The sequence below is a fragment of the Myotis daubentonii genome, chromosome 1 (genome assembly GCF_963259705.1).
Source record: "Myotis daubentonii chromosome 1, mMyoDau2.1, whole genome shotgun sequence".
NCBI classification, from domain to species: Eukaryota; Metazoa; Chordata; class Mammalia; order Chiroptera; family Vespertilionidae; genus Myotis; species Myotis daubentonii.
Genome location: NC_081840.1, coordinates 164,114,257 through 164,258,435, shown reverse-complemented (window position 1 = coordinate 164,258,435; position 144,179 = coordinate 164,114,257). Strand labels below are relative to the sequence as shown.

The 144,179-nt window shown below is 38.0% G+C and overlaps 1 protein-coding gene and 1 non-coding gene across 4 annotated transcripts; both read right to left on the bottom strand.

The window, feature by feature from the left end:
* Positions 1-35,853: 35,853 nt before the first annotated feature.
* EMCN (endomucin) lies at positions 35,854-136,525 on the bottom strand. 3 transcript variants are annotated; one of them, XM_059664556.1, is made up of 12 exons: positions 136,283-136,521; positions 100,297-100,419; positions 91,343-91,420; positions 81,148-81,258; positions 69,386-69,424; positions 55,166-55,258; positions 54,689-54,742; positions 52,978-53,073; positions 48,350-48,374; positions 47,143-47,204; positions 41,521-41,594; positions 35,854-37,663 (listed from the first exon to the last, which is right to left on the bottom strand). In XM_059664556.1, exons 1-11 carry the CDS (start codon positions 136,347-136,349, stop codon positions 41,560-41,562), a joined length of 783 nt encoding a protein of 260 aa, XP_059520539.1. In that variant the 5' UTR covers positions 136,350-136,521; the 3' UTR covers positions 35,854-37,663; positions 41,521-41,559. The 3 variants fall into 3 exon arrangements, with proteins under 3 accessions (XP_059520539.1, XP_059520529.1, XP_059520547.1); XM_059664546.1 differs by lacking the exon at positions 41,521-41,594 and having other exon boundaries at positions 136,283-136,522; XM_059664564.1 differs by lacking the exons at positions 41,521-41,594; positions 69,386-69,424 and having other exon boundaries at positions 136,283-136,525.
* LOC132224954 (U1 spliceosomal RNA) lies at positions 73,909-74,068 on the bottom strand. The gene has a single exon (XR_009450772.1). It is a non-coding gene; the product is annotated as a U1 spliceosomal RNA (small nuclear RNA).
* Positions 136,526-144,179: the final 7,654 nt, after the last annotated feature.

Below are 144,179 nucleotides of genomic sequence, written 5' to 3'. Positions count from 1 at the left end.
TAATGATATCTTGTATTTATTACAAATTAAAGATTTATAATCATAAAGTTATTAAAAATAAGCATCCTCTGTATTTATGATATTTATAAACCTTACACATATATTAGTATGTTAATATGTTATATAGATCATAAACTTAGCAAAATTAATTCTATGACATTGAAATTTAAAATATATAAAAATGAAAGTTCTAATATTTTTCTGCCTGTATTCTGATAGTAGCATTGTATCCGCTCATTTTGCAGACCCATGTTATAAACCTTGGGGAGCTGGGTAGGCTGAGGTCTGTTTCCAATAGTTTTATAAAAAAGAACCAACACAAATGCCCCAAACAAATTTTTGGAGAACTGATTCTCAACCATGATAATGCCCAGGTTTCACCCCACACCAATGAAATATGAATCTGGGATGGGACTCAGGCATAAAAATGTTAAAAAGTTTCTCATATGATCCTAATGTGCAAAGTGGTTGAGCCTGTCACAATTAGAACAAGGCTCCTTAAACTTTAGCATGCATAGGAATCACCTGGAGAGCTTGTTAAAACTCGGATTCCTGTGCTGTGCTTGCAGACAGGTTTAGGTGGGACTGAGTATTGTGTTTTTAACAAGCTCCCAGGTGAAGGTGCTGTTACTGGTCCTTGGCCACACTCAGCAGCATGAGGAGTGATTGTGAAGCCTTAAGAAACTTTCAAACATGTCTTCACTTTTGATAATATCGTCCAGTTTTTAGTAATTAAAAACTTAGATTCAGATTTGCCTGTATTCATAAACAATGCCTTTGAGAAGAAAATTATCACTTAGAAAATGCTTATTTATAGGCTCTATCTTACGTATTTGCAAAAGACCAATTATCACACACTGTAACTGGGTCGTCCTGACCATGAATTCTGTGACCTACATTAACACTATGGCCATATAGTCTTGGCCATGTGGGGAGCAAGACACATCAACAAGTTTATATTTACCTTTTCTTCTTTATTTAATTTAAAAAAATATATTTTTATTGATTTCAGAGAGGAAGGAGAGGGAGAGGGAGATATAAACATCAATGATGAGAGAGAATCATTGATTGGCTGCCTTACACATGCCCCCTACTGGGGGTTGAGCCCACAAACTGGGTATGTGCCCTGACCAGAATGGAACCGTGACCTCCTGGTTCATAGGTCCACACTCAACCACACAGGCCAGGTTCTTTCACTGACTTTTTTGTTTAATATCTTATATTCTTGATATAACATAGTGTCTGGTTTATATGATTGAAAGACCTTTCTTATTCCAGATTTAGGTCTTCATGAACAACTTTGATACCAGTCCTCAAATCTCAAAATTAGACAAAGAAGAAACAGGAGTCATGAGACTCAGTTCTAGTTTGACTCTGCCATTAATTCTAAGTTTAAGAAAGGCACTTTAAACTTCCTGGGCAGGATTCATTTTCTTCATTTATAAAATAAGGAGTTGGACAAGATAAATATTAAGTTCTTTTCCAGTTCTAAAAATGTTTTCTCTATAATTTCACAAAATTCCAGACCCAGAGCAAAAGTTGTTTATTTTGTGAGCTGTTGGTTTAGTAATTTAGTACATTTGAAAAAAAAATAACAAGTTCAAAAGCCTAGCTTTCTTGAGCTTTAGTTTTTTCAGTTTTTAGGGCAGAGCAAACACAATTAAAATGGGTATAGCTCCACGGTGGCTTTGCTTGATCCTATTGTGATGAGGAAACCTCCACAGCATCCATCTGAAGTGATAAAAATCATGTTTCAATCTTCCTTTGGCAAAACAAAAGGACTGTTATGTTTTCAGAAATTGTATTCTTTTGTATAAAAGTCCATGTGCCAAACAAAGAAACTTGTTAACATTTTTGCCAGACTAAAGAAAGGAATATTAGTGATTTTTAATAAGGTTGTAAATTGGAGCTTCCTGGTATAGAGCAGTTGGGTAAGTGACAGTAACCTATTGTAAGAGAGAATTTGAAAGGTGGGATTTAGTTTATCACCAATTTTAAGGACTAACAATCTAGTAACATACAGTGTTTGGATTGAAAGAGCTAGGTGGGAAACTCTTTGCCAGATAGAGAATCCTATCTAATAAAAGAGAAAAATGGTAATTGGCGTACGACGATACCCTTTTCATTGGCTAATCAGGGCTATATGCAAATTAACTGCCAACTATGATTGGCAGTTAACTGCCAACTAAGATTGGCAGTTAACTGCCAACAAGATGGCGGTTAATTTGCATATGTAGGCACAATGCAGGGAGGCGAAAGGGAAAGCAGGAAGAAGCCCCCTGCCACTGACAGTGATCGGAAACCCAGCGGGGAGCTAAGAGCTGGGGGGCAGGGCAAAGGCGGCCGTGGGGCCGCCTTTGCCCTGTCCCCCAGCCATGATCGGAAAATCAGGTGCCTTTTCTGCCCTGGCCAGTGATAGCAGGAAGTAGGGGTGGAGCCAGCGATGGGAGCTGGGCACGGTCGAAGCTGGCAGTCCCAGGAGCTAGGGATCCCTTGCCTGGGCCTAAAGCGTAGCCCATGATCGCGGGGCCGCTGCCACTGCGGGTCCCGCTGCCCGGGCCGGACGCCTAGGCCAGAGGCCTCAGGCCTGGTCAAGGGGCCGATCCGGTGATTGGTGATCGGAGGGTGATGAGGGTCAACTCCTCTGGCCGAGGCATCAGGCCTGGGTGGGGGGCGGAGCCGGGGATTGGGGGGATATGATGGTCCCCTTGCCCAGGCCTGAAGCCTGGGTCAGAGGCCTCAGGCTTGGGCGGGGGGTGGACCAAGCGATCAGAGGGAGATGGGGGTCCCCTGCCCAGGCATGATTCCTGGGCCAGAGGCCTCAGGCCTGGGTGGGAGCCAGAGCCAGTGATCAGGGGGAGATGGGGGTCCCCTGTCCAAGCCTGACACCTCTGGCGGAGGCATCTGGCCTGGGCAAGGGGCCGATCAGGCGATCGGAGGGTGATGGGGGTCAACGCCTGAGGGGTCCCAGTATGTGAGAGGGGGCAGGCTGGGCTGAGGGACACTCCCCCACACACACCCAGTGCACGAATTTCGTGCACCGGGCCCCTAGTCTATATATATAAAAGACTGAGTGACCATCACAACCAAATGACCGGAATGACTGGTCAACCAATTGCTATGACACGCACTGACTAACAGGGGGCAGATGCTCAACGCAGGAGCTACCCCCTGGTGGTCAGTGCACTCCCACAGCCAACCTCCCCTCAGCCAGCCTGCCCCAATCGGGCTGGCAGCCAGCCTCCTGCGGTTCCTCCCCCTAGCCTGCTCTGATTGCTGGCCAGGCCTAGGGACCCCACCCATGCACAAATTCGTGCACCAGGCCTCTAGTTCAAGAGTCTAAGGGGAGCCTGATTTCAGTCAAACAGTAAAGATATAAATACTTTTTGAGGTGTGGTAGCAACAACAAATGTATGCAGACAGGAATGATCACTAAGTGATTTCTGAGTTGCTAATTGCCCAGCTCCCCACGAGAAGTCCATTTCACTGTTCACTTACCCAGCAGAACTTTGGAAATGTTTTTACTCAGTTGGGACCATGTAGCCTTCTACTTCTATGGCTTGTAGGCAAATGGCACCCACAGGGAAAATTCTCCTGCAACCAGATCACTGCTGTACTTTATTAAAGGCATAAATCTGAGCTTGTGCTAAATATGTACAGAGGGAATTTGATTTGTACATCTTTATAACATCAAAGAGTTACTCCAGTGTCCAAAGACAGCCTGCTTACTGGCTCATTACAGGATCAGCACCACAGTAATAGGAGGTATCACAGACAGGTCTGAGTTTCCTGTTTTAAATGCAGTGGAGAATGCAACATAATCATAAATAAAATACAAGCTAATACCTACTTCAATTGTCAGTAATTCATAAGATATGGAAACTACTCATTTATTATTATTAAAATGCAATTAAAGTTATGCTTTTAAGTTAGAAATCTCTGTAAGTATGTAGAGCAGTGGTTCTCAACCTGTGGGTCGCGACCCCTTTGGGGATCGAACGACCCTTTCACAGGGGTCACCTAAGACCATCGGAAAACACATATATAATTACATATTGTTTTTGTGTTTAATCACTATGCTTTAATTATGTTCAATTTGTAACAATGAAATTGGGGGTCACCACAACATGAGGAACTGTATTAAAGGGTTGCGGCATTAGGAAGGTTGAGAACCACTGATGTAGAGAATTGAAGTAGGAGTAGGTGGCAGGAGAATGAAAGGGAGGAAGAGAGGAAAGTGAAGGGATATCTACCTGTGCTTGATGGAAGAGAAAAACAATGATGCTTTTCTAATGATGTGAACAAGTACTTCAAAGATCTACCACCAGCAGGAAAGTCATCAGAGTCACTTTGATGATGAATTCAGCTGAGTAGCAAATCCTGTTGTATATGCAGTACTTCAAAAGCAATATTGCAACTCCTGAATGACATGCTGTTCAAATTACCAGTTCAGGGCATCCGGAGAAAACAATGTTTGTGTATGGAGATTCAAAAAGAATTGATAGGCATGGTTATATTTTGTGGTCTATTATTAGGTTCAGAGTAGCTGCTGCAATAATTTAAAACACCAAAATTTGCTAGCTCAGCAGAAGAGCAGTTGTTTCTCATTGATGTAGCAATCCAATGAGTGTTAGTCATATGTTCCCACCCATCCTGCAGTGGAGGCTGGGAAATGTAATCTGTGCCTGTGAAGCCACTTCTCAATGTCATCGCTATACTCTGGTGATTTGGTGGGCAGTTAACTCTTCCACATGAGCTGTCACTGTCCCCAGAAAATAGCAACAGAGTCCTGTTTGATTCACTTTTCTGAACATTTCCTTGGGATGCACACAAGTAATCTATATCCAACTCTCTGCATTTAAAAGTAGGAATGATTATACTCAGTTCAATTCAATAAAAATTGTCGAACTAAATATTATAGGTATTTAATATTGTTGAGATGCAAGGTACAGTGTTAGATTCTGTGAATATCAATAGTAGATAAGATACTGTTAGGTTCCTCAGGTAACTAATAGAGAATACATTCTTTAAAAATCCAATTTCAATACAATGTAATAAGTGCTAGTCTCCTGTAAGGGTGTGAGAGGTTTACTCTTCCTATATTTTAATGAAGCATCATTCATTAGAGGAGTAATTGTCACAAACTCAGATACATTAGATTGACATTTGGATTAAGATTCTTTATGTCACAGGTAAATAAATAAAATCTTTATAAACTTTTAGTAAATCTCTATAATGTAAACCATAGAGAGAACTTGATGTGCATCAAAAAAATCTTACTGTAAAGAACATTTAATTCTCTTTTTCCAAAGTGGGTGCAGACTCAGACTAGCCAACACGCTTTTTGTTCCATAATGTAACACATGCAGTCAGTCTTTTCTTGACAACTAATAAGCAATATGTATTTTAAATGAGCTTTAGTTCAAGAAGGACTCCCTAGTACCGAGGAGACTGACATGTCATATCACAACACCACCACAGAACATATGACAAACAGTTCACCTTGCCCATATCATTACTTTCTATGTTCTTTAGTGTCCTGCACAGCCAAGACTTGCTACCTCCAATTCCACTCTTGTACTTTTTGATAAAGAATCAAATGCAGTTTGGATCTTCATAAAGTGTTAGATGTTGTAATGGAAAGCTATTGAATCCAAAGGGCTTGGGTATGCCATTGTATGACCTAAAATATGCATTTAGCCACTCAGTCTATTAGTTTCTTCATGTGTGAAATCAGAGTTTCAGATGAACTAAGCTTCAGTTTCCTAGTATCCTGCTCATTGAGTCAATTGTTCTAATACATTTTACATAATTATGTTGCCTACACAGGGCATTTCAGTGTAAAAAAAAGCCCAGTGGATATAGGCTTTTTAAGTAATAGCCCTTTTATTATTTAGATGTAATCTTCCCTACTTGTTCATTTGGAAATCTGTTTATGCTACCTTCGGTGTGTGACTTTAGTTTCTTTTGTGCTATATCCCTCTTATCCTCATAAATGCAAATCATTGCCCACCTGAAACTTATTCCATAAGCTACAGACTAAAAATGTGCACAATTCCTTTGGCAAAACCCGACCGAGGAAGATAATGTATTGAAATAAATAGGCTTGGTTTGGGGAATGCTTCCAATTTTGCATCCTTGGCAGGGTTGGACTTCCACTGGAAAATAAAATTAGCCAAAGCTCTAGCTCAAAATCTTTTCAAAGATGAAGCTATTGGGATTACTCTAATGCATTCAAGGTGTCCGTGTACTTTGAGTACAGCTAATAATAAGCTCCCTGGAAAATATGATGAAGACACTGGCAGATTATCAAAGTTCAGCAAAATCACCTCTATGCGCATCCAAGCCTGCCGTTTCCAAAATCGATCGGTGGGTTTCAGGCTTATCGTTTCCCTCGGAATGTGAACGTTGGGAGTGTGGGAAGCCTTTTTCATAATCGCAGGGAAGGGGACAATGAGCTCTGCCTCCCACATTCAGTGCGTGTCCTCATGTTTCATCTCAGCATCTCAAACTCAGAGGGCTGCCTCCACAGGCGAAGGCCACCCAGGAGCTGCTGTGAAGAGCATGTGGAGGGAGTTGCGGTGAAGTCTGGCTACGGCCCCCGGGAGCCCTCTTTCCTGTATGTTTTAGAATGTTGAGTGATATTTGAGTGTCCATAATAAGAGAGATGTTCTACCCACCAAACTCATCTTGTAGGAACCCTGGAGCAGGAATTCTTCCCAAAGGGGTTGGACTCCAAACGTGAATTAAGAGATTACATTGCTGTTCCAAAATACAGAGAAAATAATAAAAACATTTCAGATCCTGAGAATTTTCCTAGTAACTTAGCCACAGGTAGGGTTCATAGAAAAGGGTTTAATTGTCGTAACTGAATAAATAGTCTCCCTTTCTGCTCAGGAATTCGGTCACTCTGAGCAGTTACTTTCAACCATGGAGGTGAAGTGCAGGTTGTATCAGTCACCGGAGGTGCCTTTCCAATTCACCCTTTCTCTCTTCTCAATGGGCCCCATTTTCTCCTCAAGATTCTGGCACATTCCTACCCATGGGGCAGCATGGACTGAACATGCCACTGTGGTCAATAGTTACTTATAATAGTGGGTTGTATGTCTTAGATATTGGAGTGAAAAGATGTTGAGAAACAGGCCCCCCCCCACCCTGGAGCAATGCTTCTCAACAGTGTCCCTTGCTCTTCCGGGATTCATGAGGTTAGGGATGGAAGCCTGCAGGCCATGCTCATTTCTTTTTTTTTTAAACAACCTGATGGAACCTGGGTATCTCTAGCTGCTGGGGAAACCTTTTCTCTTGTCTTAAAGCTAAAGTTATATCAACTCATGGTGATTCACTATTGCAAGTTGGAAGCTCTGATAAACACTCACATGTCCCTGGATGAATAGAATTGGAAAAACTAAATTTCTATTTAATTGAGTTTCTTCATTTAATACATAGACCACTTCAAAACATGGACACATAAAAAAATAATTAAAAGGGAATTTGATGTCTAAAAAGTTTGGATACCACTGACCTCAAATGAAGTAAGATAAGTAACAGGAGAAATATCTGTTGATTTCTCTTTAATTAATAACCTTCTTGGTCATAGTAATGTACATATGTATGTAAGTGCATATATATATTATATATATTTCTAAAGTAGGACTGAAGAAAGGACAAATCTATTATTAAGGATAGAGTTCTGTATATATTGACAGCTGTAATTGATAATTAATTTTTAATTATGATTTTTAAAATATTATTTATGCTTTATTTACCTTTAGAAAATTTGTGTTTCACACCCTCAATTTTCTTGGGATGGGTGTGGGTGGTGAGACTGTGGGAGGCTCAACTTCAGAACATTTTATAAAATTACTATCTTCAGTAAGTTCTGGGTATTATGTAAAGTGTGAAAGGCTGGAGCAGGAAGAGATTAACCAAAGAACTTATATGCATATGTGCATAGTCCATGGACACAGACAACAATGCGGTGAAGACCTGGGGTGGGGCAGGAGCCTGGTAGAGGGGGACAAAAGGGGTAAGAGGGGGGCATCTGTAATACTCTCAACAATAAAAATAAACTAAAAAATAAAAGAAACTCACAAAGAAACAATTTAAAATTATGGCATTTGTTTTAATATAATGATATATATGTACACATATATACTATTTTAAAAATAAGCATGTAATTGTAAACTATAATCATTATAAAACATAAAAAAGCCTTACTTTCCTATTATCAAAGTAAAAGAGTATGTGTAGAAGTCAGTCTAACATTGTTGCATTTGCCTTTTAAAGTTAGAATACATAAACTCTTTAGCATATTGTAGTTTATCTTATTTCAGTTTTCATCATTAAGTATAAATACCCTTAGTAATGTGCCAACTAATAACCAAAATCTCTTAACAGTTATTAAAGTAATATTAAATCACATAAAATGAGTAATCTAAAAAATACATCTGTAAATATGATGCTCATTAATATAGTTCTTCATACTTTTTGTACAATGAATGATAAATTAAAGTCTGGGCATTTGAGTTCCCCACCTCCCCCATTATATAATTAGAGTTTCTACTAGCAAACTGTTCTTAGGAAACTTGTTACTAAGGCAAGAAAATCACAGGGCAGAGGTAGGAGGCCTTGGAAGCTACCAGCTTTTAGCTTTTGGAGAGCAGAAAGTTATTGTCCTTTTCTCTATTTTCTTCCAAATACCAGTTAGAACCAGAGTGGGAAAGACAGAGGGTGACGGTGCGTTGGTAAATGGCAGTGAGGAGCAGGGCATGAGAAGGGGGACAGGTTTGAGAGGAACTCATAGCTGGGTCTGTTGGTTTGATCTCTAAGGGAACAGTAAGAAAACAATGCAAGAAGGCCAGCCGAGCTGACTTCCCTTCCCGGAAGAAAGGTCTCTTTTAATTCTGCAACTAAAGTGCCTTCTAGAAGAATTCTGCTTTTTACAATTGTAGCCAACACACTCTTGAGGTCCCAGGTCATCCTTTGAAGTTGCTTGCACAGAGAGCAAAGTACATTATCGATATCAACTCCATTCATTCACATATTTGTTTAACAATATTTTAGCACTTTTGGAGTGATACTGGGCTACATAATTTTCATTATACAGTTAGTGGTCGCAGTGTCTCCCCAGTCAGATTTTACCAAAAGGAGGTAGGGCAGAGAACAAAAGAAAAGCCGGGAAGGCTGCCAGGCCTTTGCACTATGAGAAAACATTATATGGGTTCATCTTTTCGAAATCCCCCTTTCACCTCTGCCTGTTCCCATTGCAAAGCAGGAATAATGATTGGAGACTCGGAAGCAGCTTGACACCTGTTCCACTTCATGGGTCTAATAACTGTACTCTGTCGGCGTGCACTTTCGGCAGGAGAGAGCCAGCCCAGGGCGCCGGGCCTCAGGAACCAGCATAACACAGGCTCTTTGAGTCCGAGGGCCCAGAACAAAGTCAGGAAGGGAGTTTCCCAGGTTCGTACTGACAGCCTAACAAACAACTGCAGAGAAAACTCAGAGATCATTGTATCGTCTTTTTCAGCGATTCCAGGAATCTTCGCCCTGCTTTGAACTTTTCAGTAAATTTTTTTATCCTCTGTGTTTTTTCTCCCTATCACTAAACTTGAACATAGTGCTCTGTATACACATCGGCCTCTCCACAATCGTGGGCAGGTTGGAAATATGATAATTTTGAGCTAGTAGGATGGGGGCAGCATGAGAGCCATGAAAATGTACCACTTGATGTGCTGTGGGGAGCGTCATTGATGGACGGTCCCTTCGCTGCCTCCTGAATCCTCCATGGCCATGCACAGGACCCTGCTTCTGGCAGACCCATTCTTGCAAGAGATAGGACTCCTCATGGGGGACCTTTCCCTGCAGACCTTGTTGGGCCCAGCGGAGGCCTTTTAGAGCTGTGCTGCAGCGTGAGACTTTCTATCGACACCCCTTCTTTTCTTTCTTGTCCCATGGAAGTCAGACCTGCAGGCCGTTCTAAAGGCTTTCCCTGTCTCCTCCAGCCTCCTCCCTTTAGCCCTTCACAGTGGTTTTCTCTAATAAATCTCTTGCAAGTCTAATATTGTCATGGCATCGGCTCCTCGGAGGACCTGAGCTAACACAGAGGTGAAGTAGACTTTCTGCTTGCCAGGAGAAAGTGATTATTTACATTCAAAACATTCAAATAGGATTCTGAACTGTGCTGGCCACGCTTACTCTCCCTTAACTCTTTTGTCTCTTTCCAGCCCTCTAGTGGGGTCAGCCAACTTCTACAAAGGGCAAGATAATAAATGTTTTATTTTACAGGTGATATGGTCTCTGCTGCAACTACTCAACTCTGCTATCACAGCATGACAGCACCCACAGGCAATCCATAAAGCAATGGACATTGCTGTGTTCCAATAAAACTTTATTTTAAAAACAAGCTAGCAGGACATATTTGGTTTGGAGTTATTGTTTGCAGATTCCTATTGGAGCTGTGCATTGCCTGACTTATTTAGTCATTTATTTAGGCCCCTATAAGCAGATCATCGAAGCTAAAAAGACCACGAGGTTTTTTGTTGCGCATCAGTACCTGCTCCTTTGGAAATGCCTCGCCCTGCAGTGGTATTCACAGGTGGCTCCCTTCCTCAGAGGCCTGGAGTGCCCATGCTGCCCACTTCCCAGCTTTCATTCTGCTTAGAAATTGCTAAGCACTTCACTTTCTATTCTAACAAATTCAACATTTCTTCGTTTTTCTTGTTGCTGGAAATTTTAAGGCTAAAATATAACAAGAAGATGACTGCATCTAACAAAAGCTTCTAACAACTACAATAGGAGTCACCATGGCAACTTACTTTTTTTTGGATTAAAGCATTTAGAGTGGGAGCTGATGAGGAAAAAAAAAAAAAGTTGCACGCAGCAAAATGAGGCTTAGACTTTAGCTAGAAAAAATACCCTGAAGTTTTCCCAGAGGCGGAGGGGTTGGGAAATGAAAACAGAGCTGATAAGATCTCATGACCAAGATCAAACCAAGGCGGCAGGTCAGTTGATCAAGTGGCCAAGTTCTCTGCAGCTTCAGGTGAGATGGGAAGGCTTTCCTTCCCTGATTGTGCTTAATTGGTGGTGAACATGAATCTTTTGTGATTAGCGTTTTATGTGCTTTACTGGGTCATACCATCTCAAAGAAAGGATTTAGAAAAGGGCACGAGGCCTGTTTGGATTGCTGTTGGCACTTGTTCTAAACTCCAAGACAGAATGAAAAAAAAAAAATTGTCTCAATTCTTGGACAACTACGTGGGATGGTGGTAAGATAAACCTTGGCCCTGCCTCTTGAGAAGGATCCATGACTCAGAATTGATTTCTAAACTGTTCCTTTGTCTCCTGGCACTTCCTCCTGATCACTATGTTCTCTCCCCCCCCCCCCCTTTATTCCTGTTAAGGATTAAGGCAGAGCCAAGCCTGCAAAATAAGTCACAGATGATAAAGCTTCATTTCCATAGAGCACCTTCTTTATTGAATTTACTGGGGTGACAGTGGTTAATAAAATTATATAGGCTTCAGTGTACAATTCTATAATACATCATCTGTATATTGCATCGTGTGTTCACCACCCCAAGTCAAGTCTCCTTCCCATTTATTTCCTCTTTACATTCTTCTACCTCCCTCCATCCCCCTTCCCTCCGGTAGTCACCATACTATTGCTTCTGTCCACGAGTCTTTCTTTTTTAATTTGCTTAATTCCTTCATCTCTCTCATCCAGTGCCCAAGCCCTTCCCCCCTGACAGCTGTCAGTCTTTTCTCTGTATTCATGAGTCTGTCTCCATTTTGTTTGTTAGCTTATTTTGTTCATTAGATTCCACATATAAGTAAAATCATATGGTACTTGTCTTTCTCTGACTGGCTCATTTCACTCAGCACCATACTCTCCAGGTCCATCCATAAGTGGATAAAAAAGCTGTGGTACATTTACACAATGGAATACTACTCAGCCATATACAGAGCATCTTAAAATGTAATAATGTTCAATAGTTTTAATGAAACACCCATAGTTGTAAGGATTCATTATCAAGTTAATTATAACATAGCATATACTGAATAATTAGTTATAAAGTGGTAGACTAAGAATAATAGCAATGACTAATAAAATAATAATAAAATGTGTATTATATCATTTGCTTTTCTGTGTAGTTGCCGTTTTATAGATTAGAAAATCAAGGCTCTGAGTTAATTCTGATTAAACAAAGCTACTAATAAAATAAAGCTGATAATGTGCAGAGTTGAAATTGTCAGGGAATCTGGTCTGTAATGACTGAGACATAATGGTTAGGCTCAGACCTCTGGGTTTGAATTCTGATTCTGTTTCTCAACCTCCGTGTCTGTCCCCAGACAGCAGTATTACTGTGTTTGGATCATGTGTGTGTCTGTGGAGTTGAAATCTATGCAAATAGATCAATCAGATAAACAGTGAAATATAGACAAGTATGAATGACTAATGTGAATAATGTGTACAATGCGTTAAATTTCTTAGAACACACATGTGATTCAAAGATTCATCTGCTTGGCTGAAAAAATAATTTCAACTACATTTTAAGGACATTTCTCAGAGAGATAGATCTTGTTCACGTTGCCTGAAAAGACAGTAGACTCAAAGCAGACAGCTGTATAAAGCAGCAGTCGCCAACTATGGTCTACCGACCACTGGTGGTCCATGAGAAAATTTTGGTGGTTCATAGAAAAATTTGGACATTATTTGCATTTTTTATTTTTATTAATCCTAATAAATACTAATAAAACAAAAAATATTCTAAGAAATTCTTATATTCTGACTGAATGACAATTTTCACCTTTACATTGCACTAAATTCATGCAATGTACTAGGGTCTAGTACATTTTGTGCATTCCCCTTTCTAGTAACTAGAGAGGGGGAAACAAGAGAGGTGTAAGTGGCTTCAGTATTGTTTTGACCATTACAGCAGTCACCGGCTCTGAGATGACCGATTCTCATCTGTCTGCTTTATTTTATTGTGTATTATATGTAACTATGTATTTTCTTTAACTGCTATATTTAACTAGAGGCCCGGTGCATGGATTCATGCACTGGTGGGGTCTCTTGGCTTGGCCTGCAGGGATTGGGCCAAAACCAGCAGTCCAACATCCTTGAGGGATGTGGTAGTGCACAAAGCGACAGGAAGCCAGAGAGGAGCCTGAGCCCAGGCCAGGTGCCACTCTGCTCCTGCTCATCCAGGGACCGCTGTGCCTGCCACTGCCGCCACCGCTCAGTAGGCTCGCTGCCACTCCACTGCGGTCTCTGCAAGCCCATCCTTGGGTGATACTGGCACTCCCGCTGCTGCGGCTGGGTTTGCCCTCCTGCTCCCAGCCTCTCCGGCTGGGTTTCCCCTCCCACCTCCCGCCTCCCGCCTCCTGCCTCCGCAGCCTTGGCTCCGTTCCTGACTCCGCTGCCTCTACTTAGCTCCCTTCTGTAGCGCTGCGCTTTCATGTTGTCTTCAGTCTTCGCTCCCAGCCTGTATTTGCAAATTAACCGCCATCTTTGTGCTGATTAACCAATGGGAGGCGTAGCGAAGGTATGGTCAATTACCATGTTTGTCTATTATTAGATAGGATGGCATCATATAGTTTGACTTTAATAACTACCATTTCTTGTTTGGTTTTAAATTCGAATGAAATAAACCCATGATGAGTGAAACAAAGCAAAGGAATATTTTGTATTTCTTTAGCAATACAAAAGATAACAATAGTAAAATGTGTACTTCACTTAACCATGAGCTGATCAATGAATCAGAGTCTCCACAGTCCTCGTCAGGCACCATTAGGAAGAACATTCAAACTGGAGGCAGAGAGAAGAAAAAACTCAGAGTATCAAGAAAATACGATTCGATCTACTTGCAATTGGGATTTGTTCAAGAACCTGGTAGAGCGCTGGATCCACGGCCGCTTTGTGTTGTGTGTTCTGAGAGTTTATCCAATGATGCCATGAACCTTGGAAACTCAAAAGACATTTGCAATCAAAACACCCAGTTTAGCTAAAAAAACCACTTGAATATTTTCAAAGAATGCGTGAAAATATTCAAATGCAAGTAATTGCCCTAACAAAAATGACTGTTGGAGATAAATCCTTATTAAAGGCTTTTTATCTGATAGCGCTTCAGATCACAACAAAATAAAAAAGCCATATAGAATTGGAGAAGACTTAATTAAGCCTTGCATGTTACAAGCCTGGGAAGAGGTCTTGGGAAAGCAGGCTGCCCAAAAACTGAAAGCAATTCCTATGTCCGCTAACACTGTCAAACGTGGAATTGAAGACACGGCTGAAGATATTGAAAATCAAGTTTTTGCCGAAGCCGGTTTGGCTCAGTGGATGGAGCGTCGGCCTATGGACTGAAGGGTATCGGGTTCGATTCCGGTCAAGGGCATGTACCTGGGTTGCAGGCACATCCCCAGTGGGGGATGTGCAGGAGGCAGCTGATTGATGTTTCTCTCTCATCGATGTTTCTAGCTCTCTGTCTCTCTCCCTTCCTCTCTGTGAAAGATCAATAAAATATATTTTTTTTTAAAAAAAGAAAGAAAACCAAGTTTTAAAAATGGTGGAAAATTCACCATCTTATTCAATTCAACTTGACAAATCAGCGGATGTAAGTAACAAGACACTTTTCCTTTGCTTTGTGAGGGTTGAGTGTGAAGGAGAGTTACAGGAAGAACTGCTCAACTTGCCGGGTGGAACAACCAGCTCTGAGATTTTGAAGCACTTAATAGTTATTCCCTGGAACGCGGAACTGAATGGAAAAATGTATTGGGATATGTACAGACAGTGCCGCAAACATGACTGGACATCTTTCAGGAATTGTTGCAAAGGTGAAAAATGTTGGTCGCCCAGACATTTTGTCCTCACACTGCATTATACATCGTGAGCAACTTGCGGTGAAAAATAAAAATATCCCCAGAACTACGCGAAGTATTATCAGATGTTATTAAAATTATAAATGAAATTCAACATAAAGCGCTCGATTCTTGAATATTTGAGGCACTTTGCTAAGAAATGGGTTCCCTGTATACTCCCCTTCTTCTTCCCGCTGAGGGGGGATGGCTGTCGAGGGGCAAGATACTAACGCGACTGTTCGCCCTGCGTGAAGAAGTCAACATATTTTTCCAGCGGCCATATAATCCCAAATTACAAGAACTCTTCTCCGACGATGCGTGGGTAGCCACGCTTGCATACCTGGCAGATACTTTTTCGCTATTAAATGAACTAAACACATCCTTGCAAGGACAACTTAAGGACGTGTTCACCCTACCAGGTAAAATGGATGCTTTTCAAAAGAAAATATTACTGTGGCAAACGCGGTTGGCGTTTTTTGCAGAAGATCTGCAAATGTTTTCAAACTTTGATGAATACATGAGAGAGAAGGATGTCAACCGGCAGGTGGTAACCATTGTTCAACAGCACTTACAGTCACTCACAGAACCTTTTGGTTGTCATTACCCAAAGAAGGAAGATCCCAGACATGGCAATATGTGGATAATAGATCCATTTGCAGCAAACATTGAAGACAGCAATTTAAGCACGAATGAAAAAGAAAGCCTCATCGATCTATCATCCGACGACAGCCTCAAAGCTAAATTCCAGTCATCCTTATCAAGACCTCATTTTGGGATCTCCATTAAAAGCGAATGCCCATTGCTGAGGGAAAAAGCAATGAAAAGTTTGATTCAATTTTCAACAACATATTTGTGCAAAAAAACATTTTCATCTGTCACAGCAATTAAAACTCGGTACCAGTCTCGGCTGGAAATAAATACAGCTCTCCGTCTTGCAGTAACATCATTAGAGCCAAAAATCCATAAACTTATTTCAAGCAAACAAGAGCAAATATCACACTCTAAAAATGTGTAATACTTAAATAAGCTCCAATTATTTTATTAAACTTACTTCAATAAATTTGTTACAATTAAACAACCTTTGAAGACTTTGTTATGATTAAATAAGTATTTATAATGTTGTTATATTAAATAGGTGCATTTCATATTAACAAAACGGAAGTTCTCTGATCATTATTTTACAAATGTATTTATCTTTTTTTTTAAAATATATTTTATTGACTTTTTACAGAGAGGAAGGGAGAGAGATAGAGAGTCAGAAACATCGATGAGAGAGAAACATCGATCAGTTGCCTCCTGCACATCCCCCACTGGGGATGTGCCTGCAACCCAGGTACATGCCCTTGACCGGAATCGAACCCGGGACCCTTCAGTCCACAGGCCGATGCTTTATCCACTGAGCCAAACCGGTTTCGGCAGTATATTTATCTTTTAAAAAAATCATATTAGTGGTCCACCAGATTTAAAATTGTGAATGTAGTGGTTCGTGAGGTCCAAAATGTTGGCGACCGCTGGTATAAAGTATGAAGATCTTTCTCAAGTGGTGGAATTGGTGGAACTGTAACGCATCCATTGGTCAGCAGGCTTATAAAACTGCTACATTAAGGCAGTTCTTTGCACACAAAGCGTCTTTGCTTGTGAGGGGGATTTTGGAAACGTCACAGATGGCTTGCTAAAAAAATACCCAGAGGAAATTCCTACAGCATACAAGCAAAGATGCAAATGCTGAAATATTCTCCTCAAGACGCCACTGAAAAAAAAAGTCACTGAATATATCAACCCACAACCTTGGTATCCTGGGAAGACGACGTGGGCTTTGCCCTGGTCAAATCCTTTCCAGATTTATCCATGTCATCTCTTCCTGCTCCTTCATTGATGTGGGACTTTTCTTATTCTGCCAGTTGGCCATGCTCCTCTGAACTTTCAGGCCTTTGCACTTTGTGCTATTCTTTTCTGTGGGGATCATTGCTCCCTCACTCCTACTTAACTCCTTCTCATCCTTCTGCCCGAGGTTATGTGTCATTTCTTCAAGGAGGGCGTCCATGGACCCCCAGATGAGATTAGATCCTGAGATATACTCCAAGTACACATATTTTCCCCTCTTCTGGCACTATTTTTCATGTAATTATTTTTCTTACTATATTTTCTAGCAACTACATATACTACAATTATGTCAACTCATGAGGGGCAGCGCCATGTTCACTGGATATTTTCAGATCTCACCATAGTGCCTAACACATAGTAGAGCCTCATTAAATACTGTATTTAATTGATGCATTGATTGTAAGACACATCAATATTTCATACACCCCTAGGAAGAACAAAAGACTTCCAGTTAAGCTATGACATGATGTTTTCTTATCATTTAGCACTTTTACTCTGTATTTATTAGGAAGCCTTCTTTTGTCTTATTTAGACATAGGTTTTTATATATTACTCATGCATATTTGAAAAGGAAAAAAGTGAAATAAATTGGTTAATATATTTTGTAAACATCTTCACATTCAGAATCTAACTCTTATGATGTGTTTATCTTTTTTATTGTGGCAAACCATACCTAATGTGAAATTTAGTTTTTAAACTTTTTAAGTGTAGAATCCAGTGGCATTAAATACATTCACATTGTTGTGAGATTTATTTTTAACACTTAATTCAGGTTATTTTTTCTTCTCCCCCCCCTCAAATCTTATCTTTTGTGTCATCAAGAACTTGGTGCGAGCACATTTAAAAAAGATGATTTACTATTGTCTGCATGAATTTCCTTACAAATTTCACACCCATTCCTTAAGTATTTACATACACATGCCAGGCAATGACAATTCCATCATGACTATTGCTTGGGTAAAGTGATTTTCAGATGCGTTCCATTTTCAGAGATGTTAAAAGTGAAAAAAAGTGAAACAACAAACATGGCATTTGCCAACTAAACACATAAACTATATAGGTACATGTAAGAAGTGCTGGGCAAGTATATATGTAGGTAGGTAAGTCATAACAACATTTTATGCTCAATCTGTCTGTGAAAAATAAGAAACCCACAGCTGACTGGTGATGGAAAGGCCTCTGAGAGATTCAGACGCCCAGGCAGGAGTGTGCACCCTCCCCTCGCTCTGGGACCTGCCTCTGCAGGGCTGGAGCAGGAAGGATGGGGCTTTCACTTAACTGCAAGAAATTGGGCTGTCTGCTCCTGAGCTTTGGTTTGTTTGTTTTTTTTCTTTAGCCTCTTGCCCTGTCACTATGACGTCTGAATTTATGCACAATGGCTTAGGATTCTGATTCTGTTAGGGCTTGAGGACAATAGATTTTATCTAGTCAAATCCCTTTATTTTACAAAAATGGAAATTTGATATTTGTATAGAGGTGAAAGGCAACATGTTCATAGTCACATGAGAACAAATATAAAGAGGAGTAAAATGAGTAGATATCTCAGTGGAAGGTCATAGGCTAAGCACCTGGGAAAGCCTAAACTCATCAACATTATTTGAAAGCATCTGTTATGGGTTGAATTGTGCCCCCTCAAAAGTCATTTATTGAAGCCCTAGTACCTCAGAAGGTAACTATATTTAGAGATGAAGTCTCTAAAGAGTTAATTATGGTTAAAATGAGGCTGTTAGGTAGACCCTCAACTCAATCTGACTGTTATCTTGTGTTTTTTAAAAAATATATTTTTATTGATTTTTAGAGAGGAAGGGAGAGAGAGCTAGAAGCATCAATGATGAGAGAGAATCACTCATTGGCTGCCTCCTGCATGCACCACACTGGGGATCCAGCCAGCAACCTGGGCATGTGCCCTGACTGGGAATCCAATCATAACCTCCTGGTTCATGGATTGATGCTCAACCGCTGAGCCACACCAGTGGGACTAACTGCTCTCTTTTAAAGCAGAGATTAAGACACACAGAAAGAGACAGAAGGATGCAGTAAGAAAGTGACCATCTGTATGCAAAGGAGAGAGGCCTTGAGGAGGCCAGCCCAGCGTCTTGATCTGGGACCTCCATCCTCCAAAACTCTTAGAAAAGGAAAGAAATCGCTGTTGTTTTAGGCCACCCTAAAGGTGTGTTTTTTTTTGTTTGTTTTTTGTTTTTGTTTTTTACAGCCCAAGCAAACTAATACTTTTAATGAGGAAAGAGAAAAGGGGATTCAGAGAGATAATTACAAATGAGGGAGGAAGAGCCCACTGGAATGTCCCTAATAACTTACAGCAAGATTGGGCGTTGTTCAATGAGCCCCAGTAGACACTAGAGCCTCCCTTAAACCGCAGCACTTCTCTTCCCAAGGCTCTCAGGAAGTATTTGCTAATGCACTTCCGTTAGCCAGGCTGAGGCTTGGTGGAGAATTCCATTTGAACTCTGGTTTGCTGGGCCAAAGATAGGACAAAGGCTTTTCCCCCTGCCCTGAGTTCACACCCTCTTTAGCCCCCAGTTGGTTAGGCAGGAGGACTATCCACAGAAGAGAAGAAAATGCCATCTTTGCAGTTTAGGGTTTCTTATTTCTTCTTGAGTAAATTTATATTCCCCTATAATGCCTCCCATCTCATCAGGATTATAACACTATCAGTACCTAATTGTACATCTTTTTCTAATTAAAAAATACATCTTTTGTATTTGTTATAGACCTTTTCTCATTCCTTGTTTCATTTGTTTTCTTCCTCTTTTTCTTCCCTACACTTTACTGCCTCAGAAGAGAATTTAAAGTCCTCCCTCCCTTGTGTTTGGTTCACTTGGAATGGAGGCCAAACACTGGCCCTCATGCTGCCCTTGCCTCAGCCTCCGCTCCCCCTGTGGCTGTCTCCCGCATGGAGGTGGTGTTCTCCAGGGATTCTCAAGGGAAGTCCGTCGCAGACCTACACTGTCCTCCTGCCCTGCATTGTGTTTAACTGGCTTGTTGTTATAGTCTTCCTTGAAAGAAATAGATCTGTGCCACTGCCTTTGGTCTCATTCAACCAGGCACTTCAGCGTTTGTGCTGTTTGTTCAGTCTCCTCACATGCATGAAAAGAGAGCCGATTGTCGCCTAGTTTTCATTCTGTGGCTGGAGTTTGGCAGCCTTTTACCTAATGCAACCCTACTGAGGTTCGGTCAGGGGACACCGCTTCTCAAGCCCCTCCACCCCACTTCTTTTGCAGCAATCTGAGTCAGAGCACTGGATGAAAAGCAAGGACACTCTGCTCCTCGGATTCCTTTCATGCGTGTGCGATCTCTTCCTACTTTGCAGCTGGTTGTTTCCTAAGTGTTGCCGTCTCTCTGCTGATATAGAGAGAAAGGTCTGATGTCCAGGGGGCAGGGGATGCAGGAGGATATCATCTTGCCCGCCCCTCAAAATAGAATCCATGCAGCAGCAGACTCATGCTCAGTGTTTTAGTTGGTTCATATCCTTGTTCTGAGTGGGACAAGCAGTGAAGCAATAAAAAGATATATTCGTTTCTATTATCTTGCTTTTGCAGAACAACAGATTTGCTTTCTTCCCGGTAGCAAAATATGTGTGGGATAATAGTTGTGTTTTGCACTCCCACTTCATCATTTTAATCCTAGTTGTAGGGAACTGCATGAGTTTTCATGTTTGTTTGTTTGTTTTCTGACCTCTAAGTGGCAGTCTGTCTTGTCATTTTACTTCTCACATATTCACAGTGTCTGGAATACCCTTGGTGCTAGACATATAACTCATTTAATAAGTGGATGAATGTCGCCATTGTTATATGACTGGGTTATTAGGACAGTTAGCTATAAGACATTTTCAACTAGGCTTCCATATTAAGGTTGTTTTATTAAATTTTAGTGCCAATTTTATTTCCTTCCTACCTAGTAATATGGCTATAATTCTATCAAAGGCTAATGACTTGATTCGGAAGTTTTGATATGTGAGATACTGTATTAAGATCAATCCTTCATTCGATGGTAGAATTCCTTCCAGCCCCATGGGGGACAGTGGGTTGGGGGTGACTATATAAATATGAAAAACATAGTTTAAATATAGAAATATATTTTATATTAAAAATAATTACAATGTAGTGTGAGATATAACAGACACGCAAAATGTACCATGAGATACAGAAGGAGTGACACTTAAGTTACATTATTGGTAACTTAGAGAAAACCATGAAGATTAAGAGATATGAAGGATAAAGAACCAAGAAAAGGAGCATTTCTCCGGAGGTAGTAATACTCTGGAATAGTCAGGGAGTTACATGTAGTTAATTATGATTTGGAAAAGAGTAGATGATAACTGGAAGGGCTTTGAAAATGCAGTTCGCTGTGGGTCACTAGGATAAACTTTACCTGGAATGTGTGGATGGTACTGGATTCCAAAGGGTGGTGGGCCATAAGCCAGAGTGGAAATGACTGGGGAAGATATGTATGTGAGTATGGGGCTGGGAGAAGTATATGTGGATTAGGGTTATATAATTGAAAAAGCTTCGTATGAAAAAGTGGTTAAAATAGCATTGTATAAGTTAGAAGAGAAAGCGTTGAGAGAATTTTTATGTACTTAGGGGGAGAGAGAGAGAGAGAGAGAGAGAGAGAGAGAGAGAGAGAGAGAGAGAGATTGTAAGCACATTTGAGCTAGAGTTTGAGCTGCGTAGCTGCTTTAGTCAGCCAACATTTGTTTGGTATCCCTTGGAGTCATGGCTTCAAACACTGGCTCAAATCCAGACAGGAAAAGTACAGATAAAATTAAAGTATAAGCTAAGAAAGCTTGGAGAACAGAACAAAATGAACTACCAGTGACATTGTTGGGGAAACATCATCACAGATCTGCAAGGATATCAGAGGCGTGATGTACTGAGTGAATGTATAACCTTAAATAGTAAATCTAAAGATAGAAAGCTACTATGAAGTAAGGGGTTTACAGCAAGAGTAGGCTCAGGAAGTCTGAATATGAAGACTATGTTAAAAATTTTAAGAATAAACTTTTCTTTTTTTTCCAGTTATAGTTGACCTACACTATTATATTAGTTTCAGGTGCAGAACATAGTGATTACACATTTATATACCTTCCAAAGTGATCACCCCTGTAAGTCTAGTACCCTTCTAGCACCATACATAGAGATGACACTCACAAGAATGGACTCTCACTCTTATTTGCAATACAGGACTTATCTCTAGAAACTCTTATATAAACCCCAACATGATGGTACCAAACCTCTATCACTTTATTCAAACACAAATTCCCCTCCTACCAATAGCTTCATTTCTTGCATCTTCAGCATGTGCCTTTTGGTATAATCTAGGTTTTCTTAATTTTTATTTCCTCATAGAAGTTGTATCTATTATCATAACCTCTACAGCAATTTATATATAACATATAAAATTTATATATAATATTCACCATTTAAATTGTTGTAGAGGTCATGCAATGGATGCCATTTCTAAATCAGGAGACATAGATATAAATATAGATGATATAGATATAGATATAGATATAGATATAGATATAGATATAGATATAGATATAGATATAGATAGATATATATTTGTTGAGATTTTATTTATATGTGTACAAGTGTCCTATGGGTGAAGATGTTAAAAATGTCACTATTTTGCCATATTTTTTAGTTACTCAAATTACTGTGCAGCCCAAACTAATTATTTGTAGTGCTGAAATAGCTCTCTCAAGGATGATGAGAATCCATCATTATCCCAGTTAGTAGATATCTGCTACTGAATAGAGTTAAAGGGACCAAGTGTTTGATAATATTCAGATTTTTGCCTTCATGTAATTTTATCTCTGGATTTCTTTTGAGAAAGTCATGCTCAGCATTACAATAACCACTAGGGGCCACTGCTGAAGGTGCCCTAGTCTCATAGGGGGAAAGGTGTGGGAAGAGTTAAGGAGGTGAGAGAAGCTGAAGCTGCTTTTTTAACTAGAAAGTTTGCTGTAAAAATTAAATACAATTTAATAATTACCAAATAACAATGAAGCAAATGCCATCAGCTATTAATATGCTGATTTAGTTCTGAAATTCCTGATATAGTTGGCAAAATGGGAGCTATACCAGTGTGGGGCAGTTGTTCGTATGGAAAATAATACAATAATTAATAAATAATAACACAAGAATAAACTATTGTTTTGTGTACTCACAACTGCAAACCTACTTTTGCCCCCATCTGTATTGGCTTTATATTGTCTAATAAGATAAAATAATACCAGCTCATCTTCTGAGACAGACTTTGGAGGCACAAATTTAAATCCATTGTGTGATACAGAGAACAGACTCAGAGCTGTCAGAATGGACGGGGGATTATGGGACTGGCTGAAAAAGGTGAAAGGATTAAGAAAAACAAAACAACAACAAAAACTCATAGATACAGAAAATAGTATGGTGATTACCAGAGGGAAAAAGGGATGGGAGGAAGTAGAAGAGAATAAAGGGGGAATAAATGATGACAGAAAGAGACTTGACTTTGGGTGGTGAACACACAATATAATATATATTATAGGATTGTACACTTGACACCTATATAATTTTATTAACCAATGTCACGCCAATAAATTCAATACAAATTAAAAATAATAAAATAGTAAAAAATAAAAATTAATCCATTGTATCTTATATTTTTAAAATTTATCTTTATTGTTGAAAGTATTACAGATATCCTCTTTTGCTCCCTTCACCCGCACCCCTCCCCCTTGAAGTCCCCAGGCCTTCCCCACACTATTAACTGTGTCCATGGGCTATGTGAGTCTTTATCTATAGGCTATGGAGCAACATATCTGGCAATGTTTTCAATTAGATTTTTGCAAAATACCCACCTATGTTGTTCAAAATGGAGTTTTATGCATATATTATCTATAAACTTGAGTGAATAACATTAAAACATCACTTGGGGAAGACACTTCTGCAGGAAAAAATGAGTCAGATTAAGGAACATTACTTCCTAATGGTCTTTCTTAATGCAGACATTAAGTTTAAAGCTTCTAGGAGAATGCTGAGTTAAGGTAGCCATTATGTCATTTCTCTGACGTATCAGTTGCTTAAAATGATCTATTCACAAATGCTAAGAGTTGACTTTGTGTATTTATCTGATAAGAACCTGGAGCAGAGCTACTGCCAAATGAATCTGATTTATTGGTTGAAATGGGAGCCATGTGTTTGACTTTTAAGAGTTGAGCATTCTATTGGCACTCACTTCTATCTGCTTCAGCGATATTTCTCTCTCTTGGTTTGTCACCACCTCTGATACTATTCAATCTTGATTTTCCTTCTGCCCATTCTTTAATCGCTGGTGCTCTTCCACTGTTTTATTTTCACTGTGTGTTCAAACTCTTCCTGTGGCAACATACTCCCTCTCTTTAACCACCATGCATATGCTATCATGTCTCAAACTATATTTCCAGTTGGGACACCTCTCCTGAGATCCAGGCTTCTAGTTCCCACCACATCTCCACTTGGAAGAATATATGTATGTATAGATATTGTAAACTCCACTTCTTCAAAATTTAACTTATCAGATTCTCTCTTACTTCTATGTTCCTGATATTAATACCACTATTTAACCAGTCATTCAAGGGTGCCATCCATCTGGAAATCAACTAAGATATATTCCCTTTCCTCTTCTTTCATATCTTACATTGCAGAATACTATCAATTTTCTGATTTTTCTACCTTTATGGTAATTGTCTTAGTCCAGATACTAATAAAATTTAAATGGAATTATATTAATAACTCCCTGCACACACATGTGTATGCATTTGTGCATGGGTGCACACACACACACACACACACACACTAGACTGGAGAACCTTAATAGCATAGATTTTTATCTCATTTTTGCTTTTCTGACACATTCTAGTTGCAAAATGTTTATTGAATGGATATGTAATGGGACAAAATAACTAACTAAATTTAATTAAATTTAAAATGGCCCTGCCTTTCTTATTTTTATTATTATTATTTTATTTATTTAATTTTTTTGTCTTTATTGTTTTTAACAAGAGTTTAGAGGTCTTGTCGTTTCATTTCTTTCCTTTCCCTCAGTTTCTCTGGCGGTTTCCACCTTTGCTAGCCAGCATGGTTCCTTGGGATTTTGTAATAGTGAATCAAGATAAGAAGAAGGAGGGAAGGAAGAGAAGTCTTTATTCAGGACTTGAAGTAAAATTACTCAGAGAAACTGGAGAAGATTCAAGAAAGGCAAGTGTATTATCCTACATAATAAAAGCGAAGTATGCAAATTGTCCCCTCAGCAGGGAGTTTGTCCGGGAGTTCAACCAGGGGGCAGGGCCAGCCAGGGGAAGGGAGGGAGGCCCCTACCAGCGGTGGCAGCCGGCATCCTCTCGGGACCTTACTAGAAATTTGTGCACTGGGCCTCTAGTATTAATATAATGGACTAGAGGACTGGTGCACAACATTCATGCACTGGGTGTGGGGGGTTCCCTCAGCTTGGCCTGCACCCTCTTGCAGTCTGGGACCCCTCAAGGGATGTTCACCTGCCGGCTTAGGCCTGCTCCCCACATGGCGGACATCCCCCGAGGGGGTCCTTAGCACTGCCGCGGAGTGGGGAGAAGCTCCTGCCACCACTGCTGCACTCGCCAGCCATTAACCTGGCTTCTGGTTGAGCAGAGCGGCCCCCCTCCATTGAGAGTGCACTGACCATCAGGGGGCAGCTCCTGCATTGAGCATCTGCCCCCTGGTGGTCAGTGTGTGTCATAGCAACCGGTTGTTCTGCTGTTTGGTTGATTTACATATTAGGGTTTTATTATATAGGACTAGAGGCCTGGTGAATTCATGCACGGGTAAGGTCCCTAGGCCTGTCCGGCGATCAGGGCCAATCGGGGCCTTCTGGCTGATAGCCAGGGCCTTCCTTCCTTAGCTGCCAGCTTCTGGCCGGAGCCTTCCTTCATTCCATCCACCCCATGGTGGTCAGTAAACGTCATGGCGAGCGATGGAACTCCTGGTCTCCCGGTCGAACTCTTGAGGGGACACTTTACATATTAGCCTTTTATATATGTAGACAAGTGGCCTGGTGCATGAAATTTGTGCACGGGGTGGGGGTGTCCCTCAGCCCAGCCTGCACCCTCTCCAATTTGGGACCCCTTGCTGCCCTCCCCTGCTGGCCTCATGGCCCCCAGCTGCCCTCCCAGGCTGTTCTCCCTGAAGGTCTCCTAATCTAATTAGCATATTATCTTTTTATTAGTATAGATGTGGCAGAAAAGAGAAATTTCAGAGTATGTTATGGTCAGGAGACCATCCTCAAGTGTTGAGTAATGCAAGTAGAATAAAAGAAATATGAAAGATAAAATTTGAAATTACTTTTTATTGCCTAATTATGTATAGCCTGACAAAAGAGTCACAGATTCAGTGCAGATAATGGAGTACAGAATACATAAAGGAGTGAGCTAATGATTGAATGAATGAATGAATGAATGAATGAAATCCTGACCAGCATTTTTATCTAGATGGAGAGTATTTCATATCTGCATAGAATTTACTGCAGATGGTCCACAGGTAAGGGATTGTAACCAGAGAATTTTGTGAAAGTTGATTTAGAAAAGGTAATTTTTATTTATGTATTTTCAAGATAAGGTGATAATTATTTCTTAATAGTAAAGGTGCTTTAATAGAACTGTATCCTGTATTTTATATTAAAATAAATTTATATGTGAATATTTGTCAAAGCACTAATTAAGTTAATTTCTTTGATGAGACTGCTTAATATTTTCTAATTAAATTAAATTTATAAATATGCTGATTTCAATTTTAATGTAGTTGGTGGAAAGCTTTGTGAGTATGTATATATTTTATGGATAATGTTCAGCAAATATGTTCAACTTTCTCTAATTCACCTCCTGGTTATAATAGAACTATTATTCACTTAACAAAGAATGAACGCTCTAGCAGATGCATCTGATCACCTAATAACTAAATGTTCATTGTAGATGGGGGCCTTTAGGACATAGGCTTGACTTTCACATCATTACCAATGGATTTTTTTTTCTGTCATAAGTTTACTTCTTCTCACGGTGATATCAGCAATTTTATTAGAAAACAGCCTCAAGGAAGCCTTAATAGTGTAAAAGCGAGAGAATGATGATCCGGTTTGGTTCACAGGCAGTTCCTTTTTAAGAATTTGCAAAATAATGAATGGTTGGAACAATTGAAAACAATCTTACCTTATCTTTACCTATATTTTTAATAATTATTTCACTGTCGATGTCAAGCAGAAATATCTGCTGGGTCCATACTAGATTTAGAAACCGAGTTGTAATCTTTTTTTGAGAAGAAAACTGGAGAGTGGAATATCTGGTAGGACAACTAATGTGTAACTTAAGATATATTTTCTTTATAAAGGTAATATAAATAACACTTAATTTTGAAGACATTATTGGATAATTTAACAAACTTTGATTCCATCACTAAGGCCTGGTTCTGAACTACTTGATATTTTAAAGTATTAGCCCGTCTTCCTGCTCTTCTTTTTCAGTTCTGGGGATTGGAGTTTCTAAACCTGAGGATTGGGACCCTAGATTCCTTGTAGCTGTGCCATCTAATGAGGTAGCCATTAAATAGCATGGCTATTGGATGTCTGAATGTGGCAAGTCTGATTTGGTGGGGTATCAATGCAAAATGTATACACCTGATTTCCAAGGCTTAGTTTGGAAAAAAACATTGCATTTTTTCATAGTTTTAAACATTTTTTATTTTTTATATACATGTTGAAATAATTTCATCCATTTCTTTCCAGTTTTTTTGTAAATGTGGCTACTAGACATTTTATTTTATTTATTTTGAAACTTTTTTGTTCCATTGACTTATTTATTTTATTGTGACACTATTATGTATGTACTCATCCTCCCCAACCCGCCCCCGCCAGCTTCACTTTGCCCATCTTCACCCAGCCTTCAGCCCCTCCTTCCCTCTGAGCATCACTATACTGTTGTCTGTGTCTATGGGTTATGTATGCACATATGTTCTTTGGCTAATTTCTTCATCTTCTTTCATCTACCTCCCTCCCTCTCCCCTGCTTCCCCCTGACAGGTGCTAGTCTGTTAAAATTATATATTTGGCTCACTTTCTATTTCTATTGAATAGTATGGCTTTAGACTATAGAAAATTTGTCATAGGATTGTGACTCTAGTGACATAATTTGCTTAGATGTCAGTGGGTATTTGAGCTTTTATAATTTTATTAGCTTAAGACATTCTGATAATAAGTGTCTCTAAATATGCACCCATTAAAATTTTTTTCTCATGCAGTTAAGGTGTTGATAAGAGAATTTTCTCTTAAGTCTTTGGTGACTGAATGACTTCTTGGTGATGCAAGGACAATTTTCGGTAATCCAGCAGCCAAGGTGACAATCCAGATAAGGTGGGTAGGCTAGTTGATCTTTCAAGTCTAAGGCAAGAAAAAAATTTCAGCTTCTCTGATGGAAATGGCTCTGGACCAGAATTCAGAAGACCTCGGTGAAGCCAAAGCTTTCTTGGCCACTTATAAGCTAGTTGTATGTTCTCCAGCAATAAATTATCTTGCCTGGAGCCAACAGTGTGTTTTCATACCTATTAAAGGGGGGAGTTAATACCAGCAACACAATCCATCCACAGGGTTATTGTGGTAAGTGGAATTCTGATTGGTAGAGTGCTCAGTAAAATTTGTTGTAAAGCCTTATCACATAAATAAGATGTTTTGATTGTATTACCTTTTAAGAGACAGTAAGATTGTATATATATATTTGTTTTACTGTATTTTTTGAAGGGAAAAATATATACATGGTGTTTATTTAGCAGAGCTCTTGCAGAGCCTAAACTGATACTTCTACTCTCTGGCCCCTAATTCAGCCAGAGATGATGACCTTAGCTGTTTCTGTGTTCAGTTGCTGTGAGGCTTATTACCACAGTGGTAAAAAATAAATGTATATTTTTTCTGTAACAACTTTAGACAGTAGCTAATGACTCCACGCTATGAGTAGAATTTAGCTCACTAATACTACTTTGCATTCATCTTCCTCTCGCCTCCCACATTTTATGATCTATATCACTATTTAATGCTTTTATTGCTTCTTCTACTTAACTTTAAATAATATAATTAAACTCATCTTTCTCCTTTTCATTAACTTAGTGTCTCTTGGTTTTTCCTTGTGTAAAATGAAAGCATTAGGGTCCCTACTGCATCTTCCCCTCTCCTTCTCTCCATCTTGTAACTTCTTTGAACTATGCCATCCTATCTAATAAAGATGGAATGTGCAAATTGACCATAACTTCACAACAAAGATGGTGGCACCCACAGCCAATAAGGAGGGAATATGCAAATTGATGCAACATGGCGAGAGGTGGAAGATGGCTCCAGGCCGGAGCGAAGGCGGTGCTGGCAGCCAGGGGAAGGAAGGCCTATTTTTGCATGAATCTTCATGCATTGGGCCTCTAGTTACTTTATACCTTCACAGTTTCAGTTCAACCTTAATTTCTGTCAACTGAGTGATTCCAAAATTGAGAACCTCTAAACACATCTTACGTGATCAGGATTAGATAAAGTGTATTCACAGCAGAATCCAGCAGTGAGTTTTTCTTTCCTTAAAGGAGTTTTGGATAATTCTCCTGGGGCTTCCTTCCTGTGGACTTAAAACACCATACCGAGGTATGGTAGAGAAAGCCTTATGCTGTTCTATTCCAAGAAAAGCCTATGTATAAGATGAGAATGACAGCACTAACTACACTTAAATCATCATGGCTTGTACTTTCATGAGAATGTTTGCCTAAACGCTGTAATGTCTTTTAGAGAATAATGAAGACCTGCCTCCTGATACCCATAATAGGAAAGCACGTATTGTAATTGGTTGTTATTGCTGTCCATCATCTTGGGATAAAAGAAGTGGACAGGTTATCTCGAAGGACAGATTAATTTATCTTTAGATCTTTGCCCTAGATGGATCAAAATTTTAAAATCCACCTTTTAAAATATGGAAATAGAGTGGGTGAGTTATAGAAAATCTCAGGTCTTTGAAACAGTTAAAGCAGTGGTTCTCAACCTTCTGGCCCTTTAAATACAGTTCCTCATGTTGTGACCCAACCATAAAATTATTTTCATTGCTACTTCATAACTGTAATGTTGCTACTGTTATGAATCATAATGTAAATATCCGATATGCAGGATGGTCTTAGGCGACCCCTGTGAAAGGGTCGTTCGACTGCCAAAGGGGTCGCGACCCACAGTTTGAGAACCGCTGAGTTAAAGAGATACTCAGGTGACTGAGTTTGAGAACCCAGTGTATATAATCTTTGATTATTAATTAAATTGACTAGCAAATAGAGAAGTTTTTCTGGAATCTTTCTACTAATGTTTGTATCTCAAGGGTGTGAACTTTTTATTGCTTAAGTAAAATACCTTATTAATTAGTTTGGCTCAGCAAAAAGAAAGAAGTCTTTCTTGATCTTTGGCCAAAACAATTTCCTAAAATAGGTTAAGAGCAGGAAACATAATCCTGTGTCATTCAATTGTGCCACTTAAAGTTTACTATTCTAAGCATTAAAAGCACATATGTTCTTTTGGAAATATTTTTGACTGTGTGTTTTTCCTTTCTTCCAGCATTAAAAAAATAATTAACAAAGCAAAATAAAAAAGATCTTCTGTTGCATCTTCCTGAAACTGCTTCTTGCTGCCATAAGACACTACTTGGTTGAAATATATTTAGTTTCTTCAATGCCCCTGGGAAAAGAGGCAGACCTTTTCCTAGATGTGGCTTCTGCTTCTGTTTAATGCTGCATACCAAATTATTTGTCTCTATTAACTTTCTTTTTTGTTTGTTTTGAAGTTATTGTTTCTCATGCTTGGTTTATTTGCAGGCATCATGCTAATCTTCTCAAAACCTTCATATTGCCATTTTAGAATCGAGAGGATGACAGATGGAACCTAGACTTAAGCTCATGTCTAACTCAGAACTCATCATTCATTCCACTCCTCTGCACTGTACACAGTGTATGCTCTGGGAGAACAAGCGATGCCACATAACTGATGGTGTTCCATTTCATCATTTCAGCTTGCCTGCCCCTATTAGCAGTAAGTCAGAAAAGCTCCCCCACCCCCCCCAACCCCCACGTAAGCTCTATGTTTCATCTTCTATAATAGACAATAAGCTCTTACAGGGAATTATCATCATTTATGGTGTATTTTCATAACTCCTGCACCTAAAATAAAACCTTGGCCTAGTAGGAGGTAATAAAGCTATACTGATGATGATGAAGATAATAACTATTAGCATTTAGTATTAATAGATAATTTCAATTTCTGTTCCCTTCCCACACACATTTTTTTAAAACTTCACTTTTGAAAGCTTCCCACACTTCTCTATCTAGATAGTTTGACTTCAATTCTAAACTTCACACTCTACCCTCTCCAGAGTGAGAGCTCAGCTATCAGAAAGTCACTGTTCTTCTTGTGAAATAAAAATTTAGGGCAATCCTAGGGAGTGGGCCATATCACAATAACGGGATGGAGCTGAGGCAGAGCACATAAGTCTAGAATGCCAAAGTGAAGTTTAATCCTTTTCTAAACATAATTCTTAGAATATAGAGACATTAATTAAAACCTGCCTCTTGCAGCATATATATGACAAACAGTGTTCTGCACTCAGTAGGTAAGTGGGCTTCCTGCGAAGCCAGCGGAAACCTCATCTGTGCCTTCTCCCATCTATCAAATCATCTGAGCTCTTTGAGTTAACGAAATGGCATTGCAATGGAAGCAGGGATGTAGTGGCTGATAGTGTTTGTTTTAAATGCTTTCATTTGCTTTATTTTTTAAATTAAATGTATTGGAGTGACATTAGTTAATAAGATTACATAGGTTTCAAGTGTACATTCCTATTATACATGATCTGTATAATGCATTGTGTGTCCAACACCCAAAGTCAAATCATCTCCCATCACCATTTGGCTCCCTTTAGCATTTACTACCCCATTCACCCACTTCTCTCTGGTAACCATCATAGAGTTTCTGTGTCTGAGTTTCAGTTTTATATTCCACACATGAGTGAAATCATATGGTTCTTAGTTTTTCTGACCTGTTTTGCTTAGCATGATATTCTCAAGGCCCATTCATGTTGTCACAAATGGCAGTATTTCATCTTTTCTTACAGCTGAGTAGTGTTTCATTGCATATCTATAACACATCTTCTTTATCCAATCATCTATTGAAGGACATTTTGGTTGTTTCCATGTTTTGGCCAACATGAATAATGCTGCAATGAACATAGGGGTGCATATATCTTTGTGAATAAATGTTTTTACATTTTTTTATGTGTAGACCAGAGGCCCAGTGCACGAATTCATGCATGGGTGGGGTCCCTTGGGGTAGCCTGCAGAGATTGGGCCCCCAGCCTCACAACCCAAGCTCACACCCCAGGCCTCACAGCTTCAGCTTACACCCCCAGCCTCGCAGTCCAGCAGCCCCTCCTGGCACCCTGCCTTGGCCTGACACCACCCGCTCACCTGCTCAACCATCCTGCCCTGGGTCCTGCTCTCATTGGGGCTCATCGAGGCCAGCAGCGCCTCCACTGCTGCCCACTGCTGTGTTGCTGACATTCGCCATGTTCCATGCCAACCCCTGGTGGTCAGCACATGTCATAGCAAGCGGTCGAACTCCAGGTCTCCTGGTTGAACTCCCAGTTGAATGACCGCCCAAAAGGACAATTTGCATATTAGGCTTTTATTATATGGGATACCCAGAAGATAGATTGTTGAGTCATAAGGGAACTCTATTCTTAATTTTTGAGGTACCTCCATAATATTTTCCATTCTCACCAGCAGGGAATGAGGTTCCTTTTCCCCCACAACCTGGCATGAGCCACAAAGTGAGTGAGAGGGAAGGTGCTGGAATCCTAGGCATTCCTCAGATGGCTGCTATTTGTGCTGGGCTTGGAGGTGTCCATGAGAAGCCAAGCTGTGAACCAAGTGTGGCTGCTTCTAGTGCTGGGCTTGGGCCACTTAGCAAAGAGCATGTTGAGGCCAACTCTGCACCCAAGTTGGGTGGAGTGGGGTCTCAGGGAATCTCTAGGGCAGAATGAGAAATGTTAGTCAGGTTGGCGCTCATCTGCTGGCTCTGTGAGGGGAGGACTCAGAAAAGATACAATAGCCTCTACCAGCACTTCTGTCTGGGAGACAGTTGCCCCTCCAACTCTCACCCTGATTCCAGACAATTCAGTTCCTCCCCATATGTCCCTGGAGCCTTTTGAGCTGCTGCCCCAGCATGGGGCTCAGAGCAAGTGAGTTTGAGTAAATCTGTGTGCAGGCCCTTTAAGAGGAATGCCTAGGATTCCAGCACCCTCCCTCTCACTCAGCCACAATCTCTGCTGAATTTTACAGCCAGAGATTATGGGGACTTCTCTTCCTTGGCACTGGAACCCTGGGCTGAGGGTTCTGGTGTGGGACTGGGACCCCTCGCTTCTCAGGGGGAACCTCTACAGCTGAGCTATCCTTCCCGGTTTTTATCCGGCACATGTGGATGTGGGGCCAGACTGTTCCACCTGTCTGCCCCTCCTACCAGTGCCGACGTGGTTTCTTCTTTTTATCTTAGTTGCAGAACTTCCGTTCAGCTAGATTTCAGGTGGTTCTGAATGATGGTTGTTCTATAGTTTAGCTGTAATTTTGATGTGGTTGTAGGAGGCAGCAAGTTCTGCATTTAGCTACACTGCTATTTTGACTACAAGCACCCACTAGGGGTATTTTAATACAACTACTAAGGTGTGAATCTTCTGGATCATTGATCAAAGTGATCAATGAGGATTTTCCAAAATGGATGAACAGAATGTCTGTCTGCCCTGTATGATATCTAGGAATTTTCAGCATACAACTAGTCAGTAATCTTTACCTGGTTTCATGGAGTTTCATGCTAAGTGTATATACAGCTTAATATCTCATTAACAGATACAAATTCAACTATATACAAAGGGTTTTTTTTTTTTAGGTTTTTGTTTGTTTGTGTGTTTTTTTCTTGTTTTGTTTTTTTTGGCTATGTAGCTCCCTCCTGTCTGATGCTCTGCTCCATAAATTCCAGCTACCTGAGTCTCCTTGCGCCAATCTATATCTTCTCAACTCAGTGTGCTTATCAGGTTCTACCTAGGTGTCCTCTTCTCTGCAGCTAGACTCAAATGTGTCAGAGTTGGTTGTTCATAGAGATCACAATTTTGTCCTCTCTTCCTAAGGATCAAAGCTTAATTCTGCCTTTGTCTACTGAAGCAGTTGTTCAGTTTTATAATTGTTTATAGTGGGATGATAAATCTGGACCCTGCTTATACCTATGGCCAGGAGCATGATTGCATAACCCCCTTTTATAGGTAAATAAACTGAGATTAGAAAGACTAAGTAGTATAGTGATGAAGAACAGGGACTTGTGATTTAGGTTGGAATTCAAATTTTTGCTGTTTACTAGTTTTACAACCTTGGGTAACTTATTTAGCTTTCTGTCTTAAAATGGATATGCTTATAATAATGATGGTGATCATGATAATAATAAAAATAATAATATTAGAAATTGTCTCTTACCATTATTGTGACGACTAACCAAGATGATGAAAGTGAGTTTTTAGCACAGTGCTTGGCACAAAATGAGTCTTGGATATGGTATTAGCTAACTAACAATATTATCCTTAATTACTTCGGTAGAATTCTGACTTTAAGTTCAGGAATGCAATATTGATGAACAAGATAGATGTTTTTTCATCACTTATCAAAGCTTGGTTTCCTTTAAAAAGCAGCCAGAACAGGAAATAGGACAGGCCCATAGGACAAATCCCCTTGAAACAGTGACAAAGTACACTCATTTAATGAAACACGAGAAGTCCTGTTAGTGTTTGCAGAGAAAACTTTTAAGAGAAGATCTCTGGATAACCCATTACAAATTCTCAGTTCAGGGTACTTATTTAATTAATCACAATGATGGATATCTTTAATATTAGGCAAAAAATAACAGTTCCATTGTCTTGAGACTATAATTACTCAAAACATAACTTTAAAAATTTTATTTTTGTTGTTGAAAGTATTGCAGATATCACCTCCCTCCCCCCCCCCCCATTGACCCCTTCTAGCCCACACCTGCTGCCTGCCCTAGGCCTTCACCACACTATTATCTGTGTCCATGGGTTATGCATATATGCCTATAAGTTCTTTTGTTAATCTCTTGCCACCCACCCACCCCGCCTTCCTCTGAGATTCCACAGTCTGTTACATGCTTCTATGTTTCTGGATCTATTTTGTTCATCAGTTTATTTTGTTCATTAGATTACACATATGAGTGAGATCATGTGATATTTGTCTTTCTCTGACTGGCTTATTTCGCTTAGCATAATACTCTCCAGGTTTGTTACTCTTTGAGACAGCATGGAGGGACCTAGAAAACATAACTTTTAGAGGACATACCCAGTTGTCTTATTAGGACTCTGTGCAAACTTGAATGATCATAAATAGAGCTCAACAGAGAAAAATCAGGGAAAGCTAGCAGGTTCACTGCTGAAGGTTCTCTGATGTCCTGAGTTGTATATCAGGTAGACAAGAAATAAGACACACAGATTTGTCAGAAATGTAATGAAATATTTCAGCCCATAAAGGAGAATTTTGAAGTCTCTCTATGGGCTGATTATAGCCGGTGTGTCAGCCAACAACATTCCCTTACATAACAAACGTGCCAGTTAGTTAGCTCTTGTTTGTGTTTTACTATCGATAGACTTAAATTATATTCATATTGTCATGCAGAGCAAACACATAGAAAAGTTTGCCTTTGATCTAAATACAGCTATTCCCTCTCTGCAGAGACATTTGAACTGTATATTAGAATAAAGAGCGTGTAACAAGTGAGGCATAGAAAGTAGACAATTTAAATAAGATAATTAAAAATCTAATTAATTATAATGTTGCCTTGAAACTTATTTCAATAGAAGGTTAAGTTGATTTATGAAAATGCAGACATCTGAGATTGATGCTCCAAAATGCCATGAATATCTGCAAATTCCTGAATTTTCTTACCACTCTGACTCTGAAGATTTAATGCAATAGTTGTTAGTATAAAGCATATTCTTTATGCACAATTCTTGAACTAGAATGAATTTTATTCTTTCATGACCATTAAGAAGCTTTCCCTTTTCCCAATCATTGTAAATTCTTCCAACAATTCCTATGCAAAGTCAAGAAAATGGTTTTTCTAGACACCGGAATGACATATCACTAAAGTAATTTAAGTTGCAGAAGAGTTTGTTTCTCTCAGCACATTCTGTGTAACAAAGCTTCTGCCGAGGAGCTCAGTAAAGCATTCTAGGGCTGTTGGCATATTTTCCTTCTGAAGACAAATGCCCCATGTTTGGCGCCCTCCAGCCCCTGTTGCACCAGAGAGAAGACTTTTAGGTTGGAGTTAAGCACGGATAGAACATCTCTCATGGGAAAGTGTATGCATGGGGGATCCTTGCCCTTTTCTCTACCCTCTTACTTTCCTTTTCCCCTTCAATTTCCTATCTTCCTTCTCAAAGAAACACGAGGAGATACCACTTAGAAATTTAGATATGCTTGTTGGTGTCTTAGTGCGCAGACATCGGAAAGCTAAAACCAAGATGATTATTTATATAATCTTTAAAGCTGGAAGTTTTCAAATACACTGCAACAAAAGAAATTTAAAGGGCAGTTTTATATACACCGTTCAGATTCTACTGCACTGTCCTCACATCACTAGGATGACTTAGCATTGACTCGCGAAGGTAATCATACAAGTGAAAGAGCTGCCCCTGGCAGCTTGTTAGTTTCCGAGCTTTCCACAGAACTTCACCCAACATGACATTCTGATTGCACGCATCCAAGAAGTGGTCAAGGTTGATCAGTCAGCTTTCAACTGAATAATCTGCTCCTGATGGAGCGGCAGCTACAATCATGTTTTTTAAGGAAAGGGATACAGTGAAAAATAATATCACAATCATGTATTTATGAAATGTTCATTTCTGTTAACAATCACTGCTAGGACAAATCATTACATTTCTAAAAGAAATTAAAAAAATGCATGGAGATAGTCTTAATTGAAAGGATTACCCTCAATCCTGCTTATGTTCTTAACGAATGCAGTACAGTGTCATAAATGCCCTTACATCCTTGTTACATAGTGTGAATTGCAAATAGAAAGATCAAAGAAATGGTATGACTTACCCCTAACAGGGTCTAATACATGAATCCTCTGTCCCTTTCTCACTTATTACAGATGCCTTTCATTATAGAGTTCCCATAACCTAATAGCCAATCCAAAATTTTTCATAATTATAGGAAGACAATACCTTCGCCACCTTCACGGTCACATTCTGATATTTTAGTGTGTTGAATACAGTCAATATTTATTAAAACTAACATATGAACATATGAATAAAGTATCTTTATGTACAAAGTGGCACGTCATGATTTCTACCTAATATTTAATAATACACTTGCAAATTTTCCCTGCATTAACATAGTCATAGTAGAAAACAATAAATACAAACATTAGGTAATAGAAGAACACCAGGAAAGTAGGAAAGGCACCATGGGTAAAAACTGCCACTTCCGGAAACTTTAAACTTGAAGGAAGGTCACGTCATCAGGGAACCCACATGCCTGGGCTGCCTGGTTAACTGCTCACAAATGCCTTTCCTAAAATCGGTTTTCCTGAGAACGTTCCCAAACAATGTACAAATGTGCTTTCTCCTGTCTCAATGGACAGGAAAGAGCCATGACTTTTTATTCTATCAGATTATTGCATGTCATCTGGACATCATTTTGTTGGGACAGGTGACTGGTATAGACTGGCGAGCAGGACTGGAAGTCAGGATCAGTTCCACAGGTCTTTCTCTCGTTCTACTCCTGGAGCATCGAAGCTGAAGATTAAGCCTGTAGAGAAAAAAAGTTCAGATTCCAAGAAAGTGAGTAAGTAGAGATGTTGGATATGGGGGTGAATGTGTTAGTGACTAGAATAATTATATTCCACCCAGTAGAGTCACTTGAAACTGAACATGTCTGAAAGGAAAACCACTATATTGCCTCCTAAACCTGCTCCCTCTCACTCCATAATTCCCAGCTTTGCGATTACCTCCATGACCCATCCAGTCACTCATGCCAGAAGTCTGGACACCATACGTAGTCCTAATCTTCTTCATTCCTCACTGCTCACATTCAACCAATCACAGAATCACATGTGCCTGACATTTCTCTCTTCCATTCTGTCTCTTCATCCCCATCTCTGTGTCACTGCAGATGTGGTAAGTCCTGTCCTTTTCCGAGAGAATACTGCAATAGTTTTCTGACTTTTCTGCTTACAGTCTCATTCCTTTTGGATTCATCTTTCACAGTAAACATCAGCGATGTGTCTCAAGCACAAATCTCATCATATTCCTCTTCTAATTAAAGCTCTTAACTGTACCTTGTCACTAAGGGACATAATTCAAGGTGTGTTGCTTGGGGTGACAATGTGGGTAATTAAGAAATTTATTGGCAACGTTCATTCTTCTCCTAATAAGTAGAGAGAAGAATGACCAGGCAACTCTCTGCGTCTCTTTCATAGGAAGCAGAGCGAGGACTTTGGTTGATTATATTGGGGCAGAAACAACTTTCTCTGTTGGTCTAAAAAGTAGCTGGAGACGGGAAATGGGCAGTGGCCTGACCTGGCAGGGGCTAGATGCTTGCTGTGTGGCAATGCTGGGGTTTGCTAGAGTCTGGGAGGAGGATGATATGATGGGGGTGGGGCAGGCATGGTGCTGGGGTGGAGACCTGCACCCTATTCTTTATGGCACAGTTGGCAGAAGCAGAGTCTTTGGTAGAGTTGGTTGCACTCTTGCCTTGCATAGGGGAAAGGTGGCCACTGGCTTCCATGGCATGAGGGAGAGGCAGTTTGAGGAGCAGAGAGTGGCCATAGGAGCTATGTTAAGCCTTAGTTTGTGGAAAGGACTGCAGAACAGGGTATTTCTGATGGTCTCCCAGAGCATCTGTGGCTGACAAGAGGGTTCAGCATTAAAATCTCTCTAAATTTTAGTGTATGTGTCATCTTTATGAATAATAGTAATAATACAGGACTTTATAAGCACTGAATCTCTCACAACCTTAAAATTTCATAAATTTATAATTCTTATAAAGAATAAATTATTGCTTTTATAATAAAGTATCACCATAGGTTCTTTAAGTATATTAACACTTTAGAAACAAAGAAGCACAATGATCTTAGGAGAAATGATTGTTTTAGCCTGGTTTTTGGATGTGGAACCCAATGTAATTATTAACCTAATCTATACTTTCAAATGCAAGATATGAAACTATTTGCTTTACCAGTATGGTTTTTTAAAATTGCAAAAAGTTCAAGTAGATTGAAGGTTATATATTTTGGTCTTGATTCACATTTTTGATTAGCAGTAGTATAGGAATCCTCTATACAATTTTATGTTATCATTTCTATTCCATCCTCCATAAATGATCTGTTCATGGTCTTTGCTTTACTTTTCTATTTCCCAATATGTATACAACATCTTTGTATGTTTAGAATATTAATGAACTGGTGTCATATTTGTACATTTCCTCAATTTGTTTTCTTATAATTCTCTTTATATTTGGAATTTTAAGTCATAATACAGTATAATTTCTATCTTTTCCATTGATTTTTCTTACATTGTTTTATGTTTTGAAAATTCTTACTCAGTCAGGCACTTAAAGCATACCTAATTTTTCCTCTATTGTCTCTTTCTTCCTTTAGTCCTTTATACATTTTCTCCGTAGGATATTACTAGCTACTATCCCCATGTCCACACTGATTATTGACCACTTCATTCAGACCATTGTTGGCATCAATAAGAAGGAAGTGTGCTTTCTCTACTTCACATTTTCGCATGGAAATTCTAGTCTTAGCTGAAGTCCTATGTAACAGCAAATCAATTCCTTTAGTGATGTCATCTTTGCTACTTCTTGTCATAAGAGAATTAATCTCAGAAGAAGAAAACAGAGCACATTTGCATTTAAAACACAAATGTGTATTGAATTGCATAGAACTAACATATGTCTAGTCTTTTATTTCAGTGGCCTTCAAAACTTAACACAAGTTATTTTTGTATTAATAGCTCTTTTGACAGTGGTCCCAGTTATTGTTTAACTGAACTTGGCTCCTCTGTAGGTGAACTTCCAAGTAAAGTCAAGTGTTTGCAGCATAGATCAGCTAGGTAAACATCTGGATTCATGTCAGTAGGGTAGTGCTTATGATTAATGTTGCATCAACCATTTTTTCTCAAAAATCTGCAACCAATATAGGAACAAAGGAGTTTTTTATTACAGTGTCTGTAACAGCATCGTATTAGTGGCTGGGCAGGTGACATAGGGAGTAGACACAACAATGATAATCTTCCCCCTGGACACTACCCAGAGTGACTGCCATTTTGGTCAGGCCAATTATGGGCATATATATTTTTTGTTCTTTAAAAAAATATTAGTTTCCAAAGGGCAAATTCTTCTGCAGGTTCTAAAAAGAACCAAATACTAATTGTGAGGGCTCTTAATCAATGCTTTGTATGAAAATGAAATGAGTCAGAAGAAAATCTGAGCCAATTCTAGGAAAGCAAAGACAATTGCATGCTAAGCTGGGACAGTTAAATCCAGGAGGACTAAAATTGGCTTGCACTCTTTTAAATATATATTTTATTGATTTTTTACAGAGAGAAAGGGAAAGGGATAAAGAGTTAGAAACATCGATGAGAGAGGAACATCAATCAGCTTCCTCCTGCACACCCCCTACTGGGGATGTGCCTGCAACCAAGGTACATGCCCTTGACCGGAATCGAACCTGGGACCTTTCAGTCTGCAGGCCGATGCTCTACCCACTGAGCCAAACCAGTCAGGACAAGGCCTGCGCTCTTTTAATGAAATGAGAAATACACCTGCTTTGCCCTGATTCCTGGTTAAAGCATGGAGCACACAGAATAGCAGTGTTGCTTGTAAACATAGTTTTGAAAAGTTTTAATTATTTATTGATTAACTATTATGGTAGTGAAATTGATCATCTGCATATGGTAGTCACTAAAATACCTGGAGGGCTTTGTCACTCAGCTAGTTATAGACCAAGAAATTGTCTGCATGACTGGTTTGGTATAAAAAACTCCAGGTGAAACTACATTTTGGATCACCTTGTTTGAGGTGCTCTGTGCACACATCCATGGTTCCTGGACCCAGAGAGGAAAGACATCCTGGTGTAGTCCTTACGGAGGGAGGACAATCGGACCTCCAAGCTGGCTTCTCTGGATTTCGTGCCCTGTGCCAGCTTTTGGCGGTGATGCACCTCCCAACACTAATGCTGCTGCTGTGTCATAACCTTTCCTGCAATAAACTACACATTTGTAAGCATTCTCATTTTGAGTCCTGTGAGTCTGGAATAGCAATAGGACCCTGTCTAAGTGCACTGTCAGTGTGTGTATAGTGACCCAGATAAAGGCAAACTTCAATGAGAAGGAAACATCCCCGATAGGCAGGGACTGTGCCATTCTGAGGTAGGCCGGGCGACTAGAAGAACTTTTTACAGCCTCCACCCCCCCCAAGCCATTCATTGCTCTGGCAAATCATTTTAGTGTTTGTTTTTAGACAAGTAGACAATGATGGTTTCATTGGCACAAACCATTAACTTTTCTCCTAATAAAAGTCTTTGAAAGTCATCTAAGCTGCAACCGGCTAACAAAGCAGACATTAATGAGTAGCTCAGTGAATGAAATTAGGAAACTTACATATTTACTGCCCAGGTGTGGGGAGGATTCATCAAGCTGTCAGTTTTTGGTTTTTCCTTGTGCAGAGCGCTCACCTAGGAACAGAAGATGTTTTGAACCTTAAGCTCAGGGAGTGAATAAAGATGAAAATAAAGTTTCTTGGCTTGTTTTTGTTTTTCAAGAGAATTCTAACTTCCCTGCAAGAATGACATTAAAGCCACAATTTGCCTCTTGGTATGGCCTTTTCACAAAGACTTATGAGCTCTTTTAGGCCATTTTCTGTTTCACCCTAAAAGAGCAATGGACGCTAACTCACTCCCTGGGAATGGTGTGTGTGTGTGTGTGTGTGTGTGTGTGTGTGTGTGTGTGTGTGTGTGTGAATGGGAGGTGATAACAAGAAAGGTACCCTAGGGAGTGAATTATTGATTATTGCTTGCTCCATGAGCTGGCCCTGCCTCAGTAAACCTATGTCATATATTTCAAGTGCCATTTTATCAGGAACACATTCTAGGATCCTCTGTTTAATTCAGTGAGAGTTTTGTGAAATTGAATTTATAGGTCAATAGGAACACTTTGTTGACATACAGCATAGCAGAGGGGACATTACTCAAGTTAACAGTGTTATTCCATTATCCAATATAAGGATAAATATTAACCTAGGAAACTGAGAGGCGTGCCCCTGGATTCATGATCAACACATTTCACACTACCTGCATCTTTCAGACAGACTCAAATATCAACACCTGTCACACTACATAAAATCAAAATGGATTATAGTCTCCAGCTTTGAGAATAAATGTCATTATATTACTCCAGGTTTTATCTACCAGTTAGGAAAGCTGTCTTTTGGGGACACCGTTGATGTCACCTGTTACCTGCACAGTCATGGAGATAATAAATAGTGCCAGAAACCTATGAGGAGAACAAACCCAGTTTGTTCTTGATATTTTTCTTGCAAGAGTGCCTTAGGGCCAAAACCGGTTTGGCTCAGTGGATAGAGCATCAGCCTGCGGACTGAGGGGTCCCGGGTTCGATTCCGGTCAAGGGCATGTACCTTGGTTGCGGGCACATCCCCAGTGGGAGGTGTGCAGGAGGCAGCTGATCGATGTTTCTCTCTCATCAATGTTTCTAACTCTCTATCTCTCTCCCTTCCTCTCTGTAAAAAATCAATAAAATATATTTTTTTAAAAAAGAGTGCCTTAGGTCCCATGCTCTGAGAAGTACCAATGCCATGATCCTCATGGCCTCTACCCCAGGACAGCTCTTGGCTCACTAAAGGCACAGCATCTCCTGTAATCAATGGGTATGAAGTACAGGAATGAGAAGTAAACAAAATAAACCTTCATCAAACCTTACTGTCTTTCAGAAATGTAAAGCAAACCTTATGAAAATCATTACAATTCTTAATATCCCCTTCCAGGTCTCTCTAATTGGGAATAGAGAATGTGAGAAAGATGCAATAGCAATCTGATTCCAATAGAGTTATAATAATGATGTCTATGGTAAAAGCTAATGAAACACATGCACCTAGAGAAAAGAACCTTCGGTGAATGCATGCAGAGAATGAGCCAAACATTGAAGGGCTGGGAAGACAGAAGCTGAATCTATGTATGGCTTTATAAATCCATTCGTGTGTTTTTTTGTTTGTTTGTTTTTCTGTGGTTTTTTTTTTTTTTTGCTGATCTTTACACTGTTGCTTATTTCTTGTTGTTAATGAACTTTTAATTTGTAAAAAAAAAAGCAAATAAAAGTGACTGTGCGTTTACGATAATATACTGATCAGTATTAGCATACTGATAATGTGTAATGACCATATTGAGGGAGGGGCAGGGGACAGGAGAGACATTGAAGGGAGCGGCTACAGGGTTAAGCCTTGGATTGACCTGTTGGCAAAGCCACCAACAAGTCCCAGCTTAGAGGGCACAGCCCGCTTAGCATAATTAGGCTTGACCTTATGATGCTCCCTAGATCTTGGGGAGGGAGATGCAGCAAGTGCTGCCAAAACAAGTGAAACTCACAAGAACACTGTAACTATGGTGACCACTACCTTGTTTGCCTCTGGCTATAAAATAAAGGCTCAGCTTGCTGTCTGGATCTCTCTCTGGGGCCTTAGCCAGGCACAGGAGATCCACCTAGACCCAGCTTATTCTCTTTGTCTGTCTTTTCTACATCCTCTGCCGCCCTGGCTCAGGCTCACCGAACCCTTGGCTGAGTTGGCCTGGCACACACCATCCCCTTCAAAAGAGCTTGAGCGCATTGAGGAACAGAGGGATAGGAGATGAGTGACATCTGGGGAATGTGCCTTATTAAGTGGTTCAAAACCGAGCAGAAGTCTGGCACAGCACGGCAGGCCCGGCACACAGGCTCAAGTGTTTGAGCTTAATCTCAGCTAATACACACTTAGAGTTTTTAAGCAGAACAATATTATAATGAATTCAGATATCATTTTTTTTCTTCCTCCAAATGGTTCAAAATCAAGCTATGCTTTGAAACTAAATTCAAAGATACTGTGTTTTCTTTTTTCTGTGCAGTCATATATTCTTTAACTAATTAAGCAGTTTTCTTCATAATTCTTGTTGCCTTTAATTTAAAAAATGAGATAATGTATAACTTTCCGAGATGTGATGTCGCTGGGAATCACATTTAACATGCATCATGTCACATGTATATTTTGCAGTCATCATGGGATGTTTAACTTGGCCAGATTCTTTACTGAAGCTGTGTGGTATATTCTGGGTATTCATAAAAGACCCCTTGATCTGCCATGTTTGGTGTTTAATTTTTGCTAAAAGCACATTCTTGTTATACTCTACTAGGCTTTCTTTTACTTAAAGAAAACCCCTAATTTAAATAATCAAATTGTAAACATTTATGGGCTACATTTTCAGCAGAAGAACGCTGTTTGAGAGAGAACATATTCAAAGAAAGCAGGGAGTGTGGATAGATGAATATCTTAGTCTAATCAGAGGAGGTTCAGGGGCAAGGAACTTTCTTATCAGCACAAAATGACCAGAGCAATAACCAAGGTTCACTGAGGCTTCTAGAAACCCAGACAATTTAGCACCCACTGGCATTTCCCTTGAAGGTGGGTGGCTACGGAGCTCTGTTTCCTTGGAGACATGACTTATTGACCTCTAAAATGACACAACTCACTTTCAGATATAAGACCAGAGTTTATTAATTGAAATACTGACCAATCCAATGAACTCATGGCCATGGAAGCTCAAATTTCATTCTGTTACCACTTAGGCACATTAATTCTTTCTTAGAAGCAAATAACATAAAATGTGTCACTCATCAATTCTGAGTGATGGGTAGTCAGGTATTTGTTCTAACAAATTACTTTCTACATTTTTAAAATTTCTAAAAAATTTTATATAGGAGATAGGGGGAAATTGGGCTAAATCTGTGAACTTATATCAAACCTAATCTTTTTAGATTTTATTTTAGTTTTATTTTAAGAAAGATGTCATTGTTGGACAAAGGATATTTAAGTAAAAATAATTATAATAATATAACTTCTGTTAACTATGGTGAACATAATTTTATAAAAAAATCTTATTTTAATAAGTTTGAAAAGCAGGGGAAAGAGATTTATTTGTGTTTTAGGAACCAGACTTTAGTAAGAATTGTGGTGGCACAAAGAGCATTTGCAGATCATTATGTTTCAGATGATTAATTCTAGGCTGTTGAAACGTTTGAATCACCAATTCGCTCTTGTCATCTGGTTGAATATTTCCACAGTAATCAGTTGGGTTGCCCATTTAAAGGTTATTTTATTAAGTGAGATGTGAGTCCTAAATTGAAGTTGGCAGAAATACCAGAAAAGTACCAGAGAACAGATCTGATTATTTCCATGATAATAATGCCTCCTTATGAAGTAAAGGGAGCTCGGAGAGTTAAGAGTCTTAATTATCACACCATAGTCTATTCCATTTATTACTTCAATTACTAGGAGAGTGAGAGATGTCAGCTGATGTGGAATTTTCATTGGTCCTTACAGGAGAACCAGATATTAAATTTGCCATCAAGAAACAAAAGGTTCTTTAGAGTTTTCCCCTCTGGAAGCCTCAATTCTGGTGTGCGTTGTCATTTCCCTGGTAGAAAAGGATGGTAGAGTGGGGGGTCCTGATCCCAGCCCCTCCCCCAAGGAGAACCAGGGGCTCCTACACAGAAGCTTCTTCCAAGTGCTGGGCAGCCAGCCCATCCCCAGCTGGGGGAGCCCAGGCTGCAGGTTAGGTTAAATTCCCAATGGACATGACGTTATAGTGATGCTTGCTTACAAGTCACAGGCAGATTCTGAGAACTCTTCTTGACAAATGGTATAGGCACGCTCAGGATCTTTCATGGACTTACTCAGGACTAGTTCATATTTAGGCTCCTTTTCTCTGACCTGGTGGAATAGGCTAGGCTACTTCGTGGAGCCAGGTGAATGGCTAGGGGACCTGTGAGTGGTTTCCAATCACCCTATGAATGAATTTTACTCCTCTGCCCATTCAGATGGTTACCTCTGAGAGAACCAGGTAGGAATAAAGGAACCAGGTACATCATGAAGGAAGGTCTCTCTTAAGAGACTGGCTCATGAGAGGGGTTTGGGCCTGTCTACAGATATTGGGTACCCTCACTTCTCAAGTTTTCTGTTTGCTTCTTGTAGTTTGCTCTAGTTAGAATTTCCTACCTGAAATTGGGACCACATTCAGCCTTTGAGAGCTTGCTCTTGAAGTGAGACAATATTTATAGCTTTCTGTCTTATTAAAAAAATTGCTACATATTTATAATGTAGTTTATCATTCCATAGCTCATAATTTAAATAACATCAGCATTCTCAAACTATTTTGTGTAAGTAAAATTGGGGGAATTGAATGGTTAAATGTATTGATGTAACTTGATAGTTAAGTTAGAGCCACATGGACCATTTTGTAAAGCTAATAATTACTTTTTATTTATCTGCTTTGTGATATTGGTGTTTTAAATATGTGGTCTACTCAAAACAAGAAAACAATCGGTGTTTTTTTAATTTTAAAAGCTATGTGGCATCTCATTTATCATTGCTCTTGATACACTACTATAACTCAAACAAATCATATATATATTTTGGAAAAAAACACACATTTACATTTCAAATCAAGCAAAATCAAAACCTAAGAAACTGGAAAAAGAAATGTAAATTTTATCAACAGGAAATTGTGTTTTTTCCTCATGGGGAAACTCAATTAACATCATGTGAAGTTACAAAATATGATTTACACTTTAACTGATAAATCCTGGTTCCAGGGGAGTATACACAGCAATTAGCAAAAATGAAACAAGATAACAGAGATAATAAAAACCCTACATAGCACATGTAATGTTCTTTCTGCCATTACTGCAGAATGGAAAATGACTCTAGTTACCTCCCATTCTTTTGAACACATCTACACATTATAACAAGCAACTTCTAAAAGCCAGATAATCCAAAAATTTTTACCCCAAAATTATATTTTTAGGGCTTGTTTTTCCTTTCAAGGAAAATTTGATACTTATTGGGAGCTACTAACTATTTCTGAAGAAGCTATGCTTTCCGGTTATGTTTCAACATGAACAAAATCCAAGCAGAATTCTGAAATTACCCTTTTTCATCTAATCCACAATTTGGGAGCTTACCCGACTCATGAGAGATTGTCTTCACAGTGAGGAGCTTCACACTCTCTTTATCGGACTGGGGTCTATTTGGGACAGAAAGCATTAAATTAACGCCAGAGTAATTAGCATGGCCTGTCTGGGATAGAAAGTAAACATTATACACACAGAATGAAGAAGATACACAAGCATATATATATTTTATGGTTTTTTATGGCAAAACTCGTGTCTCTTCACATGCAGACACACACATAGCACTTTCCACTTCTGGAATTGAGCCAATAAATCCCCATCATTCTGCTACAGCAATGGTCCTCAGAGAAATTAAACATCAAGACGGGTCATGGGAAACACCTGTCACAGGTCTTTATGGTACATGGCTTCAGTCCTGAATTACAAAGGGAAAGACACAGACATGTTTCCAAACTTTGGGAGCTGCTGATAAATTCTAAGAGTATCCCTTTTTACGAGGACACTGGACACTGCCGGTCATTTTAGCTAAGGGTTCCCGCCTCCTCTTTCTCAAATTCCATACACTTTCAAACCTTTTTTTCCCCCTGGACTTCTCAAGAACCTTTATTTCTAATTAAGCAGGGTAGGTGACCTACAGATAGTATTTCTAAGTTTCATTGCCTGATGAACATACAAAAACACCTACATAAAGGCAGCATACAAATTCAGATCAACAAAGAAAACGTAAGCACAGAATTGGTTTTAACATTCATTTAAAAAAATAGTCTCTTTATAGCATCTTGATGGCAACAGTCGGGTGGATTGGTAACAACTGCTTTGCTTGTTTTTAAAAAGTCAAAGCAGAACACACATCTACTGTTAAAAAAGCCATTCAGAGCTGTCTCAAGGTGCAGACATGATAGTTCCCTAATTGTGAGAAACATACTGAAAATTCCACTGGGAAAAGTATTTTAAAACTCTAGGTATGTTTTATATTATATTTATTATTGTAGTGATATTCATTTTTCTATTTTTGCATTTCACTTTCTGATTTGCCATTTTAATAGTTTTGAATAGCTTAAGAACAGTCCTCTTTTAGTTGCTGGAATTTCCGTTGAAAAGAGAGAACTCTGAAAAAAATAGTTAAACTCCATTTACAATACTTTCTACACAAATTCTTTAAAAATACAAACAAAGATGTGTAAGTAAAGGATCAATAATTTTCCTATGTAAATGATACAGTCAGAGCTTCTAGAAAAAATGATGTAGCTTTACTTACTGGTCATTCCCATTTTCTGCTGTGCCTAGGAGAGGAGAGAATTATAAGAGTTATAAGAAGCTTGGCTACAAAAAACTTGAGACCCCTGCCACTTTCAGTGCAGAGATATTTCTAAAGCCAATTTTTTGACTTTTTTAATCTCTTCACTCCCTGCCTCATTGTTCATTTTCTCAGACATGATTAGCACTCCTTCCTCAGGTATGGCTAATACATTCACGGGATAGCCCCCAAGTAGGCCAACTCCACTGAACTTACTTCTGCACTAACTTTCTTATCACTATGTGAAACTACTATTTGTTATCACATAGTCCACAAACACCAGAAAAGGTCTCTGTTTATTTCAGTACCTCTGAAAAAAATTCTCCTCAAAGTTCAATATTGCCTTTTTATACCAGAGAATTGAATTTCTGACATTTCTTTATTCATGGCTCTTTCTGGGGACACAAATCTCTGTATTTGTGGTGAACTATGATATTGCTTCTAATTGCATCTGAATCACATTAACTGAGTCTCTCTAAAGTGCCCTGCAAAATATCACTGAGGCTACTAATGGCATCTAATCTTCTGTATGCTTTTCCAAGCTGCTTACAGCACCTGGCAGAAAACAACCTGGGCCTAGAGAGAGAACGCTGGTGATTCACATGGCCCTGGGAAGCAATGGTGGTAAAACCTTGCATTCACTGTGGCCTATCCTATATAATAAAAGCCTCATATGCTAAGTGTCCGGTCGGCCGTTCAACCAATCAAAGTGTAATATGCTAATGATATGCTAAGGCTGCTCAACCACTCACTATGATGTGCACTGACCACCAGGGCGCAGACGCTCTGACCAGTAGGTTAGCTTGCTGCTGGGGTCTGGCTGATTGGGACTGAGCGATCGGGACTGAGTGAGACAGGCCGGACATGCCCCAGAGCCCTCCCGCATCCCTCCCCGGCCCCGACCGTGCACTGGTGGGGTCCCTTGGCCTGGCCTTCACCCTCTTGCAATCTGGGACCCCTCGGGGGATGTCAGAGAGCCAGTTTTAGCCAGATCCTGATCCCACTGGTGCACAAATTCGTGCCCTGGGCCTCTAGTTGTGTTATGAAGACCTTGATTTCCACTAATATTCTGGGTAGTTCAGCTTCACCTGGTAAGAGTCATACACCACCATGACTCTTAATTCCTGCAATTTAATTCATGGTACCCTATGCTGTTCACCAAGTCGACCTGACCTTGTCTTCCCTACCATCAGTAGGGTTTTAACAGCACTTTAAAATTCCTACTATAAGTGCTTTATATGATATCACCTGTGATGCTCACAGCCCTGTTCCTACATGCAGTGGATACTGTTTCTATGCCTATTTTAATATTTTTCCTTGGGATACGGTAATAATGGGTTTATTACCAGATAGACACATACCAACAGACTACTTTTGGAATATATGCTGTTCTATTTGGGTTAAAGCTCAGACTACTGTCAACATTATCCGGATAAACTCAATTTCATATTGAAATCTGATTCATGTTGTCTTCCAGTGAGCAGAGTGGGCTTATTAATTTTCTGAACTCAATGAAGTCTCACCCACATTTTGAAGACTGATTACTGTGGGTGTTTAATGGTGCTAATTTAATGACAGCAATGCTATAAATTCTGTTTGGCAAGCAAAGTTAATGAAAACCAAATAGATTTGGCTAATTGCACAACTGCCAAACTTGGTTATAAAGTATTGTATGTCTTCAAAATAATTCTCCATAATTATACTAATTTTATTTTATTTTAATTTTCATAGTGGTTGGAATTTTATACATTTCCCCCCTCAATGATTCAATTCATCCATAGAGTCCTCTTTAATTGCAAATGTCAACTTTTCAGTTAACTAATTTGCAAATCTTCCTATGTAAAACAGTTTTTCAACAGAGGGTGTTTTTACAGATGGATTTAGCACACTAATTTCTTTTTTAAAATCTCTTCTATGTGCTCAACACCCACAAGTTTCAACTTGGATGGTTGATTTACCATAAAAAATAGTATTGGTGGTTATAAACTTAGAGAAATTAAATTGATTTATAAAAATGCTATTTCCCTTCTGGAAACTGAGCAAGAAAACATATTTTAGACATTCTTAAGAGGCTATATTCACTAACTCCCAAAGGGAAAGTCATTGATGTGTTTATTCTCATTCTCCACCAAGGTCTAATATGAACACTACTGTTTTTTGTCGTTTTCATTTGTTTGTTTTTGTCTCATAACTTCCCCTTGCACTGCTACGCTCTTGCACCAAGCTGTCCGTGCAGTGCGTGGTTAGACACTGGCTGCAGGAACAGCATTTGTTAGTACCCAGAGGGCACACTGTCTATGGGGTAAACAGTGTAGCTTATATATCTTATAAAAATGGATGTTTACTTTTTAACAGTATTTGAAACTTAGGTAGAGTTCTGCTGGTGAAATATTTAGAATTAAAATGGGGAAAGGCAAGGTTCTATTTTATTGAAAATTTCAGTCAACAAGCATATAGTAGATTCTGTCTTATAACATGCACAATGCAATGAGAATAATACATGATGTGTGACTAGAGAGGCTGCCCGATATTATGGACTGAATGTGCGTGCTCCCCTAAAATTCATATGTTAAATCTTAATGCCTAATAGAATGTCATCAGGATGTTGGGCCTTTGGAAGTTGATTCGGTCGGAGGGTTGCGTCCTCAGTGGGATTAGTGCCCTTATGAAAAAGACCACAGAGTACTTCTTTGCTTTCCACTATGTGAAGACATAGGGAGAAGGTGGCCATATATTAGCCAGGAAGAGTACCCTCACCAGACACCCAGTCTGGCACCTTGATTGAACTTAGCCTCCAGAACTGTGAGAAATAAATGTGTATTGTTTAAGCCACACAGTCTTGGTATTTTTGTTATAGTACCTGGAACAGAGTAAGGGGACACAGGTACAAGGAGAAGTAACTATACTATAACATGGTGAATTTCATAAAATTCTATAGAATTCTGCTTAAAGAGATGGTGTGTTATGCAAAGAAAGATACATTAAATTGGTGTTTGTGGTAGGTGCTAATGGACAGATGGGACATTGGAATTTTATGAAAGTTACATGCTGGGCTGGACATTATAAGAGAAAGAATAGCATGGACAAAGGCATGGATACATAACACCACATTGCACAAGCAGGGCAGGGGCCTGTGATGGGAAATAGATTTATGTTTAAGATAATAGAGGGGAGTGTGAGCCATGGGAGCTGAAGGGGGATTCAGATGAAACATTGAATAAAAAGCTCAATTTCCTGGAATAGAGAAAAGACAATAAGGTTAGAAGAAGTCTGAAAAAGTAGGGACCTTAGTTAATACTAATGTATCAACTAATATTAGTTAATTCATGTGACAAATATGTCATCTTTTTATTTTTATATATTTTTATTGATTTCAAAGAGGAAGGAAGAGGAAGAGAAAGATAGAAACATCCTATATAATAAAAGGCTAATATGCAAATTGTCCCCTTGGGTGGGAGTTGGACCCACCAGGAGCTCAACCGCTCTCTGTGAAGTGCACTGACCATCAGAGGGTGGCACGGAATGAAGGGAGGACCCGGCTGTCAGCTGTCAGCCAGCCACCGCTAAGGACCCTACCAGTGCACAGAGTTCGTGCACTGGGCCTCTAGTCAATGATGTTTGAGACTCATTGATCAGCTGCCTCCTACATGCCCTCTACCTGGGATCAAGCCTGCAAACCGGGCATATGCCCAGACCTGGAATAGAACTGTGACAGTGACCTCCTGGTTCATAGTTTGACACTCCAACACTGAGCCACACCGGCTGGCCTATATCATCTTAATAATAAGAATAACAGTTATGTGGTATGTGGGAACTCTTTTGCAATGTTTCTGTAAATGCAAATCTATTTTAAAATTAAACATTTATTTAAAAAAAAGAATAAAAAATAGAATGCCATTACAGGATTCTTCAGTATTTAGAGGCAGGGAGAAGATGAAACATCAAAAAGAAGTAAACAAAGAATGTTTAAAAGAGAGAAGTGACTTTTTTGAAGAAAAGGGAAAAGACTTCCAAATGCTACTGGAGAGGTTAAAAAGGGTAATAATTTCAACCTAGATTTCCACTAAAAATTGCAATAATGTTCAGTCCCGAGGAACCAATTCAATTAGCAGAACACGCAGTCATGAAGGAAGACGTTTTCATTGGAAGGGAGCTGTGCTTCCCAGAAGGGAAGTGAGTCACAGGACACACTTCTTCAGATTATGGGCCCCTAAACTACATTCTCAGCAAGACTTCGCTTCATCCTCTGTTACCCGGAAAAGGAACAAGCCTTCACAATAGGGAAGGCATACCCTTTCATGCCTTCTGTACTCCCACATTCCCTCACCTGCCCACAAAACGGGCTGTTAAATTGAAAGGTATTTGTTCACATTTGATATCTGCCACTAGTAGTTAATCCCTTTTCCTTACATTCACCAGCATTCCACAGATTTCTCGGTTCATTCCCCTCTATATTTGAGATCAAGCAATATGGCATTTTATTTATTTCTACAATTCCCTCCTCCCCTTAAGAGTATAAACTTAAGTTTAGATCTAGCATGAGCATTCTCCTTTCAGGAAACAAAATGAAGCAAAACACTGTTACCCACCTGGGTCTGTCTTCCTGCACAGTCGATACAAACCCACCAGAGCAAACACTGAAAGTGTTATTACAATTAGAGCAATAACCACTGGCAGAATAATACCTAAGAAGCAGTGGAGACATTGTCAGTTAGAGTGGCAATTGAGTTTCACAATAGTTTATGAACTGAGCAAAAAAATGCATGCTTTCCTCTTTAAATATCATTCTATTTAAAATGTTGTATTTTAAGCAAAGAAGATCTATCTGATTCATGGGTTTTGCTTTAGTTGTCATTTCTGACGTATCCACTTGATGTCAGTCTTGTAGCCTTTCTGAACTAAAATTTCAAACCTAAGAGAGATAGTTCTCCATTCTTCTGGAGACTGGGGGAGTGAGGAAATGGGAGACAAGAGGCAGAAGATGTCCGCTAGACCTAGAGTCAGACCCACATTCACTCATATATTCTTTACTACTTTATAGCCAAATTATTGGAAAAAAGGACTTAGATAGCCAATACTGAAACTACCCTAGTTATAGAGCTGGCTTTCTAAAAACCTCACAAATATCTTTCAATGGTACTATCTTAGAACCAGAAAAAGTATAAAATAGCGTAAGTGGATATAATTGGATATCACAGGGCACATTATTTCTAAACATGAACAAATGGTTCAAGAACAATGTGCATGTGTACATACATGTCTCTGCGATTATGTTTTTTCCTATTTTTAGTAAGAGGAGGGTTTTACTGTTTATTTATTAATTAATTTATTTTAGCATCTGCCTCTTTTCTGCCAGTCATTTCCAGATTGAAACAACAGTGATAAGATGAAAACTCTGTCCTAGGGGTAAAGCTAGAGTTATAGAAATTATAGTTACCATTTAGTAGGTATTCTCATCTGCTTGCTTACTGGTATGTGTTCCTCAAGTTTATCAGGGAATGAGAATAGCTAACCATTTCATTTGTAAAGTGGTTCTCACTTCCATTGTTATGATTAAATATTTGTTTTAAGTAGGTTCTGGGTTCATATTAGACCTTCAGTGAGATCATTAGTGCTTCCCAAATGAAGAAACCATAAATCATCAGGTCAATGAGTGCAATTCTGACCTATTGAATGGAATGGCTTTACCTAAACCTATCATCCCAGCTTCATATGTATTCACATTAGTCTTAATTTCCAGGGAAATTAAGTCCATTTAGTCCTAGCATAAACATATACAAGGTGGAGCAAAAGTAGGTTTACAGTTGTTCATATGGAAAATAACACAATAAGAATGCATAACAAGAATGAACTCGGTGTTTCACTCAAAACTGTAAACCTATTTTTGCCCCACCTGTATGTTAAATGACATACTAGTATATCTATTTTTGCTAAAATGGAGTATTTCTTAAAAGGCCATTTTAACATGAAGACAAAGTTTTGTAAAGGTAAACAACTCATTTTTATGGGGATCTCTGTCTGTATACTTTGGCTTATCTGAGACTAGTCCCATCAATTCACCTTGACGTTTGGTGGTAATTGCTTAGCACTAAGGTAAGAAAATAATCTCAAAAGTGTGCTCATTAAGACTCATACGTAGGAAATTCTCTAAGCAAGTGGCAGTCAGACAGGATTTTAATGGGATTGCAGGTTCAGTAAAGCTGATAAAAGTCTATCTGTAATTGAATTCCTTCCCTTATTGCTAACATTAGAATATTCTGCATATCTATGTCTATGAATGAAGATATGTCTGTTACTCACTGGAATGAGAGGAGTTGGTTGAAGAAGGGCTTGCATTTTTTTCATTTTCAGTGCCTATTATTTTAAGAAAGAAAAAATGAGTTACCTTTGGTTAATGTGCCAATCCTCACAATCCTCCCTTTATCCTCAATTTAAGTAAGCCTCTGTGATCTATAGGTAGGATGCTTCAAATGAATACATTTATTTGATCTCATTCTGAAAGAATTCTGTTTTGCAAATTAAGATTGTCCGGGTGGTTATGTATACAATTTTATGAGTTTGGACATACATCCATGAAACCATCACCACAATCAAAGCAATAGACATATCCATCACCTGTAACAGTTTCCTCATGTCTCCCCTTTTATAGATGTGTGTTTTTGTATAGCAATTATAATTTAATAAAGCTGTTATTATATTTTTAAAGATTGGTAGGGTTTTCCTGGTGATAAGGAGTTGAGCGAAGTGAGTTTCTAGTCATGCACACAGAAATCATACCTTGAGATTGTGAGATGTTTTCTGCAATTGCTGTTGACATTGGGGGTGATATACTGGCTTGAGAAGGTGAGGCATCTGGTTGTGAAGTGCTAACTGTAGGAAAAAATCAGACAGCCAGAGTCAAACTATAGTGTTAACTCTTCTTATTGAATTTCTTTGCAGATTCAAATAGTTTGCATTTCTGAAAATCTATGAAAACACTTTCTTGTTGAATAATAGGATACATACAATTGTACATTAAATCCTAAATTCATCTTTTCCTCCTGTAATAACAATTACATTCTGAACCTCAAAACCTGGGTATCAGTATTGCATCTTCAAGAACAGCCAAGAAAATTTGAGTACATCTCTTATCTTAGGCTGCAACCTGTATCACCTACAGCATGAGATTCTCCTGGGATGAAAATCTATACAAAAGCATTATTCACATTTCAGATATTATAACTTTGGGTGATAGTGATTTTTTTCCATCACACATACTTATAATGAACATAAATACACAGGACTTCATTTCTACAGTGTTACTTACTGGTTAAAAAGAAAGACTGCAGTTGAGGCTATGGTTAAAAGTTGGGGGAAAATAAAAAAAATCCTTTGTTTTCATCTTTAAAGCTCAGCAGTGGTTTACATTTATGTGGCTTATCTAGAGTAACTGCTGCTTGGTTACATTTTTACCACAGCCCATAATCTTTTCTTTCAAAGAACTGTAAATTAAATTTATTATAATTATATTTATTTGCTTAAGTCAACATTTGCCATCTTCAGTTAGAAGGACTGAAACAAAAAATAAATAAAAATATACAATTCAAAACCAACAAATCTCAATAAATTTCAAAGAAATACAAGTAATCAAATATTTTATAAGTGTATAGAACTTATTCTTATAAATTTTGGATAAGATTAAATTTAGAAAATTTTTGAAAAATCATCCACTTTTTCTTGTTCTATAAAGTGATATCTTTTCATCACACCTGTTTGCCTTATCTTTCTACTGAACTGCAAGTTTCTGGAGTGAGAAGACCACAACTCCCACCACACCCCACATGGAGCTCTGACTACAGTGAGTGTGCAGTAAAATGTAGCTGGCAGCTTGGCTGAACTAAGAGACACCTCTTATAATCATGGCCCCTCAAGAGTATCAAGGCCATGTATAGTTGCCTCAAAGAAACTGATATTGCGTTTGACTGCCTTGGATCTTTTCTTCTGTGCCACCCACAGCCCAGCATGCACTGCATGCTCATGCATTTTTGACATCTGTGGGGGAAGAATAATTTTTAGAGTTTATACCATGTAAGAGATCTGTGGGAGAAAGCTAGATATATGCCCATAAGAACAAAGAAAAATGTCAGCCTAGTGCACTTGGCAGGCAGAAAAATAGAATATTAAATAAAAGAAGGGGAACTAGCTGAATCCTTCAGAATTTCAGCTTATTTTTTCAGTGTCCAGGGTTTTAGTGAAAATGAATGTTTTTCTATTGTGTTGGTAGAGTATGAGATGGCTGATAAAATAACCAATGGCATTAATCCATCTGGGATTTCCCAAGGGTTAATTTTCAAGACTCCTACTTTATTACCTTCTCATAGACAGGTTAAGTGGCAGCTACAGTTCTAACTATAATCTATCTAGTTCCAAGGAAGCTCCCATTTTCCTATTTAAATTGTGTTGATGACCTAGTGCCAATTGTTATTGATAATGATCTATAGGTAGGCAATAGAATTAACTCTTCTCAAAAGGAGAATTCATTGGGTCCTTGAACAAAGACCTAACATTTTTTCTTTTTGTTTTCCCTTTAACCTCAACCTTTACTTAATAAATAATTTCTGAATCCAGTACACACAAACACACACACACACACACACACACACACACAGCCCTACAATTTACCTCTATTACATGTAATGCCTTCTGTTTCTTTCTATTCACTTTTATTTCACTTTTAAAAATGCTGCTCATGATACACTAATGGGAGTTAACTCACAATTTGAGAAATCCTGTCGATTAGCACGATCATATTAATGCAGTTATGTGTCTTGGCTGAATTCATCAATTGTGAGTCTAATGTAATTCATTCATGACTAAGATAGCAGGAACCACAATGTGTTCAGAGCTAATAATCTCTGTGAATTTTGCTAATACTTTATGATCCTACATTACTACTACACTAGTATTGGCAGAGAAAGTACAAGAGAGGTATAATAGATGGTTAAGATCAGGATTTTCAAGACTGAGTACCTGTTTTCAAATTTGAATGTTGCACTTATTTGCTGTGGAATCTTGGGCAAGTCACTTAACTTCTTTGTGTCTGAGCTTTCACATCTACAAATGGTGATTATAATAATTCTACATCACAGTGTTGTACAAATTAAATGAGTAAAAATAATTTAAATTGCTTAGAAGAGTACTTGATACTTTTTATATTATATACTAGAGGCCCAGTGCACAAAATCCATTCATGGGAAGGAGAGGGTGTCCCTCAGCCTGGCCTGCACCCTCTCACAGTCTGGGAACCCTAGGGGGATGTCTGACCTAAACCAGCAGTAGGACATCTCTCTCACAATCCAGACAGCTGGCTCCTAACCGCTCACCTGCCTGCCTGCCTGATCGCCCCTAAGTGCTCGCCTGCCTGCCTGATTACCGCAACCACTTACCTGCCTGCCTGATCACCCCTAGCCACTCTGCCTGCCTGCCTGATTGCCCCTAACTGCTCATCTGTCTGCCTGATCACCCCTAACTGCTCGCCTGCCTGCCTGATCACCCCTAGTCACTCTGCCTGCCTGTCTGATTGACCCTAACCACTCACCTGCCTGCCTTATCACCCCTAACTACCTGATCACTCCTAACCACCTCTGCCTCAGTCCATGCCTGCTGTGGTGGCAGCCTCTGCCTTGGCCCCCACCTGCCACAGCTTTGTGCAGAAGGTCGTCTGGAAGGACGTCTAGAATGACATCTGGAATGTCCTTCAGCTATCTGGTTTAATTAGCATATTATGCTTTTATTATTATAGATAATACTAGAGGCCCTGTGCATGAAATTCTTGCATGAGGGGGGGATCCCTCAGTCTGGCTTGCACCCTCTCCAATCCAGGACCCTTCGGGGGATGTCCGACTGCTGGTTTAGGCCTAATCCTAAACCAGCAGTTGGACATCCCTCTCGCAATCCAGGACTGCTGGTTCCTAACCACTCGCCTGCCTGCCTGCCTGATCTCCCCTAACCGCCTCTGCCTTGGCCCCTGCCACTGTGGCTTTGTCCGGAAGATGTCCAGTCTAATTAGCATATTACCCTTTTATTAGTATAGATCAGCAGTTCTAAACCTGTGGGTCATGAGCCCTTGGGGGTCGAACGACCCTTTCACAGGGGTCACCTAAGACCATTGGGAAACACATATGTAATTACATATTGTTTTTGTGATTAATCACTATGCTTTAATTATGTTCAATTTGGAACAATGAAATTGGGGGTCACCACAGCATGAGGAACTGTATTAAAGGGGTGCGGCATTAGGAAGGTTGAGAACCACTGGTATAGATGATTATAAATTACATAAATGACTTAAATTATATTTTATTAGTTTATTCTCTTATAATATCCTATTATATTATGACTAGAAGCCCGGTGCACAAAAATTTGTGCGCTCGGGGGGGAAAGGGGAGTCCATCAGCCTGGCCTGTGCCCTCTCGCAGTCTGGGACCCCTCGGGAGATAACGTCCTGCTGGCTTAGGCCTGCTCCCGGGTGGCAGAGGGAAGACCCAATCCCTAGGTGCAGCCCCTGGTCGGGCTCAGAGCAGGGCCGACTGGGGAGTTGGGGCACCGCCCCCTGTCATTCACAGAGCAGGGCGGATTGGGAGGTTGCAATGCCACCCTCTGTCACGCACAGAGCAGGGCCCATCAGGGGGATTGGGGAGCTCACCCCGTCACGCACAGAGCAGGGCCCATCAGGGGGTTGGGGTGCCACACCCTGTCATACACAGAGCTGCAGGGCGATCAGGGAGTTGGGGAGCTCCCCCGTATCAGGCACAGAGCAGGGCGGATAGGAAGGTTGTGGCCCCGCCCCCTGTCACACACAGAGCCGCAGGGCAATCAGGGGTTTTGGGCGCTGCCCCCTGTCATGCTGATCCCGGTGCCAGGAGGCCTCGTGGCTCCGCTGATCCCGGTGATGGGAGGCATATTACCCTTTTACTATATAGGATAGAGGCCTGGTGCATGGGTGGGGCTGGCTGGTTTGCCCTGAAGGGTGTCCTGGACCAGGGTGGGGGTCCCCACTGGGGTGCCTGGCCAGCCTGGGTGAGGGGCTGAGGGCTGTTTTCAGGCTGGGACTGAAGCTCCCAACTGCTCCTTTTTTTCTTTTCTTTTTTTTTTTTTATTCTGGGCCACCTTTAGCTCTGAGGCTCCAGCTCTGAGGCCTCAGCTGCTGAAAGTAGGTATCTGGTTTGTTTCGGTTCTATAATCGAAACTCTGTATCAACTCCAGCTCTGAGATCCCAGCCAGCTGAAAGCAGGTTTCTGGGGTTTTGTTTAGCTTCTATATTTGTTACAATGTTTCTTAAACTGCAGGCTCAGAGGCCAGCAAGGCAGGCGGGGAACGTTGGTTTCCTCCATCACTGAAGCAAGCAAGCCTCCTGTTAGTTTCAAGCTGCCTGGCTGCCGGCCGCCATCTTGGCTGGCAGTTAATTTGCATATCACCCTGATTAGCCAATGGGAAGGGTAGCGGTCGTACGCCAATTACCATGTTTCTCTTTTATTAGATAGGATTAGGCCATTGGAGAGTTGTATCTTTCAACCGAAGCCAATTTACCTAATTTTCTCCAAAATTTTAAGTGTAAAAATACACCAAACCTCTATGTTTTCAGATGCTTCTTTGCTCTAGTCAGGAATGGGGAAAATTGGAATGGATGGCACTCTTAGATTATATGGGTTTGCTCTTGAACCCTGAATTTTGGTGATTGTATTGCTTATTAAATTGCAGATATGTTGTGTCATGATTTAAATCCAATTTGCAAGCTTGGGCCAGAACTTGGAGCTAGCTGTTTGAGGCAGGGACCCTCAGAACAAGGTCTATTATTATAAAGAGAGCCTCAGAACTAAAACTGTTATAATAATATGTTTGCAGATTTATGCCATTGATGTCTGACAGTGGTACATATTTAGCTTGTGCTATAAACTAATTACTAGATAAATGATTGGGAGCTTTAAAGACAGAAGACCTTGTTGATGTCCCAGCACCTGAGGTGGCTATGAAAATGCACCTCACAGAACGCCAACTAGAAACAGTGTAATTGACCAAGGTTCCCCACCTCTTCTCTAAATTCCATCCCTATGTTTGGGCTGAAGCCATGCCTTCCCCAGACAGCTCCCACCCAGTGATTGAGCCTGGCAAGAGCATGAAAGCAGGCTTTTCCTGGAAGAAGGGACTTGGACTGAAAGAGTCTCTGATGGTCTTCTGGAACCTTCCTTAGAGGCAGTCAAATAATACATAGTAATTAATAAGTGTGAGAGACAGTAGAGAAAAAAACATGCTAGTGTAAAAAAAAAAGTAAAACTGTATTCTAGTCTTATTTCTCTTATGTTTTCTACACTTTTTTGGGACATGTGTACATTCAATGTGTCTGAAGGGTAAATTCAATTGAATTAATTAATCACTTTCAATTATTTAAAAATAATTGGAACAGGTCTCTAATTGCAATTTGATGGATTCCTGTTCCATTTTAAAAAGAACTTTTCAGTATTTGGAGCTAAATCTTTCACTTCTCCTTAACCCGTTTTCTTCATGTGGCTCCCAGTAAAGCACAATCTATTTCTTTTTCTCCTACCTCGTGGCCTATTCTTCTTAGTCTCTTTAGCTGATTCCTTCTCTTCTTTTTGACTCACAGATTTGGAGGGCCCAGGACTTAGTCCTTGTTCCTCATCTATAGCTACACTAATTTCTTTGGTGATTAAATTCAATATTAAGGTTTAAATACAATGATCAATGCCAATGACCCCAAATTAATATTTGTAGCCTAAATTTTTTTTCTTAAATTCTAGCTTCATAAATCCAGTTGACTTTTCAGAAAATAATAAAAATCTAAAGCCAAATATGTCCAAACTTGGGACTTCTGCTTTATCTACTGCCTTCCCATCTTAGCTGATGACAATCATTCCTTTCAATTGCTCAGGCCAAAGACTTTAGAAGCTATTTTGACTCATATCTTTCCATCCTATCCCACACACAATCATCAAAGCTATCTATTGGATGAGCTTTCAAAATACATCCAGGATTTGGAGACTTCATGCTGTCTACCCTGAGAGCACCTCAGACTAAGCTACTATCATCTGGCTCCTGGAAAATGTATCCTTGCTTCACTGGACAGTGTCTGCTCAGATCTCACGTTACACTTATGAAGCATGAGTCAGATCATATCACCTCTCTGCTCAAAATCCCCAATGTCTCTCCATTCCACTTACAAAAAAACACACCAAAGTCTTTACAGTAGCCCTGGGTAATGTATCCAGCCAATCCCCTGGCTTTCCTCTCTCTCTCTGCCCACTTCCTTGGTGCAGTTTCTTAAACATACCAAACATCTCCTCAAATTCAATCTCTGCTTGGATGCTCTTCCCCCACTGATTAGGTGGCTCACTTCTTTCCAGGGAGGCTTACCTGATCACTTTTTTCAATATGCAAATAGCATCTCTCCAGAACTTAAGATCCCTCCTTCCTAAACCCCTCTACACCTTCTCTTTCTCATAGCACTTATCACCTTTTACCTTACTATATAATTTAGTTAATTAATATATTTAGTTAGCATAATTTTTCTCCCATACCAAAATACAAAATGCTTGATGGCAAGAATCTTTATTTTGCTCACTGATGTTTCCAAATGCTAAAATACTGTCCAGAAGTAAGGTCCACAAGTCTTTGCGGAATGCATGCATTTTTGTCAGCAAAAGGGACTGCTGTTGAAGACTAAGTGTACTAATGAGATTACATTTTTAATCTTAATTTAGGCCTGTTATATATGTAAAATTATGGTATCATTAGTTTATTCATTCATTCTGCAATAACAGAAAAAAATAGATATAACTCTGGGTCTAAGAGTTGAAGGAAATACAGCAGAGTAGAAGAGATTAAGGACTTATAGCAGGGAAGGTGAGAAGCATAGCCCAACGCTGATAGATGTGAAGAGAAAATTAGTAAGACAACAATATTTCAGGGATAAAAATAGGAGAGACTATGTTATTGTTTATTGACTCTTACTTATAAACTAACTCTTAACAAGAAGGATTTGAGGAATGTAAGCAATGACATATGCCATAAAGTGAATAAAATAGAAATAGGAAATGGAACAAATGCAAATGGAAGAAACAAACAGGCTCCTTCTAAAAGTTAATACAGTTGCTGGCATTGCAATAAGAATTGATTCTGACACTCAGGGAAAGGAAGCATGGTCTACTCTAGGTTTTTGTTATCATAGAGGAAAATGGTCTATTACAGAAGGAAGTGGCACATAAGTGTTGCAGACAATAAATGCTATGAGCGTAGTTGGTACCAGCCTGTGTTTTGGGTGAAGAACATGCTGATATGATCCCTGAAGTCTCTTCTAGCTCGAAGATTTTAGATTCTTGTCAAGGTTCTTTTCAATACAGATTTTGTCATAGCTAGAATGTATTTTCACCCATGATGGCACACCCTATCTACTTAATGGGCAAAATATGAAAGGCGATCTTTTCTGACATAGTTGTGTTCTTAAAGTAATGCAAGAAAAAGTTTTATCTCAAATTTCTTTTACTTTGCTCTGGGCCATCAATGTGACTAATCTGAGGTAACAATGTCCTCTAACCCAGTAAAAGCTGTGAATGGAGTTTTATTTACTTTAGATGATAAGTCTATAGAAATATATATTGAAGAAGGAAGATGTATTTTTACTTTGTGATTTGAATATGACTTATTATTAATTTACAGAAAAGTATGTCCAATATACAAAGAAGGAGTGAGGTACTGTGCTAATTACTCCCATATGTGTTAATTCAACTTATTCTTAATCATTTTAATCCTGTGCTTTAAAGAAAGATACTGTGTCTCAGAAAGATAAGGTAACTCATCTGACAATAGTGAAAGAGCTAAGCCATAAGCCATAAGCCAAGTATGACTCAAAACTCTCTTGGTTTCCTTTCCATTACTCTCTCTCTCTCTCTCTCTCTCTCTCTCTCTCTCTCTCTCTCTCCCTCCCTCCCTCCATGAGTGCATGATGCATGGTGCATGAAATTTGTGCAGGAGGGAGGTTCCCTCAGTCCAGTCTGCACCCTCTTCAATCGGGGACCCCTTGGGGGATGTCTGATTGCCGGTTTAGGCCACAGGGATCAGGACTAAACTGGCAGTCGGACATCCCTCTTGCAATCTGGGACCACTGGTTCCTAACCACTTACCTGCCTGCCTGCCTGATTGCCCCTAACTGCCTCTGCCTGCCTGCCTGATCGCCCCTAAGTGCTTCTGCCTGCCTGCCTGATCGCTCCTAACTTCCCTCCCCTGCCGGTCTGATCTCGCCCCCAATGCCTCTGCCTGCCTGATCACCCCCAACTGCTCTCCCCTGCTGGCCTGATCTTGCCCCAAACTGCCCTCCCCTGCCAGCCTGGTTGCCCCCAACTGCCCTCTCCTGTAGGCCTGATCTCACCCCCAATGACCCTCCTCTGCCAGCTTGATCTTACCCCCAATGGCCCTCCCCTGCTGGCCTGATCTCCCCCCCCCCCAACTGCTGGAAGATGGCCAGTAGGCCCTGTCTAATTAGCATATACCCTTTTATTAATATATATATATATATATATATATATATATATATATATATATATATATATATATATGGCATTTGGATTGAGTTGAGTTATCTTACTTGTTAGTGGCATCATTCTCAGTGATCAATTACATTTTTCTCAGCATTCTGAAAGGTTTAGAATGTTCTCACCCCTCCCTAAACATAGATACATCATCTTAACTCAGATTCACACTTTGGATAGTATGGCCTGAAAACACTGAGAAGCTTTTCAATATGTAACTGTGCCATATGCTTTCTGAGAATGTGAATGCAAGTGATCCAAAATATGGACATAAAAATATTAAAAGAGATTTTGTTTTCAAGCCCTGGATACTATGTGCCAGACATTATTCTACATGTTTTACAAATATTAACTCATTTAATTATTGTATTGTTAATATTTGCATTTTAGTGAAACATAGAGAAATAATTCGCTCAAGGTCACACAGCAAGTAAGTGGCAGAAGCAGGATTTGAGTTCAGACTCTAGTGCCTGTGGAGTCAACCGCAGCCCAATGCTGCCTAAGCTGCTGCATTTCAGTAGGAATGAGTTACAAGTACAAGCCTCTTATTTTTGTTACATGAAATATAATCTATTTCAATTTAGGCTCCTGTCGAGAATGTATTCTTTCCTTCAAGATAAATTGAACACCTCTCTCCTTCAACAGGCCAAACCAGACCATGCAGGTGCATACAAGGAGACAGATATTCTTAATGTATTGAAATAAAACACACTGTAGAACTTATTGGAGGAGCACACACCCATAATGATACCCACAGTTGAAAATATTGGTTCTTAAAATGAATGCTGAGCAGCTAATCAGTTGAGACTGAGTTTATGGCCTTTCAGTGTGAACTGGAGAGACACAAGAACAGTGCAGAGCATGTCTTAGAAACTCAGCAGATCTCTGAACCAGAGGAGAAACCACTTAGCCATAGCCAGATTTATATAATTTCCTAAGTGGAAGTTTATGGCAGACGCTCCCTACCACATAAATATTGGTATAGTTCCCATTACATCAGTGAGTTCTTATTCTCAACTTATCTTTCAAGCATCATAAAATTTCCAAGTTCAAAAACAACAGCACACCTCTAGATATTGCTTTGGTTTTAGGTGTATTTTTAGCTTGAGTAGATCCTAACTGAATAATAGTGTCAAGAATCTGTCATTCAACATTAGAATACTCAGGTAAATAATCATCTGCATAGAATGATTCGTGCTTCACTTTATATGAATTCCTGGAAGTCAGCAACCAATCCACTGGAATTGCACAGGGTGCTGAGCACAGTGAATATGACAGGACGAATATGACAGGATGAACCATGGGGTTCATAGATACTAATTTTGATGGAAAATCAGAAGCCAGAACAGATATAAGTACCACCAAACCTGACCATTGGCTTTTGAAAAGGAGAACACTTTGTTCATAGCAGCACAATTCACCATAGCTAAGATTTGGAAACAGCCTAAGTGCCCATCAGCAGATGAGTGGATTAAAAAACTGTGGCACATCTACACAATGGAATACTACGCTGTGGTAAAAAAAGAAGGAATTCTTACCATTTGCATAAGCATGGATGGAACTGGAGAGCATTATGCTAAGCAAAATAAGCCAGTCAGAGAAAGATAAATATCACATGATCTCACTCATTTGTGGAATATAATGAACAACATAATCTGATGAACAAAAATAGATCCAGAGACAGAGAAGCATCAATCAGATCGTCAAACCTCAGAGGGAAGGTAGGGGAGGGTGGGAGTGAGGGGGAGAGATCAACCAAAGGACTTGTATGCATGCATTTAAGCCTAACCAATAGACAGAGACAACAGGGAAGTGAGGACATGAGTGGGGGGGGGGCAGTGGGGGGATAAGGACACATATGTAATACCTTAATCGATAAATAAAAATTTTTTAAAAAATTAATATCTACAATGCAGTAGGACTTCTAAAATACAATGAAGGAAAGTGAAGAAAATAGGTACAATGAAACCCTTCACGAGGTGTGCTGGTCACTATAGGAATACTTCTGTAAGGATTAGTTTTATGTGTTAACTTGACTTGGCCTTGGGATGACCAGATATTTGGTCAAGCATTACACTGTGTGTGTCTGTGATTGTGTTTTTGGATGAGATTAACATTTGAATCAGTCATTGAGTAAAGCTGATTGCCTTTCAATGTAGGTTCTTATCTAATTGGTTGAATCCAATTCAAGAATAAGAAGGCTGATCCTTCTTGAGTAAGAAGGAACTCTTCCTGCCTGACTGCCTTGAGCTGGGACTTTGGTCTTTCTATGCCTTTGGACTCAGACTGAAATACAGGCTCTTCTTTATTTTCAAACCTGCTGGCTTTCTGACTGGTACCATTGGGTCTCCTGGTTCTCAGGCCTTTGCATGTAGACTGAATGACACTGTCAACTTTCCTGGGTCTTCAGGCGTCCAGCTTGCTGACTGCAGATCTTGGGACTTCTCAGCCTCTATAATTAATCTATCTGTATCTACCTATCTATCTATTATCTATCTATCTATCTATCTATCTATCTATCTATCTATCTATCTATCTATTTATTATCTATCTATCTATCTATCTATCTATCTATCATCTATCTATCCTATTTATTCTGTTTCTCTGGAGAATCCCAACTAATATAATTGTACTTTCCACAAAATTAAGGGCAAATGGCTTATTTCTTTCCTAATACACTGAAACATGTATGTCCATTTTTCTTCAGAGCTGAGGTCTTTTATCAAGGAAATAAAGAGGTTTATTTACAAGGACAAGTCTGTGGAAAAAATGATAACGCTAAAGAAAAGTGAATTCCATCATTGCTTAAACTTTTAATAGCCACGTGAAGTCGCTAAGTAATAAACAGCCTTTCATCACTTTATAGTGGATCTTTCCACATCCTTAGGAACTCTGAACTCACAGAAAATGAATAGGCAGAATAATCTGGCAGCTAGAAGGTCACTTTTTCATAAACCCTTTCCTCATCTTTCTTAAACTGCTTTTCCCATATTCAATGTATAACACAACCACAACTTAAAGAAAAACATGTTTCCCTCAATCAATCTTAACATTAGGTCATCTGAAACTTGTCTATCATTTTATACCTACACAACTACTAGAATTTTAGAATTATTTATGATGCTGACCAGTCTTCCTTGGGAAACTTAATGGCAGCTTCCATATTACTGAATGCCTCAGTAATGGTTGGCTGAACATACTATTCTGTATATTTAGCAGGGTATCATACTAAATTTGAAGTCTTATCAGATCTGTTACAATGAGAAGTTTAAGTTGGACTTCCCTGCATGCTTTAGACATTGAGCATGACTTCTCCATCCTTAGCATTGTTAACTATAGCTGTCTACTGCATACTATTGAATAAAATGAATGGATATGTCTTCAGACCTGTATCAATCATTTCCATATAACTACGACTACCTTTCTTTTATCTTTATTATATAATATTAAACATCATTTTTGTGTATAATATCTTATAATTCACACTTTCTGTAGAGTTGTCTTACTTATTTTGATTTCCAAAAAAAGATCCTATATAAAACAATCATCAGTTTCTTGATCCTTACTAATAGGTTTTGAAAGGGGTGGTAAAAACATCATTCTTCAAGAAAATTAAAGCTGGATGCATAATATGAAAAAAAATCAAATATGATAAATATGTATGATCTAGTCAAACACATGCATATTAACTCATATTTATTTTTTTAAAAAAAGAAGCAGTATTAACAATTCTGTGGGTTGATCTTTGGTCAGAAGGCAATCCCACAACAATACCTCAGCTTCTACCTAAAGAAGAAATATTGTTTTTAAATGTCCCTCTCCTTGATCATATGGGTGAATATTTCACAAATTTGATATTTGAACATTTTTGATAATATATATAATCAAACCTTTTAAATAAATAAACACAATTACAGCTGTTAACAGAGGTTTAAATGAATACCTTGTTAATAAATGCTATTATTATTATTTTTTAGTGAATCTTGATTTAGTCTTTAGCCACAACATATATCTGAAACTTGAGACTGACTTTTCTTGTGGCTTGTGAAATTAGTGTCATTTCTTTCTAGTCCACTATTCAAATCCTTGGCTCATTTTATTGTCTGTTTTAGGAGAATTTGTTTCCATAACTCAAAATTAAAATATTCTAAATGAGCTATTCATTACATTTAAAAATCAATTATAGCTAAAGCTGGCATTTTGTAAACAAAAGGAACTTTTCTAAACAAAAGAAAGGATGCTCAGTCCCTCCTTAAAAAGAGCTGAGGCTTTCCGCAGCTTCCCAGTTCCCCCTCTACAGCTCTTCTAGGAGAGCCAGTCCGTGGACCAGAGGGAAGGACTTCTCCAGACCTGCACAGCATCACCAAACGCAAAGCCAAGCCGCGCTCTTTGCCTGGATGGACTGCTGTATGTTTGGTTTTGCTAGGCTGTTTCCAGTGCTCTTTCGAGTGCATTTCCAGACTATGTCAATGGAGATGAGAATGCAAATGTGGTGATGAGATGAGATACAGAGAACTAATAATATAAAAATAAACTCTTCATTCATGAGATATATAGAAAATAAATAGTTAAAAGTTAAAAGCATAATCACTTCAGTTTTGAATTCCTTGAACATTAAAAGTAGAAGGTAAATTATGATTATTTAGGCCATTTGCTATGAAAATGTTATTAGATTCACTTAAAATTTTCATGGCTTTATTTTTCTGATTTTTACAAAAGTTACATGATCTTGTATATTTATTTCACATATTTCTAATTTTATAAATACCAGAGGTGACCAGGATTGAGAACCTAAGAGACTTGTCATTTAGTAAAGTACCAGATAGAATGTAAGAAGATAAAAATCCACCAAATAATTTTTGATTTCGAAACAATGGGAAGATTCAACGTTACCATCTTTCCCTACCCAGTTATCTTTCTCAGTTCCTGCTGTCCCATCATCTGAAATTCATTCCGTTTAAAACTAAGGATGGCAAAACATGAGCACGTCTTGGCGTGACAACATTTTAGGCTGTTAACTGTGGTTTATAACATCATCTCTTTGTATGCCAGGACCAGGCTTTGTTAGGAAATACAGAGGAGACAGCTCATAGACACACTATACTTCTGGGAGAGGGCATGCCAACCATAGAAACAGACCAGGAAAAGCAGGTTCTGGTCAGAGGACAATCCCACAGGCTTCATCCACATACCAGGGCTGGTTCCACTCACTAAAGCCACAGAATATTCAAGCACATTCTTGTGTGTTCCCCTGGCCTGCTTTTATTTTTAAACCTGCGCTCTAATAAACATCTGAGTTGCTATATAATGTTTTCCCTGGACTATTTCACCCTGCCCTCAAACTGGTTGACATATTTTGTCTTATTTTGGGGATTTTACACACAAACATCCTCAGAGGATAAAAACATTCACTTACCTGGCCTTTCTGTTGTATTGACTGAACTCTGATTTTCAGCTTTAAAGGAAAGAAAAAAGAAAATCACTAAAATAAAATGCTGAGTATCGGATCTACTCATAATTATTTAAAGTGGTAAATGAATATAGAACTTAGCTCATCTGAGATTTGCTTTCCCTTAAATAATAACATGAGGCTTCATGGTTAAAAGATACTTTAGAGCAGGGGTCAGTCAGCTTTGACTTAAAGGGCTACTTAGTAAATAGGTTAGACTTTGTGGCCCATGTCTCTGTAGCAACTACCTCACTTTACAGCTGTAGTGAGAATGCGGCCACACATCATACCTGAAGTATAGGTGTGTCTGTGTTCCAGTGAAACCGTACTTAGAAAAACAGGCGAGGACTGGATTTAGTCTGTAGGCCACAATTTGCTGAATCCTGCTTTAGAGAGTCTAGAACAGCCGTGGGCAAACTACAGCCTGCGGGCCAGATCTGGCCCGTTTGAAATGAATAAAACTAAAAAAAAAAAAAAAAAAAAAAAAAAAAAAAAAAAGACCGTACCCTTTTATGTAATGATGTTTACTTTGAATTTATATTAGTTCACACAAACACTCCATCCATGCTTTTGTTCCGGCCCTCCGATCTAGTTTAAGAACCCATTGTGGCCCTCGAGTCAAAAAGTTTTCCCACCCCTGGTCTAGAACACCTATGACATGCGTGTCAGAGGTGACACGCAAACTCATTTTTTTGGTTGATTTTTCTTTGTTAAATGGCATTTAAATATATAAAATAAATATCAAAAATATACATCTTTGTTTTACTATGGTTAAAAGTATCAAAAAATTTGTATATGTGACACAGCACCCGAGTTAAGTTAGGGTTTTTCAAATGCTGACACGCCGAGCTCTAGAACATCACTGGTCTAGAACAATCTCACATCTTGAATGCATTAAGGTAGCACAACTAGCGGTCCTTCGGCAGGTGCTTTCTGTGTGGGGCTGCCAAGTGTCTGTGTCCAGTAGGATATGATTCTTGACCTGGGAAAGACTCAGGAAGGTTCAGGCAGATGCCTTTGACATTTAGGGAATTCCTTCAAAGTAAATACAGTGCAGAGGAGCTCTCTACAGTTCAGATTACTTGAGGGAATGATAAAGTTCACTTCAGCAACTTTGAGTATATTCACCATAAACAATTCTTGCCATGTGGAAAATATAGAAAATATTTTTGAAACAAATAGAAGCCCAATAATAAATGTTTAAAGTATCCATTTGCTTTCTTTGTACCTTACTTGACTGATATTCTTAAATTACACCCCCCCCTCCTTGGTTCAATGCATAGTACTATTGCCCCCTCTCTCTCCCCACCTTCCCCCTAGCCCCCTTACCCCCCCTCACCCCCCATACAAGACAAAAAGTAGTGGCCTTTCTTGATTCTCTTTTTTTTGTCACCACCATCAGCTCTAGCTTCAAGTTATATTTCAACTATCGCTCACCACTTAATTGGCTACTATTCATCTGGAACCCATATTTCTCCCTTTGACACCTGCAATAATGGCCACCTAGAAAAACCTTTTTAAACTTAAATTTGGCTGCTTCAATAGCTCCCTAGTCTTGCTACAGCTGGCAAGTCTTTACAGGAGGTGGCCCCTGCCTCGCTCCTCAATTCATCTCCAACCAGTCAGCCCCTGTTTAGATCAAAGTCACGGGTCTCTTCCTGCCTCGGGCTTGTTGGCTTGTTCTCCTCTGTACCTCATGTTCTCTCAGGCTAACACTGGCTTCCTTCTACCTTTCACGACTCTGCTCAGATATCACCACTCAAAGAGGTCTCCTCCCACCACCTTATCTAAAGTTGTCCTCTTTTCTCTTCATACTAGTCCACCACTCTGCTTCATTTGCTCAACAGTACTTTCATTGCTACAGTAACATTTACTTTATTTAAAAAAAAATTGTTGTCAGAATGTAAACTCCATGAGGACAGAGATTTCTATTTTTTAATTAAAGTCTACTTGGTATGTAATGTTATAATTTTCAGTGTGCAACAGTGACTTGGCATTTATATACATTACTATGTGATCACCATGATATGTCTAGTCTAGTAACTATCTATCACCATACAGTCATTACAACATTATTGACTATATTCCTTACGCTGTGCATTGTATCCCATGATTTATTTGTTTTATAACTGAGAGTTTATATCCCTTCACCTTTTTCACCCACTCCCCCACTTACCTTCCTCCAGGAACCATCAGTTTGTTTTCTGTTTCTATGAGTCTATTTCTGTTTTTTTTTTATTTGTTTTGTTTTTAAGATTCTCCATATAAGTTATATCATAGTGAATGTGTCTTTCTCTGCCCGACTTATTTTACTTAGCATAATACCCTTTAGATCCATCCAAGATTACGTTTTTCAATCAAGCCACAGTTCCAGTGCCCACCACCAGGACATGGCAAAATAGATCTCAGTAAAAAAACACACTGATATGGAATGAACAAATGAGGGTAGAAAATAATAATAATAAATAATAATAATAATAATAATTATTAATTATTATTATTATTTTACTATTATTATTAATAGTTAAGGCTAATTATATTTACCTAAATTTAGTTTTAAGGGAAAATTAATGCTTTATTTAAAATGGCTAGTTGGATAATCATAGCTACCATTTTTAAAGCAACTGTTATGATCAGTGCCATATATTATTTGTTGATGTCTACAAGAGAGATACTCATTTGGAAACTTGAAAACATTTTCTGAGAGAAGTAAAACTACTTTCTCAAGGGGGTACAATGATTAAAAGTCAGGCCTGTTGGTTCTAGTGTCCATCTCCTTTTACTAAAAGAGACAGCTTTTCTTCCATTAAACTATTCTGAAAGGAAAGTTTATGTAATTAAGTCCAACATTAGAAAACTAGTTAAAATACTTTTGAACATGGCATAATGCTGTATGTGGAAGATGCAGATAAAATATTTATCAGCTGCTAGAGGCTTAGAATACAAAGCCAATCAAAAACCCTTTGTTTCTCTGGCTATTAATATCAGGTCATAACCTTTCTTGCTGATAGACTGCATGAAGAATGAAAAATGTTTAAATTTGTATGAGAGAAAACCTTCTGACTAACCTTCAGTTGTGTATTTTCTTTCAGCCTTCAAAAATGTATAATAATTTTAGAACTTGTTAAAACTTATATAAAATAAAAGTAACTATGTTTTAAGGTGTAGCAGAATTTAAAAAAATACATCTACCAATTCAATCTTTGGATATATATTGAGTCCTAAGATGACCATATTTTTATATATGAATGAATATATTGTTATTCTGAGGACAAAATCCTGCAAAACTTAAATATTTAATCAATATTGAAATAGTACTATTTTTCTGAAAGCAAGTAGAATTATTCTGAAGAAATACTGTGTTTCCATAGGCATACCACTTTCAAATTTGAAGTCAGTTCTATGGGTATAAAAGCATAATAGAGGTGAATGCTGTGAACATGGCTAAGTTATGGGGATTAACCAAAAGTGAAGATAACTATAATTATTCCTGTCTTTTATTTATACTTTTCAGAATACACATGTGTGTTGAGAAAGGGCCAAGATCTGATCTACAGAGGAAGTGAGTCAAGTTGAATAGCGAATGAGTTTAGTGCACCCTTTTGACCTATTCTCAAATTAAGGTGTTTAATAAAGATGAGCAGCTTAAGATTGTTGGCAAATTAAATCTGTTTGTTGAATTTGATTTTCTAATACGATACTGAAGTCTTAAGAAATGCAAATGGACTTCTAAACTGTTAAACTTTAATCCTCATTAATACAAAGCTAAACTTTAACTCAAATAATTAGCTTTTAAAACAGAAAGCTTAAATAACAATACAACAAATAACGTTGCTGAATAGTCTTCTCTTACAAAGGATATTGTGTTTCCAGCTATACAGAGCTGTATATAGTTATACGCAGAACATCATTAACAGGTCCAGGAGAAAAAATAAATAGTTATTCCCAAATATAATTCTTTACTGATAAAGAATTTAAAATAATTTGCTTAAAATAATTTGCTATAAACCATTCAAGTTTTCTTTATCATTCTCCAATACATGGCATGGATCAAGTCATTGTATGTGAGATTATATCTCTTTTTGCTGAACCATGGCTTGTGACTAAGACTTTGTTATCTTGAGGATTCCTTTGGCATGTGTCTACAAGAAATTTTATAAACTAAGAAGCATATAAAAAACATTATGATACACTTCCCAAATTAGTGGCATAAATAAATCAAGTCGTTCACAAAAGAAATAATGGGTCTGGGAGATCAGATAAATTAATGTTTTCCAAAGGATGAGATGCATAGCACTGTATGAGAGATTTTCTAAGCTGTACTGGAAAGTGGCATTAAATAACATCGAAACACTCAATTATAAAGTTATTCCACTTTTGCTTTCTTTCAGTTTATTTGATGATTTCAATGAGGAAGTTTTAAAATTTGTTTCATGCAAATATGTCATTTATACCTATCATGGGTTTACCTTGATTTTTTTGTTCTTTTTCAGGAGAAAGTGAGTGCACAATCCCCCACGACCACAAATGATACAGTTTATTTCCACATCTGGAGAAATGATAGGGGTTAGCACATCTGGAGTTCAGTGGATAAGCCTGGCCTTGGGAAACCACCTTCACGATCATGGTATCTCCCCTACAGGTAAGTATTTGATTTATTTTTTTGTAACCAAGGGCAAACAAGCCTCAAACTCAGAGCCTTTGGCAAGCAGCAAAATCTAGCTAGAATTTAATTTTATTTTGCTTGCATTATAGTGCTTTGGTAGCTCCTGCCTGTGCCAGTGAAACTGGTTTTGCATTTAAGATAACGGTTTCTTTTTCAAACAAATTTAAGAAAAGTTGCATCAATTTAAAGAAAGTACTAAATAAATAAATAATAGTACAGATAGTACACATATCTGGCAACTCTCATTAAGCTGTGGAAAATATTGAGGTAAAGTCTTGTAGAGACCCTTGATGAATGTATAGAATTTGAATAAGAAGTTGGGAGCTGTATATAGTTATACACAGAACAAGGGGAAGAACAAATGAGGACCATACAAATGTGAGGGGAAGGAAACACACACACACACACACACACACACACACACACACACACAGAGTCAAGAATAAGTCAAGACTAAGTCTAGCATAGTGGGCAACAGGGAGAGCAGTAACCTTGTTAGAATCATACATAGGTTTATAGTCTGTCAGCCATCAGCCACTCAGCCAACCTCTTGTGTTACAGTTATTGAACACCTACTTGTCAAGCATATGATACATCCAATTAAAAGCTAGTTGTTTTCTACTTCCTTTAGCTACTTTATGTAAAATAGCTGCAATGAGAACAAGTGTAGTATAATAAAGTTTAAGGGGTTTGAGGCAAGAAAAAGAGGGTTTGAATTTCATCTTCTTAATTTAAGCTTGGCCAAGTTATTTAATCTTCTGAACCTGCTTCTTTATTTGTGAAACTGGTGTCATCAATACCAACAATGCCGGGCTTTTGCAGGATTATTATTAATAGGGGCTATAATTTATTGTGTTTACCTGCCATACACTGTTTTTATCTCTTTTGATCTTCACAAGAATCTGAGATGGGCATAACATCATTATAAAATATTTCGTGGATGAGAAAACTGAGGTACAGAGAAGTTAAGTAAACAAATGGTTGTGCTATTATTTGACTCTAAGAAATCTTACTTCAGAATCATTATTTATAACCAATAAACTAAGTTCCTCTTGACATGATTAGAATGTACAATTTTTATTTTGAAAAGGGTATCTTGTCTTAAAAATTGCATGACTTTGTGTAATTTTTTAGACAACAGGCTATTCTAATGTTCATCCAGGAATATATCTAAAATGTCTACAATTATCTATGCTTTTTGTGTAGAAATCAACTCCATATTCAAATAAGAATTATGCAAAAGGAAACATATGAGGAACTACTTGTTATATACAAATGCAATTAACTCCTACTTAATAACCTACTGATTACTTATAAGTGTTATTCATTTCTACTTAACAACAGCCAGATTTTCCCCTTTATATTTCAAGTCTGTAGTATTGTATATACTGTGATAGCAGAAGCTTTGGCTTGGAAAAATCCTTACAAGAATTTCTCTCTAAACACTTGCCTTAATATAGTCATGTATTGGCATTTTGTCCATCTTAATTTGCCTTCTATCTAAAATCTTATTCCACGTTTTTTCCTTGGCCAAGTCTGAATTTACCAAAGGAAGATTCTCTTTGGAGAATAGTCTCTTCTTCCCTGTCAATCTCTTACAGTGTGCACTGTGCCTGCTTTCAAATCTGATTATTGAAACCTGAATGACTCATTTTCCAGCGAGTAAAGCATTTATTTTGCTTCCTTCCTTCCATCTTCCTTTCTCTTTTCTATTATTTCCTCAGAAATCATCAGTATGTGCACAAGAAAGGAAAAAAGAAGAGTCAGAGAGGATGCCATATGTTCAAGCCATTAGAAGAAATAAGGAACTCAGGAAGAGAAGATTTGTAGTTTTATGACAGAGTTTCACACCCAGTCCTTCTAGAGTTTAGATATCAGAAGGTGGGGACTCCTATGATTAACATTTCCATTGAATTACCCCTCAATGCCCAGCAAAGTAGCCCTGTATATAGACAATGACAAATGTATTGAAATCTACGTGTAGTAAGGATAAATTCAGGATCTGGTCTGGAGTGGGTTAAATAGTGACACCCCTTCCCTCCCTGGAAAGATATGTGCATCTGAAACTTGTAAATGTGACCTTATTAGAAAAAAAGAGTCTTTGCAGTAGTGATCTTTCTAGATTAGGTTGGGCCCTAAATCCAATGACACATCCTATATAATAAAAGTCTGATATGCTAAGTGTCAGACCGTTTGTTCGACCGTTCAACCAGTCGCTATGATGCATACTGACCACTAGGGGGCAGAAGCTTGACCAGTAGGTTAGCTTGCTGCTGTGGTCCGGGCTGGACATGCCCTGGAGCCCTCCCAAGGTCCCTCCCATGCCGGCCCCGATCAGCCCTGGTCAGGACTGGGCAAGACGGCCCAAATCGGCCCCGATCGGACCGGACTGGGTGAGATAGGCCAGACACACCCTGGACGAATCCGTGCACCGGACTTGTTTCAGCCCGATCCTCACAGATCGGGCTGAGGGACCCCACTGGTGCACAAATCTGTGCACTGGGCCTCTAGTGTATTTATAAGAAAAGACAAAGACCGAGAAGAAGTCCGTGTGAAGAAAGAGGCAGAGATTAAAGCCATGTATTTACAAACTAAGGAATACAGAGGATTGCTGGCCACCCCCAGAAGCTACAAGGCATGGCACACAGATGCCCTCCAAAGGATCTTCAGGGAATAAATAAATTAATTAGTTCAAAGGGCCACCACATCATTATAATGTCAGAGCACTGAATTAATGAGGATTTATATATCAAAAATTCTAGGATTCTAGGAATGTATATTCTATAGAAAGAATAAAAGAGTAAAATAAGAGAAATACATACAACTTTTTTGTTAGTTTATTTTGTTCATTAGATTCCACATATAAGTGAAATACTGTAGTATGGTATTTGTCTTTCTCTGACTTTTAACAGTTCTTGTAATACTGGTTTGGTGGTAATTCACTCCTTTAGCTTTTTGTTGTCTGGGTTTCTCAACAGAAACATTTCAGTCAAAAGAGATTGGCATGAGATATTCAAAGTGATGAAAAGCAAGGAGGGAGAGAAGAGAGAGAGAGAGAGAGAGAGAGAGAGGACTTTAAAAGAATGAGAAAAATTAGAATTGTTTTCAGGACAAACTTCATTTTGACCTAACTTCTGTCTTTCTGGGGAGTAAAGCAGCAAACCTCACTAACTCTTCTTTACTCCAAATCAAGCCTGCACCTGAGATAAGGTACTCACAATGCCTGTATTTGATAGTCACTATTCAAGGACTCATTGCCCATATGCTTAAGAGGAAAATTAGTTTTCATCTGTTCAAATTTCCCCACCAACAGACTGTTTTGTTCTCTTTCTGCCTCTCTGCTAGCTCCACTATTTCTGAATGTTTATGTATGTGAGAGGTGGAAATGGAAAGGGTGCTAACTAGGAATCTGGGCAAGCTCCTGGTTTCATAATGCACAAATGGAAATGTGTATAAACTCACTATTATCCAGTGGAGTCCATGCTAAGTAGGAAGCACCTTTAGGAATGTGAACAATCTGGGGAGGAATGATTTTTTATAACAAAATTTCCAAAGGACTTAGTACAGAACTGGTTACTCAAATGACAAATGCAAAGGGCAGCAGTAAATACCCTTATTTTATTATCTTGCTTTCCATGGTGTTTCATTTTTCAAGAAATGGCTTTGTGGGTGTATTTTTTTACACTACTTGGTCACTTCTAACTGTGTTTAGAGCCAAATGAATACAGTAGTCCCAAGAACTGAGATGCAGAGGGCATTGTACTGCATGAATCAAAGTACATTTAGCAGTTTTAAATGACTCATGGGGTTGGCCACTCACTTCTGTGTAAGTGCTAATTTGAATAAACTATGGACCTGAATGACAGTGTCCTCATCAGTCACTGAATATATTAGTGCAACATGCGAAGTAATTGAGTGTAATCCTCAAATGTTACACATTTTGCAGCAGATGCATGTTCACATTTACTTTTGTTTGTATTTGGGGCAATCATATTATGAGATGAGGTTTATGAGGTTTGGGTTTGGTAAAGGTACTTTTCATACATATATTGCCTACAAGATAGGTTATACTTATAAGAAGCCAAATATTAACCTAAAAAATGTTCTTCATGTGAAGTAGAAATGACCCTACTCTTCAAATCCTTCCTTGTGGTTACCGTCTCATGAAATAAAATTATTAGTTCACAATTATTGTGTGAAATTAGCGTCTTAATAGATAACCTTCTTTCTGTTGTGCTTAAGATGATTACAATAAAAAGCGGAATAAAAACAGATGTTCCTGATGTGTTTCAAGACAAGAGTGGGCCTTGGATATGCACAGTTTCCACGTGCCATCTCCTTCCACCTAAGACACCTCCCAAGAAAAGACTTAGAAACTGCTTTTTGTTAAAGACAATGGACATGTACAAATATATATACATTATTTAAAATGAATGGCATCTGGTAATGCTGTTAGGGCAGATTACTAGCTTCTCTAGTCAGGATATTTTCAATAAAAGTACAGATTCCTTCATATCATGGAGGACAGGGTATGAGAAGTGCTAGTTATGAATATATTTGTAGACTAGAACTGGAAATCTGTCAGAAATCAGGGGGAGTTCCAGGTCATGCTACTCTCTCTGTCTCTCATGAACAACTTAACCTTGCTCATGAGGTTTCTCCATCTCCCCATGTACTATCTCCATTCTGCTCTATCAACCCTACTTATTCATAATATTTTTTATTATGTCATAGGGATGCCTAGACATCACCATGGCTGCCTCGACTCACTCTACTGAAACCTTGCTGCTTTAGTTCCCACAGATAATCATATTTTTGTTTGTTTGTTCATTTCTTTGGGTTTTCTAGTTCACATGACACAGAAAGGAAATTTGATTGGACTAAGTCAACATTTTCTTCTCTTTAGCTTTTAAACAGAGCTTTATAAAGAAATTTAAAACTAAATTAACTAATTTTAAGTGTGCAACTCAATACTTTTTAGTAAATTTATAAAGTTGTGCAACTATCACTATAATCTAGTTTTAGAACATTTTCGTTAACACAAGAAACTCACTTGAGACTTTTTAGCACTCAATCCCCAGTTCCACCTTCAGCTTTAGGCAACCACTTGTCGGCTCTTCTCCCCTATAAAAATATTCATTCTGGATATTTTATAATGGAACTACACGATATATAATGTTTTTGGAAAGGGCTCTATCACTGAGCCTAATGTTTTTGAGGTTCATTGTGTTATAACATGCATTAGTATTTTGCTTTTCTAAATTGCTGAATATTATTCCATTATATGGATATCCCATGTTTTAGAATATTCCAAATCCACTCCAAATGGAAAATCCAATAGAATAGTCCATTTAATCAGTCAATGGATATTTGGATTATTTCCAGTGTGACTATTATGAATAATGCTACTATTAACATTCATTACCTCAATAACATTCTATCTTGATTACTATTGCTTTAGAGTAAGTTTTGTAATTGGCTTGTGTAAGGCTTCCAACCTTGTGTTGTTGTTTTTTTAAAGTATTTTGTTTATTCTAGGTCTTTTTCATTTCTACATATATTTTATAATCAGCATATGAATTTATAAAAAAGCAAACAACAAAACAAAAACAAACCCCCGCCCCCATATTTGCAGTGATTTTCACAGGGATTTTATTGAATATGTTAATTAATTATTTATAAAATTGGGAAGAACTGCTATCTTAAAATATTTAGTCTTCTAATGTAACGTCTCTCTATTTAATTATATATTTAATTTCTCACAGAAATGTTTTATAGTTCAGTGTACAAATCTTTCACTTATATTGATAAATTTATTCCTATATATCTTCATTGTTTCTCATGCAATTGTAAATGACATTATTTCCTTAATTTTATTTTTGAGTCATCATTGCTAATATATATCTTATATCCTGTGATATAAAATATTTTTTACTAATTTGTGTAATTTTTGTGGACCCTATGGATTTTCTACATAGATAATGATGTAGTCTGCTAAGAAAAACTGTTTTGTTTTCTTCTTTCAAATCTGGATGAATGGATATATCTGTCTATTTATCTATCTACTACCTTATTGTACTATCTAGAATCTTTGGTTATAATTTTGAACAGAAGTGAAGAGAATAGACATCTTTGTTATGTCCCAGATCTTAAAAGAAAGACATTGTTTTTCACTATTACATATATTGTTTGCTGTATGTTTTTCATTTATGTCCTTTATCATGTTGAGGAAGTATCATTTGATTTCTAGTTTATGGAGAGTTTTAATTATTAGTGTGTGTTTAATTTTGTCAAATATTTTTCTGTATCTACTGATTCTATTATAGTGTATTACATTACCTGATTTTAATATGCTAAACCAATCTTGCATTCCTGGATAAATCCTACTTGTTCATATTTTTATCTTTTTTATATGTTATTAAATTTGTTTGTTCATATTTAAGTAGGATATTTGTATCTATATTTATGAGGGATTTGGTCTGTAGTTTACTTGGCTTGCTTTTTCTTTTTATTCTTTTCTAGTTTTGGTATTAGGATAACACTCGCCTCAGATAATTACTTATGTGCTGTTCCCTCTTCTACTTCTTGAAAGAATTTGAAAGTAATTATCATTTCTTTTCAAAATATTTTACAGAATTAGCAAGTGAAGCCGCCCTGTATTGAGCTTTCTTCATGGAACCATTTTAAATTTCTAATGCAATATTTATCATTGTTTTCAGACTTCCTATCTTGTCAGTTTCAGAAATTTGTTTTCTAAGAATTTTCCTATTTTTATCAAACTGTCTAATTTGTTGGCCAGGCTCACATTTTTGTGCCAGATGATATCACAGGTGACTGCCCACCACTGAATTGATCTTCATTGGCATCTGACCATTTGTGGCTCTGGGGAGCTAGAGTGTCACTGTACAAAGCGAAGTTGCCAAGTGATTCTCTTAGTTGGCAGAGACTAGGAGGAAATATGGGTGGGGCATGGTTCTTTGGTAGCAGAGGTCTAGAAAACATTCCAAATCTAATTCTATTTAACACACTAGGTTAACGTTTCATCACACATGCTTATACTTACTCTTCTTTTGGGAACTTTGTAATGTTGAAACATCATTTGGAAGTGGAAGATCTGTCACTGTTGCACTTTTGGTCATCAACACTTTCTTTGTCACAGCGTTGGTTGTGGCTTCTAATCATGTAAAAAGAATCAACAGTCATCAGAGGTATAACCAATCACCAAATAGTATCTTTAATATTCATATTAACACCCAGTTACAACCCAAAGATTAGTTACTAAATCTGATCGAGATTCAGAAATTCAGCATTTTGATGTCTACCTTTTGGCGATCTAGTTAATTACATTAAAGAAACTAAGAGGCACTTTAGACTCTCCTATATGTTTCCAATTGGTTGTCTCATTTAATTATAACAGTAATCCTATGAATTAATAATTATGCTAATAATTTTATATATAAGACTCAGAAAAGTTAAATAATTTTCCCACAGTCACATAAGTCAGGGCAGGGGAGAGCCAGAATCTGAATCCAAGTTTTCCTGATGCAAAGGTTAATCACTCAGCTACCCACTTCCAGTAAGGAAGTGGTAATAGTTGAAGATGCTCCCATGATTCCCATTCTGTCTGGGAAACAATTTTCAGGTAAGTGAAGTAGCCAGGAGGAGAGGGATAACAGGAAATAAAAGAGAACAAACTTGTAATTATACTTTATTTTTTTAACAAGAAGATTAACAGCAAAGATAAGCCGAGTTTCCAAAAATGACATTGAAACATTCTGTATTTGCATAAATATTATAAAAACAAAAATGATTGATGCCCTTCAGTCTTCTCAGAGTCTAGTATGGGAACATTGGGTTAGTAAAGGAAAGGCTGGCATGCTGGTTAGTGCATACTTAATGTTAGCTAGATAGGATGTTGGCCAGAGATGGGGAGAAAGCAATATAATAGATTTCTATAACAAAGTGTGCTGAAACCTAGAATTGCTGGTACCTTCCAGAAGTGTCCGTCAGTTTCCCATTCTATAGCAAGAGGTGTCTATCATGTAATGCCAATTCTTAATGCAGTTGAGAGATTTATGCTAGAGAAATTAATAGTTTTCAAGATGATCGCATTGACAGTGGGTAAACATGTCTTCAGACAAAAATCATTCAGGAATTGGCATGCAAACAAATTGAAATAAATTCAGACATAAGCTGCAGCATTCGCAGTGCATGTGAGACAGAATAAGTGGAAATGGGCATAAACGTCAGAGGCATCTGAGATATTTGAGGGAGTAAAGAAAGGTCTTATTGTAGCAAGAGGGCAGAACCTGATGTTTGTGACAGTATGGAAGTGGGAAGGTCACCCAAGGTGCAGAAACTCAATACTTGAGGTTGGAGGTACATATGGGGGTAAAATTTTGCTTCTCACTACAATTCCAAAAAAACCAAAATGTTCACAAAATATCAGAACAGGAGATTCTCTTCAACAATCTTTGGAGAAGAATTCTTCTGTTGAGGTAAACATTAGAAAACATGAAAAGCTATCCTGAGGGCCTAAAGAATTTCATAGTATAAAGCAGACTCAACAATCTTGGTGACTGAAAGAGAATATACAGATAAGAAAGATGTGGGGAGTGGCCAGGTTAGAAAAATACAAACAAAAGAGTAGAATAATGGAATAGCTGCAATGCAACACCATTGATTTTGCATAGAGAGCTACTATTATTAATGTGGAATATATTTCACAAATGAGAGTAGAACTAGAGTTTACATTCAGTGCAGGTTGTCAATTACTCCAATTAGGCAATGGAAGGAATCATAAATGATTTGAAGACAATCAAAATATTTTTAAATATCCATGGTGGACTTAAAATGACTAGAATAAAAGATGCATGACAGATGCGCCAGAGTTGTAAATTCTCAAATTTTACTAGTATACGGAAATATTTCAAATCCTAGTCTCAGGAGAGAAAAAAAACTGGATGACTGAAATTTATTAATATATGAGGACAACTGTCTTATATTAATATTTTGTTGAAAAAAGCATCCTAATTGCATTTTGGGTTCACATATAGTAGATTCTGGACTCCTGCCCAATAGTGACTGCTTCCTCAGATTAAAAAGAAAACCAAACTTAAAGTTGTTCTCTAAACTTATATGGTTTGCTCTTTTCCAGTTTTCTGTCTGGCCATTTCCCCTCAAATACCCCTATATATCTGCTTTGGTCTACAGGTCCAAATAGCATTATGTCTAGGTAGTAATATATGTATTAGGTTTGACGAACCTTATTTTAGTAGAGAAATATTAATTTATATTGCAATATTGAGAAAATATTGGCCTTAATTTTAGGGTCTGTGTTTTTTAAATTCATGATTTTTTAATTCTTAGAGCTTTGTTTTAGGTGAAATGCACAAAAGATAAAATATAAGTAATTTTTAATCCATATTTAAATTGTAATAAGGAAAATTTAACACAAGAGATACTTTGAGAGATACACACCAATACTAGAGTGTAAATGCAGAGAAAAGACCTTGAATTCAACCATACACTTAAGTGGCTTGACTGAGCAGAGAAATAGAGGCTGTTTTATAATTGTCTTGAAAATATTAATATGGAATTCATCTTGTATATTTTGGGAAATTAAATTTTGGGGAGCAAGCAATAAGTGTGAACATTAATTATATTAGAAATTTAAGGTGTGATAATACTAGTATGGTATGTTATTTGGTTATATATTTTTTAAAAAGATGTTTTTTAGCCCTGACCAGTTTGGCTCGGTGAATAGAGCTTTGGCCCAAGGACTGAAGAATCTTGGGTTTGATTCTAATCAAGGGCCTATAGCTGGGTTGCAGGCTCAATCTGGCCCTGGTTGGGTTAGGCACATGCTGGAGGCAACCAACTGATATTTCTCTCTCTCTCTCTCTCCCTGTCCTTCCACTTTCTCTAAAAATCAATAGAAACATATCCTCAGGTGAGGATTAATAACAACAACAAAGATTTTTTTTTACATCAAATTATTTGAAGCTGCATAGATTTTAAAATCAAGTGAATGTCATTATGTTAGTATTACTAAGATTTTTAAAAAAATGTTATTGTGCATTGTAAAACTCTAGGGCAGTGATGGCGAACCTATGACACGCGAACTCATTTTTTTGGTTGATTTTTCTTTGTTAAATGGCATTTAAATATATAAAATAAATATCAAAAATATAAGTCTTTCTTTTATTATAGTTGCAAATATCAAAAAATTTCTATATGTGACACGGTACCAGAGTTAAGTTAGGGTTTTTCAAAATGCTGACACGCCGAGCTCAAAAGGTTCGCCATCACTGCTCTAGGGGGTAGTATTTTCTAAAGTAATTTTCCAAGAACCTTAACTCTCAGGGATCACTTGATGTGCTAATATTCCATAGAAATTTTGTCCCCGTGACAACATGCATAGTTTGGGATAAATTAACTAAATTAATGTCCTGATAGGTTTAAATGACATCTGGAGTAATATTAAACAGCCTCTCGTTGAAATATTGTGAGGAGCATAAATGTTTATGCCAATGGTCCTAGGGCAGTGGTTCTCAACATGTGGGTTGCGACCCCTTTGGGGGTCGAACGATCCTTTCACAGGGGTCGCCTAAGACCACCCTGCATATCAGATATTTACATTATGATTCATAACAGTAGCAACATGACAGTTATGAAGTAGCAACGAAAATAATTTTATGGTTGGGTCACAACATGAAGAACTGTATTTAAAGGGCCAGAAGGTTGAGAACCACCGGTCCTAGGGTGATGTGAAAGCAGTGCTAAACATATGGAAAAGCAGCTTTTTAAGGTTTCCTCAGATTCTCTTGATCTCCTCCCTTGAAGTGAAAAGCAATACCCCAGACTGTAAATAAGTTTAAATTCCAAGCCCAAGATAAAAAAGTTAAAAAAAATTAATTACAGGAGTGTAGGCCAAACACCTGAACAATTCAGGAACTTAAGACTGCATCTCCTTCAGTCCTTCAGTCCTAAGGAACCAATCTAAAAGAAAGGTTCAAAGATGTTGAAGAAAACAAAATGGTGATGGTAGACAAATATAGGTAAAGTGAAACTACAGTTTTCAGCAGAAGGCAAGAAGAGGAGAGAGTTTTATTTCAATGTGAATTTTATATTTCTTTTTCTTTTTCATATTATTTAGATGGTGGGTTAAGGTGGGTGTTAATGGCCCTTTGGAATTGTATATTCACCACTGTCCTCGCTCTTGAAAGACCAATTAGACACTGTGTATAAGCCCAAGGACAGTGAGTCAGAGCAGACCACCGAAGAGCTCCCTGCCATTTAGGCACTGACGAAAGGTGTTTAGGTGTCTCCAGATCTATCCATCACCTACCCCACTTTACCAAGGTAAGTTTATATAGGAATTTGGGACTGATCCCAGTCCAGGAATAAACTTATACTGTACTTAGAGATGCTCTTTGCTAATGTATCCCAGAAATCAGATGGGTTGGTATAGTTCGGTGACTTCAGAGGAATCTAGTAATTTGGGATTCTTTTTCAATCCCTCTGCTCTTCCTTAGAGACCTCACTATCAAGTAGATGTTGACTTAACACTTCCTTAAAATCTATTTTAACAGTGTTTCTTGGAATTAGAGAAAATATTGCTAGGGGCTTCACCTTTATTTTCTCTTATCTAGTGGTCCTATTTACCTGCAAGGTTTACATGACAGTGGTTAATTAGCAATGATGCTTATGGGGCTTTAAAAGCTTCTGGAACATTTGAGTTGCCCTTTTGAAAACTGTGGTTTACAGCAATTACACAAAGGTATCCGCTCAGGTCAGGTGGTGGGTGAAAAGGGTTGCTTTGCTTGTTTCCTGCTTATATAGTATACATTATAAAAACTATAAATAGAATTTAAATAAACATACTATCTTATTTCAGTAATTTTTAACTGTACTGCTGTAGACCTAAGGGTTCAGTGGGGAAGCCTCATGGACTGCCTATCTTTAGTGGTAAGAGAGAGGAGTGGGTAGAGGTCCACACTGCCCATATGCATACACCACACACAACATTGTTTCAAATTGAGCAACTCAAATTCTACTGTTTGATATATTGGCATTTTTTATGTACCAATAAGACTTTCTGTAAATATGTTTCTGCCAGTTAAAAAATAAAAGTTAGACAACAGTAGCCTTATTCAATAGTGAGACTCCAAAATGGTAACCTTGCCTATCCACACTGAAAGCAAGATGAAGAACATCAGAGTAGACAGAAACAACAAGATCTATTGTTGCTGCGAAGTTTATCTGCACATAATGTTCTTACACTATCCTCAAGGGCATAACTTTTCACCTGGACTTATGTAGTCTTTTGTAAACACAATTCAAGTTGTTCTTGGTGCTATGTGTGTTCAGTTGCTCTCAGTTAAAGAAGTAATTAAAAGAAATAACCATTCACAGCAGGCTGGCAATCTCACCAGTGGGATAGCTTGAAAGTAGGAAAAAAACAAGAACATGTACCAAAAACAGAAAAAAACACACACATATCCACACATAAAACAATTACAGAATTTGGTGAACACATTGTGGAGGGAGAAAAAAAATGCTCTGTGAGCCTTATTGATACCTGAAGGTGTCACTACTTAATAGCCAAGTGATAAATTGAAGTTAAAATACTATAAATTCATTAAGAAAGAGTTGATAATAAATTTGTTAAATAGAAAAATTTGAAGTTAAAAGACCAATTTTGAAATTCAAAATTATTATTATAAAATTTGTGTTTTTTTAAAAATTAAGTCATTTAGCCTTTCTGAAACTCAGTTATCTTTAAATAATAATATTTTAAATAAAATTGTTAAAACAATCTAAAACTGATAATACATTTCTCAAGATGAGAAGCAAATGCACTATTTAAAAATAGTACCTTAAAAAAGTGCAATGCACTTGTGAGTCAGTGCTTACTATGTTCTGCTTGATGAGACAAAGATGCATACTATTCTTTAGAATAATCTCTATACTATTTATTTTTAAAATTTAATTTTAAAATTAGATGCTTGAAGGGGAAAACCTCTGATAGGTAGTAAATACACAGAAGAAAAATAATTTTTAAAACATAGTGGAGGAGGAATTAATAAATATGTAGATATGAAACAATATAATCCTAAATAACCAATGTGTCAAGGATTAAATTACAAGGAATTTTAGAATATACTTTGAGATGAATGAACATGAAAACATAATATATGAAAATTAATGGGATGTAGCAAAAATCTGAGAAGGAAATATATTGGTAAAAACACCTATATTTAAAAAGAAATATGATCTTAATCAATAACCCAACCTAACCTGTTTAATTAAGAATTTAGAAATAGACAAGCAAACTAATGGGAGCAAAAGAAAAACCACATACTAAAGATTAGAGAGGAAAGAAATAGAGAAATCAATAAAATAAAAAGTTGTGTTTTTTTTTTAAAAGATCAACAAAATTGATAAACCTGGTTAGCCTGACAAAAAAGAGGACTCATATTACTAAAATAATGAATGAAATAGGGATATTACTACCATCTTAATAGAAATAAGAAGGGTTATAAGGCAATGCTATGAACCATTGTGTACCAATAAATTAGATAACCTAGAGGAAAGGGACAACTTCTTAGTAAATCACCAACTAGCAATCTGAGTCAAGAAAAAATCTGAATAGACTTATAACAACCTCTATAAAGAGGCTGAGATACTAATTCAAAATTTTCCACAATGAAAAGCCTGGGCCAGACAGCTTTATGGTAAATTCTGACGTATGTTTAAAGAATAATTCTTTATAAACTCTTCCAAAAATTGGTAGAGAAGGGAACACTTCCTAATTCATTTACTGAGGTTGGAACTAACCTCATCCCCAAAACATCACAAGAAAACTATTAACCTGTATCTTATAAGTGTAGACACAAAAATTCTTTGCAAAGTAATACAAATCATATCCAGCAACATACAAAAAGCATAATATGTAATAACCAAGTGGGATTTAACCCGAAATGTAAGGTTGTTGAGCATACAGAAATCAATGTCATATGACATATTAATAAAATGAGAGATAAAAACCATATAATAATCTCAATATAGTAAGAAAATGCACATGATAAAATGCAACACCCTTGCATGATAAAAACACTCAACATCTCTACTAATAAAAGGATAATATGCTAATTAGACTGAGAGACCTTCTGGATGTCCTTCCAGACAAAGCCATAGTGGTGGGGCTGAGGCAGAGGGGGTTAGGGGTGGTCAGGTCAGAAGGGGAGGGAAGTTGGGGGTGATCAGGATGTGGGGGGGCAGTTGGGGGCAAGCAGGCCAGCAGGGGGGACAGTTGGGGGTGAGAAGGCTGGCCTGGGAGGACAGTTGGGGGTCATGAGGCCAGCAGGGGAGAGCAGTTGGGGAGAACAGGTCAGCAGTGGGGGGCAGTTGGGGATGAACAGGCCAGTGGGGAGGCAGTTGGAAGCAAGCAGGCTGGCAGGCAGAGGCAGTTAGGGGTGATCAGGCAGGCAGGTAGGTGAGCGGTTAGGAGCCAGAGGTCCCGGATTGTGAGAGGGATGTCCGACTGCCAGTGGGATCAGGCCTAAACCAACAGTCAGACATCCCCTGAGGGAACCTAGATTAGAGAGGGTGCAGGTTGGGCTGAGGGATGCCCCCCGCCCCACACACGAATTTCATGCACCAGGCCACTAGTACTAGTAATAAAAGAGGACTTTCTTAATATCCCCTCTCACCACTTCAATTCAATGTTGTATTGAAGGTTCTAGCCAGGGCACATGAGCAAGAAAATAAAATAAAAGGCATTCAGAGTAGAAAATAAATGGAATCACTGGGTCAAGAAGTAAAATATCTCTATTTGCAGATGAATTTTGGATATAGCAAATCCTAAGGAACACACACACACATTAGAACCAATAAATTAGCTCAATAAGGGGGCAGGATACAATATTAATATTTGAAAATAAATTTTATTTCTATATAGTAGCATTGAACAATAAAATTTTAAAAATTATTCCATTTCTAATAGCATCACAATGAATAAAACATTAGGAATAAATTGAACAAGAGCAATCTTCTACACTGAAAACTATAAACATTATCAAAAGAAACAAAAAGACCTAAATAAATGGAAAGTCATCTCACATTCATGGATTGGAAGAATTAAAACTGTTGAAATGGTAATACTTCCCAAACTGCCTTTTTCCAAACAGAGTCAATGCAATCCTTATCACAATCTCAACTGACTTCTGGCAGAAATTGACAAATTTATCCTAAAATTTATATGAAAATTCAAGCGACTCAAAATAGTCAAAGCAATCTTGAAAAAGAAGAAAAATGTTGGAGCACTCACATTTCCTGATTTCAAAAGTTAATGCAAAGCTATAGTAATCTACAGTGATGATTCTGGATAAGGGTAGACATATAGATAAGTGGAGTAGATTTGAGAGTCCAGAAAAGCACACATGCATTTATAGCTAATTGATTTTCACCAAGAGTTCCAAGACGATTCAAATCAAGAAAGAATTGTCTTTTCAATAGATGATGTTAGGACAACTGAATAATCACATGCAAAAGAAGGAAGCCAGATGTCTACCTTATACCATATACAAAATCAGCCTTAAATGTGAGAGCTAAAACTATAATATCCTTAGAAGAATACATTGGTATAAATCTTGTGACTTGAGTTGAGCAATGGTTTCTTACATTTGGTACTACTGCACAGTGACTAAAAAAACTAGAATGTCACCCCAAAATATGTCTCTTTGACATAAAAATTTAAAGCTGAAGGCAATTAAGAAGCAGCAAATGCAAAAAAAAAGCTTCCCCTTTTTTGCCTAAAGGCAGGATATAAATTCCTTTTTACTAGAGACAGACTTTTATCAGGCAAGAGGAATTTGCAAACAAAACTTCGCCCATTAGTTTCCTTTCATATATTTATCAATTAATCTTCCCTCAGTTTGCTACCCTTGGGAGGCTTAATTCTTCCTTTGTCCTGTCACTTCTTTTTTTAACAAATGCATTGTTTTGTTGTTGTTGTTGTTGAAGATGGTATATAAGCTGAATTCTAAGTCACTGTTTTGTGATACTCTCTGTTTTAGGTTTCTCACATGATGTGCACTGCATGTGTTAATAAACTATTTTTCTTTTGTTTGTATGTCTTGCTGTTAAAGGTCCCAGCTAAAAACCTATGATGGGTAAGGTTTTGCTTCCTCTACATGACAAAAGAAAATATAGCTACATTTAACTTCATCAAAATTAGAGATTTTAGTCCTTCAAAGGACAGCTCAAGAAAACGCAAAGACAACCCGCGGAATGGGAGAAAGTATTTGCAAATTATCTACTCACTAATGATCTCGTTCAAAATATATAAAACATTCTTACAACTAAACAGTAAAAAGTCACATAGCTCAATTAAAAAATGGGCAAGGACTTAAATAGACATTTCTCCTAAGAAGATACACAATGGCTAACAGGTACATGAAAAGATGCTCAGTGTCATTAGTCATTAGGAAAACATAAATCAAAACGACAATGAGGTATCACTTAACACCCTCTGGAATGACTATGATGAAAATATAGAGTATTGGTTAGAAAATGGTAAATTCATATCCTCATACATTTCTGGTGGGAATGTAATATAGTGCAGGTGTTTTGGAAATCAGTTCTTCAAAAAGTTAAACATAGAATTACCATGTGACATAGTCCTTCAAGGTATATAACCCAAGAGAAATGAAAACATGTGCTCACACAAAAACTTGTACATGTGTGTTCTTAGCAGCATTATTTATAATAGCCAAAATGTAGAAACAGTTCAAATTTCCATCAACTAATAAATAGGTCAACAAATATAGTGATCCATCTAATGAAATATTATTCAGTCATGGAAAAGAATGAGCTATAGAAACATACTACAGCATAGATAAACCTCAGAGCATTATCCTAAGTGAAAGAATTCAGACACAAAAGGTCATAGGTCATATGATTATACTTATATGGAATTTCTAGAATAGGCAAATCTTCAGAGACACAATGTGGGTTAGTGGTTGCCAGGGGCTAGGGGAAAGTGGGAATAGAGAGTGATTAGTAACAGATACAAGGTTTTTTCTTGGGGTGATGAAAATATTCTGTAATCAGGTAGTGGTGATAAATATACTAAATTACTCATAAATATACTAAAAAACCATTGAACTGTATACTTTAAAAGTGTATGCAGTATGGTTTATGATATGATGGTATACAAATTATATAGAGAAAATAAAAATATTATTACTCACCTTCACCTTTAACTGTCGTGATTAATGAAGGAAGTGTTGGCAGCAGAGGTGTTTGTAAGGATTCCTTGTTGGTTGTTCCTAGTTTGATAAGATAGATGACATTATTATTAATCACAATTTCATCTCACCTGCCAAGGAATAAATAAAAATAAGTCAAATCTGGAGGTGGACTGTAATCCCTCTCTAAGGTACTGGGTAAGCCTTTGCCTATCTTTAATTTGTTCATTTTCCAGCTCCTTTTGTCCAAGCTACCCCACACACATACACACATATGTGTGTTCACACACACATTTTTTTGTGTGTGAAAGACCAACAAAACAAATTTTTACTACAGTTTGCTACTTGGGGATCTTTAAATGTACAAAAATATTATTGTGAAAGCAAATGATTTGAAATGATTTTATTTTTCCCAAGGGAGATGCAATGACCTGGTCAATAGCATCTAGGAATAACATGTCTTTATTTTTCTCAGAATCACATGTTATTTTGTTAATTTGCCTATGACATTCAGACTTCCAAATAAACATAACTAAGAAACTTGCAGACTCCTATAATTAATTAATTTGTTCATTTATGAAACATTCACTGAGTGCCCACTCAGTACAAGGCCCACTCTTACACTCTGAAGGGCAGCATCTGATTCTCGGTCATCTTTTTAATCTGAGTGGTATCAAGAGTAATCCCTGGCATTTAACCTGCATGTAGTAAATGTCGTTGCAGATAAGGTGGCACTCATACAGGACAGGCGGCCAACAAAGGGACAAGCTCTGCTTTTAGTGAGCATGACTAACCTGTTAGATATCCAAAATAATCAGCATTTCCTTCTTTTGTAAAACACATTAGAACATCCCTTTGTGATTAGGGACCAGGTCCCATTTTTACTATGTGACATATATAAAACTTGGTTCATATATATATGCTATATTGGGAGGAGGAACTGTGCCTCTGAAAATTTATCTAATGCTTTAAAACCCTACTCCAGAGAAGGCTTTCAAGGGTAAGCTGGCTGGAGCTACATAATTTTGGGTGCTATATAATTTGGGTTGAGGTGGAAGAGGGCATAAGGGGATAAATGGTGATGGGAAAAATAAAATAAAACAAAATAAAATTTTTTAAAGATACTTAGAAACCACAAGAAGAAGATAAGACCTTTGGAGAACTACTGAGGACAAACAGCTCTAAGATGGTGGAGATTTTTGTCTACTGATCACTCCTCTGTCCTCACTGCTAATTAAGAGAATTAGGTTATTACAGCAATGGGCAGTGCCTGTAATAGGCAGCATTTGTGAATTAAAATGTGGAATGCACCGAGGTATGTAAGACTTTCTAAAAGGTTTTTTTTAAAACCCATATGTGGTTATATTTTAAAAGAAGACACCAATGAACAAAACATTATTCCTAAAAGCTAGGTTTGAGATGGTATATTGCCCACTCACATGATGCTAACATTGTAAAGAGATGTAATGATATAAATAAAGCGTCCCCTCCAGGCAGACATGATGCCTTTCTTTTCACTTCATCCCTACTCTTGAGATTCTTGGTACCAATAACAGGCTGAATTGAATTTTTATAATCACCTTGCCATTATGTTTTACTGGTGTATGGCTTGTATATTGCTTGAAAATTCAAGAGATATTTACAGGAAATTATCAGGACACATATAATCTATATCGTATCTGATAAAAGAGAAACATGGTAATTAGCCATACCTCCGCTACCCTTCCCATTGGCTAATCAGGACAATATGCAAATTAACTGCCAGCCAAGATGGCGGCCGGCAGCCAGGCAGCTTGAAGCGAACATGAGGCTTGCTTGCTTCAGTTATGGAGGACTCTAACGTTCCCCGCCTGCCGCTGCCGGCCTCTGAGCTTGCAGTTTGAAACATTGTTACAAATATAGAAGCTAAACAAAACCCCAGAAACCTGCTTTCAGTCAGCTGGGATCTCAGAGCTGGAGTTGAAACAGTGTTTCGATTATAGAACCCAAACAAACCAGATACCTGCTTTCAGCAGCTGAGCCTCAGAGCTAAAGCTGGCCCAGAATAAATAAAAACAGAAAAAAAGGAGCAGTTGGGAGCTTCAGTCACCCGCCAGCCTGAAAACAGCCCTCAGCCCCTCACCCAGACTGGCCAGGCACCCCAGTGGGGACCCCCACCCTGAAGGGGGTGTGACCAGCTGCAAACAGCCATCATCCCCTCATCCAGGCTGGCCAGGCACCCAAGCGGGACCCCCACCCTGATCCAGGACACCCTGATCCAGGACACCCTTCAGGGAAAACCAGCCGGCCCCCACCCATGCACCAGGCCTATATCCTATATAGTAAAAGGGTAATATGCCTCCCAGCACCAGGATCAGCAGAGCCGAGAGGCCTCCCAGCACCGGGATCAGTGTGACAGGGGCAGCACCCAAACCCCCTGGTCACCCTGCAGCTCTGTGTGTGACAGGGGTTGGGGCCACAACCTCCCTATCCTCCCTGCTCTGTTTGTGACAGGGGAAGGCGCCCCAACCCCCTGATCAGCCCTGCTCTGTGCCTGATACAGGGGAGCTCCCCAACCCCCTGATCGCCCTGCAGCTCTGTGTGTGACAGGGTGCAGCGTCCCAACGCCCCCCCCCCCCCACGGGCCCCGCTCTGTGTGTGACGGGGCAGAGCCATATCCTCCCCATCGGCCCTGCCTTGAGTGTGACAGGGTGTGGCGCCCTAACCCCCTGATCCGCCCTGCTCTGTGTGTGACAGGGGGTGGTGCCCCAACTCCCCTATCAGCCCTGCTCTGTGAGTGACAGGGGGGAGCTCCTCAACCCCCTGATCGGCCCTGCTCTGTGCATGACAGAGGGTGGCACCGCAACCTCCCAATCGACCCTGCCTTGAGTGTGACAGGGGGCGGTACCCCAACCCCCAATTGGCCCTACCCTGAGCATGACTGAGGGTGGCATTGCAACTGCCCGATCCGCCCTGCTCTGTGCATGACAGGGGGCGGCATCCCAACTGCCCTCTGCCACCCGGAAGCAGGCCTAAGGCAGCAGGTCGTTACCTCCTGAGGGGTCCCAGACTGCGAGAGGGCACAGGCCAGGCTGAGGGACCCCCTCTCCCCCCGCGAGTGCACAAATTTTTGTGCACTGGGCCTCTAGTATATATATAAAAGCCCAGCAACCAGAATGGTGAAACGACCAGAATGACCGATGGCTATGATGTGCACTCTGGCAGCCAACCAGCCTGATCCGGGTCCTGATCGTACCCCGTCCCCAGCCAGCCTGGGCCCCAACCGACCCCCAACACCCTGATTGGGGCACGAGCCAGCTGGCCAACTGCCTGCGGCCCCTCCCCCCCGACCGGCCCAGCCCAATGGGCACCCATCAGAGCCAGGTGGCCAGACCCCACCCGTGCACAATTTCATGCACCGGTCCTCTAGTCTATATATATATAAAACTCTAATATGAAAATAGACCGAATGGTGGAACAACTGAACAACTGAAAAACCGGTTGCTATTATGTGCACTGACCACCAGGGGGCATGCATGGAACATGGAGGGAGTTGGCTGTGGTAGGATGGTGGAGCAGGGGCACCAGTTGCTGTCACAAGGGCAAGTCTCTGGTGATTACTGAAAATTCTTTGCTCCTGCTCACTGTAGTTCTGCCTGGCGCTCACACCTGCTGCTAGCGTTGGAGTCACTGCTTGCACCCACTGCCTGTGCCCAGCACTGGCCCTGGTCACTTGGTTCTGTCAGAAGGTGTGACCAGTGCCTGCCAGCTCTGATAATCCCTCAGGGCTTCTCCACTTACCCCTGCTCCTGAGGGGTGATTGGGGCAGCAGCCGTTGCTTGCACGTGTTGCTGGTACCTGCCCCAATCACTCTGTGCCATTAGCAGGTGTGAGAAGGGCTGCCAGCAGAGAGGGAACCGAGGACTGCGGTGGAAGGGGCTGGGCGGGGGCCTGGAGGATGGGCTAAGACCCACCCCTGTGCCCACCACAGCCTTGCAGCCCACAGTTCCTTTCAAGGTGCACAAATTCATGCACTGGGCCCTACTGATGATATAAATAGAGAAAATGTCAAATTTATATAATCTTTGAGTTTCTGAAGCCCTTGACCCATTTTTTTAAATACACATCTTGAATTCATGTTTGTTAGAGAGAAAAGAGATGTAATGAAGTTGAACATTGGCCAAAGTATTTAACTCAAATCTTATATTTGGGTTCATTTTCAGTCTTGGTCTTTGGAAAACTGAAGAGCCAAATGGATGTACATTTCTGAACAGTGATCTTTTGATCATGCTGATGATCATCATATTTTATCAGTATAAAATATCTATAACATACACATTATATAATTTATTTTAGATTTTTTGTTAATGTATAATAATGCCCTTTCAAATGTAGATAAGAATTCTACATATAACTTATAGTACAGTTCTATGTGCTAAACATGTTAACATTCTGAAGTGTAAGTGCATCTTTATGATTGCAAAATTAAGGGAGGTGGGTGGGAGGAAAGAGATTAACCAAAAACTTATATGCATATATTCATAACCCAAGGGCACAGACAATAGTGGGAGTGGGTTGAGGATGGGATGGAAGGGGTCAATGAGGGAGAAAAGGGGACATCTTTAATACTTCCAACAATTAAGATAAATTTTAAAAATGTAAGTACTAATGAGAATTGTTATTTCTGTTAATTTTATGTGCAAAACAATGATTAAGTACTTTAAAATGGTCAATAAAAGAAATAGACTGAATTTAATGTGAACATTAAGAGGGTATTATAGCTATATATCTTTAGGGATATAATATAATTTTGAGTCAACAGATGTTTATAAAAGATTAAATCAGAGAACACTTCTATTCTTTGTAAAATTATTTAGTAAACTATCATTTATAACATTTTCCAAAATAACCTTTTAGAACTGTATTTAATTCCATTCACAGGACACAAGGGTTTCCAGAAAATGTCAACTTGTAAACATTTCATATTTTGTGAAAATAAACTAAAAGCAAAATGTCAACTTTACCACTTAGGAATTCTGTAAGAAGGAAAACATAAGAGATCATGTATAAAGCTATCTCAGGTGATTCATATTCAGTTCAAACTTAAGGAATATAAAGACGATGGATAAAAGAAAAAAATATGGAAAAAGAGGTACCCAAACCCATTTTCTTTCCATTCATAATACAAAAAAAAATACAAAAATGCCTTCTAAAAGTCTGTTCTTTATAGATGCATGTTAGTCCATTTCTAGAAAGGGAGTACATCTTAAGCATCACCACAGCTGGTACTCCATATGGAAGAGATGGCCAAAGTATCTGGCTCCTCTACTGACCTCAGTTGAAATTGAACGTCCACTTAGCATAAAAAATATTCAGTATCAGGGCTGAGAAATTTCTATTTCTTCATTATAACTCAGCTAATTAAAAAATTGACTATTAAATGTTTCAAAAATCAAGCTGGAAAATAATTACAATTTAAGAATGAAATTTCAGGTTTATTTTTGTATCCTAGAAGTCCATTTTATAATAATGGTTTTCAGTGTCTGCCAAATGTTGATTTTTAACTCTGGCCATCGGCCTTTGAACAAAAGGGTGGTGCACTTGATATACATCTAGGAAGAGAGCAAGTCCTCGCTCTTTAATGGGGCAGATCTCTGAGAGCAAGCTCTGCTCCAGGCCAAGCTCCATCCCTCACCTCTGCCATAGCTGTAAGAATGCCCTAGTTGTTGCACATTTTCCATTTTTCTGATAACATTTCTGCCATTTTCTGGAGAAATAAAATGTACACGCTTTAGAATACACCTGAGCACTATTAAATCAAGTGTCTTTGATCTCTAAACAAAAAATCTTATTGGGAAGCCTTACAATGGAAATAAAGAAACTCCTCAATGGCATGCTTTTTGCTTGTTTTTTTTGTTAAACACTTTTATTATGGCTAAAATTACCGTGTTGGCCATGAGGAAGAGGGGAATATGGAATCACTTCACTATAGATATACCTTTTGTGATATTACTGTATAATCTAAAGATAGTTATTTTGGAGGATGAGACACTGTATAAAACTCCCTAATATGTAAAACCCCTCACAGGTCTGAAGTTAAGAAAACGTCTAAGTCCGTCTGGGTAGCTCCCTTGGTTAGAGCCTTGTCCCAATACATGAGGTTGTGGGTTCCATCCCTGATCAGGACACATACAAGAATCAACCAATGAATGCATGCATGTCTGTTTCTCTCTCTCACCATTCCTCTCTCCCTCTTTTCCTCTCTCTCTCTCTAAAAAAAATAAAAATAAATAAAAGTAGATGTTTCTGTCTCCTTTCCTTTCTCTGTCTTCCTTCTCCACTCATTTTCCTTTAGGCATCATACCCCCCCCCAGCTGCCTGATGGCCCCAAACATCCCGACCACCAAGCCAGACTTTCCGTTTCTCATACTGCATCAGAGTAGATCATGCCCATCAGGGCCTGCCTTTCCTTCTTCATCCGCTTCCACCGTCACTCTCTCAGCTGCCTTCCTGAGAGATCCCAGAATAGACTCTTTCCTTCCCCTAATCCCTCTTCACTGCTATAGTAATGGTTACTAAAACCCTTAAAACCCCTCCAAACAAATATTATATGATTCTAAGAAATTCTTAATTTGAGGGATTTTATAATGACATTGTAGCTTTAAAATAAATTGTACACACACACACACACACGCAAACACACATCCTCACTTGAGAATATGTTTTTATTGATTTTAGAGAGAGGAAGGGAGAAAAATATCAATGTGAGAGAGAAACATTTGTTGGTTGCTTCCCATATGTGCCCTGACCAGGCATTGAATCCATGACAGATTAAGCTCCAACCAACTGAGCCACCTGGTCAGGGTAATTGTCCATATTTTTTGAGATGCACATTTAGTTTGTAGAGGTAAAATGACATAAAGTCTGGATTGCCTTCCAAATACTTTACAACAAAATACAACAAAAAAGGAGAGAAGAGAAAGAAAAAGAAAGAAGAAGGAAGGGAGAGAGGGAGGGGAAAAAGGAGGGAAGGAAGAAGGAAGGAAGGAGAAAAAAATGAAGAAATTTGGTAAAATCTTGATAATTATTGCCTGGGAGATGGGCATATGGATATTATTAACAGTACTCTACTTCTGAGTTCATCTGAACATTTTCATAATAAAAACAACAAAAACAAAAGCTTCTCTAGCTTATTACAATTTTTACAATAGAATTTCAATAATGTAAGGCCCTTCTGGAGAACTTTTGAAGAACAGACTAGAATTTAACGTTTGTTAGCTGGGTACTATGAAGCAGTAAATGTGCCATGGAAAGGAATGAGGAGGAGCGTGTGTGTGTGTGTGTGTGTGTGTGTGTGTACATCAATCTCAGTGTTCTATGCATTTGCTTCAGAGAAGGGGGCTTCACTGTCCCTTTACAGGAGCTCCCAACTGTAAAGTCACTAAACATGTCTCTCAGTTATGCTTTACATGAGTAGATAAAGAGTTTCTGTTCCAATCAAAAACATGAGATGCATTCCTGGTATCACAAATGACAGTTCAGTCTGAATTCCTTCACTGAACTCACCTCCACCTCTGCCTTTTCATGGTCATTTACATAGTGGTTAGGATTTGTGCTATTATTTGGACAATGTTATTCATCATAGATCATTGTAGGCAGGGTTAGGACTCTTCCTATTGAAAAAACATAAGCTCCAAGTAGTTAACACAAAAACTGAGAAAGGTCAACCTTTTGGGTCTGCATGTCAAGTCAGAAATTATTTATACCAAGGTGTCAGTTAGAAAAACTGAAAGAGATAGAGATAGAGATGAGAGAGAGAGAGAGAGAGAGAGAGAGAGAGAGAGAGAGAGAGATACCCTCATTGTATAATACTTTCTCCTGGTTTGGTAGAGAAGTTCTAGGAGTTTAAGGTTTCACCTTAAAATTAAACATTTCAGAGATAATCTATAGTAATAAAAGTGTAATATGCTAATTAAACTGGATATCCTTCCGGACTAAGCCCGGACTGCAGCCACCATGGCTGCGAGGGAGGGATCCAGGCAGCCGCCTGAAGGCCAACTCTTGCATGAATTTCGTGCATTGGGCCTCTAGTGGAGTGTATTTATAATACCATTTTACTCTGAAAATCCCCGAACCATTCAGGCCCAGTGAACTACCCCTCATTGGTCCTCATGTGTTTAAGCTTGTGTTTAAGCTTGGCATTAGACTGAAAGGTGAATGAAGAATAGAGGGATAAGAAAGGTAGCTGAGGGAATTTTAGTCATCCATTCATCTGGATGTATGATTTTCAGGTATCTCTGTGAATTTAGCATTCTACCAGGTTTTCTGCCCACAGGTAGTCAACAAATAATTTTTTTTCTCTCTCCATTGATTATTGGACCTGAATGATCTGCCTCATTTTATGTGTGTTGCAGGATAGAAAATGCAGTATTCATTGGACTGATAACCTCTTGAGTTTTAAATTCAATGATCATAATATCTCCTTTTACTTTTCATTGATGGTAAGGTAATCCCCTTTATACTTAGAGCATAAAACACAATATTGTTGACATTGCTACTGACACCTGCAAATTAAAGCTTTTATCAGCCCAATATAACTAACAAAATCAGCTTGTTATTAGTATAGTCAACTCTGCTGTTTAAGTGGAGAACTGCAATATTTAGAAAGATATTTTTATGATTTAGGAAGTGATAATTTCATTCTTTTTTAAAAATAAACTTTGTGTATTTAACTTTCACAATAGGATAAGTCTCAAACAGGAAGTGATCTAAGGGGACATTATCAAAGAATCCCACCGAGATTGCAGGGTTCTGTATTCAGTCCAAAATAACATGAGTTTATAAATAGTAAACTAGCACAGAACTTCATATCAACAGGTACAAGGTCTTAAATTATTTCCCTGTGATTAAATTACAAAGGTGCTACTAATTTTATTTGTTAAAGTTAGAATATATTTCACTATAAGTATTTATCTTACCTTTGGGAGATGTTCCAACTGTTGATTGTGTAACAAGATTTAGTGATGTTGTTGTGACTGGTGTCAGTACAGATGTTTTTGCTGCAGAAATTGTTGATGATTTTAATTGAGGAATGGTTGTATCTGAAAAAAAAAGTAAATTGTGTCAAAGTGGTTGCATTAAAATTTACATTTATTTTGCCAATCAACAGACTATTATATTTAAATAAAATGAACTCTACGTATACGTTGCTAACACAGCCAGTAGGGTATGAATTTGAAATTAAGTTTCTAATTGTTATTAAGTCAGCCCTGAGCAGTATTCATTCACAATCCCATCTGCTTCTCACCAATGGTGTGAATTTTAAAGATGGCTGGCATGAGCAGTCTGTGTGTCTGAAACAAAATAGTATCTGATAAAACTAGTGAGGAATATATGTGTACATTTAAAATTTAACAATATTTCAAATCAATTAAACTAATGTCAGATGAAATAATTAGACACTCTCTGGGTAGTGGATATTTTACTAATACTTTCAATTTTGCAACATGCGTACATTTTTGGCCATTGAGTTACTATAAATCTGCATTTTCAAATGTTTTACTTCTCTAAATTATAACAACCAAGGGCACAGAAATGAAGGCAATTGTGATCTATATTACATATTTACTGTTAATAATTCATTCTTTGGCAATAAAAACTCAATATTTTAATAATAATTCTTAGACGTCCCATTAAAATATTAATAATTTTTCAAATTGATGTAGGAGTTAATTCTGCATGATTTATAAAATATTTGTTTCACATAATATTATTATAATTTATTAGCATTTGTATAAGCTTTTTGATCCTCTATATTGCTATTCTTGCCTCTGTACACTGACTGTTGGGTTGAAGATCAAAAAGCAACAAACAAATGTCTACATACTTGGAAAAAGTATTCATGTCCATAGAAGGCATTATTTTTATGGTGTTTGTATAGTCAGTGGAGTATATAGTATAGCATTTAGTTAAGAAGGTGGATTTTGAATAACAAAGACTTATATTCAAATCCCACTGCTATGTCATTTCAGTAAATGTATGTCACTAGTATAAGTTTTCAAATTTAAATTTCATCCCAAATTTTCCTCTTTTAAATATTGAATGGCAACCATAATTTTAAAAGTTTTTTAATTAAAAAATAAGATATGTAGCCTACGTATTATAATTATGCCTTTTACATTTCAAAAACAGTAAAGTTCAAACGTTATTTTTCGCTGTACTAAAATAATTGTTTTAATCCTTTAAAATGTATACATAAACTCATCAATTATAACTTTTATTACATTAAAATATAATGTGCTAACTTCTTCAGTTATAATGAATAAAAATAAACTTAACTTAAAAATTTTTCCTCTTTTGAATCTGGAAAATACCAATAATTTTTCATGTCAGTGAAAAGTAATATTTCAGATGCCATGACATGGGTGTATTTCCTATTTCACTTTATAGCAGTGATTTTTCAACCTTTTTCATCTCATAGCACAGATAAATAATTACTAAAATTTTGCGGCTCATCAAAAAGTATAGAATTTTTTGCCAATTTGACAAAAATAGTAGGCGTGATTTTGATTCATTCACCTCGGTGTTATTGTGTTGGCTGTTGTCTGTTTTTTCATTTGACAATCTAAGGGACAAGAGGTCAGTGCCCCTGACTTACTAGTCAGGTGTTGCATGTGTTAAAAATTCTTGTGGCACATCTGTTGGAAATTGCTGCTCTATATTTTTGAGCGCTTGGAAATGTTAGCGCTTAGCACCAACTTTGTTGACAGCCAAGTACACAGAAATTGCTTGATGTATTCAGCATATACTAGTTGTGTTCAGCACTTACCAAAATGACAGAACTGCTTTTTCACAGGCTTATGGAAATCAAGTCAAAAGCTTTTTTCACCTCTGGAGATATACTTCACACCTTTGGTGTCACCCCTCTCCTTCCCACAATATTCATCAGGGAGAAGGGACATAGCATAAATGAGGTTACCTTCTCTCTTAGTCTATTCTCGCTATCTTTCTTTTTCTCCTGTAGTCCATGATGAGACACTAATTTCTAAGTGTAAATTAAGGTTGACGAAGTTATTCAAGGAAGCACATACCACATTGACTGGAATTTTTTCTTGAAATAACTTCAGTGATTCCCATCTGTTGACTTCCAAAATAGTAACCATCTTAATTTCTGAGTATAATCAACATCTCTAGAGATATTTTTCTTATATCTTCCCTCCCCCTCTATTTTTCTCTTACCCTTCCTTCCTTTCTTCCTTTCTTTCTTTCCTACCTTTTTTCTTCCACAAACAGTAACAAATATGAAAAGCATGATTCAATGCAGTGAAATATTTTATAATGTACCACATGGTATCACCCATGAGTAGCTTTCAAACCTGTAAGGAATGTGATGCTTATACATAATAAATAATAAAGGATATTTTTTATGTAGAACAGTGTTTTCCAAAGTGCAGGTTATGATGCATTTAAAGACTAGTACATAACCTGTTGCATTTAAAGTCATATCTCCTTCTATCCCCATACACTCATCTTTGAGTGGTGAGTACAAAATGCATTATACTGATGATGTATCCTAGAATTATACACTTGAATCCTATATAATTTTATTTTCCAATGTCACCCAATAAATTTAGTTAAAAAACAACAAAATCTGCTTAGTGGATTATAGTCAGAGCTTTTGCCAAATGAAAGAGAAAAGAGACAATATTAGAATGATATTGCAAATAACTTCATGAAGCTTTTGTTTTGGTGCATGTATGTGTGTGTAAATTTAAGTGAAATATGTGCCATGCAAAACATATTCCTTACTGTGATTCCAGCTAAACATTTGAAAGGTGCTGTACAAAATATTGGGCAAGGGATTATAAGATAAAAGATGACCACCCCGCATGCGCAAGGAATGCTTCCTTTGAGAATTGACATAGAGCTGGAGTTTTAAGAGTGTTTCCATACAGGAAGAGGAGAGGACATGAGCATAGGTCTGGAGTGGGGAACTAAGAAGTAATTGAGAAGACTTCAAACGGTTCTTTTTGGCTGGATTGTAATATCCTATGAAAGGATAGGTGGATGTTTGGTAAAATTCTGGAAGCCAGATTTTAGAGAATCTTGAACATCAAGCCAGGGACTTGGGACATTATCAATAAGTCAGTAGGGAGTTTTGGAAAATGAGCAAACATAAATTGTCCTGTAGAAAAAATGACGAGGAAATGGTGTGGCCAAGAATGAGAAGACACCAGTGGAACTGAATGCCCCCATTTTTATGTTAGCAATGTCCTCTGCCCTCCTGAAGTCAGCAGGTAAGATCAACGAGTTCCCGCCCATGAAATGACTTGAGACAAATTACAAGGAGGCATATTTCTAACCACTGGTGAGGTAAGATAGAGCTGTACTGTAAGACTTTTCTCCCTCAGCATCCTTCCACACATTTGGCCACTGATTTCCTTACTCCATTAATACTCATAATTAACATCTCTATTTATTAGTTCTTCAGATTGTTCAACAGAGAGTATGTCCTCTTTTGGCAAGGACTGACAACTCCTAAAAGTATTGAGTGAACCAGGTGAGCTAGGTTCAATGTGAGCTCTTTCTGCAGATTATCTCATTTAATCCTAACAAAGGCAGTGCAGTGCTCATACCGTTATGAGCATCGTTTTACACATTAGGGCCCTGAATCTCAAAGAAGCTAAGCAGCTTGCCCACATTACACAGGGGGAAGTAGTACAGTTGAAATGTTAATTCAGACAGCCTGGACTTCAGAGAAGACACCATTCACCACCACACGTCTTGCTATGGGAAGGTGGCTCTCTGCAAAGCCACATACCCCAACTCCACCTGCTCTTTGCCTGTGATAGTAAAAGGGAGGAAATAACTAGACAGTATTTTGCCTTTATGTATCTAGAATGAGAAAACAGATAAAATAATTCACCATTTTTTTCCTTAAAAATAACAAACATTCATATACACATACATACACACACATATTAGACTTATTGCTTTAAAAGAAATTTCTAATCCGCTAAAACTACATTTGAAAAATAAAAAATAGAGATGAACTCAGTTTAAAAATCAGCAAATAGAAACTTTTTCTTATTGTATAGTGGATAAGAATTATTCCCATTAACTACTACTGTTGAAGGTTTTATTGGCCATGATGTAAGGAGCAGTTATAATTGTACTGTATTTATTGTCTAAAGTTTATTCTAGGCTTGATTTGATGTCATCAGAAACTATTTAAGAAAATGGTTTATTCTGAAGTATTTTCTCTTCATAGGACATGGTGAAGTAGCATGTTCCCTCTCCTTAGCTCCAAGGCGATTGAAGATAAATTTAACAAGACCTGTGCTTTGCTTATGCCAATGACTTTGCTTGTGCCAAGTCAGATAGTGTTGCTCCTGGGAAGTTGTAAGAGTAACAGATGGCATTTTGTCCTGATTCCATCCTATGGCCATACACCCAGACTGAGAGAGCGCAGGGACACCACGACACTAGTTTCCTGTGCTATGAAAGGACAAAGTGTTGTTGGGATTTTAATCAAATAATTATTTTAATTGTAGAAATTATGATAGATTTATGCTAAGGATCTATTTATATAGATCCTAAATAGTCTTTCATTCTCTGAAGTTCAAGATAGAGAATTCCCGCGTGTTCATATATAACACCATATGGCAGTGATGGCAAACCTATGACACGTGTGTCAGAGGTGACACGCGAACTCATTTTTTTGGTTGATTTTTCTTTGTTAAATGGCATTTAAATATATAAAATAAATATCAAAAATATAAATCTTTGTTTTACTATGGTTGCAAATATCAAAAAATTTCTATATGTGACACGGCACCAGAGTTAAGTTAGGGTTTTTCAAAATGCTGACACGCTGAGCTCAAAAGGTTCACCATCACTGCCATATGGGATCTTTCTTGTGAACTTGCATATCTTGTCTTTGAGAATTCAGCTTATGGCTGGAAACCAAGTATCATATTTTCAAATGACCAAGTGATCTACCCTAATCTTTCTAGGTAACTCACAAATAGTCTCTAAATGTTAGAATTTCATTTATCCTCGTAATGAGTAGCTATTGCTCCAGTTATCTGTTCTCTTACCAAGGCCATGTGTAAAGTCCACTGGAAATCCACTACTAAAGAGAAAAGATCTTGCTTCTTATAGTTCAACACGAACACCAAATGACTAAGTTAGATTTCTAGAACTTGAAACCTGGCAAGAACTTTTTGCTATCTTACTGTAATACAATTTCTACATTTTATGGCTTAGATAATATATGAGTTTAAGGTAGTTTCAAAAGATTATCACCCCAGTAAAATTGTTCCCCTGATTCCCAGTTTAGCATTCTATTATGCAATTTAGAAAGTTCTGTGTTTGTTTCTCATTCTACTACTAGAGGCCCAGTGCATGACATTCATGCACTGGGAGTGGGGGGGGGGTCACTCAGTCCAGTCTGCGTCCTCTTGCAGTCCGGGACCCCGCAGGCAGACATCCCCCAAGGTGTCCTTAGTGCTGCCAAGGAGGTGGGAGAGGCTCTGGCCACTGCCACTGCTCTTGCCAGCCGTGAGCCCAGCTTCTGGCTGAGCATCTACTGCCTGGTGATCAGTGAGCATCATAGCGACCAGTTGTTCCAATGTTGGGTCAATTTGCATATTAGGGTTTTATTATATAGGATATGGGCATGTAAAATGCACCCCTGAAGGAGGCAGTGTTGAAGTTTCTCATGACTATCTCTGAAAAAATATTTACTTTGCCAGTTTTAACTATAAACAAACATTTTATAAGAGTTAAATTCTTTAAGGAAATAGAAGAATTATTTCTTTAGAAATATGTAATTACAGTATGTTAAAATGCTAATTAATAAATAATACCATAAACCCTCAAAGTACCATTATTAGGTAATATAATTTTAACCTAGAACAACCAATCTGTAGAAATTCAGATAAAATCGACAATTCTACATTTCAATAGTTTATGTATTATTTCCACTAACTGATGCTATCATAGTGCAATGCCACCTCCTATATTACACTGTCAGGCACTCAGAAATTTTATATAGATTTTATCATGAAATAAAGTAATTGCCAACTGTTTAGTTTTGATTTTCTGATGTTTATCCTCATGTGTATCAGAGCTTATAACGAATATGAATCCATTCTTAAGTTTGCATGTGATAGCAATGCGTAAATCAGGGTATTATAAATAGTAGGAGTGTCCCTTTTCATAATAACTTGTCAGTAGTTATCATCATTATAATAATTCTTTCTCAATGGGTACCTTTTATCTTCTTTGTTAGTAAATGATCATTAGTGAAGTTTAAGTTGAAAATTTTAATTTTCTCTCACACATTAAAAATGTATATTTAGCCTGCTCTGTGTGGCTCAGTAGTTGAGCATTGACCTATGAACCAGGAGGTCAAGGTTCAATTCCTGGTCAGGGCACATGCCCTGGTTGTGGGCTCAATCCCCAGTATGGGGCATGCAGGAGACAGCCACTGAGTAATTCTCTCTCATCATTGATGTTTATATCTCTCTCTTTCTCCCCCTTCCTCTCTCTGAAATCAATCAAAAATATATTTAAAATGCATATTAAAAACTTAAAAACAAAAATGTAATATATGGCAAATTTCTGCATAAAATTAAAGTATATTTAAATTGATTAATTAAATAAAATATGACATCATTTTTCATATTTCCACCAAAACAGATCCTTTAGGAAAGATAAGGCACCAACTCTTTGATGATCAGTTTCACAGTAAAACACATTTACGCTAATGAGATCCTTTTCGACATAGCAAAGGTTCACATTGGTTCTCTGCTAACCAAATACAATGCAGTTAGTTTTTTCTCAATTAAAAGAAACAAAAAAACACAATTACTATGGGAGGATGTATCCTTAATGATTTCTTCTATTTGCATCAATCCAAAACTTTATAAATCCTCTACAAAATGTATAAGTAATGCACTAACTAATAAATTATTTAGCTCAATTAATTTTCATAAAATAAAATATGTTTTAGATTTTATTTTGATACTTGAGCCATGAAACATTATATATACATACATATATGAAACATTATAAGATTATGCTAAGGTGCCATATAAAATGGTGCTATAAATTAATAATATACATTACTGGTTCTACACAATATTAAGTGAAATCAGAGTAAGGTGATGTCTCTGTATGAATCTAGAACAACCAAAATCATTTTCTTGTATGAAGAGATTCAAGAAGAATCAAATAATTCAGGACAACAAGAAAAAAAATGTCTCATGGGAAAAAAAGAAAGTACCTTCAAGTAGAAGGGAAAGTCAAGAGGGTCAAATAAAATAGAGGCTGTATCATATAAGGCTTGTAAGGGGACACTGATATTAGACACTATAAGCAGAATCTTTTGGGAGAGGTAAATTGGAAAAATCCCATTTTCAATAAAAACATCAGAGCTCGTGTCAACTCTTGAGAAAAGAATTTAAAATATGAAGTACAATTTCAATTAAGGCTAACAACGTACTGCAGCAGGGACAAAAATTTTGAGAATTCTTAAATTTTCTAGGTGGAAAAAAGAAGAAAATCTCATTTTTCACAGGCAGGAAAATACTCAGATCAGTGGGAGAAAGCTGTGCCCGATACAGGAATCTCTTCAGGTTGCCAGCCATCTGTGAGGTGTGTAGGGAGCGCCAAGCTTAGCAGGCTCGGAGCGTGCACAGGTGTCGCAGCCACCTGGCCCCTCCGGGGGAGCACAGGAAGGCAACATTGCATTGGTGAGTTGCTTAAACAGAAAACAACAATAGCTGCAAAATGGACCTGAAAATCTGAGGTGTTTTGCTGACAAATGGACGGAGGTGTACCAGGCAAATGCCTCCCCTCACCCAGGTGTTAGGTTGGAAATTATGGGGCAAGGCAGTTATTTTTCCTTCACAAAATAATTGTGATTCTGTAAAAATCATGTTCCATAATGAGATGTCTTAAAATTGTGGACTCTATGGTAAAGGATTTTTGTCTAATGTACCAAGTTTGATTGAATAGTTTTGACTCTGTGAGATGTAAAAAGGCAAAGGTTATATTTAATATTTATAAGGGCGGGAGTAAGAGGGGAAAGGAACAACCTGGCCGTACTCCTGGGCTCCTAGACAATTATCCCCGGATCCCCCCCACCATGCTATGCTCTGACTCCAGAGAGGAACTGTGCTTCTGCAGGTCAAACACTTCTTCCAAAAAAAAAGAAGAAGAAAAAGAAAAGATGCTTAAGCTTTGCAAGTCCTTGTACGCCCCAGCAATATTTACACGCAGATCCCTTGGGCCCATTTCATGACTTCTGGAAGGGGATCCATTTGGGGGCCCTCTTCATCCTGAAAGAAACAGCTGCTCTATCCCTTCTCTGGACTCAATTAGGGGCAATAATACAGGAAAGTGCAATCCCATGATCTCTCCAGTGGCACCTCCAGCTTTCCTCTGAACTCAGAATGCAGCCACTTAAAGTCTTGAGTCTTAACGACATTTTCCTCAGCATTTCTTCAGAAATGGGGATGGTCTCACTAAACACTTGTAGCAGCAGATCAGGATAGTTTAGAATAGTGACTTTCAGACATGAAATGACACAATGGGAGGTAGAAGACAGACAAAGACCTGGCAATTCTGACATGAGCTAACTATGTAACTTTGAGTGGGCCGCTTTATCAATCTCAGCCTCAGTTTCCTCTCTACAAGAAGTGGCTGTTGAACAATGTTGTTCAACTATAAGATTGTATTACCGCTAAGATTAATTATAATGTAAATACTGATTATGGCAAAGCATTAAGTATATGTTGCATTTCTCCAAACCAAGAGGAGACTTGTACTTTAGCAGTTTTACACAATGGCTTTGTGGAAATATTAACTTGTTACCTGGGAGAAATCTGAACCCTGAAGGGAATTCCATATTTTTTAGGGACAAAAATGTCTACATACATTTGCAATCTGATAATGTTACCTGGACTGAGTGAATTTCCCTTTAGGGTGCTGGTCTACCTACAACCAGAGAAAATGTGAAAGACAAAGTTTGAAATAGACATTTGGAATACTTTGTTTTAGAATTTTCTTTTCAACAGAAGACCAAGTGTAATGAGATGAAGTATTTTGCATAGGTAAGGTAATTCCTATGTGAGCAGATAAGAGCTCACCTCCAATAAGCTAATCAACTCCCGCCCACCAAGGTGTATGTGTGTGTGTTCATGTCTATATTTAATTAAGAACAGTTTTTTTTTCTAAAAATAGTCTACAATTTTGCATTTGGAGCTAGAAAATGATATTTGACTAAATTAGAGATATCTTATTTATCATTAATCTACTTTTATTTTTGTCTTCTCTAAATGTAAAGAAAAACTAGCAGATTTAAAATGTTATTTCATTTGTGTCAGTTGAAGGACTGTATTTTTAGTAAAAGAGGTTAAAATAAAAGAACAAAAGAAGTAACTTTTACCTTTTGAAAACTCAAAGATAATCATTTGTTGCCCTGAAAAGAGTTATTTAAAGAGACAAAACATTTTAAATAATAGATATTGCTAGAACCCAAGCATGTGTAACAATAATTAAGCTCTGATGTTCTAACTTCTACATTTCTACAAAACAAGAGGAGGCTTGTGCTTTAGCAGTTTTACACGATGGCTTTATGGAGACATGAACTTGTTACCTGGGAGAAATCTTTCATGTTCGTTCCCTCTACATTGACTAGAGTCTTTGAACTACAATGTCATGTTTGTGGTTGCAGTATTGCTATGCTATTATTTTAGTAGCCTAATGACTTTAGAGTACATTTTTTATATTATTGCTAATTTATTATGAAAGTGAATATAACTAATTAAGGTATGGAAAGTATGGAAAGTAAAAAAACATTGATCATCAGTATTGCCTCCTGTTTTTGGTTGACCAACCAGTTTATCCATCAGGAATTATTAAATAAATCAAAACAAAACCTCTTAGCTCAAAGTTTTGTCTTATCTTGTTCATCATTAGAACATTAATGTGCAACATTTTACTAAAAATTTAAAAGTAGAAAGGTCAATGATATTTTAATATCAAATGATTCAGAGAAAATTTATGAAGGGCTTTTTAAAATACTACATCTTTCTTGTCCTTATCAATTTATTGGTTACTTATCCTGTATTTAGGGCAAAGTTGCAGAAAAATGTTTACCTTTTTTTGTTTTGGGGTAAAGTAGCAGTGAAATGGTAAATATATTATTGTTTGGCCTCACTTTTATAGCAAAATCATTAATTACCCTGATCACAATAAAAAACTATTTTGCCCTCTTTATTTTATTTGCATTGATATTGATATATATATATATATATATATATATATATATATATATATATATATACACACAGACACACACAAACACACACACACACACACACACACACACACACACACACACACTGAGTGGCCGGATTATTATGACCACCTGACATTTGTAGGCAAATTAGCATACACTGCATTGTATGGGATATGGAAGCCGAAGGCCTGTTTGAACACCTTTGTTGTCTGCAGTTACCAAGATAAAATGTCTCCAATTCTCACAGGAACACAAGGATTGGACAGTCGAGCATTGGAAAAAAGTCATGTGGTGCTCATATTGTGCAGGAGTGGTTTCAAGAACATGAGGGAGACTTTACCTTGATTAGTTGGCCCCCACAATTACCAGATCTCAATCCAATTGCACATTTGTGGGACAAAGTTAAAAGAGCCATCAGGTAGCTGTTTCCACAGCCATCAAATCTCACAGAACTGGACAGTGCTATTCATCAGGCATGGTGTCAGATTCCTCGCATCACCTTTCAACATCTCGTGGAGTCTGCCAAGAAGAATCACCGCAGTATTGAAATCCACATGGGTCTATATATATAGACCCATGTGGATTTAGAAAATTCACTAAGTAATTGAAGATAATCTGTGAGCAAGGATTAAATCAAGGGCTGTGTGGTGTAGGAAGTGCAGGGCTCTGAGGCCATGTCACCCAGTTTGAGCTCAGGCCCCACCACTTACCAGTCATGTGACTTGATGCAAATTGCTTAAACTCTTTAGCTTCAGTTTTCAATATTATAGAAACCTACCCTATAGGGTTTTTGCATAAATCAAAATATTGATATATATAAAAAGGTGAGAGGTGCAACTAATATCTGGATTGTACTTGAATTTATCCTAATTAAAAACCAATAGGCCAGATACATTTATGTTTCTTGCTTATACTATCTCTCAATGCTTGATTAACTTCTTACAGGGCCACGCCAAATGCAGTCAGTGGATTCAAGCTGGTCAAGTCTTTTTGAAAGACTTAAGCTCCACCTAAATCATAACATAGCTTCTATTTATGTCTTAATTTTGACAATTACTTCACCAGATTTTATAAATTAGTTTCTTTTTCTAACATCTTTATACCATTTATTTCAAGAAGTTTTGATTATAGTGGTAGAACAGATAATAAGATTGCAGGATATTAAAAAGAAAATTTGAAAGTTGTTTTCACATAATAGAAGTAAGAGATTTTATATAGTGCAGGTCTATAGGCCCAGGTTGCTAAGATGCTGTGGGCATGATACTCCTGGGATCTGTAGCGTTTTACCAGGAATTATTAAATAGGTCTCCACACTCAATATTGTCTGTATACTGAAAAAAAAATCACATATGTATGCTACTATTTTAAAATATGTATATCTTCTACTGTGATTAATAAAATATAACATTTTAAAAATTGCTAAATATTTAGAAAGATTCTATTTCTAAATATGTGGGTGCCATTATTATCTTCCTAGGAATGGAATTTACAATAAATTCCACATAAATGAGATTCATCTTCAGAAAATTGGGGACCACTCCCTTGTATATCCTAGTATAGCAATAACAGTACAATTTTGTTATTTTGATTGAAGGCTTCATCTAACATCACAAACTGTGTCAGAATTAGGTAAATGGTCTGAAACATGTCCTGCAAATGGTTAGGGGCCCTCTTTAAACAGTGTGACTCATACTTTTTAATTAAAAACAAGCAAGCAAAGACTTATAGAGCAGGGGGTTTATGAGCCCTTAGGGGTCTGGCATATCCTAGTTGTAAGTGATTTCTGAGGATCTGTTTCCCCACAGTCTCTCCACATTGGAGATGGAAAAACTGCTCTGAACCACATGCCCAAGAGGAGCCCATTATGGATTTACACAAGAGCAGAGAAGTCGTCGTGTCTACTTTCTGATTCGAGAGACTAGCTTTTATATGGCATGTTTTCCAAATTAAAAAATATTTTGAACATTTCATTAGGATGCCATCAAAGGAATCACGTGTGGTAGGTTAATTAAATCTCTAACACATTTAAAAATAACTCTGCATGTTGTGGGACTGATGCAGTCCCTGGAAAAAGAAAGAGCTTGAACCAAATACTGCAACAGATTATTTATTTAATGGTAGGCGACAGACACACTTCCAGAGTATGTTCTCAAAGCCTATTTGGGAAGTATCTGCTCTGCTGACAGGGGGTAAAATCAGGAAATACATTAAAAGAAAAAAGAAGAGCAAGAAATAAACTGTATACTTTTCTTCTCAATCAACTTAAGTTTGTCTCATTAATTAAAAGTAGTGCCCTCTTACTTGATATCACCCAGTTTTAACTAGAAGAATGAACCCTCCCAAATCCCTTCCCAAATGCCAAGGTGAAGGCTCGGATGGGAAATTTTTTCTTATCTAAGAACAAATGTTTAGATGTATTCTTTCTAAAGGTGATTTTGGTATTTAAGAGGATGTCCAGGCTGTGAGGGAAGTAAGAGAAGGAGCTAGACTGCTAGAGAGAACTGAATTGTTCTGACCAAGGAAATGGAAACGATTTGTTATTTTTTTACCCCTGAGGTTGAAAGGGCAGAAGATGTGGGGAAACAGGAATAAGAAAAGGCTAAGAGAGAAGGGATTTTAAGAACTGGGGAGGGATATCGTCCATGCAGGAAGCAGCTGATCAGATTGAGATGTTACCCTCTCACATCAATGTTTCTCTCTCTCTCCTCTTCTCCCTTCCTCTCTCTCTCTAAAAATTGATAAACAAAAAAATTTTTTTTTTAAGAACTGGGATATATAAAACTCATTCTTAACTTTGCGTCACTCTGATGTAAAACCTTCCTTCCTTCAGTAAAGTCTGTTTGTACACACACACTCGGCAGATATCAATACTTTCCTTAAGTGGGAGTTCTGGGCCCCCATGAAGGAAAGGGGAACTACATTTTGATTGTTGCCAATGCAAAGTGATATGTTGCAAGATACCAAATGGAGTACAGGGTTGGAAGGATGCAAGATGCTGGAAGGAAAGGTGAGCCTGGAAATGTAATCTTCCCTCAGTCACAAAGGGTTTGTTTGCAGAAAGGTGGGACACTGGTGTTTCCTTTGAGCAGAAAAAAAGTCTTCAGTCTGAGCATGTTTTTATATTACAGGACGGTAATATCCAAGTGACATCTGAGTTATATAAATTTATTTTATTAGTTGATTAAATACCGTTTACTGGATCCAGAATTGCTGAGTCACAGTTATGCACTTGCTGAGCAGAGGATAATCGTAAATTTGTTCTATAGTAAATCATTCCAGATAGAGTTGGCTATAAATTGTTTGCTTCAAAGATATGGCAAGATAGATAATCAGAAAAATAGATTCTGGAGCTATGAGTAAGCACTTCAATGCAGCAGCAAAAATTATTGAAACCTGAGATCTTACTGGAATTAAGCAATAAAGTATTTTCTAAGTGTAAAGGTTTCCTTTAAATTATAGTTGGCATTCATTTGTAAACTGATTTTTTTTCTTGTTTAGAAGAGGAATTCTGGTCAGAACAATTAAATTAACTTGCCTGATAGAGTAAGAGAGATAGTAAGCGAAATAAGTAGATATAATCTCATTATAATCAATATATAATCAGTTTCATTTATTCAGAAAGCCCAAGAAATATGGTGCATAATTAAACATTTTTTATTAGTTTAGAATCATTATTTAAGATATTCCAGAATGATAGATTCAAACAATAAGAATTGAATATCAGGATAGCATTGACATTTCTGTATATCTCCTACTATGAATGCTGTACTTGACAAAAGGCCCTTATTAAATATTTGTTAAATTGTAAATATAAATAATTTTTCCTGAATAGCCAGAATCCTCAAAATATTGTAATTACTTTACCATTTTTAAATAGAATTACCAATGGCTAGGAAGTAAAACTTGGGTTGAATTTATACTGAACATATGATCTGTTGAAATAAAAATTCTGGTTAAAATTTGTTGGTAACTCATTATTCTTTACATTTTATTACTATTTATAAACACATCTCCGCCCTTTTGTGACATCAACAGTGTTGAATGCTTGATACATTTTGATTTATGATTCTTTTTCCTGATATAGGAAACTCTGGGAAGAAGTTGTAGGAAGAATGTGTTTTTGGCATTTTTCTTATCTCTCATGAGTCTTATGTAATATTTGAAAGCATCACACTTCATATTCTCCTGGGTGATAAAGGTTGAAATAAAATGTATTTGTTAAATTCAGAAGAGTCACTTAACAACTTAAAGTTTCCTCAAAACTCTTGTCCATTTAGCAGCCTACTAGTGAGAACAAAAGAGTTGACAAAACGAAATGCCAAATTTAGCTGTAGCTGCTTCCCATGGTTTAGTCTCCAGGAAAGTGTGTCCACAATTTAATTCCCTACTGTACAATTTTGGAGGTTTTCATATTCTTTATCTACTACTAGTTCCTTACTCTTATTATTAAAAGTTTTAAACATTAAATTTGGTTTTAAAAAAGAAATATAATACTCTCGCCCTGGCCGGTGTGGCTCAGTGTTCACAGGTTCAATTCCCAGTCAAGGGCAAGTACCCTGGGTTGCAAGTTCAATCCCCAGCCCTGGTTGGAGCAAGTGCAGGGGGCAACCAATCGAAGTGGATGAGGGTAAAAAAAAGAAGAAGAAATATAATACTCTCACAAAAAGAGAATAAGGTCACTCATCGTTAATTGAAATAACCACAAGAGTAAATACTATGAAAAGTCATTTTTATACAGATATCGCTAACCGTGATGATTCCATGCTTGGATCCTGCTCTCCCTGTGTTGACAAGAGAAATAAGCGGGTGTAAGGCATAGTAAAGATATAAGAATACCAAATATGCACTTAGGTAGCCGGGAGTATGATAAAGATTTGCATCAGTGTTATTTAATCCTGCGGCCATTTGTGGTTTCTCACCTATCACCAGTATTACCCATTACATACCCTAGAAATACTGCTTTAGGCGAAAGCCTTTTAAGTTGTAAAGTACCTTGTAACGCACCAAATTACAGCTTGTCCTTCTAGCAGAAAGTCAACCTTTTTATCCTCTTTTCTCATATTAACATACATTGGTTCCCACCCTTTAAAACTAAGGTCCAAAGGAGTACAAAGATCAGTATTGCTTAGGAGCCCAGTAATACAGATAGAAATTAAGGGCTGAGTAAGTGATTACTAATCATTTAGGCTCAAATACCTATGTGGAGACTATATATACAGCTATCCCCCCCTTATCCACAGTTTCACTTTCCACATTTTCAGTTACCCGCAGTCAGCCATGGTCCAAAAATATTAAATAAAAAATTCCAGAAAGAAACAATTCTGGAGTTGTGAATTGCACACCTTTCTGAGTAGCATGATTAAATCTTATGCCATTAGCCTTCCTGTCCGTATTGTGAATCATCCTTTGTCTAGTGTCTCCGCTGCATACGCTCCCTGTCCATTAGTTGCTTCAGAGTTCTCATTATCAGATTGACTGTCGCAGCATCGCAGTGCTTGTGTTCACGGAACCCTTATTTTACTTATAATGGCCTTGAAATGAGTAGGGATGCTGGCAATTTGAATAAACCAAAGAAAAGTCATAAAATGCTTCAAGTAAAAAATTGAAAGTTCGGTACTAGCTGTGGTCTAGGCATCCAGTAGGAGTCTTGGAATTATTACCCACAGATAAGAGGGGACTACTGTACAAAGCAGAAGCCATAAGGACTACACAAATCTAGTTAGGCTTGAGTAAGGCTTTTGATTTTGACAGTATGAACTAAATTATAAGCCAAAAAGGAGAAAAGCAATTTAAGAAAAAGTTTAGAGCAATATAGCAAACAGACCTGAGCTTTACATAAAAAAAAAATCCAAATCAAGTTATTAAAGGACAGTATGTTGAACTGCATTTTTAATATTTCTGATAATAGTAAAGAAGTTGACAATATAAAAAATTAGATAAATTATTGTTCATTTACAGGATAAAGTTCAGTAGAAATAAATATAAACAGCAAAAGAGCAAAAGCAAATTTAGTAAAACAGTATAAGAATAAATATACCATAAAAAGATGTAAAGTTAAAAGAAGCCTTGAGCAAGAAATAAATAATTAATATTCTATCTTTAAATTCTACTTGCAATGAAACAGTACTGATGACATTATGCTTTATAACTAAAAAGTAAGTATTATTAACTGTTCGATGTGGTTAGATCTTTATTACACCATGAATTCAATTTTTATGTCTGTGTTTTATGCAAGTAGGAGAAAAGTTGTCAAAGAAGATAAAGTAATGTGAGTAAAGATGAACACTGGATTCCAGGAGGGAAAGAAAAAGGAGTTGGAATAATTTACTGTTTAACCTGAGGAAACCGTGTCTAAAACTAAATTCAATCCTTTCCAAACTTAAGTTTCTCTAATATCATTTATCTCTCTATTTTTCATTTCCCAATACATGAAGGAAAGTGAAAAGAATTACACCTTACAATTTCTGATACTTCACTAGACGAAAAAAATCAGTAATTATTTCTTAATATTCAGAGAAAATAGGCAAATATAGTTCATTAACAAATGAATTCTCTGTAAGCACATCAAGAAATACAAATGATATCTATAAGCCAAATTCATTAGTAAAATATATCTTTCGTGAAAATAACATGATGACTTCCATAATAACAATGTGTAACTTTTAAAATTATCTGTTGGAAGAATAGAAAAAACTATCCTATCTAATAAAAGAGAAACATGGTAATTAGCGTACGACCGCTACCCTTCCCATTGGCTAATCAGGGCGATATGCAAATTAACTGGCAGCGAAGATGGTGGCCGGCAGCCAGGCAGCTTGAAACTAACAAGAGGCTTGCTTGCTTCAGTGACGGAGGAAACCAACGTTCCCTGCCTGCCTTGCCGGCCTCTGAGCCTGCAGTTTGAAACATAGTTACAAATATAGAAGCTAAACAAAACCCCAGAAACCTGCTTTCAACCAGCCGGGATCTCAGAGCTGGAGTTGATACAGTGTTTCGATTATAGAACCCAAACAAACCAGATACCTCTTTCAGCAGCAGAGGCCTCAGAGCTGGAGCCAGAGCTAAAGCTGGCCCAGAATAAAAAAGAAAAAGAAAAAAAGGAACAGTTGGGAGCTTCAGTCACCCACCAGCCTAAAAACAGCCCTCAGCCCCTCACCCAGACTGGCCAGGCACCCCAGTGGGGACCCCCACCCTGAAGGGTGTGTGGCCAGCTGCAAACAACCATCATCCCCTCACCCAGGCTGGCCAGGCACCCCAGTGGGGACCCCCACCCTGATCCAGGACACCCTTCAGGGCAAACCAGCCAGCTCCACCCATGCACCAGGCCTCTATCCTATATAGTAAAAGGGTAATATGCCTCCCAGCACCGGGATCAGCAGAGCTGTGAGGTCTCCCGACACCGGGATCAGCATGACAGGGGGCAGTGCCCAAACCCCCTGATTGCCCTGAGGCTCTGTGTGTGACAGGGGGTGGGGCCACAACATCCCTATCCGCCCTGCTCTCTTCCTGACAGGGGAAGGCGCCCCAACCTCCTGATCAGCCCTGCTCTGTGCCTGATAGGGGGGAGCTCCCCAACCCCCTGATTGCCCTGCGGCTCTGTGTGTGACAGGGTGTGGCACCCTAACCCCCTGATCGGCCCTGCTCTGTGAGTGACAGGGTAAGGAGCCCCAACCCCCCTGATGGGCCCTGCTCTGTGCGTGACAGGGGGTGGCGCCGCAACCTCCCCATCGACCCTGCCTTGAGTGTGACAGGGGGTGGTGCCCAACCCCCCAATCATCCCTACCCTGAGCGTGACTGAGGGTGGCATCGCAACCTCCCAATCTGCCCTGCTCTGTGCATGATAGGGGGTGGCACCCCAACTCCCCAATCAGCCCTGCTCTGAGCCTGACCAGGGGCTGCACCTAAGGATTGGGCCTGCCCTCTGCCACCCGGGAGCAAGCCTAAGCCAGCAGGTCGTTATCTCCCGAGGGGTCCCAGACTGCGAGAGGGCACAGGCCAGGCTGAGGGATGCCCCCCTTCTCCGCCGAGTGCACAAATTTTTGTGCACTGGGCCTCTATTATTGCTTATAAAATATATTACTATTATTGCTATAATATTACAAAAATGATGATTATGCAACATTCTAATTCTATCCATACCAGCTCTTCAATGATAAATGAAAACTCTGTACTTAAAGAATTTAATAGGCAAGGCATATAATCCTAAAGATTGTTTGGGCTTTATGCAGCAAGCAAATAATGGATCAATTAAAAAAAAATTCAGCCCGTATCAATTAAACATTTACTGTGGGCATAGCTTGAGAGAAAATAATTCACCTTGCCTCTAGAAAAAAATTTCTTGATACAAGGTGTCTTTTCTGTTCATCTGAATATCAATCAATTTTGTGTCAAAAGTTTAAATGTATTACAGGTTTTCATTTATTGCACTTGTATCAGCCATTTATTTCTGCATAACAAATTGTACCTAAACATCTGTCTTAAGACACTAATCATTTATTATCTTTCACAGTATTTAATGGAGCAATACATTTAGACTACCTTTCACCAAGTCCAGGTTGAGGGTCTCTCATGAGATAGCAATCTCTAGCAATTACAGCTTGGGCTGCAATCAGCTCCAGGCTAGGTGGGTCTCGAAGAGCCATTTTCCAGATGGCTCACTCACAGTGCTGGCAACCATGCTGGCTGTGGTGGGAGGCCTCAGTTTTCCCCACTGGCTGGCTCCACAAGGCTGTCTGATTGCTCTCACAACAGGATGGCTGGCTTCCCCAGGGAAAGCCACCTGAGAGACTGAGGTAGAAACCATAATGTCTTTTACTACCTTGCCTTGGCAATCACACACTATCCCTTCCACTGTATTCTGTGAGTCACATAATTCAGCCCTAACTGAGAATGGTCCACTCTAGGGCTTGAGTATCAAAAGGCAAGGATCATTGGGGCCCATCTTGCAAACTGGCTCCCCCAAGTTAACAATTTGGATTAGTCTGAAGCACAGAGATGATTAGATTGAAAGTGAATGTCTGTATTTTAGAAGAAAATCCAAGTTTTCTTTATGACCTGAATCTATGCTGGTTTCTCTGCTACCCCTTAAATATGGCATGTTTATTTTCTACTCTGTAACATCGTTTATGTTTTCCCTCCATCTTTTTTATTTAATAAAACTCCTAGAGAACACAGATAATTTTTCTTTAACACTCAAATGAAGTTGTGCCATCTGCAGGAAGCTTTATTTATCAGTTCCATCTGCAATGACTACCCCTATATATACAATTCTTAAACCACACAATTGAACACTTAGTGAGTCCATTTCCTCCAATTAACACAGACCATAACTGAATGATTAGTATATACTAAGCATTACATACTGTGTTAGGTAATGGCATAAAAGTTTTATTTCCCTTATCAATCTAATTCAGTTATATATATTATATTTATGATGCTAATATTTAATATATGTTTTGGAAGTACATTCTTCAAGTTGTTAAATGTAAGGTTGTGTGTGTTTTTTAATTTACATAATAAAATGTATTTCTTAAGTTTAGTTTACAAATATTATTATTCTATTTATTAATATAGCAAATTTAACAGTAACAGAGGCCCTTTAAACATGAAATCCAATTTGTATGTTTTGTTAATTAAACTCCCTTAAGTATTTAAAACTCTATTCATAAATTTAAAATAGTTAACACATACCAGTTTGCCCACCTTTCAGGGTTTTGTAGAGATAACATATAGAAAGTACTCTGTAAACTCTCCATTAAGACACAAATATGGCATCCTTGATATTAAATCATAAAGTCAAGCATGCTACCATATTGAAATGATTCTAGGGTAAAGAAAGCACATACGTGCTTTTAATAAATGTTTTATCATGGTGAACATTTTTTTTAAGTAGTTCTCTTATCCTGAATTACTTGGAGATTGGAGAAAGTTGAAATGGAATTAAAGTCCTCAAAGTATTAAACATCGTTCCACTCACGACAACCTGTCTTAAACGCCAACAAGCATACCAAGCAAGCTCCAGTTTGCACTTCAGCAGGTAGGCTCCAGCCTCACGAAGAGGACCGGGTGGACACCAGGGCTTTTGAGGCGCATTGCTAGTCATGAGACCGCAGGGTCAGCCGTTAGTGTCCTGGGCAGACACACATCAACTAGTGCCTATCAAATTAAAGATGACGAAGGCCTCTGGCTGCTAACATTCCAGGTCGTAACATCTTAGAGAGAGCTACCACAATACAAGGGACAAAGTTGAATAGAAGCAGGTCTTCCATGAAAGGCTTCTTACCCTGAATAAGAGTGAATGCCACCTAAGAGAACAGCAGAATGAGATTGAGAGGAAATTGATAACAGCTCAATTAAAGCTTAAAAGTGTCCAGTAGGTCTTCCTTTTTCATAGGGGATGGAGAATTCACAATAGTTTATGATGAATGACAATAGAGATTTGTTTGCTAAAAAGGGATTTTCGTGTCACAAAGTACTTCAGAAGGCTGCTGACTTTTCTCTCCATAGCTTGCTTTTATTGGTGTTTCTTAAGGTTTTCTGATTAATACATTCTGCCTCTGTTGTGTACTAGTCATTCTTAAAACCTTGACAAATTTTATCTGATCATTTTCACTCAGTAAGACAGTTTATTTCCCTTTTAATAGATCTCAGCTTCAATTTTTAAGTTGCTTATGCTTGTATCTGCATTTTATTCACTCCCCCTAACTTTTGTTACAACAATAAAAGGTAATATGAATAGAAAAGCGTAAAGATATAAATATACATATAATGCCTAAATAATAGCCAGAATTTGGTGTAATTATGACTCAGTTTAAGAAATAGAATATTACCAGCCATTCAGAAGCTCCTTGGGAATGTTCTGTGAGTTAAATCCCTCTGCTACTACTAGAGGTTACCCATAGCTGATCTGACTTATGGTAATGGTTTCTAGCATGTCTTTATAGCAGTGATTTTCAACTAGTGTGCTGCAAGAGTTTTTAAAACATGCAATACCTGACTAGTTAGTCATAGGCACTGACCTCTTTTCCCTTAGATTGTCAAATAAAACAAACAAACAAACAAAACCCAACAGCCAACACAATAGCCATCTGATGTGAATGAGCCAAAATTATACCTATTTTTTTTCCAGATCAGCAAAAAATATAATTTTTTGTGTGCCTCAGAATTTTAGTAGTTTATGTGTACTATGAGATGAAAAGGGTTGAAAATTGCTGCTTTATAAATTTTCTATCTATGTGCACATCTCAATATAATCAAACTTAGATTTGACTGCTTTTAACTTAATGCAAATGGAAATATATTGTAGGTAGTTTTTGTATTTTGTTAATTACTATATTTTAAGATTTTTTGTTTTGTTGATTAAAGCTCTAGTATGTTCACTATCAATGTACACAGAAAATTAAATGAATAAACCATAATTTGCTTATTAATTTGCAATCTAGACATTTGAGCTGTCACTAATTTTGTGTATTATAAAAATGTTGCTCTAAATATACATATATGTCTAGTGTAAAAGTGAAGTACTATTTAAGTCTGCCTTTTTTTTAGATTGGGTTGTTTTTATTTTCCTTACTGATTTGTAGATTTTCTATATATTTTTAGATGAGGTGTTTTTTTGTTGTTGCTTTTTGTCCATTATATCCATGTTCAATATTTTCTCCCATTTTGTGGTTTTATTTTCACTTTTACTATTGTGTCTTTTAAAAGAGTAATTGCAAAACAATAGAATATATGTCTTTTCTTTTATGGTTAGTGATTTTGTGTATTTTTTTACAACAAAGTAATAAGAATACTTTCCTATATTTTGTTCTTAATGTTTTAAAGTTTATATCTTCGGAAACGATTCACCTGGAATTGGCTATTTGAAGTGTCATATAGGAATCCAATATAATTTTTCCCCAATGGCTATCTGATTGTGCAAGTAGCATTTATTTAAAAAGGCCAATGCTTTCTCGCTGCTCTGTTGTGCCATCTTTGTTTTACATCAAATATCCATATTCTACCCACTGATCTACATGACATAAATGCTACTATTGCCTAATGTGTTTAACGTGCATCAAGTTGACAATTTTTATTGCTACATCTTTGATATGGGTCTTGATAACTGGTAGAGCAAGTTCTCCTTTCTTGCCTTTCTCCTTCAAGAATTACTAGTATATTCTTGACTTTATGCATTCCTTTATTCTTTCCATAAATATATCTTTATTGTGGAAAGTATTACAGATGCCTTCTTTTCTCTTGCAATTGACCAACTCCTCCCCATCGAACCCCCTTCCCATGCCTTATCTGTGTCCATAGGTTATGCATATATGCATATATATTCTTTGGTTAATCTCTTCCTCCTCCCCATTCCTCTGAGATTCAGCAGACTGTTGCATGCTTCCATATCTCTGGATCTATTTTGTTTGTTGGTAAATTTAGTTCATTAGATTCCACATATGAGTAAGATCATGTGATATTTGTCTTTCTCTGACTGGCTTATTTTGCTTAGCATAATGCTTCTCTAGGTCCCTCCATGCTGTCTCAAAGGGTAAGAGATTCTTTTTTTATAGCTGCATAGTATTCCATTGTGTAATTGTACAATTACACATGCTTTTTTATCCACTCATCTACTGATGAGCCTTTGGGCTATTTCCAGATTTAGTTACTGTAAATTGCACTGCTATGAACATAGAGGTGCATATATTCTTTCTGATTGGTGTTTCAGGCTTCATAGGTTATATTCCTAGAAGTGGGATCACTGGGTCAAATGGCAGTTTCATTTTTATTTTTTTGAGGAAACTCCACACTGTTTTCCATAGTGGTTGTACTAGTGCATTTTCTCACCAGCAGTGCACTAGGATTCTTTTTTCTCTACATCCTCGCCAGCACTTGTCCTTTGTTGATTTGTTGATGGTAGCTATTCTGGCAGGTGTGAGGTGATACCTCATTGTTGTTTTAATTTGTATCTCTCTGATGATTAGTGATGTTGACCATATTTTCTTGTGTCTCTTGGACATCTGTATGTTCTCTTAAGAGAAGTGTCTATTTAGGTCCTCTGCCCATTATTTAATTGGATTGTTCGTTTTTTGTTGTTGAGTTATAGGAGTACTTTATATATTTTGGAAATGAACCCTTTACCAGATGTATCATTGGCAATTATGTTCTCCTATTCAGCAGGTTCCCTTTTCATTTTGATGCTCCTTCCTTTGCTGTGCAGAAGCTTTTTATTTATTTACTTTAAAATCTTTGTTGTTGAAAATATTATATATGCCTCCTTTTTCCCCCCCACTGATCCCTTCTAACCCACCCCATACCCCACCCCAGGCCTTCACAACCCTATTGTCTGTGTCCATGGATTTTGCATATATGCATACAAGTCCTTTGGTTGATGTCTTCCCACCCACCCCTGCCTTCCCTCTGAGATTTGACAGTCTGTTCCATGCTTCTATGTTTCTGGATCTTTGCAGCAGTAAAAAAAGAAGGATCTCTTACCCTTTGAGACAGCATGACAGGACCTAAATAGTATTATGCTAAGCGAAATAAGCCAATATCAAGACAAGCATCACATTATCTTACTCATATGTGGAATCTAATAAACAAAATAAACTGATGAACAAAAAGAAACACAAAATAGAAGTTTGCCATTTTCAATACTAGAAGTTTTACTGCATATCTAGCTCAAATTCATAATATCGCAGCTTTTTCATTTTCTTTTATGTTCACAAATTATGTATTAATGCTAGTTATTCAATCCTCCCTATCCTCTCAAACTCCCTTGACCCTTAGCAGTTGGTTCTCTGAGAACCAGAATAAATTGTTTGGAGTGTCAAAAACATCCTGACCCCACTTGAATCTTTGATGGAAATACTCCCTAATCAAATACTCAATTATTCAAGGTCGCTAATTTTCTTGAGAACTCTATAGGGCAGAGGCCCAGGTTCTTTCAGTGTTAAACAGGAGGGAGAGTAATAGTAGACTTGAAAGCAACCAATGAAATCTTATAATGATTAGGGAGTAAAGGGTATATCCTCACGAATAGATGGTCCAAAAAGCTGAAACTTAAGCTTGTGTGCCTAGGGAGACTTGATTCCTTCAACTAATATTTGTCTTGGCGAAATCTAGTTTCCTATTATCCTATTCTAGTACAAGCAAAAAGAAAAAAACAACAGATTATACTGAATTCATATGAAAATTTTCTCTGAAAGCACTAGACTCCAACACTTCCCTTGAAAGGTAAACACCGCTGGCTATCTTGTGTGTATGGCCAGTCAAAAGGACTCACTCAGGTGACTAGTCAGTAAACTAGAGTCCAGTCCAGGATCTCTCAGAGTGTGTTAATGTACCAACGTGTAAAAATTATCTGTAAGAATTGCTGGAAACATAGTTTTTTTTTGTTTTATTTCAGTTTGGTTTTACTGGAGATCTGGGGATCTCTGGGGTTGAGCTCTGGGAAAATATAACAGAAATCTTAGGTGATTCTTATGAGTAAAACAGATTAAGAGCTACTGGTTTGTGTCACAAAGTTGTGATCTTAGGGCGCTTTCCTTCTCTGATAATGAGCACAAACACCCGTCTGCCCAATCCCCTGGGCAATGGCAAGGATTCAGTGAGATAACCGATCATTGAAAGTGCTTTGAAAATGTACAACATTCTGCAAATGAAATGGATGGACAATTGAAGGGCTGGCAAGAGATTTAATAAGAAAGAACTCTATTGGGTACTGGGCATGTAAAAGTAGTTAGAGGGTCTATGGGGAATACTCCCAAATCATTAGAGCACTGAGTGCTCCCCTCATCTCTCTTTTGTATGGTTCTCCCTCCCTTTCTCATTCTTGATCTTCCTATGCAACCCTGTCAGAGAGGCTCTCTCTTTCTCTTAGTCTCTATCACAACCTCAATTTCTTTTAATCTCCTTCTTACTTTCAATCTTTTTCTGGATGTCAATGAATTTCTCTCTCTGTATCTCTCTGTCTTTTTCTCTATTCCTCTCACCACTAAATCTCTCCAATTTATATACAAATAATACCACATGGAAAAATGTTATTTGTTGGTGTGTACTATGAAAAATGTATCTTTGAGGCAGAAAATAGGCCTTTCACATACAAACAGATACTTTCCAATAGTCATATCTGAAAATTCCCCAAAGAAAGCAAACATTAGGGAAGACAATTGAAACCTTGCTCCTGTGAATATATCTAGGAATAAAAGGATGTAACTGAAGCAAGACATCTTGAGTTAAAATGTACAGAAATTGTTGATTATGATAGGATCATACAGTAAGAACTGGAAGAAAATTTTAATATCTTTAGTTAAGCCATATTCACTTTGTAGATGGAGAAATTAAAGCCTTGAGCCATTAAAACAATTGCTTAGCTCAGTCACACAGCAAGCTTGTGGCCTATGGTAGTTAAACCACGGGCTCTTGGGTCAGAGGACAGTGCACTCTCCACCACTGCACAGTGCTGACTTATGACACCAGTCAGAGCTCAGTGAGAATGAAATTTAAAGACTTTGTTATGGAGAGAGAGAGAGAGAGAGAGAGAGAGAGAGAGAGAGAGAGAGAGAATGCTAAAGTAGCCTTTATTTAATGTAATGCATTAGTAAATACTATACATATTGTAGGGATTTTGTGTCTTTATTTGACAAAGTAAAAAAGCTGTTACTACCATGTCACCTGTCCAGAGGGCATTTTGATCATTTATTCATCAATGAAATTTTAAATAGGTGGGAATAACTGAATTGCTTCTGGGCATGATTAGAATAGTTTATTTCTCAAAATGCTGAACCAAGACTTCAGAAGTAGAGAAGTGAAATCTATAATCAACATGTCTTTATGAGTGAATTTCCATAAGTTTATATTCTATTCTACTGGGAGTGAGAATTAGTCTGATCTAAATGGTTCTGGATTACCTGATGAATGATATACAGAATTACAAGATATCAATTGTGTGTGTGTGTGTGTGTGTGTGTGTGAGAGAGAGAGAGAGAGAGAGAGAGAGAGAGAGAGAGAGAGAAAGTAAGAGAGAGGAAGCCTCAGGAATGATTCACCACTGCATTCAGATAATCATGCCATTCTTGTGTGATATGGATAGTCACTATAAACCAAAGACAGGATTTTCTATTATTTATACAACAATATGATGGCAAATCAACTTCACAAAGCAAGTCAAGTATGTCCAGCCCACCAAGATAGTATCCCAAAATGACACTCACAACTTCTATACGACACAGGCCAAGGATAAACATAAATATTGCCCTCAAGTTACTGAAAACAAATCCAAACTGCCTTGGGTATTTTCCACTCTGTTGACTTTTGAAGAGACAGAGTTCTCCAAATTAAAGCAAGAGCTGGTTAGCAAGAATCATCTAAGTTTCCAAAGATATTCTCTGGAAGTGGGGGGTGGGGGTAGTAATTAGACCAGTGGTTCTCAACCTTCCTAATGCCACGACCCTTTAATACAGTTCCTCATGTTGTGGTGACCCCCAATTTCATTGTTACAAATTGAACATAATTAAAGCATAGTGATTAATCACAAAAACAGCATGTAAATATATATGTGTTTTTCGATGGTCTTAGGTGACCCCTGTGAAAGGGTCGTTCGAGAACCGCTGATTTAGATATTTCCTTGCTCCCAAGAGATTTATATTCAGTTAGAGTGAAATAGACCATAATAACAGGCTTTAAATGGTTGGGAGCATTGTAATTTTTCTTTCTTCTACTTTGCAAACCTATAGAGTTTTAAACTTAATAGATATAAAACTTTTACCCAACAAATGAGGCTGTCAGAAATGAAAAATAAAATAAACAATAATAAAAAGCTTATTGGCTCATATAATTGAATCATCCTAATCCTAATAATGTAATTACTAATAATAAATCTTTAAATTAGTTAATTCTTGAATTTAAAAAGGTGAGTCTTATTATTTAAAACTGGATTTTCAGGGAGACAGATAATTGGGATATTTCTCATAGGATAAATGAGTTGTCACAATGTCCTTGAGCTGGCGAATTCAAGAGTGGCCTCTGTACCCTAGAGAGAGTGTCCAAGACTTTAGATGTTTGTGCCCTTACACTTGCTAAATGCCCTAGGAGGACAATTTCACAGTTCATACCAAAAAAAAAAAATCATTTCTTTAGCCACTTTGGTTAAAACAAATTCAATGTGTTATACAAATGTTTTTCCTTGTTTTGTGCGTGTGATTTTTATAACTCAAGCATTATTTCAACACAATTGAATGTGTTGGCGATTTGAATGCGTACCAACCATAAAAAAGATGTAAAGGTATTACTGTAAAAGAGAAATGGTGGATTGTCAGTTAAAGGCCCAGCCAATAAAGAAAAATTCTCACATTTATAAAATGCCTTCTAAGTTATCCATTGATTCTGTGAATTAAATGTTCTAGCTTGCATATTAACAACTGGTATTTTAATAATTTGTAACTTACCCAACATCTAAAATAGGTTTTCTTGTTTTCATGTAACACCAACATTGTTTCAACACATATTTTTTCTCATTTGTAGAGAAAAAAATGGGGCTAAGAAATATTTACTGTCTTGACCTAGTTCAGCATATTAATAAGCTAGATTCAAAGTTGGTCAGATTAAGACAGATTTTTTTACTAACCTATTTCAACTATCAGATTAAGCAATGCTTAATATTTTAAAATAGGTAATAATATTTGAGACTATTGATTCTCAGGACAAAAAGAGTTCTCATTAAACACAAACACAATTTTGCTTATTAATTTGAATGATTAGTTTATACAGTGAGTGAGGAATTTACTAACCTGAAAGGTATTCTAGAGACTACACCAGTCTGTATATATCAAATTGTGCCTGTATATATTGTGATTAAGAATGTAACTTGCCAATCATCTTCCTAGTATCCTGTATCAATTTTATTGAGAACAATTTTCATGTGCTGGATTTTCACTTTGTGATAATTCACATTATAATTATTTAAATGTTTGCTGTTTCTGTGTTGGAATCAACTTGGAAATAAATTAATCTAAGGAATGGGATATAACAAACTCTAGGACTAATTCTAAATCTCAGGAAAATTTACTAAGTTACCTCATGCCTAACACTATCCTAGGCATTTCATGTACATTATCTCAAGTGATCTTCTCAATATTCCTATGAGGTAGGGACTGTACTCGCTCCATTTTACAGCTGAGGAAAATTTATATAACTTTTCCATGAATCCACAAATAGTGAGTGACAAAGTTGGGATTTGAAACTAGACAGTTTGGCTCCAGAAAAATTACAAATGTGACACTAAGTGATTAATTCACTAATAGTTATTTCCACTTTTTTTCCTTCTCCTCCAAGTGCCATATTAACTGCACTGACGTTAATATTAGAACCCCAAATGAGTAGGTAGGCAAAAGTCTACAATGCCTTCCAACCAATCCCCTAAGAATGAATTGAATTCAGAATATTAAGAAAATTGTTATAACTAAGTAGAAACTCATTCATATATCTGTTGTCTTAGTGATACTGTTGTAATAAGCTAGTAATTAATAATAGGTAAGGAACAAACGCAAAGCCAGATATTATAGGCATTGCCATATGGGAAGCTTCACCAAGAAGCTGTAATTTAACACTCCCCAGAGAACCTCCAGCCCATTCCCTGCAGATTATTGGGGGAAGGGGTTCAACAAAGGGGAGATAGGTGAAAGGGCGAGGGCTACGTCCTCCATCTTACTCCGGATCACACTGACTTGCGCCCGGCCAATCGGCAGGGCCCACAGTCCTCTCTCCTCCCCTTACTTGAACCCCCCTAGTAAACCCCTCTTCCCACGGGGCTCTCGCACTCTCTCGGCCGCATGCCGCTGCGTCTGCAAGTGTGGCTGATGGGAGGAGGGGGGAGGGAACTAGTTTGAATAAAGACTCTCTGCTTTTGCATCGGACTCAGCTGGCTCCCTGGTGGTGTATTGGGGATCTTGAAATCTGGGCATAACAATAGGTACTAGTAGATGTACAGTAAAGTTGGAGTGACTAGGGAAGGTGCCTGTCAGTCAAACCTGGGAACAGAGATCATTGGCCAGAATGGGCAGGGCCACTGCAAGTTCATGAATGTTTGGGGAGACATAATCCCCCAAATAAAGGAATTGTTTCTCCTGGCTCTTGGTTCACTCCTGGCTCTCTTGAATTCACCCATGTTTCCTTCATAGCCATGTGGCCTTGCGGACCCCACATGCAATAGATTGATGGACTGCAACTGGGAACACAAACTAAGTCAGCCTGATGCTGGACTAGGAACTGCTCAATATGAAGCAAAATTTCTGGACACTGGCTTTGATTCTAGCTCTGCTGAAGCCACAGCTACACTTTTCTATGGTGGGGCAAAGGGAAATGGGACCTTGGAAACTCAGGGGTTTAACTCCACAGAAATAAAGCTTTCTACAATAACTCATCCTCCCAAGCGAGCCTCAGAAAAAATGCCTTTTCTCAGGATATCGCAAGAAGCTCACTCCATCAAGCAACAGGTGGGGATGTGGAGCTGTTCCCACCAAAAACATTAGTTGTTGGTTTAGATGTGCCAAAGAGGCTATGAGAGGTAGAAATGGCTTCTGAATTACTCAAAGGGTAAATCTCTATACCTATTACTTTCTATCAGAAAAATTCAACTATTGTAGCTTTATTACATTGGAAGGGTACAGGATTGTAGAGGAAGATTTTGAAGAACAATGTCCTTTGGTTTCATTGTAAGGCATACCATCCTAGTAAAACTTTATATTATCTCCAAGCCTATGTTTCCTAATCAGTAAATAAGAATAATAAAGCTGAACCTGAAGTGTTTTGATGGAAGTAATGTGTGTCAAGTGCCAGGCACAATAAATGGTAGCTGTTAGTAGCTGTTGTGATGATACTTATTTGGGTTAACTTTGATACAACTAATTTAGGTTTAGGCCAGAATACGCCTGATTAAAAAGATTAAAAAGCAGTTCACATTTCAGATGAGCAGGATACCAAGAATGAAACCAATGACATTGACATTTTTGACTACTAACCTCACAATATAATTTATTATTGACTCTTACAGACTAATGATTGCCTTAAAATAGAACCTGCTTAGAATGTTATTTAACTTATGCAACAAAAGATTGATTAGAGCTTTTTTTTTAAGCAAAGAGGAGGAAAGCCAGTGCATATTAATTAAAATGTCAGAGAAACTGAAACAAATCTATACCTACACATACATTATCATCCAAACCAAAATGTTCCCATTAGGAAAAATAATAAATCCTGGGTTGCCATAGCAATGGCTGGACCACTAGTAAACACAGCCAGAGAAAATATAGGAAAAAACAGAATAGGTGTCTAATATTGAATATTGTGGTTGCTTCTACTTAGAAGCTAGTTATGGTTATTTTATGAATATATTATTCTACAAGACAAAATTTCTATTCAACTTTAGAAAATTATTTTTCTCATGCTTGCCTGAAGCTTAGGTACCATATAGTGGCCTTTCCAGATATAATTAATGCCGCTAATGATTCCCATGCTGATGTTGATATTGAGAGCAACAGTACAAAAGGATCTTGTTTGCTAACTAAAAGAGCTTTTTCTAACACTGGACAGGCACTATGATCTTATCCTGATAGTGCTATAATGACTCACAGGAATTCAGTCACAGGAAAAGAGACACTTACTACACAGGAATTGAATGTCCCTTAGAGTAAATTCCTGCTTTGACAATCACTGCTTAGCAATGTTCATCTCAATTTGTTCCCAAAGATGAAGAGGAAGTTGGAAAGTGATAACTGAGAAAAAGAATCTAAATTATTTGGATTAGATAATTCTTTACAAGTTAAAATATTTATCCGAGGCTTGAAATGTGACTTCATCAATAAAAGAACAGGTAATGACCCTGTAAATTAAAAACTTTTCTGAGACCCTCAACTGCTCATTGTTTTTTCTCAATATCTGAATAATTACAATCAGCAGAATAAAATTGCCAGAGAATTCTAGGATGATCATGCCAACCTTTAGGTAGAGACTATTAAAACATAAGTAGTGAAGAAAGAATGCTAAACAAAAGGATCAAGGACTGAATACTTTTCCCATTGGGTTTATTTCCATATCAGTTCACTCTTCTTGTAATAGATCCCCCTTTTTAGGTAAGCTCTGTTGAGAGTAATTAAGCTAAACGGAAGTTATCACTATAATGATCACTAAAGCAACTCATATGTTACTTAAGGTAATACAGGAATTAATAATGTATAGTATTTACTTAACTTTCTTCCAACTTCTCTTTTTGTGAACTTCATTTTTATAGAAATCCATTCTGTATCTTTGAGAAGTTGGTTTAGAATAATTCTTACTACAAGAAAATGTTATATAAAGTATTTGGTGCCCCCAAAGGAAAAATAAGTAGAGTCAATTCTATTTAGATATTCTTCCTCAAAATGATTATAGTCATAGCAGTTCCTTCTTCCAGATTTTTTAAATTACTATTATCTGGCACTGGATTGTCCATTTATCCCTATCATCTCTTCTGCTGAAGTTTGGGAATTGACTTACCTTTTATAAGAAGCTTCTTTCCCTATATTTGATGCTTACTTTCATAGCTAAGAATCAAAATAATCCACTTGTATCTATCTTATGTTCTGTTCATACCTGTCCATAACCTTTTCCCAAGGACTAGGACTAGGCAGTAATCTGGTAAGTCACTGTGATTGGAAGAAATGAAAAAAAAAATAAGAGGAAAACTATATCATTCATTTATGCATTTATTTAGCAAATTATATCCTTATGTGTTTAGAACTGTTACTAAACAAACAATATTAAATATTTACCTTACTTTCAAAGCACTTGTAGTCTGGTAAAGGAGATAAGAGATACACACAAATAACTGTGACAGATTAGGAAAACAAGTGCCATAAGACTAAGAAATATGAGCATCCAGGAGAGACATAAATTGTTTCTCTATATTATTCATCTTACAATGGGCATGACTAAAAATTCTTGGGATCTAGAGTAAAGAAAATTCATTCCCTCACTATCACCTCCAGCTCCAGAGACATTCCAACTACCTACTAGACAATTTCAATTTCACTGGATTTCTCTATTTGAAAATCTTATTAGGATTTCAAACTCACTATGTCCCAAACAAATACATCATTTTTTCTCTCTAAACCATCTATCTTTCCCTATGTCTACTCCCAAGTCATTTCCCTTCTTGTATTATTATTTAACCCTCTCTGTACATCTCAGTCACTTTCTCCCTCATTGCCAGTCAATAACATGTCAAATCACAGAGTTTCTACTTCCTTATACCTTTCCCCCAGGCCTGTCTTTTCATTTTATTGATAGACTCTTAGACTTGCAATAACATTTGAACTATTTTCTTGAACTTTTACCTTTCCTGACTACAATATTCAGCCTCTATCCTGCTCACAGATTAATCTTTCCAATTTATAGCCCAATCATGTAATTCCCATACTCAAACTCATTTAGAGGCTCTGAACTAATAAACTATGAGTCAATATTTCTCATTCTAGTATTCAACATACGCTGAGGCTGTATTACTAAGCTCATTTCCCAACATTTATCTATGTCCAACCTGTGATTGCCTTACATTGCTAGTCTAGACTCTATTGATGTTTAATATTCCTATTCAGGAAGCTACATTCATCTGGAACCTCCTCATTTTCAAGATTCATAGTTCATGATAATTTCCATTTTTATATGAAGACATTTCTGATGTCCCTATACCCCAAACTAAGCTAGTTGTGAATTCTCCATATCACTCTTGATTTACCACTCAAGGCCTACAGTATAATCACACTAATAATTATTTGGGTCCTCCTTCCCCTCAACCCCCACTTCTAAGGCAAGGACTGATTGAGCTCTATAAACCTTCAGCATTTAGTATAGTATGCCTTTCAGTGTGTATGATCTATCTATTTTTCATGAAATTGAATGTTAAATCACTAACAAATGAATTTCTCCAAGCAATTAAATTCTTCCTCAGATATCAATACAGTGATGTTTGTTCCTGCCTGCAAATGCCTAAAACATATTAATCTTTGCTAAATTAGTGAAAAGTTCAAAAAGCAAATGGCACTTGAAGAGGCAATTGCTTTCAGGGCCTCCCTTTTCTTGGAATCCATCTTTATTTAACTTCTCTCAGACCCAATAGTCAAAAGCTCATTGATCGAGACTTAAAAGCCAAAAGGGCTTAAAGCCACGGTAGGAGTCTGTTCAGTTTGAAATATAATTTGAAAACCTCAGGAAAGAATGACAGTTCCTTTTCAGGAACCTCCCATACATATCTCACAAAACAGCTTTCCAAATTGGAGATAGTATAATATTATACCACCAACCAAGTAATAAAAAGTAATTCACTGCCAAGTAGAAAGATCCCCTTGATTTTCACAAGGAGCACAAAAGACTATATTGTATTTATTTAAATCTCAGGCTGATAAAAACATCAGAAAGAAAAAGAAAGCAGTCAATTTCTCTAAAAGATCATTATTTAAAGAAATAAATTACTATGCAGAAAAGCATGGATCTTCCTGGCAACTTATGAATTTAAGACACAAAATACTTCCCTCCCCACCTCCAATAATCAACTCTGCGGATGAAATACGTTAAGCATTCTGAGTTTGGGGAACATAGAGAGCTTTGAAATCAATGTGTTTCCGGTTGCAAGGGTTAGGGGGGGAACCTACTAAATCAGCTTAGGAAATGCTTCATTTCCTGCCCCATATCTGGGAAGGAAAACATAAAACAGGCAGAACCAGGTGCAAAAAAATCATACACGTGGATGGGAAAACCTCTCCAACTCCTAGGCACCGCTCAGGTGGTCGATTTATGCTCCCAAGCTAGAGCTTTCTTTTCTAAGATGCATGGAGTGGTTTTTACAAACACTCGCTTGAAGTTAACAGGTAGGCTTGTTGACAGAGGTTGAAGAAGATGGTCATTATGTAACTGTTGCCGGGCTCCAAAGGGAAATTACTGGACTTGGGTAAATAGTTCATTAGAAAGAAGACACCATTAACAGAGAGAGTAGGCTCATTACCGGTGAGCTAATGGAGGCTGGTATTCTCCCCAAAAAATGACCAGGTAGAAAAATCTACTAGGTCATCTCTGGGTTGTCCTTCACCTTTCCATCTTCCTAATGCCTGGATTTTGCAGGCTGCTTCTATTGATCCTATTCCCCTTTGCATTCATTCAGAGTTTAATGATACCAGGAAAGCAGTGTCCTCACGGATGCTCGCAGACCTGAAATGCTCAGCAGCCCAACCCAGCCTTTCAGAAAGCATACTGACCTGACACCTGTTTGTGAGCAGTGCTTCTATGCATCGGGATTCTTATTAATCACCCCCCCCACCCCCGCTCCCCGTGCATACTGAAGGGTTACTTCTAAGGGAGTGTGAGTGCATTGATTTCTGGGACACCTCATACATACTCTTTATTTTAAGAAATCGGATTCTTAGCAAGTCTTCCAAGTCAATTTTAGGGCCTTGACAGTCACAGAAACTTAACCCTGAAAACCTCAAGATGCATGGTAAGCCATCATATGTGATATACAAATACACTTGAGAAATTAATGATACAAGTTTTTCAGGAAGGAGTGTGCTTATTTTGTTCCTACATTATCACTGGATATTCAAGTTTTATAGGAAGCAAACTTTTTAAAAGAGCACTAGCGAAATTAAATCAGAACGGAGGTGTGTCCCCCTCCCCCGCCCAGGACCCGTCGGAATCCATCTCTCCCACTGTGTTCTTCTATGATAGTCTGTACTGTGGTTTTGTCAGGCATTAAGTCTGTCTTGTATTAGACTTACATGCTTACTTATCCCAATAGCACATTCACAGCTGTGGGCAAGGACGAGGTCTTGCTCATTTTTCATTCCTTGCCCCCTGAGAACATGGAAGGGGCCTAATAAATATTGATTAATGTAACTGCTTACTGTGAATCCCTCTAACAGGGTTACAAGTAAAATGTAATAATTTGTTTGCAACTGGTCATTAATATACTTAGGGCTCATGTAGGTACATAGATAACCTTTACCTGAGTTTCAAAACCTACAGTCAGTGGGTAAGGTTTTTATGAATAATCCTCTGAAATGTTATGCAGAATCTTGTGTGTAGGTATGTGAATATTTCTGGAGCAAATATCTATAAACTTTAATCAAACAAATCTCTTTACCCACCACATATTCTCAAGATATTATAGTTCATTTTCCTAGACAGCTTTACTCAACCTCTCAATTTATTAAAGCCTACTATAGTAGGGGCAAATATAGGCCAGCATCTGCAATGCGGTATTTCCAGTTATAGCCTTTCACACACACAGGACAAGCTTGTGATTTCTAGACCCAAGTCTGAAAAGAGACCATTTTAAACCAGCATTTAATCCCCAGATTTTTAGTCTCCAAAAAGGTCATTCTATATTCCCAGTACCTTTATGATGCCATCAACGGCACTTCAAGGCCCCTGCAGGAGCAAACATTTCCCTTCAGTGGAAACAAACATTCTCCCTGTAGACTAGAGCCTTCTCTATGCACTCACAGTCAACACCCACACATTTCACTCAGGAAAATGAACCGCCGCCTCTCAGTTTCAGGGGAAGCTCCTTGATGGGAAACTGAGGCTAACAGCCCCTCTGAGGGACATCTGATACACACCATTAGAGAAATAAGAGAAAATGGTACCTATTTTGTCTTCACTGCTACCAATGCTGGACAGAAGGCAAAGGACGGTCACTTGAAGCAGTTTCATGGTGCCTGTGGATTGTCGCCGCGGCTCCTCGCTCCAGTGTCAGCCAGGGACAACTCCCTCCCAGCCTGGCAGGGCCTGATTAGCAAATGGAAAAGGTGTGCGGACTGTGAACAGCCACTGCCCATTCCTCCTTATTTCGGGGGCTGTGATAAAGAACGGGAGGAAACACACGCACTCCCTTGGGGAGTTCAGCAGAGAGGAGATTTATTGTTTCAGTCCCTTACAGGAACTTTTTTTTTTTTCTCTCTTCCTTTGGCAGCCACTTGTGTTTTTGTTACTACATTATTTTGTTCTTCTTCAACAAAAAGGTCAGGGCGGGTTTTGAACAGAAACAGATCTTTCTTGAGAATGGGTCCTACAGCTTTCTAACTTTTGTTTTGAAAGTGCGTTTTGGAGTGGTTATGAAGGGACCTCATTAAAGAGTGACTCAGTTTGGATAAAGAGGCTTTAACTGCCCGAGAGTTAAATTTTGGAGCAAAATCCACAAGGAATCAACTTTTCTTCTTTCTTTTCAAATTGAAAGCCAGATTAGCAAAGACCGCCTCCTGAAGATAACTGCACAACCTTCTTAGATAAGAGCATGCTCTGTTCTGAGTGAGCAGCGGCTGCTTAGGGATGCCCAGGGAAGTGTCTCAGGATCGTCCTAATAGAACTAAGCAAAGACATAAACATTCACTGATCATTCCTGGGTTTTATTGGTGGAAATTGATGAAGAGGAAAGAAAAATTACTTCTAATACCCGGGTTCTCTTCTCCAGGAAATACAATTGGAATGGCACTGATTGGGAGGCTCTAGCAACAAATCAGTGAGTTTGGGAAGGAGGAATTCTTCAAATCAGAATGCCAAGCAAGCTAGATACTCTGTATACCAAGGATCTGTTTGATATTAGCAGCAATTGATTAAAACATAGTGAGTACACAGCCCCAACCCTGGCTTCAATCCCCGCAGGCTGTGCTGGCATCTCAGCTGATTGCCCTTTTATACATCTTTAGGCATAAACCCGACAAACAAAAGACTAATGGTGGATCAGTATAGATTCATCTGCTCCACAAAAAACAAAACAAAACAAAACAAAACAAAACAAAAAACAAACAAAACATCAAAAAACCAAAAAACTATTCCAAAATTATACTTTTACCTGTTTTTAAGGAAGACACACATTGCACTGCTTCACAGGGCCGGGAAGGACTCATTCTAAGAGGGGTTAGAACAAGTCAACTAGTCAAAACACCCCAGAACACTAGTTTCATCCCAAGTAATGTCAAGTCCCAAAAGGGCCTCTGAGTTCTATTTTGTATATAAGCAATACTCAATTTTATCATCTTTTCGAATTAATATTCTAAAGCAGACTACTTTTGGAGTTGTTGCTTTATTTGGTATATCCTGAAGAGTATAAAGATAGCAATAATGTGAATAGATGTCACATGCACATTCCACAAATACGCTGGGGTGTGGCCATGAACTCACAGTGGAGTACTCACATTGCCTCACTTCCTGCTCCTTGCTCTGCTTCATCTCTGGAGTTTTCCGCACACAGAGTCACCACTGATGTTGGCCACAGTCATTGTTATGGATTCAATAGCATTTTCATTTCTCAGCCCTGACTGCTGGGTGTTTCATGAAAAAGACTAGAAACCTATTCCTAGAATACTTGATAAAAATATTTTTTTTAAATATATTTTATTTATTTTTTACAGAGAGGAAGGGAGAGGAATAGAGGGCCAGAAACATTGATGAGAGAGAAACATCTATCAGCTGCCTCTTGCACAGCCCCTACTGGGGATGTGCCCTCAACCAAGGTAAATGCCCTTGACCTGAATCGAACCTGGGACCCTTCAGTCCGCAGGCCGACGCTCTATCCACTGAGCCAAACTGAGTAGGGCGATAAAAATATTATGTCTACCTCTGGCCAGTGTGACTCAGTGGACAGAGATTCAGGCCAGGTGTCAAAGGGTCAAGGTTCAGTTCCTGGTCAAGGATATGTACCTGGGTTGCAGTTTTGATCCCCCACCCAGTGAGGGCATGTGTAGGGGGCAACCAATAAATGTGTCTCTCTCACATCGATATTTTTCTCTCTCTCGCTCTCTGCCTTCCCAACACCATTTATTGAACAGATTGTTTTTACAGCATTGTATAGGGTGTCCCAAAAAAATGTGTACCCACACTTTAAATAATTATAAAGGCAGTGTTTATTAAAATACATTTTATTTTTAAACTGCGCTATCAGCTGTTAAAGTGTGTATACATTTTGGGGGACACTCGGTATGTTCTTGCCTCCTTTGCCAAATATTAATTAACCATATAGGTGTGGGTTTATTTCTGGGCTCTCTATTCTGTTCCATTGATCTATATGTCTGTTTTTATGCCAGTACTATGCTATTTTGATTATTATGACCTTGTAGAATAATTTGATATTTGGGTAGCATGATGCCTCCAATTTAGTTTTTCTTTTGTGATATTGCTGAGGCTATTCGGGTCTTTTGTGGTTCCATATATTTTTGAATTATTTGTTCTAGTTCTGCGAAATATGCCATTGATATTTTGATAGGAATTTCATTGAATCTATAGATTGCTTTGGGTAGTATGGACATTTTAATAATGTTAATTCTTCTTATCCTTGAGCACACTTTATGCTTCTAATTATTTGAAACTTCTTCAATTTCTTTCTTCTGTGCCATAATTTTCCAAGTAAAGGTCTTTTATCTCCAATGTCACTAATCATCAGAGGTATGAAAATTAAAAACCACAATGATATATCACCTCATACCTGTCAGAATGGCTATTCAATAAATCAACTTACAGCTAGCATTGGTGAGGATGTATAGAAAAGGGAACCCTAGTACACTATTGGTGGAAATGCAGATTGGTGCAGCCAGGATGGAAAAAAGTGTGGAGGTTCTTCAAAAAATTAAAAATAGAACTGTCTTATGACCCAGCAATTCCACTTCTGAGTATTTATCAGAAGAAAACCAAAACACTAATTTGAAAGAATACATATACCTCTATATTCATTACAATAGCCAAGATATGTAAGTAACTCAAGTGCTCATCAGTAACCGAGCAGATAAAAAAGTGATGGTACATATAATGGACTATTACTTGGCCATAAAAAAGAATGCAATTTTTTTAAAACTATATTTTATTGATTTTTTACAGAGAGGAAGGGAGAGGGATAGAGAGTTAGAAACATCGATGAGAGAGAAACATTGAACAGCTGCCTCCTGAACACTCCCCACTGGGGATGTGCCTGCAACCAAGGTACATGCCCTTGACTGAAATCGAACCCGGGACCCTTGAGTCCACAGGCCGATGCTCTATCCACTGAGCCAAACCGGTTAGGGCAAAAGAATGAAATTTTACCATTTGCAACAGCATGCATGGACCCTAGAAGGTATTATACTAAGTGAAATAAGTTAGTCACAGAAAGACCAATACCATATGATCTCACTTATATGTGGAATTTAAAGAACAAAATAAATAAATTTTAAAAGTTGGAACAGACTAATAGATACAGAGAACAGACTGATAGTAGCTAGTGGGGAGGGAGGTTGGGGAACTGGGTGAAAATGTGAAGAGATAAAGATATGAAAATTGGTTGTTACCAAATAGTCACAGGGGTGTAAAGTAAAGCATAGGAATATAGTCAACAATATTATAATAATTGTGTATGGGTCCTGGTGGGATACTTGAAAGATCAGGGGGAACACTCTGTAAAGTATATGATTGTCTAACCACTATGCTGTACACCTGAAACTAATATAAAATACTATTGAACATTAACTGAAATTGGAAAAAAAAAAAGACTTCTCTCACTTCTCACCAACTCCCTACTCTGATAGGAAATACTCTCTTAAGACTCTTGGTACTTAAAGACATGAATATGGGGGTGGGAGATCATAAAGCACAGTTTCTCAGAGGTGAGATATACAGGAAGTTCTTTAATACAATGTTATTATCATTTGTCAGAAATCCCACTGTCAAATGATGAGTGAACCTGCGTGTCAACAGTTGAAACAATTGGACCTGCCTACCGGCACTGTTTCTGCCACCTGAGCCAGCCCTTATAAAGGAGTTCCTGAAATCCTATTTCAACCAATAGGAGAACTAAGGCTCTCTTCATCCACTCAGATCTGTGCAGCTAAACCCCCATCAGTTTCTTCATCGTCTAGAGAGGCTCCATTCTGGCCAATCAGGAAAGTGCCCTTTAGACCAAACAAACTGTGAGGATTTAGAGTCCTCATGTACATGAGGACTAACTAATCAGGGACCAGGATCAGGAACTTCCATCTATATTGTCAGCACCCTTCTGGCTGTGAGAGCAACTTTTCCTTTCCAGGGAAGACTGGAGACTGTGTTTTCCCCGCTGGAGCTGAAACACTGAAGATGGAACACAGAAATCCCTCTGGAATAGAGCGGAGCAGACCAGGGAGGAGCAAAGAAGACCAGTGAGGAGCAGGGCAGACCAGGGAGGAGCAGAGCAGAGCAATCTAGCCAGAGAGGGGCCTGGCCCCAGGGCCACCTCCTTGCCTCAGGGCCTCCCAGCAACAGGGCTGTTTTCACAGCTGTGCTATATCACAATTGCGCTGTTTGCACTAAATAGTTTCTTCTTGACTGCACCCCAAATTGGGGAATCCAGTTGGTGTTGAACTGACTATGCCAAGGACCTTCGGTTGACAAAGTGAATGGCATCTAAGTGCCTTTACTTTTCCCTTTCTATGTGTCCCACTGATTTACTAATTTTTCTTCGTTAATTTACTTACTCAAAGTTTACTCCTCCTCCCCACCCATTTTAGTTCTGCTCTCATCTTCCCAAATCCCTTTTTGCATTGTCGATCTCTGGCCATTTCGTAACACTCAAAAGAATCTTTTACAAGACCAGATCTGAACCAATTTCAAAGCATGATGAGGTGATTTATTTACATCTCCCTTCCAAACTCCAGTTGAATGGAAGTTGAAGTTAATTCTCTAAAACTGTGTTGTTGTTTCTCTCTCTTTTTTTTTTTCCAAATAAAGAAAGGCAACTTGCAAGCCTAGCTTTCTGGTATTTATAGAAACATGTAAACTTAAAATTAGGAATGGAGTGTTTGTACTGGCTCATTTCTCTTAAAAATCCACGCTACACATAATTCCATGAAAGAGTTACCTTAATAATGGCTCCTGGACTAAACCCCAAGGATTCAAAAAACTGCTTGCTCTTTGTCGATATTTCATTCCCAGTCTTCTTTGGTCTTTTTCTTCCAGGATTCTGACTTTTAGCTTAGTCGGTGCCTCTACCTACCGATGTTTCAGTTTGGTTTCACTTTGGATGCTATATCTCAGATTAGCATTCTGCTAACCTGTGGAGACATTTCCCAGATGATTCTGTTCTACACACTCCACCCTGACTCTTGTGAAAATTGACTGAGATTTGTAGCCAAGATTTTTACTGCTTACTGCATGTCTAGCACCCTGTGTTAGATAGGTTCATGTGGCTAGTTCTGGCCAGAGGCTTAAAAAAAAATAACGTGTCACTTCCAGGACAATACATGAAAGAACAGGTATGAGTCCTCTATGTTTTCTATTTCCCTTTCGTGGCAACCTTTGAGACTATGCACTCCTGGATTCCTGTGTGACTGTGTGGAGCAGAGTCCTCCACTTCCAATACCATAGATCTGTTGTGAATTTGCATGAGCAATACATAAACATCTATTGCATCAAATCATTGAGATTTCAAGTTTATTTTGTTACTGAAGTCTATCCTGACCAGTAAGGATCTTACTTATTACCTTCTTTTAAAAATATTGCTTTGATAGAATTAAAATTAAATTGATTACAATTCTCAGACATCATCAGCCCCCCACACTAAATAGTAAACTTCTCAATGGCAGAGCATTTGTCTTGGTCATTTAGCACCATAGTAAAGCACAGTGCCTGACACAAAATAATTAACTTTTTCTATCAACTAGGGTGATCTCTCAGCTCTAATACTTACCTTATATTAAGTCCTATTTTCTCCATTTTTCTTTCCACAATAAAATTGAGAAAATAAATACCTTTCTCATGGAGCTGTGGAAATAATAGATGAGATTCATATATGTAAACTACCTGAAGCATTTGACACTCCTCAGATTCCTGTTACATGACACTATATAGAAATAACTTTTTCTTTGAGTCTTAGTTTACTCAGGCCCTGGTCGGGTTCATGTGGGAGGTAACCAATCGATGTGTCTCTCTCATACTCTTTCTGTCTCTTCCTCTCCCTTCTAATTCTAAAAATCAATGTAAAAAATATCCTCAGGTGAGGATTAACAACAACAACAAAGTAAAGATAATTTGAATGGAAGTATTCTAAAACCTCAGTTTCTATAGACAAATAAAATACTGTTTTTTTAAGTTTACTGAATTAAGAATATGTTTCATAAAGTAATGCAGATAGTTTTATGGACAGGGTGTTAATAATCAAGAACATGGACAATAATACATGCCTTACCTTGCCAAAATGCAAACAATTTGAGCAAAATGCAAATGGTTTTTGAACCAAGCTTTGCAAAATACATAATTTCTATTTCATCACCAACTAGAATTGCTTATAATGTTTTCAACTTTATTAAACTAGCACAGGCTTAGTATTTCCCCCTTGTGTAACTAAACATAAAAATATCTTGGATGAAAAACAAAGCTGGCACCCACTTTGACTAATCCTTTCAAAACTATTCTTTGGTCAGAGGAAATGACATAGTAATGGCTTTCATAAGAAGATGAGTGTGGTATCTGAACACATTTCCAATCATAGAATTCGAATTTCCTGTCCTGGGAGGTTTGGGTTCTGATATCCTGGACCGACCTGATGCTGAACCACTGGCAGTTTTGCTTGCGTTTATCCATGGTTCTTAATATCAGAATCAACATACAGAGTTTTTAAAAAACATACTTTTAGGTCTCATCTATAAAATTTCAACTTAGGAAGTCCAGGGTGGGAACCAGGCATACATAAAGAAAAAATATATATGTTTATGGTGATTCTGATGGTCATCCTCAGTTAATAATTAATGACTTAGATCATTATTAAAATGTTATTTAAAAAGTGTTCTTGCTAATATTTCAAAAGAAGTAGCTGCATTTTCACTCCCAGCAACCATTACAAAGTCTTCATTTTAACATTCTCTAAGTCAGTGATTTTCAACGGGTGTGCTGTGGTACATTGGTGTGCTGCAAGAGGGCACACTGGTGTGCCTCAAGGATTTTTATTTTTATTTTTTTAAGGTAGGTTTGCATTTTATTTATTTATTTGTTCATTCATTCATTCATTCATTCATCATTCTTGTTAATTTTTCCCCAAAGATATTTTTCCATTGATTTTTAGAAAGACTGGAAGGAAAGGGGAGAGACACAGAGAGAGAAACATCGATGTGAGAGAGATACATTGATTGGTTGCCTTCTACATGCGCCCTGGGATCCAGCCTGCAACCCAGGTATGTGCTCTTTGCTGGAATCGCACACAAGACCCTCAGTCCACAGACCGATGCCCTATCCACTGAGCAAAATCGGCTAGAGCAAGGATTTTTAAAACATGTAATACCTATACCTGACTATTTAGTCAGAGGCACTGACCTCTTTTCCTTTAGACTGTCAAATAAAAAAGGACAACAGCCAACACAACAATCGCCATCCGGAGTGAATGAATCAAAATTATACTACGGAGTATTTTTTTGTCAAATAGGCAAAAAATAAAATATATTTTATGGTGAGTTGCAGAATTTTGGTAATTAGTTTATATGTGACATGAGATGAAAAAGGTTGAAAATCACTGCTGTAAGTCTTTCTAAAAATGACTTTTACCAAGACTTCTCA

Excerpts from the sequence above, each read along its gene's own strand:
- EMCN (XM_059664546.1), bottom strand. The coding sequence starts at position 136,349 with ATGAAACTGCTTCAAGTGACCGTCCTTTGCCTTCTGTCCAGCATTGGT. Across the intron at positions 81,259-91,342 it reads CACGACAGTTAAAGGTGAAG|AAGCCACAACCAACGCTGTG; the intron begins GTGAGTAATAAT and ends TTACATGATTAG. Across the intron at positions 48,375-52,977 it reads GTGCAGGAAGACAGACCCAG|GCACAGCAGAAAATGGGAAT; the intron begins GTGGGTAACAGT and ends CTCCTCTCCTAG.